This window comes from Chiroxiphia lanceolata, chromosome 2, assembly GCF_009829145.1.
Source record: "Chiroxiphia lanceolata isolate bChiLan1 chromosome 2, bChiLan1.pri, whole genome shotgun sequence".
Lineage (NCBI taxonomy): Eukaryota > Metazoa > Chordata > Aves > Passeriformes > Pipridae > Chiroxiphia > Chiroxiphia lanceolata.
The window spans coordinates 83,655,011-83,799,189 of record NC_045638.1 but is presented as its reverse complement, the minus strand read 5'-3'; the positions used below and the strand labels follow the sequence as shown (position 1 = coordinate 83,799,189).

Here is a 144,179-nt window from a genome sequence, read left to right as displayed (position 1 = left end):
TCAAAGTCAGTCCTTTTTGCAACTCAGAACAGCATGGATTTTGACAGGTCCACAACAGAAAGCTTGATCTGTGAGGTTTTCATAAACTCTGCTTGACACGACCTACTGAAACAATCCTTTTCAACTGCGGTACCACTAGTCAAGTGTGCAAATAAAAGGATAGTTGTAGATACCGTTCCAGTTTAAATAAGATGGAACCAAATCAAATATCTGAGCTCTAAAATCAAATAGGAGCTAAGTAGTACAACTTAATTCATGGAAGCATTTAGCCTGCAAAGATCCATGATCTCCCTCAAATCCTGAGAGAATTCTGATTTCACCTCTTGAGCATACTGCAGATGAGTCCTTCTGGGGCCAGAATCACCAAACACAGACATTATTTCTAGCAGAAACTTGGAAACACTGGTTCCTTAGTTCTGTGTAATTATTTAATGTTTTTGCATAAGATGTTTTTGGTTCAGTCTCTGAGATGTCAGTGCATATCATGGTAGTCATGCATTCAGTGTAATGGAAAATTAAGTTAGGGCCAAATAGAATACCTCTGTAGTACCTGTTTGATTAATTCAGAGAGGACAAGTGAAAAAAGCGCCCGAGTGTTAAGCAGCTAACTGCCCAAAACATGTCAACTTATCCATTTTTGTTTTGAGGGTGATTTATGGCTGTGATTCTTGCATAGCGAGTAAGAGCAATACTGCCCTAGGCACTATGTTATGAGATATAAAGAAAACAAGCCTATCCAATAGTTGTATTCCACTATGTTGCACCACAGATGTGAATTCTATAGCAAGATAAAATACATATTAAGACATACAGACTTAGCTACCTCATCTCCTCTCCTCCTTTCAGCCTACTACCCTTGTTTCTACTCTAACACTGTTTTTTCTACATTAAAATATGGAAAATGCTCAGCATCCAGAATAGACAAGGATCAAACCCAGCATAAGTGGTGTCTCTTTCATCCTTGATGCCTTTTCCCTGAAAAACAATTCCTTGAGCAATTGCAATTGAGAAACTATCTAGCCATATCATGATGATGCCCAGCTTGCATCAAACACAGGAAGTGAGTCCCTCAGTCTAGAAGGTCCTGGAGGGGACTTGAGAATTTAAGTGGGTTGTGGAGGTGTTAAGAGCCCTCAAACAGATCAGGCTTCCCATTGTGGTAGGTGCCATTTGCATGGCAAGCATCTATCTCCGCTGGAAAGAATCTACAGTATTAAAGCAATATGTGGCAGACATATTGTTCACATTTGCTTTCCCTCCTCTGTAACCCCAAGAGGGTAGAGTGGGGAAAAAGCAGGAATTTTCAAGGCAACCATAAGCATTTCGGACAGCAGCTGTAAATCTTTATTTTTTATGTGCTTGAAATGGATGGAGTTTAAGTTGACTACTGTGTGGGATGTGCAGAGTGAATCCCTCTTCACAGAGTACAAATGCAGATTCCAAACAAACATACTTAAAATTATGCATTTTAAAACTCAGTAGGGGTGTGTTTGACTGACCTCATACAGCCCTCTTCCTAATGTGGGACATGGAGCCTTAGCTCAGCAATTACAGTGTGGAGGCGTAAGTGATATGGGAAATATTTATAAGGTTTATGAAATGACATTCACTTCTGTTGCATCTCTGCTGTGGTTGAGATTGTGGTTAACTTATTTGGTTTTCTTTGTTAGTTAAGCTGCCAAGAAAAAACAGTAACATCACAGTCCTTCAGCACCTTGTTTAAAGATGACTTAATGACTGAGGAAAGATACCAAACTGTTCAGCAGATTAATGGCAACAGAGGGTATGTTCCTATTTAAATGGATTTCTATTGCACTATCTAAGTTTTCTGCTCTTCCTATATACAAATACATTTATACAGACAGATAATTTCTACAATATTTGTCCATACACAGCCAGGTTAGAAATCACTAGAATTACTGGGAGACTTGCTTTCTTGCTCTATGCATATGGTACAAAAACTATAATCAACATCAGATGTGTCAGGCATCTTCAAAGGGCTCCATAAACTCTCTTCATAAAATCATTAACATTCTGTCTAAAATGATAAAATTAAGAAAACTGTCACTGCCTGCTATGGATCAAGAAGTCACCTGATCACACGAGACATGGTACCTGAAAAGATACCATCAGTGTGTAATACTTGTACTGAATGTGCAAAAAATCTATCTATATATATTTATCTATAAATATGATGACATATCAATTTCACTTCCTTACAACATTCTCTAGTTGTGATATATAATAATAATGACTGGAATATTATATGCTTCCCTGGCCTTCATAGAAGGATCACTGGGTTACACCGCTATAAATCAAGGGCACAGCTGAAGTGGTAAGTGGGAGGAAAACACAGGAGGTGCAGAAGACAGCAGAGCAAGAGGTCTGGGACTAAAGAAAGCTGTCCTTGTCCAGAGAAAGGAAGCAATTATTTTCAGCACTCTGCAGACAGACAAAGCACTGTTACAGTGTTGGTAAGGCTCGTTTCCAGTTCCCTAGAGATAAAGATTCATCACTCAGTAGAGACAAGGCTATTGAAACTGGTTTATTTGTAAAAGTAACACTTTTAAACTGGAAACAGTAGAAAAGCTAGGTAGCTAAAATACACTCAACATAATAGAAAACAGATGTTTTCTATTACAAGACCCAGCTGTGAGATCAGGGGACATCACCTACAGTCAGCACTGCCAAGTTCATGTAGTTTCATGTATTATCTTTAAATTGAATAGTCAACCAGCTGTCTCTATTGTGCTTAGATTTCTAAAAATTATAATTTGGTAGATAATATTAATTATTCAAATAATAATTCAAGTTGGAACTACTTGTGTGTCCATAACATGGAGCTGAAATAACAACAATAAAGGCAAATGCTTGCTCCTCACTGCAAGGGAGATTCAGTGAATGTCTTCCAGGTGTCCAGTCTCCACAGTCTCGGCTACTTTCAGTACACAGTTATTAGTTGGTTCTTCCTCGAGTCTGTTACCATAAAACATGATTCTGTATGCACTATAAAGAGAAGTTATCCCCCTTTTTTTTTAGCTAAATGGTGTGCAAAGGCTTCATTATTTCTCTCATCTGAGAAACAGATTTCCAAACGTATCAGTATGAACCATGACTCAGAGATTTACTTTCATTTAATTGTTCTAAAGAAATAAAAATAATGTAGGAAGCTTGCTTATGTTCTTCTAAAATACTTATAGAAATTGTTTAATGTATACAATAGCCAAATTTTGAGACAGCAGCTGACCACTATTTCATAGAGCCCTAAGCTATCTTGTTCTGATACACAATGTTGATTTTGCAGCAGATGCACAGATCATCTTTGCACTTCATGGGTTTCAGAAAGCTAGTAATGATCTCAGCTCTGTGAATCCATGAACACAGGTTTATATTAGTTCAAGCAGTAGCTTTCTTCTCTCAAACTGACGGGAGTAACCCATCAGTTACAAGATACATCAGTTATATCAAAATAAGTTCTGTCATCAAAGGAAAAGACTTTCAGCTTTGGAAAGTGAGAACAACACACAGCTGGAGACAAACCCAGATTCCCTTAGCAGAAATTTAAAAAATAATTTCCCAGGCAGCCTTTTTCCCGTAACCAAGTATGACTTGGAAAGTGGGCAGTTCTTCTGGTAAAGAGCCTCTTCATCTCATCATCTCATCTCATCATCTCATCTCACTATTTTGAACCATCACCTCCCTCACTGTTCTGGGGTTGGGAGGTATCCTTTGGAGTGATATACCATGCACAGCCAAGGGTATTTTTTTTGTATCAAGCACATGAGCCAGGTGGTGAATTGCATTTAACAGATTCCAGCCCTTTGCCATTTCATTTGAAGACACATGAGAGTTAAGAATGCAAGTCCAGATTTTTCTGAATTGCTTTGGACTACAGCAACACTAGGGAGCTGCAACTTGGAATCATATTCTGTTCATGTACTTGTACAAAAGTATCATTGCTCACATTCAAGTATTTTATGAGGTGTGTAATCCATAGGTGTCTTCACAAACCAGAAAGCTTGAGGAAAACTATAGGCTCCATTTCTTTTAATTAGCATTCATTGCAAACTAGTAATCCTTCAGAGACTCCAGTCCAGCTGTCTTAGAGCGAAAAGAAAGTTCACCGTTCCCTTTAGTTCCCCTTCTCACTAACTGCTTTCACTTAAGTTCTGTCCTAAGCACAGTCACCCCTGGGATCTGCTACTCCTCTGGAGAAAGGTGACAGCTCTGAAGGTGATGAGGTACTTCATAAAAAACCTCAACATCAGAAGAACATCTAGCACCTGGAAGTGTGGCTGCTAGAGGAGGAATCTGGGAACTCTGCCATGTCTTGTCTATTTTCACATTCATGTAGTTTCACAAAACCCCAGAATACTTTGAGTTGAAATGGACCCGCAGGGATCATTGAGTCCAACCCTTAACTCTGCACAGGATCATTCCCAAGAGTCACATCATGTGCCTGAGAGGCTTAATGTTGTGACCACTTCCCTGGGGAGCCTGTTCCAGTGCCCAGCCACCCTCTGGAGGAAGAACCTTTTTCTAAAACTCCCCTGGCACAGCTTCAGTCCATTCCCTTGGGTCCTGTCACTGGTGACCAGAGAGAAGAGATCAGTGCCTGCCCCTCCCTTTCCCCTGCATAATTTCTCCAAGACTATCACCCAGTCAAAGAGGAGTTTATATATCCTAAATACTAAAATAAACCCCCACAAGAGGAACTCTGACCTTCTGGAAGATATGTTATAACCTGAACTTCAGAGCTAAAACTAGCATCCAGAAATTCAGTAGTTGTTCAGTTTTTCTTGTTAAGCTAAACATATTAATAAGTAAATATTTAAATCAAAAAACCATCCTCGGAACATGTTTCAGACCAGGGAACTGCTGAGATAAATGAAGTAAAGAAAACTAATTCTCAGTCTTTTACCACATCTTGAAATAGTCTAGGTTTGCACCAGAGACTAATTCCACAGTAGTTAACTTACGACCATGTCAAAAAGCAGTTTCAAACTCTGCCAAGAAATTTCAGAAATTACTGACATCCAACTCTTTCTATCCTATTTAGCAAGAAACCAGTTTTAACCTTGTTTTGTTGTATAAAATGTTAGTTTCCTAGTTTAAGGGTTATAATAATATTTTTATTTTACTTTTGGACGACAATTCAGCTAGTAGGCGATTGCCAAACTCAAGCATTAAAATACCTCTATAAGTCAGCTCCAAAGAATGTAATGGGAGAAAAAAGTAATTAAAAAAGCAATATTTTTATATTGAAACATCTAAGCTATTTTGAACACACTTTTGAGGTTTAATCTAGATACATGGGGTACAGACACTTTTTTTCTTTTTAAGGGAAAGCTACATTAGAATTGGGAATTTTACACTGAGCAAAATTATATTTGTTTAATCAAATTCAACAGCTGACAAATGATTAGTATCAAATTCCATGTAGACTTTCCATGGCCAACCATCACAGGTCATTTAAGTCTTAATATATTTATCCCCTCAGTTATCCCTTTGAGGCAGGGCAGCGATTACATCTGAGTTTCCCAATGTCTCACAACAAGTCTAAGAACAGAAATCTGGCACTGTTTGCTCTGTCATAGTAATTTCTTTGTGAGAACAGTTTTTCACATTATACAGTTATTTTGTTTTCAGCCCCAAAGCACTGATAGAGTCAGACCTTGTTTACAGTTTATTCATCAGAACTGTTGAAATCAAGACACAGGAATAACCATTCAGACAAAACAGTCAGAACTAGATCCCAAGTACCTTGCCTTCCATACGTGCATTTTATCTTCAAATCTAGCATCCTTCTTGCCATAAGAGGTAATAGAAATCTCCCAAAGTAAGATATGCCTTTAAAATACCTGTTTGTAAATAATATCACTAAATAAATGAGATGATTTCCAGCTGAAGAGCCTGTTGATATTACTGTGTATAGAAATAACTGAGAAAATGGAAGGTGTTTAGGGATATGAGCAGGTATCTAAGAGACGTTGGCTATAGTCCTATGTCCTGTACTAGTGTAGCAAAGCATGCTGACTTCTTGGTGTTTCAATTGTCTCTCCCAAAACAACAGGAATTGCGAAAGTTGTCTGGCATTATGAAGTTCTTTGGAAGCTGAAATTAAAAAGTGTCGTACAAAGAAGACCAGTGTTTTCAATTAGGAAGCACTTCCAAGAAAGAAATGTACTGAATTTGGAGATGGGACATACATATTTTAAATCAGTCAGTGCACTTGTATTGCCCTGAATTTCTCCACATCTCAGGCAACTTGTCTAATCTCCAGATGAGCAACTTTATCCACAGCATTATTATTTAAATTGAATTCTGGAAATGAGAAAAGACACTTTTATTGAAGCTAGTATTTCAGAAAAGTACTGGTTTCAGACAATAAATATTTCTGGCTCCTTCTCTTTTTACTCTTTTATTACCTTTACTGTCAAAAAGAGCAAAGAGATCCCAACAAACCTTACCCCATTGTATAGCAACAGCAAGTGACTAATTTCTAATGATGACAAGGGGAAATACCTCTTCTCAGAAGGCCACTCAGAAAGACACCAAAGTTTAAGTTAGTAATACTAATGATAACACTAACTTCACTCTCGGACACCTGGAAGGCTTTGATTCCATCCTCATGCAGTTTCTTAACAACTAGTTTTCTGACAATGTTTGAGGATGAAACTTTAGAGCTGTACTTCAAAAGCAAAAGTCAAAAAAAAAAAAAGTTTCACTGTAAGCAGCTGCTTTCAAGAGCAAGGTATCAAATTTATCAGTAAGAGAACTTCCAAATCACACCTACACACCTTGAAAGTCTTTCACTTCTACTTCAGTAACTCAAACACACACAGGAACCAAAGCACAGATAGCCCCAAACTGCTGCCTGAATTTCAAAGTGTACAAGTGTCCAGAACAGACGTGCAGGGAATGTGTCCTCAGCTTCTGATGAACAAGAGTATTCCATGATTGTCTGTGTGCTTTCCCCTCGGAAACATCTACACAATGCAGAAAGTTAAGGAACTATTGATTCACATCAGCCCCTGCTGTTACACAATCTAGTTCATGTCTGCACTATTAACATATATTTGCTTCAGCTCAGGGAGACCGTAGCATCTCAAATCAGCTCTTAGCATTGCTCCCTGAAGAAGAGAGTTAAGGCAGAAGAAACAACGTGCTAAAAACAGCATTAAGATTTTTAGGTTTGTGCACTGATTTTTTTTCAAACTTGAGTATCCATTCTCTTACTCTAAATCACCAAGCACATCACCAAATCAAGAAGAAAAGCAAAGTAAAAATGAACTAATGACTGCAGCAATATTTTATGCACAAGAAATCCAAATTTCAGCAGAACATCAGAGAATTATAAAGTATTGTTTTCTGTTCTGCAACTTTCCTTGCCACTGAAATAACAAACCTACATAGGAAAAATATTTTAGGACAATACAGGAGATTTGGTTGTCCTGAAGAAATAGAAAGAAATTACGAATAATTAGTTAGGAACAAGGATTAATTAGAATAAATCCCTTGCTTTATAAAACAGATAGGCCAATAATGAGGAAATGTATCTAGACTATTCTTCACTGTGGAGGCAATAAAGAAATTAAAGAAGAACACAGCAGCTGAGTTTTTAAAGAGAAAGAAATACAGCACCTGGTCAGAAGAGCCAGTGAAAAAGCATGAGTTCTTAGAATCATTAAAATCTCTGGAAAACAAAGAAGAAAAATCAATAATAGTAATCTAATCCAATAAAGCATAAAGTCTAATATTAGAAAAAAGTAGGGCAATGTTATAAGAAAATTGAAAAAAAATCAGGAAAATTATATCTAAAAGAAATCTAGTTACAGTCGCTAGCAGCTTCTTGGGGATAAATACTGTCTTGTTGGAATACAAAAAAATTAGAAGGAATACTATCATGTGAATGACAGATGAGTGGCCTATCCTTATCAAAGAACATGATAATATCAAAAGAAAAGACAGAAATCAAGCACAAATTGAACAAACACACTCTTGGTAATGAACTAAGAACATAAAAGTGAACCTAGAGGAAAGGGATCAAAACTGTCTCACGATGGATGCCTTTACATATGCACATCCATTTCTCTCAATAAAATTCACAGGACAACTCTCCTCCTAATATTCCGTTGTGACCAGATAAACACAAGTATTCCAACTCAGTAGAGCAACTTTCTTCAAGGCAATTGAAGTACACAGGAACCAGTGCTAAAAACAGCTTCAAAACAAAGGAATGTTTATCCACAGCTGATCTCACTCAAGACAGAAAAAGCGCTACCTACAGCATTGCAATTCACCTGTTCCAAAGATCAGTAGTGCTCATATTCATATTCCCACATATAAGCTGCACAGCCCTTCTCTGCTACAAAGTGAAGTGCATAGGGTAGAATGCAGAGAAAAAGGAAACACTGTCAAATTTCTCCCAAGGTCCATCTCTATGTGAGGATTTAACAGTGCTCAACACTAACACATCTTTATGCTTCCTGTGAAGCCGCTTTCTGGGGAGAACAGGATATAACAGAGATTTTCTACATAACATCTAGCTTAAGAACTTGGCAGCTTATCTGGAATAAATGTCATCTCTGGTCCTGTCTGAGGGACAGTCTGATCGACAGACTACTTTATCACAGAATGTAAAACTCAGCCCGGAAACAGAGTACAGGACTCAGTCACACTGCCACTAACAGAGAACATCCCATCTGTGACCCTAACCACATCAAGACAACTCGAGATGTTAGAAAAAAGTACCTAAGTGAGGACACATATTTTATTCATTGGAGAGCATTGCTGCAGAGTAGGTCTCAACTTAAACCAAGTTCTTTGTCTAAAAACTACCAAGCAACAGCTCAGAAATTTTTCTATCACATTGTTTCAGTGTGCCATTTGTCTATTTTTTTTAAGAATTAAAGCCTGCTCTTTTGTTCGGGTCAATGCTGGTAAATAAGATATGTGTCTAGATACCTCACCTCTTTCTAACACTATTAACAACAGGCATTCAACACTGTAGACATCCAGATTCCTCTCTCTCTCATCCTGTGAAAAGAGCTTGTGATCTAATTGATACCAATTCTAGGAAGCAGAGAAGAAAAGCATATGTTTTCATTATGTTGTTTGTGAATTCATTTGCAGTAAGTGCATCAAGTTACTGTGAAGATGTCTGTAAGAGCTTTGACAGTAAAAACACCTGCAATATTGCCCTGAGAGTACCTTAAATGAGGCAAAACTGACACATCTCATATAAGGTTCTGTATATGAACCATCAATGTCAAGTACTGCTCTACAGTCAATATTCACCGCAGAGTTGAAAGGTTTAATTACATAGAAGTCTATTGTATTTTGTGTTTGAACTGAAGAACAATCATCAATCAGAGTTGTTTTAACCACATCATTACAGACTGGGCTAATAGAAGGACAGTATCAACACAAAGTTCTTAAACAGATGCACAATGAGGAACAGGAATGGGCTGAGGATGTCTTTTGCTGTTAACCCAGATGACCAACAAGGAGAAGTTTGTGTCAACAGTGACCAGCTTGCTGGCCAAGTGAAGCTTATATTTACGTCAGATTTTTGCCAACAAAAGAGGATAATATGGCTCATATTGCCAAGCAATAGTCACAGCCCCCAAGTTGGAACTGGTTCAGATCCACTCTCATGGTTCCAACTTTCACTGCACTTAATGGAAACTTTATCTCTGTAATTGTACCAATGTAACCAGTTACAGAATTTGACTTCCAGCCCACGGTTTCAGTGGATTATTTTGGCTGTGCTTAGTTGACAGACTATGGTACCCTTAGTAGTTCTGTGTATTTGAACAGACTTATAAAAAGAAATAAAAGAAATAAAGTGATACTAGACTACTAAAATGCTATTTCAGTAGCAAGAAGCAGCATGTCCCTTCATACAAGTACTTTGTGTTATATTAATCTAGAATATTAGTGGGTAAATCAAATTAAACCAGAGTCAGTCCTCAGATGAACAAGTAAGAATTGAATTTCATTTTGTTCCCATCAAATCTCTGGATCTGTATCCCTGAATCTCCGGATAAACCCTTTACATCATGGTAAACAAAAGAGAAGGCATGAAAGAGAAAAATTGGCTCGGATGAGCCACATATATTTAATTAAAAAAATCAATCTGGCCTCTTGTATGTAGAAGTAGAATTAATTTTAGATTTTTTTTCAGATGTCATCAAAGAAAGGACAATGTAGGGTCATATGGGTTTGGTTTTTTTTTTTTTTTAGATTGCCTGCAATAGGGATGTTTTAGTTGTTGTCATTCTCAGCAGAAATAGATTATTGCTGAGGCCATAATGTCTTATATGAGACCTCACAGCAGCTTTTTTTCTCACACCTGTAGGAATGCACATTCCATTAGGACCCAGACAGCTCCACAGTAACAATTCTACAGCCCTGAAGCTCCCTCTGCTCTCCCCACTGATGTGCAGACCAAGAAGACATTGCACCGCCTGGATCTGATGTACCAGCCACACCAGTGACAGCAAGATAGCTCCCTTCTTTAATGATACAATGGCACATCAGCTGTGGGATCTAGGGAGCTACAAAGAAATCAACTGATTAACAAAGTTCATATTTGAGTAAACACCATGCTGAGGACTGATCTGGGGATCTTCATCCTCCATTCTGCATCATTGTTTGGAATTCTGAGGTGTCTCAGATTGCCAGCAATGAAAATCACCTGTGCATATCCCAGTAAAGCATGGATTTAACAGCAATGCTGTTTTGCCTTTCATAATATTGTGTAGGACAAGCCAGTATCATATCACTCTATCAAAATACTGCACTGCAGATAAATTTTGTCCTAGCTTGTCGTTCGGCTATCTGATCTTCCAAAAACACAACTTTCTCAATTCCTGCACTATGAAATTTCACAATCAAGAGATTAACAACTTTTGTTTGTTTGTTTGTTTGTTTGGGATTTTTGTTTGTTTGTGAGGAATGGAGTTTGGGGATTTTTTTGTTTGTTTGGGTTGGGGTTTTTTGTTTTTTTTATAACAATTGCACAGGGGAAATACTGTGGTTAGACAGAAAACAGCCATTGAAATTTCTAGATTATCTGAAAGTTGGGAATCTAAAAAGCAGCAAAACAACTCATTTATTTCTAGTCATTTTCTTTCAACAGCTAGTAGTAGGCTGATTTACTGACAAAAGCAGCTATTTTTCCCAACAGCCTGATACAAAATAAATAAAGCCCCTTTACAATACAATGCATAGAATTGAATGTAATGCTACTAAGACAGAGGGCACCTACAAATGCACCAGATGTTGTTAGATCACGAAGATGACTGAGCAATATACATTAGCACAGTTCTCATTTAACTGTTAGCAGTCGGACAGAACATCTGGTGCTGGGAATTCATCAGCTATTCTTCATCGATACACTTTCTAACAGACTGGTTTAGGGGTGACTGTGAATGCTGATCGGTTTTCCCTGGATTCCAGGGATATCACAAGATGTAAGCAGAATATAAAGAAGGAGGAGAAATAAGGCAGGGACGTGAGCAACATAAAAAGAACATAAACAAACAGGTGAACAGAAAAAAAGTTGTTGGAGGCAGGGAAGAGGCAGGTAAAAACATAAATAAATGTATTTTAAGGTTAGAAACCCTAAACTGTTACGAAAAAATGCAAAATCATTATATGAACTTCCTTTGGCAAATAAAGTTCCACAAACAGTGGTAAAGAAGCAACGACATTATAGCAGACTTGAGATATGCATGTATTTTCATGTGTGCAAAACTTTTATTACTGCAGTCTATTCTGGAAGCCTTGAAATCAGTGTCTTAGCAAAAAGTCCAGCACTGCCTCCACCTCGACAAAGTATGGATAAAAAACAAGAGACAAATCTCATACTGAGTATGCTCATGTGCTTGAGCAATGAATTCCTTTCTTTTCTACTTAAGCTTTAAAGAAGGCATGAGAATTACCACATTTGTGCCTACACTTGCTTTTCACTGTAAGAGGAGCATTATAGTTTCTTTATTTGGCAAATCACCCTGCAAAATTCTAAGGCTTTGCTACAGGACCTCACTCACAAGGCTATTCCCACACAATTGGTGACTGAAGAGTTTATTTCTAATTGTTAGTCCTCTCTAGGAGTCCATCAGTCTGGTTCAATTATCCCTGTCACAGGAATTTAGACTTTCAATGTTGGAAATAGTTTGTTTAATAATTTATATTCCTGCATGAAGACTTACCCCCCAGGTTAACAGCACTTGTACCACCTAACATGAAAATGTTTTAAAACACAGACAGACCAGAATAAAAACAGTGGGCACAGCTCCCAAATCTGAAAATGCTATATAGCATCATGTCCACTGCTACAGTGATTTGCCTAGTCCATGCACCAGTGTAGGTATAACAACAAAACTACCAGAAAGAAAAAAAACCTGAAAATGTCTAAACTTCCTTTTGATAAGAGAACTGTGAAATTCTGATACTGTAAGCTTATGGAAAGCTGTGCATCATGCAGCCTTAAATCTCTTTGTTAGCAGAAGTATTTTCCTTCTTCCTCCTGACTCACAGGAGAGATACTTCAGTCCCTTCATCATTTTCATAGCCTTTTACTGGACTTTATCCAGTCTGTCTGTGTCTCTCTTGTACTGAGGAGTCCAGTACTGAACATAGTACTCCAGGTGCAGCCTCACCAGCCCTGTGAATAAAGGGGAAGAATCACCTACCCCAGACTGCTGGCAGTACTTTGTCTAATACCATTAGTGTTCTTTGCCACAAGGGCACATCCACATCGCTGGCTCACATTCTTGGCGTTCTTTAGATTTCAAGTCCACCTGAACATCCATAAATTCTTTCATTGTCAGTTTAGCTTTACAGCCCTTGGTATACTTGTGGCACAGATCTCAACAGGTCCTCCATCAGCTCAGAGACAACTGATTCTTTCCTCAACATTTATGTTTTGGCACGTTTTAGTTAGTTGACTTTCTACTGCACGCCTGGGACCTGCATCATTTCTAGACCATTTCTAGATCAATCTGAGAGTAATTTCTTCAACTTTATTATGCTCAGGTGACTTAGTTTGTCCATTTAGATATGCCTTCAGACCTTGTCATTTATTTGTGCTACAATGCTGACCTAAAAAAATAATCTGCCTTTAGGCATTTTTATGTAAACTGGGACATTCTGACCTCTGGCCAAATGACCATCTCTGTAAGCTTTCTTACCATTACAGAAAAGAATATTGAAACAATGCATTTCAACCTACCCAGCCATTTTGCATTTATTGCTCTAAAGAAAAGTATTCAACTATATGCCTCTTCTGCCTCTTCTTTATGATAATAAAAATACAAGGATATTTGGATTGTATTTGTTCCCCATTATTATAGGTGGGTACTAGATCACAGTATATCTTCTTGGTTCTTCAGGTTACTATCCTGACCAGAAAAAAAAAAGCTAAATTGGCTTTTTCAAAATCAGGTAGAATCAGAAATTTTGAAAAAGCTAGATGACAGCATATGTCTTGATGCTGCTGATGGTTTATAAGCATCCAAACCCTCTTGAACACAAGAGATAAAGACAAAAGAATAGTTTCCTGACCTACAGTAAGCATCTTCCCAGCAGCCTTCTAACTCATTCTCCATATTTCTACATTTAGACTGATTCAGTCTTCTAACCTCAGTTCCAACCTTTCCTTTTTTCACCTTGATGTGCAACATGCTCACCAAATATCCTTCACAGAGGTTATGCTAACTACTGAATGCCATTACATCATCTTGTCTTTAGGACAAAATACGTGTTGAACTGTCTTCCATAGCAATTTTACATGGGAAGAAATTATTTAGTAATGTGTGTCTTTAATCTGTGTTTATGCAGCAAAATACTCTAATGAAGAAAACTTAATAGACACAGTTCCAATTCCTATGAATTTTCATTTAAGCTTTGTTTATTGATTGAATGATATTTCTGAAGCACAACACCATAGTAGTGAGAAATCTTTTTGCCCTGTAAAATTACAAGCAAATGCCAGGTCTTTCTAGGAAGCACCAGACAAAGCTTTCACTTTTCAACAGTTCAACACTATGCTGTTGAACTCAAAATGGGTGCTGTATTTCATGCAAAATATCGAATGTGAGGAAAGCAATGAATGTAAGGGACCTAAAGATAAAATTGGCATATCACCAATCATTCCACCTGGGATATCTGTCTGCTAGAATGGCTACCAAAGTGCAATAATTCAGGTAATTGATGCTAACAGCCTGCTCAAAAGAAATGACAGCTACTTCATGCCTTCTAAAGCACAGAAGACACAGCTTCACAAGGGTGAGGTGCAGCAGAACCTGACTCTGAATATATTGAATTCATAATGCAATTGATACATCATCTGGGAATGCCTGTCAGCCTTATCTGGAGCATCACTTTTTGATGAAGTTCAGTGACAGTTGGTTTGACTGAGTAAGCACAGCTTCACCTATGCCTGCATTTCAGTTTTTCTTATACATGAATCCGGGAACATTCCATTCTTGAAGCAAAGACTATCACCTATCACCTGTATCTCTTACAGGACACTTCTTTACACGTCTGGTATGCAAAGTCACTGCATTTTCCACATGGCAATCTAGAAAGGATGTGGATAGCTGGAAAAGGTTCAGAGAAAAGGGGTAGTAAAAGACAACTAACATTTACTAGAAGAAAAAAAAAATAGATTTTTTTTTTTTAAGAGAAGGAGGACTATTGAGACGTATTATCTTTTCAAATATTTAAGAGGTAGACACAGAATGATAAAGGGATAAACACCTCTCTGTGCCTACCATAAGACCAATACTAGTGTTTATAGAAGTAGAGCTATTGTTAGCTCTACTAACAGCATTGACCAGCATTGGAAAATAAAAGCTTTATCATAATAGGGACCACAAAGAACAGGAATAAGTTGTCAATCAAAGTTGGTGGAACCTCCACCGTATAAGATTTTAGGAATTTATTGGATAGGTACCTTTCAGAAATAAAATCGATTTCATGTACACCTACTTTATTATTTCATGTACACCTGATTCATGTATACTGTCCTTTATCTGTGCTTCTTTGCACCCTTTTTTCTATGATCAAGTCCTCCCTTTAAGTCAGGTTCAGAGAGCTTTTTCTGGCAGCGCAATCCACTTCAGAAGGCACTTAGATATCTCTCTATGACTTTTGATGTACTTCCAACTTTAAAATTTTCAGATAACACAAAGAAGCATTTCAGTTGAAGATTCATTGTTTGATGTTTAAGTCATGTATTTTTCTATGGCTCTGAAATGCAATTGCAGCCTCTTCAATATATGTCATTTATTCTTTCCAGACATTTCCATCGACTGGATAGAAGAAGATAGCTATAGAGTTGCAGCTAATGACTCTATTCGGCTACACAGATAAAAAATCTAGGAGAGGTTATGTGATAACTGGATTTTAGCACTCTGTTAGTGCCAGGTCACAGAATTTTGATTATGCCTGTTTTATTTCTTATCTTGCTTGCCAGATTTTTTGCTGCACGAGATTCAAATATATCTCTACTGAAAGTCTTATGAGAGAGAATACTGATAGAAAACTAAATAACTGTGTATGGACTATTCTGACATGGAAATCTCAAGCTGCCAAGATTCATCAGAATCAGTTCTGGGAAAAGAGCAAGGCTGCAATAATATTATATTTTTCTAGTTCACTTGGTGATTTATTTCATTAACATGACAATTTGCTCTAGACCCTTGAATGATGGCTGTAAAGTACAATCAGCCACTGTTGTGGTTAAACCCCAACCAGAAACTCAGCCCCACACAGCTGCTCACTCACTTGCCTCCGGTGACATGGAGGAGAAAATAGGAAGAGTCAAAGTGAGAAAACTCGTGGGTTAAGATAAAGACAGCTGTCATGTGAAAAGGGGGAGATTTCCTAGACCCTCAGTGATTTATTTGTCTGTCAGTGCCCCGGGAAAGCTGAAACCCTTGTGTCTGACCAGTCTATCAGCATCCCGTTATGGGGACCCTTCACCAAACAGTCCCACTGGATCAGGGTGTGATTTGACTGCTCTTTTGGGGGGAGGGCAAAGCCAACAGCATAAGGGAGACCCATCAGCAGGTCTTCTCACTTTATTTGAATGTGCTATCCTCTGCCAGCAGCTGCTAGTATCTGTAAAGGACTCACTCTAACAGTTTATGGAATAACACTCTTTATTAATCCAAATTGTGACAGGTTAATGAGGTTCAAGGGTTGCTGGTGATTATATCTGACTGCAAAACCTTATTTAAAGCAACCTACTATCCTATAAAGCAAGCTCTAATCCTAATAGCAAAATTTAGTGTATGTAGAGTATGGTTCTTACTCAATAGGTGTCCCTATAGGGTTCAGCCCATTTGACTGATCCCAGTAGTTTTGATGGAGACTTCCCAGATTTTCCTCCCATTCTCAACTTACTTTTATACTGTTTCTTGATGTTTAGGTGGAGTTTGAATGATCTTAGTCATAAACACCTTTGTTTCTGATTGGTGTGGAATTCTCTTCCTTCCATTTTAAAGAGACAGTCAAAAGAATATAGAGTGCATGCCCAGTGGAGGGTTGGTCGTGTCTTGGAGGTGGGTAACTTTGGGATGGAGGTGTGTGTTAATATCATTATTAGGCTTTAATGAACCAAGTTCATCTGAGGAGAGAGATTTCACCACAGTTTGCTCAGCAGCAAGACATCTTCTTCTATCTCCCTTGGTTGACAGGTGCTATGCAGTCTTATGAACTCCAAAGTACCACTGTGTTCCCCTCCCTGCAGGGATTTCTACGGAAGGAGGCCTCAGTGTCTCCACTCTGCTCCACCCTCTGTTCCATCCCCCATAGCAGGTGCATATTGTTGTATGGGGAGTCATTGTGGAGCATGTCGACTGTGTCCCACCCAGGGAGTAGCAGCTGCATTTTACCTTGTATTTCTTAGTCTCCCCTAATTTTTACCCACAACCATCTTCCCACAACAGTTCAATAGGTGAAGCAAAAGCTGTAGACACAAGCAAAACAAGAATTCATTCCCCAGTTCTGATGGGCAGGTAGGTGTTCATCCACCCCCAGGAAAGCAGGGCTTGATCACGTGTAAGGATGACTTGGGAGGACAAACGCCATCATTCCAAATATCCCTCCAGGTTATCCGCTGAGCATGAGTCCATATGATATGGAATATCTCCTGGTTCAGTTGTGAGCAGCTGTCCAACGTGTGTCCCCTCCTGACTCCTTGTGCACCCCCAGCTTCCTCGCTGGTGGGGTGAGATGAGGAGCAGTAAAGACTCTGTAAGCACTGCTCAGCAGTAACTAAAACATCCCTGTGTTTCCATGACAAATTCAAAACACAGCCTCATATTAGCTACTATGAAGAAAATTAACTCTATGATTATTTTAACAAAGAAACTCTTGCAAAAATTATAAGTGTTCTTTTTCTAATCTTTTCAAAGAAAATAATTTTATTATTTTATTTATATTTTCTTCTTCCTGTCTAGCTTTCTTTCATATATTGCTTTCTGATTAAAACAATATGCAAAAAAAAAAACCAACATTGTTTGCCATACATAAGATGACACAGATGGAAGCATTACACACCAATATAATAAGTGTTAGAGGTAAGAAAAAACATGTTACATTTATTAAAATTATTGCTCACATACTTTTAAAAGAATCATTATTTAATTAACATTGACCTAACATCCTCATTTTGCAGATGCATCTCATCATACTTGCAATTTTCTTTATTTTGATTTACCTGATTAATCCCTGCCTCTTGTAAAAATTGCTACTTTTGATGGCTATATTCTGTAGAGGACAAGAAACTAGTAATATGTCAAATAGATTAGATGATGCAGCAGTCTAATACTTTCTCTAACTTCAATACAAAGATTTTGGAGCATCTCTGCAGTATACTCTGAAAGTATTAAAATGATATCACAGAGTTTTATTTGTTAGCTAGTGGATAGACAGTTGAAGCAACTAAGGAGATAACATGGAATAGTGTCTACTTAGTGCAACTGACCTGTTGTTAATTTATTTGATGTATTTCCTTGATGTAAAAAATTTTAGATGCATTGGAGATGATACAGATATTCATTCATTTTCAGATGCAGGTTTATGAATTCTGAAGACCTTTGAGTAGAGACGTAGTTCAGAGAGGCAACTGCATAAATTACCAGTTCACTCAGATTGTCAAAAGACAAATTAAAAAAAACCCCTCAGGTTTCCCACTTTGTAAAAGACCAAATTTTGGAATACTCTGGTCTGAGAACTGGTAGCCAAGCTAAGTTATGAGGTGGTTCCAGCAGTTATTTTAATCTTCTTTGGATACTTTCTATTTCTTCTTCTCCTACCATGCCCCTCCCCCCCCCCGCTCCGGGGTGGCTTCAGTTAAAAAACTGGGATTTTAGTCTATGAGGAAAAAAAAAGATAAAAATGGAAATAATAAGGAAATTCTAATTTTTGTTGCTGAAGAAAATACAAATATTTGAAGATAAAAAATACTGGAAGGTAACTTAAATCCTTAAGACCCATTCATTTAAATGCAGATGTGTTGCACTAAACAGCAACTTCGGAAGTTTCTTTTAATTGCTGTTTCATTAATTAAAAAAACACAAAGAAATTGGTTATCTTTTCACATTAGGTACACAAGAATTATTTCTAAAAAATAAACTGAAATTGAGAAAAGGCCTTTGATTTACGCTGGAATCTGTACCAAATTAAAAACCTGACTGAAAGTCTTCAATGAAATCAGTGTTGTTCAAGGGTAAGGATGTGAATACCGTGTTTAACTAGAGCTATAGTGGAAAGTTTTACAATAGAAACATTCCTGGCTTTCCAGTCCTGGAGTACCTTTAACTTTAAGGTGGAATATCCAGGGGAAAAAAATCATATTTTTAAGGTTCCAGAGAGGAAACAAGTTGCATGTCTTTGCAAAGCTTCATCTGTTTTGATTAGAGTAAGGTTTCCTTCTCAGCAAACTATTAACTACAGAATTTTAAAAATGCTATTTTAATATACAGAAGTAAAGCAGTTGCACCTCAGTGAGCTTTGGCACATGATTTCTGTCTGCTTTCAAGGGGTGCAAAGGGATTAACTGCCTTTCTGCAAAAATGCAGAAGGATATGCTGACAGAGCCAAGTGTTATTTTGAAGACCAGATAAGGAAATACACATGCACACTCACAGTTTGTGGGAGCACTGTCAGCTGAACCAATAAGCATTTAAGTTGCACGTTCACAAGGTGTCTAAAATCCTGTAAAAACACCATACAAACCTTACAGGAGGAAAAGACAACCTGATGACAGTGGCTTGCTCATTTTATGGGTACACTGCAGGGAAAACTGGGATCTCATCCCCCTCCAAAGAAAGTTTGGAAGAGTTTTGAAAGGTTTCGTCTGGTCAACTCCAAAAGAAGTGTAAAGAGATGAACAGCTACTTCATGTATTTTTACAGATTTGCCATTTTGCAGCAGATACCTGGGATGAGCCTTCTGAGCTCCAGTGACCAATGGAGCTTTTTCAGTCAGCCTGGATGCTTTCGATTATAAGAGTTAGGAAGTTTGTCAGTGCTGTTTTCAATTGCAGATTGTGTCAGTCTTAGACCCATCATATGAAAGGGATCCAGTGCAAAATAGCCCTAAGAGCAGCTATGAAAGATCTTCTAAGGGGACAGTGAATGTGCAGCAAGTCTGGTGACTTTTTGTGGATGCAAGATTTCTGCATCAGGCTCCTAAAGCCCCATAATCCTCTCTGACAGTGTTGGCCCCACCACCAGTTTGACATTGCAGCAACAGATTCACCTGGATATATACGCATTAAGTATATGATACCTGCTGCTTTTGCCATGTTGAGAGGAAGGAAAGGGCTGTGTCAATGATGGATTATCTTTCTCACAAGCAGACAGACCGAGATAGCATCCTTGGCATTCTGGAAACAGAAAGAGCACACAGCGCATCACACGCTGACGCTCAAGTCCAATAAGCGTCTCTGTCTTGGGTTTATTGAAGTTCATCACTGCTCTCTGCACTTCTATAAGCTTATTGCTTCATACTGACACTGTTTTTGTATCCACTCTGTCTGATGCCATCCATCAAACGTGCAACAGAGACTCTTCTTATTTTGAAGTCTTTCCCTTACACTCATTTTAAGCTCAGGAAGAGATGGCCAGACCTCAGGATTCCTGCTTCAAATTATGAAGTTTACTTCAAATAAGCTGGCAGTAAAGTTCTGGACATGCCCTTCAGCGACAGACATTGCTGCAGAAAGGACTGCACCCATTTCAAACTGTGAGTGAAAACAGATTTCAGATGCTTGGTCTCTCATGAACAAAATCATCATCATTTATTGTCTCTTGGCACTGTTGAGTCAATGTGCATAGCTGAACCCTTGAGATGCATGAGGACAGATGATGGCAGTTGATTAAGGTCACAGAAATGTAACCCAACCATCTGATACCAAGACAGGCTTTAAAAAGTTGCAAACAAAAAATAATTAGACCACTCAAAGTGAAAACCTGCCAAATGAAGATGTTGGTTGAAACAGCCTAAGATTCAAGCACTGAGTCAACCCTTCATTTCTATTTAATTTTTACGGAAATTGGGCTGAATAGTGAAGAGAAATTACTTCGAGAGAGGCATAAAAAGGCAGTTGCTTAGTGTGATATCCAAGACAAAAGAAAAAAGGAAAATAACAGAAGAAAGCAGAAATATAAACAACAGGTAAATCCAGAGGCCAGCCCTCTTAGAGAAACTCATGGGTATTTTTCACCCCTCTTTTGGCAAGAAAAAGGGTTTTTCATTATGCAGGGCAACATTGGCACTTTACTGTCCCTAATTTCTTACCAATCAGTGTGCCCGACTGCCCAGAGAAGAAAAAATGTTAATTAAAAAACTGACTCAGTCCAATAATAATTTCTTTTCACTTCTGCTACCCTCTCTAAAGAGAGGGATATAGACGACATCTTTTCAAAGTTCACAAGGGACTGATATCGCTACTGCTATTCATTTCAGACAGCTACTTTAATGACAAGTATAAATGTCCTGAGAGTAAAGGCTGTTGGCAGCATGAAATATTATATTTGAAAATCTTTTTCAGACTGACCTGTCTTTCAGTTAGTGGCAGTTTTAATAATAATGGAGGCTTTGTGACAGGGTCTTCAAATTTAAACTACTCATGAGGCACACACATTAATCCTGGAGAATAAAGGCCATTAGTCCTGTTTTTCAAAAAGGTTTTCAAATCTGACCAAACTTTTATTTAACTTGAAAAAAAAAATCCTAGTGAACCCTAATAATGGGAAGGATAACCCAGACCATGATTTACAGGAAAACATGAATTTCCTAATATAGAACTCTAATCCCACAAAAAAAAATCCAGTTTCTCTGTTGAGAGCAGTGATTTCACTCCTATTATGCATTTCTACATTTGAAGCAGTACTGCTGTTACAAATGAATTGCTCATTTGTTCCTTAGTAGTTTCACTTTTTGGCTCTCATCCTAACACAGAACTGCAATTTGCAGGGTACAAGAACTGTTCAGGAAGTTGCATTCTAAATGAAACAAACAGTTTCACCATTATTATTTAAAAATCATCCAAGAAAACATATGCATGTGATGTATATTACCAAATTGAAAACCTGAATTAATACTGTGACATGAAACCACACCATCTTAAGATTTCTTCATATTTTCTGAGGGGTTTTGCAGCTACCTTAAAATAAGTGCTAAACAAAGAGGTGTAGCTTTATTTTCAATACAGTTTGAGATTTGTCACTGACTTTAATAAAAGCAGGACTCAAGTCTGTTAACATTATTTAAACAAAATGAAAGAAGAAAGACATCTAACCATGCAACTGACTCATCTCAAATAAGTGGTATATGATTTTGAAACTAATCATCATCCATCTTCACACCATTACTTAAAAATAATTCGAAAGGGTTTTGTCCAAATATCACTACTCTGGAAATAATCACAAAAGGTCTTCCGAAAGCATGACATCAGAATACATGTCCAAAGATCAGCAGAAATTTTCTATGGAAGATATACTGAGCAGCAGTTTTGAGGAGAGGCTTATCATTTAATAGTTTTCTATTAAACATAAAGGACCAGATACAGATTGGAATGCAAGCAAAAAAAAAAAAAAAAGTTTTAATGAAACAATGCTACATTACTGCTAGACATTGTGTGAAGAAAGATTACATTCAGGAGCAGTATTGCTGCCCTAATGGTCCAGTGGATAGGATACAGAATTGAAAATTCCTCTAAGGAGAAAAAGCAAAGAGTCTCGTGGCTTTAGTCTTATTTTTAACTAAAAGGAGTTCCCACTATGAGGACAAGGAAAGCACATGAATACATAGAGAATTAAAAGTCAAATATTGCTGGTTTTTTCCCTGAATAATTTGAAAAATTAGTAAGACTATTCAAAGCTTATAAATACTATGGCACAAATTTTTGGCTAGGAAGGGATTGATTTCTCATCCTCCTGATATAAAGTTTTATGATAGTGACGTTTACAGGATCACAGAGCAATGGAAAGCAATTGCAACAATCTAAGTAGATTTGCTGACCTAAAAGAGAATGGGACCTCATTTATAAAATAAAGTGATGTTTGAGTAGCTGTCAACAACCTGCAGAGACAACTAAGCCATATTGATGTATATTGCTGAATGATGGGTAGAAAGTGAGTAAATATGATACAACTAGGGGAAGCTTTTTTGTCTGAGTGAGGCAGTGATGGAAATGGGATAGAGTGGCCTTGGTAGTAGAAGGAAAAGATGAAACATCACAGCATAGTGGGTGATATTCTTGTTTGAGACTCCTTCGCCTTCTGTTTATTGTCTTTTATTTCATACACAGAGGAGTCTACGGGTCACAGTACCCTGCAGTATGTTAGAAAGCAAGCACATGCATTAGCTAGAAAACTGATACTCACAACAGCCCAGCGTTCCTTGATTCAATGTCATGATAGTTCTGATCTCTTAACTTCATAGCACCATTCACATCCTCCAGACCTTTGGTCTGTTTAGGGTTTCGGAGCATCATAAGTATTTAGATCCATGTCAGGTACTCAACAGGGACATACAGAATAGGGCACAGACTATTGGTCACAAACATTTCAATGCTTTCTTTGAGATATTACATGAAGAAAACGCTACAGTCCTTTAACAAAACTACCCTTCAAATTGCTTTGGGGTGAAATTTAAGACAGTGAATCTGATTAACCAATCTCTTGTTGATCTAGTCTGTTCAACAGCTTTCAACCCTTTCAGCTATGTCCACTTCATTTTCTGCCTCCTCCCTTTATTCCAAGTAGTCTTTCTTTTCTAACTTGATCACTTTTTCTCTTTAGTGTCTTCTACATGGTAGTAAGAGTACAAATGAGGAAAAAAACAAGACCTGTCTCATTATAATATTTTTTATTTGAGGACTGGTTTATATGTTTATGTGAATGAAAATGAAATGTGAATAAAAATGAAACGTGAATAAAAATGAGTGTGTTTTATTTTAAAGAAGAATGAATCCTGAAAATAAGAGTCCTGAAAATAACAATTTTTCAGTTGACATAACAAGTTGGAACCACAGACCTCAGGTTTTCAGATGCAAACCTTCACACACCTCAGAGAGAATGATTTTCCAAAAGCAGATTCAAATGCCTGTCTGCAAAATCAAAGGAACAACAGCAAGATAAGGTCTTTTGCTTTCCCTCAAATTGAAATACTGAAGTAACTGGATTTTTTTCAAACTCTTAACACTGGTTTCTATTGCAGTTGTTAGATAACACTCTCCTCCAACATGCATTCCAGTGTGGCATATGAGAAGCAGGCAAAGACATAACATCTATATTTTAACAGATACAGTTGACGGGGCTGTAAAGGCAGAGGTATTTTCATGTGATCTCAGGAGCAGTACCAGCATTGCTCACTGGAATATAAGCAGATAACTTCTGTAATAATAACAAAAGTTCAAGATGTTTCTATTCTAAAAAAACCCAAATATGCAAGATGGAATTTCCTCATGTATGACATCTGGTAAAAATAACAACCAAGCTCTTTTGTTGCCATGCAGCATGAACATGTCAAAAAGGTCCAAGAGTAGAGTCTCTTGCACAATCAGTTCCTGAAACCGTAGGATCAAGACAAGAACTAATAGTCACATTGAGCTTCAAAAACATTTTTCCTGTTTAAAGTGACTGACTGGTGAAGCACCATAACATCATCCTTACTAATGACTCAATTCAAAAAATGATGAAGTATACCAACAGCCCAGTACAATACCAGATAAAGAAGTTTGCAAGGGCACTTTATCTAACAGAAAAAACATATCTCCCCCCCCAGCCAAAGCATTCGGAAATTTCAAGGATCTTTCATAATGTAAATATTCCATAGACAGCACAATTTCAAATACATTTTTAAAAAATAATACAACTCTGAATTTTTAGCAAAGAGGACTCTGGCAAGTAATTTACAGTTCCTGCACCCCTGTAGTCTGTGCTGTTCTTAAGTAATAGCAATATAATATGTTTGGTTTTTCCTGTGTATCTGCATACTGAAAGTGAAGAAGTCTATAATATAGAAGCTATTAGAGATCTGTATATTATACAAGTTATATTCTAGAAGGGTAGATTTTGTCACTATTGTAGTGCAATACTAAGTTGAATAAAACCAATTTTTTTATTATGAATCATGATATTGTTTCACAGCAGCAAGGGTCAGTTTTATACTTTCAGCTGTGTGAAATTGCCTTTTTGTTTGTTGGTTTGTTGGGGTTTTTTGGTTGGTTGGTTGATTAAGACATTGGAAAGTCTCCAGATCTCTAACAGAAACGAACAGTAGTTTACCTATTCAAGACACATCACCTGATCTTCGAGACTGAAAACAGAAAAGCACAAACAGTTTGGGGTATCCATGTTAGACTCAAAACATTCTGAAGATATAAGGTTGCAGTATTTTTCGTTTTAGTGAACGACTGGCAGTTAATAATCAAAACAAAAGTTCTAACAGACATGTTCTTTCAGATTACCTAAACTGAAGACAAATGATGACATTGACTTAGGACATGAGTAACATTCTTTTTTCCTAAGATGAAAATAAAAATAGTATTGCCAGCTTTACTTTTCAGAAGAGAATGAACAGTAACTGCTGAAATCCTTCCCAGTCTACACATGTGAAAGTAGGTCAGGAAGCAGTCAATGGTAAAACCTTTCAGAAAAGGTACCAGCACATGATATGTGTGGGAAGTAAAGAAGTGGGCCTGTGATTTCTCATCTGTTCAGCCTTCCAAATGTGTAGGATACTGTTTAAGGTAGAACTGAGACAAACAGCTACTTGGAAATCAACTTCATAGCCATCTTTCTTTTGAAGACCAGTCCTGAGATCAAAACCAAGGATAAGAAAACTGGAATAGCTGCTCACAGAAGCAAGAGTGTAGCCTGCTTCAGCCTCTTGCCTCCTTCAGTCAGTGTGAAAGAGAGAGGGCATAAGCACAAGGGACCCACACAAGCGGCTCTCACTTTGTGCTCCTTCCTAGGTACATCGAAGTGCATCAATTTAGATCATCATAGCTTCCTTCCTGTCAACTGATTTAATATGTTGGCTGACTTGAATTGCATCCCACCACCATGCTGCAACTTTCTTTCAGTTCAACAGAGCAAGAAAAAAGCGTGTAGCACTGCAGTTCAGCTACAGATTTACAATCCAACAGGATCCCGTTAAAACAGCACACTCTCCTGCTATGAAACATTTTGATCTCAGTACTCTAATAAAATTTTCCATTTGAGCTTGTACATGCCTTGATTTCCATCAGCCTGGAGTAACCTCAGAGTTGCACTAGAGCCTGCTGAGCCAGGAGCTTGCTGGTGACCAGGATGTCATGCTGGAGAGTGATTAGATTTATCTATAGAAAAATAGTTCTGCAGCGGGGAGGAAACCCTCCCTTTGTTCGTTCACATCACATGGTGACTGAAGAAAGGAAAATTATGTTACTTGGCTTCTTAGTTTCTCAGCCTATACAAGTGCAAGATTCCCCAGTCATTATCACATCCCAACCATGCAAAGAGTTTCATTTTTTGTTTTCTATAGATGAAAAACACACACCTCCTACCCTGCACCATTCTAGACTAAAAAGCAATTTGGGGAAAGTTCTAGCGTAATTTCTTGTCATACACTCAGCCGTGCAATATTTTCTTTTGGATTTAAATATCATTTGAGGCCTGGTCTCTTCTTTTTTTTTTTTTTTTAAGGAAAAAAGGTGTTCAAAAAACCAAATAAAAATCCCAGAATCTTTTTAGATCAATATTGTTAAGATTGGTCAAAGTCTAATCAGGTAGAAAGAGCCATTTACTGCCCTTCCTTGCATCCAGGAAATCCAGAGAAACTACACTAATATAACGAGATTTTCTCTGAAAATAAGCAAATGTCATTTAGTTACCAGGCCTCATTTTGTTTAGTGCTCATCTCTGTTACACATGGTCCCTCCTAGGCTGCCCAGTCAAGTTATCAGCAAGAGTAGTAAAATGCTTGAATTTTCTATGTTCCCCAAGCCTTGCCAGTTCAGAAAAACTCTCACCACATAGGCAAATAAAAGCCAAATACAAAGAACACATCTGTCAGCTCACAGGAAAAATCAGCATCCTCTGCTGCTATTCTTTTGTCCTCTTTGGGTGGTAATTTCTCAATTAAGTAACCACTATACTAAAACTGAAAGCAGTTCTAAGAGATAAGGAAAAAAATAGGCTTAAGTGATATTACTTGTTCAGTGAATGCTATAGTGCTAGTAACCCAGAATACCTAGGATCTCTCTTGCATCTGTCTTCATAAACTCTGTGATCTTGGACATTTCCCTACACATTGTGGTGATAACTCTCCCACACTATTTAGACTGTAAAACTTTTAACAAGGTCCCATCTCATGACAGATTTGCACATGGTCCAGTCTAGCAGAACTCCATCTCTGCAACATGCTGACAATCACCTCTGACTGAAAAATTTAAACATCTGTTTTCAAAGTACCTAAGTCAGACTTCAACTTCCATGTTACTGGTGATGTCAGAGTGGAAGAACTAAGATATTTCTTCGCATTGGTATACAGGAGTGTAAGACTGTGCTGAAAGAAGGAAACGGCATCCTAGCAGGTTCCTCACAGGAGGAATACTCCAACTAAGCTACAGTACTTCCATATCTCCAACACAGTAGGCATGACAGGGCATGAAAGAAGGCATAAGAAGGAAGGAAAGAATGAATGGGGGTGAAAAAAGTTGAACAGTCTCTCACTGAATGTATGAGATTTATCAAGTGTCAGTACAGTCAGTAAGCTGCATGACACCAGATGCTGTCAAACCAGGGCTATTGTTTTCACCAGCTTAGCCCAGTATAACTTGATTGAATGTGTATCATTGTCCCTTTCCACAAGTTGAGGACTTACCTTACCTAATCAGACCAGAAAAAGATCTGTGAGGATAATGTAACCCTCAAAGAATGAAATTATTATGAGAATTTAAATGCATTACATAGGCACATCTTTGCACACATATGAATTCAGTAGACCAGATTCCTCGCTTTCCCAAATTGTAAATGCTGTGGCTGCACTTATACAAATCAAGTATAAGTGGAAATCAGAAGAACCAACCCTGCGATGTTCAATTTACAGTTACATTTCTTTTTGCTGATTTCCTTGAAAGCAAAGCAGCTCTGTCAGACTATGGTCTCGGGTCATAGAAGTTATATAAATAGGAGGCGAGCATGCTCCAATCAGTGGGCAGTCTAGGGTTGCCATCTGGCGGGTAAATGTAAAAAGTACAGGAAATTGAAGGAATATTTCCATCTCTCAATCCTGCTTTTTTAACAGCATTTTAAAAGAATGTGCATGTATTATCACAGTTCCTTTTATTTCAGAGTTGATAACACGTAGAAGATATTACAGGATTCATTACTTATATGTGTAAGTTCTCAGAAATTTGATTCCTCTCTTTTACCTTTTGCTTCCAGAAATCATCAATTATTGTGTTCTCCCTCACTCTCCCTCAACTCATGCTCTCCAGACTTGCTCTAAAAAACTCTGAAAAGCAGTTTCATGTAGAAGAGCAAGAGATTCTCATGTGGTCCTTATAATTTGTATAGCAGAACACCAACCCTGCAGGTATTGTTGCCCCCCCCACCCCTCTACCAGCATATCACCAGATCCTATGGAATCTAGACAATATTGTCAGCAAATAACAGATGGTGTTGATTGCTTGTGATGTCCAGGAGCCTGATACTGAGAAGGTCAAGAGCACCAGAAGAGGGACTGATGGTATGCACACTGTGAGGAAGGCTAATGGCTAAGGTTTGATGCTAGTCGGGATGCAATTCTACAAAGTTTATGTAGGATAGATTGTTCACTTTTATTTTCCCATCAAAACCCTTGCAATTTAAGGCTGTTCCTTTTACTTTTTCAAAATACCATTTATTCTCTCCAGCTTCCCTATTTCCATACTGTCTTTTCAAATTACTTTGGCTTGTTCCAAAAGGAGAACAAGTTGCTATTGGCAATATTTCATTTTTGACCCCTCCTTCTATAAGACTGTCTAAACAATTCACCCTGGTGTTCAGAATGCAGAACACAATTTCTCCAAGGACTCAATGAAATACTATATTAAGTCAGATTGCCTTTATTTAAACTCTTCAGGTGAGGGAGAAATGATTACACATTTTGGTAAAATACTCATGTAAAACCTTCAGTCATGGTTGAAGTGCCGTATTTCACAGGCATCCCTACATATGTGTAGCAACAGTCCCATCTGAGTCTGTAGGTACCCCTCTAACACAAATTAATAATATAGCATATGAAATCTCACATATGTTCTACAGAAAACTAATGTAATTTTATTCAGACGATCACATTTATAGATTTGGATGCTCAATGCATCCAACCTTAGCAGTGTCTTCAGAGCATCCAAGAAAGATCTAGTAAGTTCTTATCAACTTGTGTGTTTTAGTAGTCTTTTAGCAAAAAAACCCTGAAGTCTGCATCAAGTTCACTGACCATCAGCAGCTGCTGAAGGGTAAGAAGGTATGTGTTTAATTCTGTAAGACTAAAAGCTTTGACAGTTATCCTATGTCACCAGTATGCTTCAGACAGGACATACTGAACTGATCCCCCCACATACCTACTGCCATGTATCTTTTCACTTCAGTCTTCCACTATGAAGTTGCAGGGAATGTGCTTGGTTTGTACTTTTCACATGCGTGAAGAGGTCTTTCTTCATGATAATGATATTCAGCAATGAAAATGGACCAAGACATGAATGGGAGCTGCCCTCTTGAGTCTGTCATTCACACACAAAGAAAAAAAAAGGTAGACACAGTAGGTCTCCTCAGAGTCACTATTTTCAATTACCTCATACTTGAAGGTTGAGAGGTAGATGTAGTTTTAGCTGAACCACCAAAACATTGGAATTATTAAGTTATCTCCTAACAAGAGAAGAAGAAAAGGCATTTATAGCTGAAGTAAGTAATCTTGTAGTAACCGAGGGAAGTATACCTCACAGAACCAATTTCCTTCATCCTGCAAGCTGCCAGACTCTCGTTTCAGTCAATTTCATTTAGTGTTTGTTTCAAGCTCCACTAGAATGATGTATTTGCAACATAAAAAGTCTCAGTGGAAGAAGGGTTTCCTTACATTGCTGTATAGGACAGCCAACGTGATTGAATTCTTGAAGGGAATTTCTTTCTTCAAACAATATCAAATTCACTGACTGAACATGGAAAAACAGATGTTAGCACTTCCTTTTCACACAGAATTTCAGAGAACTGATGATTTCTCTTCAGAGGTCAGGGCAACAGAAAGCATTTTCCCCCTTACACTGCAGGACTTTCACAAGAGTTATTTTAAAGAGTTATTTCTTGCCTCGCCTTTCTTCAGCTTCTGTCTTTAATCTGAACTCTGTCCTTTGCTCACAATTTTTTACTACAGTTGTATATCCTTTTATTGCTCTTCCAATTGCTTTTTTTATCAGGAGGTTCAGTGCACTTCAATTTGTCCTCTGCATGGTGATCACACAAAGTTCAGGAGTCTGATTTATTGGTGTATCATTCCAATTTCACGCCAGTGCAGTCTCTTTTTAAAGAGACTAGAGAATAAGACTGTTGTGCTTCAGGCCACCACTAATGATTTGCATGCAGTACTGAAAATCAGCTAAGTATTTAGGTGTCTGTTTGGGGGACAGTTCCCAGGCCACTGGGATATTCTTCAAGGAAAGAAAATGCTTTCCACTGACAGTGGAAATTACGGTACAGTAAGTGGAACTTTCCCTGGCAGTCTTTAATTTTTCTACATGCACACAGTGCATAAGTATCTTTGTCAAAACAACTTGCCTTTGCAGTAGCAGCAGTTGTAAATACTAAGAACTAGTTAACTCATCATATGAAACATGAGTGTAGACTTAAGGAATACTACAGGTTGCCTTTGGAATACTGTTGTCCTGTGGCCAGGACACAGGGCTGAGAAGTCCTGTCCACTACAATGACCTCAGATAAGTCAGAAGGACTCTGCACTTCAGACTCTTTGAGGATTAAAAGAAGTACCATGCATAAAGTGTTTCAAACTATCCAGGAGAAATGCAGCTGTCCAAGGCCAAATATTCCAAATTTTCTGTGTAGTAAAAGAAATAAAAAGAAATAAAAGAACATGAAATCTTCAACCACAGAATTATCCTGAATAGGAGAAAAATTGAAATAGACATTGTAAATTTCTTGAGCAAATACTTATGTCTTACATCTGACCACAAAAATCCTACTGGGAATTATTAGCCTCTCATTTCTGAGAAAATGAAATTCACAACAGGAAACTATTAAAAAAATAAGCTTCATATTTTACATTACCACGCAATCACACAACAAACACAAATGTCCATTACAGTGGTGCCTATTTTTAACTTGTTTGTACAAGTTAAATCCACTATGTTCACCAACAGAATTGAAATGGTTCCCAGCTTTTGACTACACATACTAAATCTCTTCCAGCTGCAATAGAAGGTCTTAAAGAATAAGCAGCTAGGAGCAGACAAATTGCCAAAACTCATACAACAGTGATAATTACAGCAACACCACTATTCTGTAAAATTCCAAGAATATATATTGGCTAACTGTGATTCACTGTAAATAAAGAGGGGTATTTAACAGGCAATACAATTTAAGTCTGTGCAAGTAAGCCCAAAAAAACCCCTCTTATCCTTTGCTTCTGTAACACGCAAAAGCTAAAATGTTAGTAGCCTTCAGAGCACTCCGATGCAGGTTTTAGGAAAGCAAAAATGGTCAGGATGTTCATCTTAAGGCAGCTGCAACATGACTAAACTGCAGTTTATTGCTTACTCAGGGAGGCACATATTTTGATATCAATTATGCTCTAACATTTGAGGGAATTTCCATATGTACTTCAGTACTTAAAGGAGGCTTATAGGAAAGATAAGGACAGACTTTTTAGTAGGGTCTGTTCTGATAGGACAAGAGGTAAGGATTTGAAACTAGAGTAGATTCAGACTAGACATCAGGAAGAATTTTTTTTACAATGAGGGTAGTAAATACAGGAACAGGTTACCCAGAGATGTGGTGGATGCCCCATCCCTGGAAACATTCAAAGCCAAGTTGGATGGGGCTCTGAGCAACCTGATCTAGTTGAAGATGTCCCTGCCCATGGCAGGGGGATAGGACTAGCTGGCCTTTAAAGATGCCTTCCCACCCAAAATATTCTATAAGATGAAGGCAAATAAAAACAGTTTTTTCGAATATATTAATGGTAATAGACAGTATAGAAATGTCATCGGATGATGGTGGTCACCTCACAAACAGGGACAGAGACAAGGCAGAGGTGTTTAACGCTGTCTTTACCTCTATCTTCAACACAGATGACGGGAGGACAATAACTGCAAGAATTATCAACTCCCAGTTAACCCTGAAATTGTGCAGGATCTGCTGCTCCAGCTGGATCCCTGCAGGTCTGTGGGGCCTGATGGGATTCATCGCAGAATCCTCAAGGAGCTGGCTGATGTCATCGCACAATCTTCTTCAATGATTTTTGAGCAGTCTTGGGAATCCGGAGAGGCCCCAGCTGATTGGAGTTGGTGAACGTTGTCCCAGTTTTCAGGAAGAGCAAGAAGGAGAACCCCAGAAACTAGAGACCTGTCAGTCTCACTTCAGTGCCTGGTAAAATTATGGAGATTCTTCTGGAAAGTATTGAAAAACACCTGAAAGACAATGCAGTCATCGGTCACAGCCAGCACGGCTTCATGAGAGGAAAATCTTGCTTATCAAACCTGGTTTCCTTTTATGACAGGGTAACCTAACTAGTTAAGCAAGGGAAGCCAGTTGATGTAATATTTTTGGATTTCAGTAACACTTTCAATACTGTCTCTCATAGGATCCTCCTGGACAAAATGTCCAGCACACAGCTGGATAAACACATTGCGTGAGGGGTGAGCAGTTGGCTTACGGGTTGAGCACAGAGAGTGATAGTGAATGGTGTGACATCAGACTGGCTACCTGTCACTAATGGGGTTCCACAGGGCTCCATCTTAGGCCCTGTGCTCTTCAACAACTTCATAAATGACCTGGATACAAGATGGGAAGGGTTACTGAGCAAGTTTGCAGACAACACAAAACCGGACCTGTTGACTCCTTCAAAGGCAGGGAGGCCCTGCAGAGAGACTTTGACAAATTAGAGGACTGGGAAATCACCAACCATATAAAATTCAACAAGGCAAAGTGCAGGATTCTGCACCTGGGATGAGACAACCCTGGATGTACATACAAACTGGGGAATGAGGTGCTGGAAAGCAGTGCCACAGAAAGGGACTTGGGGGTCCTGCTCGACGGCAAGTTGAACATGAGTCAGCAGTGCCCTGGCAGCCAGGAGGGTCAACCATGTCCTGAGGGGCATCAGGCACAGCATTGCCAGCTGGTTAAGGGAAGTAATTGTCCCACTCTGCTCTGCACTGGTGCAGCATCATCTTGAATATTGGGTGCAGTTTTGGCACACAAACATATGCAATACCATAGTGTAAGAAAGATACCAAGCTATTGAAGAGTGTCCAAAGAAGGGCAACGAAGATGGTGAAGGGCCTTGAGGGGAAACCGTATAAGGAGTGACTGAGGTCACTTCGTCTGTTCATCCTGGAGAAGAGGAGACTGAAGGGAGACCTCATTGCAGTCTACAACTTCTTTGTGAGGGGAAGAGCCACTCATCTCTTCTCTGTGGTGAACAGTGACAGAATCTGAAGAAACAGGCTGAAGTTGTGTTAGGGGAGGTTTAGGTTGGATATCAGAAAGAGGTTTCTCATCCAGAGAGTGGTTGGGCACTGGAACAGGCTTCCCAGGGAAGTGGTCACAGCACCAAGCCTGCCAGAGTTCAAGAGGCATTTGGATGATACTCTCAGGCATATGGTGGGACTCTTGGGGATGGTCCTGTGCAGTGCCAGGAACTGGACTCAATGATTCTTCTGCACCCCTTTCAACTCAGAATATTCTGTGATTCTATGATCCCATGATTCTATTGTTGGTTAGTGCTTCAAGTAGGCACAGAGTCAGCATTCTGACTTCTTCATACAGACATTTATAGTGAGAAAAATATTAAGAAAACTCACGTTTTGTTTCTGGTACATAGCCCTATGTGGCACCTTGCAGAATGGGATGTTTCAGAAGCACTGTAGTGACTTGTGGAAATCAAAAGCATCATGGTTTCTAGGCACTGTAAAAGTTTTATCTATTTAATTTTTAATGCAAATACAATGTAAAGGGGAGAGGAAGACATGAGTTATAAACCTAGTTATTATTTGCATGCCTTATATGAATAAAAAGTGTGAAGCTGGTATTTTGACTTGCTTGAAAATATGAAGCTAGAGTAAAGTGTATGAAAAGTTTTCTAGGTGAAAAGTCTACTAGGTTTCATTTCATGCTCTTCTATTGACATTTTTCAACAATACACCTATTTTAATTTGTTCATGAAGTATATAAAAATAACTTCTATCCAAAACACCTAGAAATTCATTAGAGAGCATTTCTATAGCATAATAGGGACTTGGAACTCATTAATTTCTTTACTTTTTTTTTTTAATAAATGATTTAATCCTACAGAAGAACACTTGGGAGCTAGGCAAGTCTTTTTATTTTACTACCTGTATCTCAAATTTTTAACAGAGAACCACAGACTTTAACATTTACAAAGCAGAGTACATACTAATCCACAAGTAGCTCTCTATTAAAACCACAAAATCATAGGAAAACATTAGAATGGACCCTAGGAGGTCAATTCAGACCAAATCCTGCTCCCAACAAAGCTAACACCCAAGTTAGATCAGATTGCAGAGGGCTTCGTTCGGGTGTTTGGAGAATTTTTATGCCACATCTTTCGGCAGCCTGTTCTAGCACTCCCATGCTGAAGGACCTGTAATTATGAAACTTCTTCTAGTTGTTCAAAGAAGGCTTGATCCATTTTCTTATCTTGATGAAGCAGTCAGTAGCAAATGACCCCCATGCTGTCCCCTTGCCTACCTCCCCTCTAACACTGACACATAATTCTACAGCAGAATTCCACACATTTATGCATCTCCCTTTCATCCACTCTCTCACAGTTAGAACTGTAACAAAGACTGGCAGCTGTATGAAAACACACCTTTATTTTACAGATGATAAAATCTATCCTCAGACACTACAGTAGAGTTATCTCCATGCTAAATTGGCTGTTCCTCCAGTAGGTTTTAAACTGCATGACCAGTTCCACCTTCTTCACTTTATGCCCTAAACAAAAGAATTTGGGAGCTTCTATCCCAATCATCTGTCAAACTAGCTTTGTGACTCAGGGGAATGAAAGGCTACTGCAAAAACCATCACTGAGACAATTTTGCCTCACCTTTTTCCAAGTCCCAAACCTAAGTAAACTCACAGCATGCATTTAGTAGTTAAAACAAGAAGCCTCCCCACAAATATTTTCAAGTCTTATTTGCAGTAAATTAATGTGACAATATTTTGACACGCTGAAGGGTTAGCAAAGGCTAAAACAGTTATCCTGCAGGTATATAGAAAGAAAGTAGCAGAAAAGTTGAAATTATTGCATCCGTGTTTGAACAGCACCTTAATATACAAATAGGTTCCTCAACACTTTGTAAACACAGATCCTACCACTGATTGCAGTTGGACCAAAGGAAAACAGTGTAATGATAAATGATATATACACGTGACAATCTTAACCAAAATATTTCCTAGAATTTGCATCACAAAACCCAGCAAGTTTGTTTCTTCAGGCGAATTAATTGAATTCTTTATCATACATTTCTCGCATCTCAGAGATAAGAAAAAATAATTTTTAGTACTTTGATTAGTAGAAGATTTTTTACTGAGACACAGAAACAAGAGAAGCATTAATTTTTTCTACTTTTGGTTTAGTGAAACAGCTTTGCTTGCAAAGTGATTTACATGATTCTGCACAGGAACAAGCATAATATTTTATGCATTTATCATAACTGCAATTTGTTCTTGAATAAAGCTTTTCTATGCCCTTTGGTTGGTGCTACTGTATACTTAAGGTTCATAATGTGCTGCTCAAGCTGCAGGAACATTGGAAGATGTAAAAGCAGTAACTCAGAGCTTTTAAGTGGTGTGGGCAGGTCAATTAGTTTTAAAGTACTGAACAGCACCAAACTTTTGACAATATTCCCACCTCAATTTACTCACTGTTCCCTTCTTCTTCTACTTGAGTAAGTGTGGTTATAAACCACTGGGATCAATTAAATCCCTCTGGAATATTATTTGAGGGATATGTTTTTGCTCAGTACCTAGTCCCATGGTGCTTCATTAACCTAATTTCCAAGTGCGCCAAACAGAAAATAACTATTCCACAAGCTCTTCCAAGTTCATGCCCAAAGGTACCCTGGCCATAGTAATCTTTTTAAGAATACCAGAAGACATGTCCATTCTTCATCCTACTTAACACTATCTTGTTTTCAGCATCCATCAGTGAGTAGTGGAGGAGAAGCAAACACAGGCACATTATGCACCTTTAGGTATAGGATAGGAAAGGAAAGCAGGCGGTGGGGTAAGGATCATTATAAGTAGGGCTGTTGCACAATAGGGCCAGACTGTGTAGAACAGTATAAAGTAGGAGACAGGACTAATAGCACAAACACAGGCTTTTTTTCTTTACTTTCTCTTTGGTCATTCTTTTTCTCATAAATTTTCAAAGTACACTACTGCTGTGTCATTAGTGTATTGCTCTTTGAAACCAACATTTCTGCTATCCACAGGGTCTATCTAGTGTTCTTGTACCAAGATTTCCTAGTGCAAATGAGGCCAGATAAAGTTCAAGGTCTGTAATCCATCCTAGATTCAGGTTTTGTCTGCGTCAGCACATAGTGTGGCTCAATAGGAGCAGTCCTATAGAGTGCACAGTCCCTGCATCAGCTGTTGAGAACAGGTTGCCTGTACTATATGTGGACATGAGCACAATATAACTATAGCTGGCACCTGAGCAAAGGTTCTGAGGATGAAAATTCATGCAGAGTCTGTGAGGTCACCTCTGCCAGCAAAATTCCTCTCTGTTCATGGCCCTAAAGGTACAGTCTTTTCCCAAATGTGATAACTGAATTGAATGGGGAGTTTTTCCAAAATCATACAGAAGAGATTTTAAGAGGTGGAAAAACAGTCAAGTGTGTACAAAGTTTCAGGCTTGTCCTCAAACTGGCAACTGAGTGCACACACTCTCCTTGGAGCTGTGTTTCCATAAAATGGAAGGAAACACAGAGTATGAAGATGCACGATAATCAACCTATCTCCACAGAGGCACACATCTCTCTGAAGAGTCTTTACAGCCTGAAAGTGTGTTGGGTACTGGAGTACAATATTTCTTAAAATATATCTATTAAAATAATGGCTTTTACTTTTTTTGCCCTCAAGTTTGCCCTGCTGGTGTTGCCTGGTGTGTTGTCCAGTGTGTGGCCTGTGGAGGATGGCATGGCACAGCACAGTGAGAAATCCATGGCAAACCAGGTGTGGAAGTCATTGCTCTATGTCCTTGCTGCACTTTGTAGCAAGTCAAAAGAACTGTGTGCCCAGGTGGCCAAGAAGGCCAGTGGCATCTTGGCCTGTGTCAGAAACAGGGCAGCCAGCAGGACTAGGGAAATGATTCTCCCCTTGTACTCGGCACTGGTGAGGCCATACCTCAAGACCTGTGTCCAGTTCTGGGCCCCTCAATTCAGGAAGGACATTGAGGTGCTGGAGTGGGTCCAGAGAAGGACAACAAAACTGGTGAAGGGTCTGGAATGCAAGTACCATTAAAATCAGCTGAAGGAGTTAGGGGTGTTTTACCTGGAGAAGAGAAGGCTCATGAGTGACTTTATCACTCTACAACTACCTGAAGGGAGGTTGTACCCAGGTGAGGGGTGGTCTCTTCTCCCAGGGAACCAGCGACAGGACAAGAGGACAGAGTCTCAAACTGTGCCAGGAGAGATTCAGTTGGACATTAAGAAAAATGTCTTTCACGAAAATGGTGACTAGATATTGGAATGGGCTGCCCAGGAAGGAGGAGAAGTCACCATCCATGAAAGTGTTTAAGGAAAGACTGGACTGGACGTGGCGCTTAGTGCCATGGTCTAGTTGACAAGGTGGTGTTCGGTCATAGGTTGGACTCGATGATCTCAGAGGTCTTTTCCAACCTAATGGATTCTGTGAAATACGAGGTGGCAGGATATGTGAGGAGACTGACAGAGGGGAGATGGGCACGCCTGGACCGGCCGGCAGACCTCAGCAAGCGCGCAGCCCAGCGCACGATCAGCAGCTCCAGCCGCCGGAGCCCGGGCAGGATGGCGGGAGGACCTTGTCCCCGGGCGGGGCGGGGAGAGTGGAACCCTCTGGGGGTGTGTGCGGGGGCCGGGCGGAGGCGGGAGCTGCGGAGGGCACTGCGGAAGGCGGGGGAGGCGCTGCCGGAGCGGCGTGGACGAGCCGGGACGGCAGCGATGGGGACATCGCTCGGCGCCGTCTCGGAGCCGGCCGGCCCCAGGGCAGCCAGCGGCCGCTTCTGGGCTGCCGTCCTGGGAGCAGCAGCGGGGCTCTTCCTCCTCGGGTTCCTCATCGGTACAGTGCAGACTAACCCTCCCTAGCGTTGAGGGCTCTTCCGGCCGCCCCCGGCCAGTCCAGCCGGGGGAGGTGACTCGGAGACGGGCCAAGGAAGGGCCGGGGTGGGGGCAGGAGCGGGCGGGTTGCCAGCGCCCGGGAATTTGTTCCAAGGGTGCCTTAGGTGAGTCCGTGCTCAGCCGGCCGACACCATCCGCCCTCTCTGCCTACCTCCCTGCCTCTCTCCGATCCTCTCTTCAGACCGGCCAGGTGCAGTCACCGAACCCCTCTGGGATTTCCAGCTCTGCCCCAGGAGGGTCTTTGTCTCTTTCACGTTGGTTTTCTGTTTACTTTTTATTAAAGTAGTCATGCTGTGGCAAGAGAGGAGGCGCTGGGTTTGTGAGGAGGGCACAAAAGACAGACCTCTCGACCCCGCTGCCTTGAAACCGCAGCAGCCCCAACTAGAACGGCAGGAGGATAAACACGGGGCTGGAGGGGCGCTGACAGGAGGGGAGAAAGAGTCTTTAATTTGATGTCCCACCTCCTCGTCCCAAACAGGCATGCCTGTGGGTTGCTGCCGCAAGAGATTTCCCCTCTCTACCTTCCTTTTAGTTTCACAGATGAATCAGGGTCAGCTTGAGGGAGGAAGGAAAACAAAAGAGCCACTTCTATTTTGCGCTGCCATTTCGTATGTACTTGGGGTTGGTGCCATTGGGAAGCCTGAATTGACTGAATTGCTCTTTCACGTAGAAAGAGCCTTTCACTGTGCCAGTGACCAGTGCCTCACTGGTACCAGCTTGTTACCCGCTTGAACACATCAGCTCTCTCATTCACACTACCCATGTAGCTGCTGCTGCATTTACACTGAACATGTCCAGTCTGACTTAAAAACAGATGTCAGAAACACTTATCTTCCTAGCCAGGTGTTCTTCTCATCACTTACTCTGCTAATGCCTGCACAGTAAGGGAAAGATTCCAAAATAAGAGGCAGACAGACCAGAGAGTGAGAAAGGAGTTATGAGACATCTGTTCCTTACAAAGAGTGCCTGTGTTTCTATGCATTTTTGTAAAGCTGCTGCCTTAGTACTGAGGTAACTGGTATGACTGACAGCATGATGTTCTGGTACTCAAGGAAGATAGGTAAGTGTCCTTAGCACCTACAGGAAAATAGCTGTGATAAGTAAATATAGTATAGTATTTTATATCCCTCAATATCTACCCATGGAAATAAATTGTCTTACCATTTGTGGGACTGACACTGCCATCACTGTGCAGCCTACATTAGGTTGTGGCTGCTTGTATGTGCTGAAGTAAAAACAGTTGGAAAATGCACAGTGAAAAGCTTATGGGGAGACCAAAGAGAAATGGTGTGTGTCATGGGAATATTGCTCTCATGTTTTTACTCTTGTATTTTTCTGTGTTGTACAGGCTGGTTTGCAAAACCTATAGAAAAGAAGACATCTCTGAGTACTCATGAGGACATGAAGACAGCATTTATGGCTGAAATGAAAGCTGAAAACATCAAGCAATTTCTTCAGTAAGCAGTTTTAGACTAGTCAGTTCAGACAAGGAAAAAAATTCAAGCTGGAAATAGCCCAAGGGTCATAGAATCACAGATTGGGTTGTGGTGGAAGGGACCTTAAAGACCTTCTAGTTCCAACCCCCCTGCCATAGGTAGGGACACCTTCCACTAGAGCAGATTGCTCAAAGCCCCGTCCAACCTGACCTTGAACACTTCCAAGGATTGGGAGTCCACAATTTCTCTGGACGACCTCTGCCAGTGCCTCACCCCCTTCACAGTAGTGAATTTCTTCCTAACATCTAATCTAAATCTCCTCTCTTTCAGTCTAAAGCCATTCTCCCTTGTCTTATCACTGCGTGCTCTTTTAAAATATCCCTCTTCAGCCTTCCTGTAAGCCCCCCTTAGGTACTGGAAGTTGCTTTAAGGTCTTCCCAGAACCTCCTCTTATCCAGGCTGAACAACCCCGAGTCTTTAAGCCCGTCTCCTTAGGAGAGGTGCTACACCCCTCTGATCGTCTTTGTGGCCTCCTCTGGACTTGCTCCAACAGATCCATGTCCTTATGTTGGGACCTCAGAGCTGAGCACAACACTTCAGGTAGGGGGTCTTGTGAGAGCGGAATAGAGGGACAGAATCTCCTCTCTCGACCTGCTGGTCATGCTTCAAACAATTCAAAACAATGGAACATGACCATATAGATACTTTAAAATCTATTAAAATTTAGTTACTGTAATTAATTTCTCAATTTCAATGACTTGGAAGCTTTAACTGCAAGTAAGGTGATGTACTTTTAGGAATCTTGTAAATGGGTTATTTTTCTCTTAGGAGAGTGTAGTATTTGTTAAAAACTTGTATTTATTCCAGTCAGTAATAGACCAGAAGTCATAGTTTCTTGATAGAAATTTACTTTCTATGTAAAGAAAGAACATCAATTATTGTATGAGTAATCAATACATTTGGATTTGCCTCAAATTCCCATCCTGATTACATAGCATAAAATTGTACAAAACTAAATTACTAAAACCCCATTTTTGGTTGGTACGATTGTGGCAATCCCACTGATTTAATTTGAAGTGCATTTGTCACGAACTATTGCAAATAAATTAACTGGAAAGTATGTTCTCTTTACTACATAACAGTCATGCCATGACTATAACATAAACATTTAAAATTGAAGACTTAGGAGTTTTAAGAGTCTTAATCTGTGTTTTGGCTCCTGCAAAGTTGGTGTTGTTAAACAGCTCTGTGAAAGGACCTCTTTCTCCCCTCTAAACTCCCTGCCTCTATGCAAACAGAAAACATTGTGCCTCATTTACTGTCATGTGGCCAGTTCTGCAGTAATATATGACAGATGTTTAGTCACTGCTCAGAACTACCAGTACAGGCATTTAACAGCTTAGAAGAAGAAATGAAGAAAAACACAATATTCAGTTAAATGGGAGTGTAATACAGGAGGATATTTTCAAATTTTCATGAAAATGTGAGACTTAAGCATTTGTAACTCTTACAGAAAACCACCATTGGCACTAAAAATAACACTCAACCATGCTCTTGGTTCAGTATGTCATCCAGAAAATGGTGCTGTCACTCTAACAGTAACTTTTAGGACAGTGTTAGTACTAGATGTTGACATTATCAGATGAACATGGTTTTATCTAGCAGCATTTGGCTGCTGAGGACTTTGGGTTTGTCTAGTTTGGGGAAAAGCAGGTTGAGTGGCAACCTCATTGCTCCTTACAGCTTCCTGAGGAGGGGAAGGGGAGAGAGAGGTGCTGGTCTCTTTTCCCTGGTGTCCAGTGATAAGACATAAAGGAATCATTCAAAGCTGCACGAGAGGAGGTTGAGACTTGACATGAGGAAGATTTCTTTACTGAGAGGGTGGTCAAACCTTGAAAGAAGCTTCCTAGAGATGCCCCAAGCCTGTTGGACCTTAACACATGCATTAACTTGATCAGCTCTGAACTGATCAGGCAATTGGACTTAAATAATTGTTGTAGATTCCTTACAACCTATTCTATTCTATTCTATTCTATTCTATTCTATTCTATTCTATTCTATTCTATTCTATGCTATGCTATGCTATGCTATGCTATGCTATGCTATCTTATGCTATTCTATTGCTCTGTGTATTGTTCTTTCAAAGTGCTTTCTTTGATGGCTTTGTTCTCAGTGGAACTCAAGAATTTAAGGTTTTCCTAATCTCATACCCCAGCACCAACTGGTGCCACACAAGCATCTATGGCGTGTTAATGGCATGATCATATGACAGAAGGAGGAAATAATGATGTCAGCCTCATTCAGCTGATGGTTTTTTCAGCTCACTTCACCACTGGGCCTTCTCAATGCTCTGGACATTTTTTTTTTTCAGACAATGGGCTGTTCACTATTTATGTCTCTTTCACTGTTTGTTATTCATGCTGCCTGACTTTTAAGTCACAAACTGTTGAGTTTTTCTGTTCCTTGTTTATAGTTGTTTACAGCAATCAGAAGTCAGTCTCTCTCGCCAACATGGCAAACTCAGAGTGAACTTTCAGACAAATCAGTATTTGTGCCAAAATTAATTAAAATAGTGGTATCCAAGGAGAATATCCAGTTAATTGCAGGTGAGGATCAGAGTAATTATGTACATTTCTAGGTTGAATACGCAAAGATGATTATACTTATTTCTTTTCTCACTTCACAATGAAAGTCTCATTGTGTATAGGAGTGCGCAGGCCTAATGTTACTCAGAAGACAAGGAGTAAAGAAAGGACAATGGTACCATCACACCATTCTTGCTATACCATGCTGCAAGGAAGATGCAAATACCTGTGCTTGCTTTGGACAGCCTGAAACCCTTTACCTCAATTTATGTATTATAAAGGCAAAAGTGTAGATACAGAGAAGCCTTGGTCCTTATTTAGCCTGGGTATATCTGATCATCTCTAGAGGATTTATTTCCAACTAGGCTAAGAGGAGTTCTGATTATGAGCTGCAATGCCTGACCTGATCGTTTCTTTCTTTTTCTCTAGCAATTTTACACAGCTTCCTCACCTAGCAGGAACAAAGGAGAATATGCATCTGGCACAGCAAGTCCAAGCTGAGTGGAAGACGTTTGGTTTGGATTCTGTTCAGTTAGTTCATTATGATGTCTTACTCTCTTACCCTGATGACACTAAGCCCAACTACATCTCAATAATTGATGAGCATGGAAACGAGGTACAGAAAACACCAGTTTTTCCAACCAGGGAACAAAATCACCATCATACACCTGGGAAGACCATGAGGGAAAGCTGTCCTCTGTTCAGTTAATATTGGGCCTGATACAAAGCACATGGAAACTGGGGGCTCCAGTTTGCTTTTATAGTTAGCATCTTTGTTTCATAATGTATGTGCTAGGAATACTAATATTTACTCTGATTCATATAGCATACTGACATATATTGATTAACGTGAATTATGTAAGAGAATTACTTCATGTAAGTCAACAGTTTTAAAATTTCTCTGTTATTTACGAAAGAGGAGAGAAACCATGGTCAACACCGTTCTTTGCATTGATTCATTATACAGTATTGATGATTTTCCTAAAATCAGTTTCTGGAAGATTAGCGTTTAGGCCCCAAAATGTACTACCACAAGAAACATGAGTTCATTACAGAATAGCTCTAGTGCATGTAGAAGCTCCAGGGATGAGGAGAATGCAAACATTTTTACCACTATGATCTAACTTGTTTTTATCTGCTGTACTGAAACCGCTTTGAGGGACCCTGTGTTCATTTATGCAGGACTCTGTGTGAAGAATGCAGATGGGATTTGTAAGATCACACATTGAACTTGCCTACTGAAAAGGCTACCCAGTGCTTGCCAAAGTTTTGGCCACTCCTCATGTAGAGCTCTAAAATCAGAGTCCTTTAAACTGCGAGTACTCATGAAATGTGTCTGAATTTTTCTTTTTTTCCATATCACCTGGTTTATGTTATTCCTTTTCTTCTTTCCCATTAGATTTTCAACACATCATTATCTGAGCCTCCTCCTCCAGGATATGAAGCTGTTAGAGATGTGGTGCCACCCTACAGTGCGTTTTCAGCCCAAGGAATACCTGAGGTAACAGTAGAAGAGTGAAAGAAACAAAAGTAGAAGCAGAAAGAGAAGTAGAAGTATGAAGAAAAGTAGAAAAAGAATCAGAGACAGAATTAGAAATAATAGAAATAGAAAAGAGTAGCATAGCACAGAATAGCAGAGAGCAACACAGAATAGTGTGAAATTCCTTAGGCTTTAGTTCAAAATGTGACGTATCACCAGTAGGAAATATGACCTAGCTCTGATGTTTTTGGGATTATTGCAATGGAGCAATGTTCAAATTAGGCGGTCATACATATGTTTAATTTTTTTCTCTAGTTTGTATCAGAACTGGATTTTATTTTTCCTTTTCCATAAAAATATGATAATAAATATTTAATATCAGCTGCTATAAGCTTCCCCATGCATATCTGTAACTGTGCATTATTTTCCATCTCGGTAAACAAATAGACTGTTATATTTACACAGGCAATGAGCCAAACCTCACTTTCAAAATGGTGCTTGCCCAAGACTTACACTGACAGGTAGCTGCACAGTTTTGAGAATGCTTGAGAAAGGCTTTTGCTAGCTTTTCTGGCTATAAAAGTGTTGCTGTGATCTGAATTTAGTGCTAATCCTATCTTCTTGTACCGGTGGTACCAGGTGATGGACTTTCTTTCATGAAGCTGGCCTGTGTAATAGGAATTTTCTGGCCTATGATCATTAGGGGATTTCAATTAATATTTTGTAAGATTAGAATTTTTTGTTGTTGTTCTTAACATTTTTCCTGTCTGAACGTAGAATAATTTAGGTTGGCAGAGCTCTCTGAGGTCATCTGCTCCAGTTTCTGCTTTTAAGTTCGATCTGACTTGGAAACCTGCTAATGCTTCTACTCACACAACCCAGTATATATCAGTCATGTACTTTCTGAATTTTGTTAATAAGCTGTCCAAGTTCAGAAAACAAAAGGTATCCTGTATTCATTTGCCTCAGATACTCAAAGGATGCTGGAGAACCGGGCAGATAATCTGTACCCTAGGATATAGGAGCAATGAGTGTTTCAAGAATTGCAATGGGAATTTCGGAACATAATGTAAGATAAAATTCGTAGGTTTTGACCTTTTATCATAAGATATCCCTGAAGAAAGATAGAATAACCTCACTGCTTTATTTAGTTTGTGGAGAGGTACAGTAAGTGATTAGATATGGGAAATGATTAAAAAAAAATTTAGAAAGCTTCAGCTTCCTTCTTTAGAAAATGATTTTATTTGAATTAAATATATGAACTTTGTTTCTGATGAAAACAATACCTAAAGGCAGATTGTCTTTTCAAAATATGGTGCTTATGTTCACTTTATTACATAATAGTTTGACAAATAGCTAGCACTGTTAGGAATAGCATTCTCCAGTGAGCTGTTGTCTGCATCTGTACTACGAACAGCACAGGAAGGAGCATGTGTATAGCTCAGCAGTAGGAACACTTCGCGGATCCATGACTCTTCTGAGTTTTTCCAGGCCAGTTTCTCTATTTTATGTTAAAAAACATTCTACTGAAAGCTAAAACTAATCTGTGGACTCTATTGCATAAAATAATATTGATCTTTACTGTGGTGTCTGTGTCCAAAATACCTCCAGCTATCCAAGACTGACACCAGTTTTAAACAGACTGTGAAGAGAAGTAAATGCCTCACTTTGAGTATTTGAGCAGAAGTCATATGTGAACATTCTCAGTTGTGCACAAAGTCTGGCAGCTTTGGATGGTAGGAGTCTATTAAAAGTCACTTGCCTACCTAGATGCCTCACGATCAAAGAATTCATGCTACAACCAGTCCTGGAGATCATTGTTCCAAATTTATAATCTTACAAGATCACATCCTCCTTTTGACATGCTCTTTGACAGTATTATTTCAAATTCTGCCTTTTTCTTTCAGGGTGAATTAGTGTACGTGAATTATGGCCGCACCGAGGACTTCTTTGAGTTAGAACGTGTAATGGGAATTAACTGTACAGGAAAGATTGTTATTGCCAGATATGGGAAGATCTTCAGAGGAAATAAGGTATTTCCTGTATATAAAAGTGTTACTTGTGCTGCCCTTCGCTTGTTTTCAAGAGACTGAAACACTTACCTAAAGAGTTCTGTAGATTTTAGTGTAACTGAGTTTTCATAGAGCTGTGTTCAAAGATGATGTTTTAGTAAAAGATAGCAAATATATATTTCATATGTGTGTAATACATTTCTAGGATAAAAGTAAATAAGTTGGAAAGTGTTTCATATTTTTATATGGCTTTACATTCTATAAATTGTTCCAAAATATCACTAACATTGTTGTACATTTTATACATTGTAATACACTTGAATTCTGAACCAGGCTGTTCTTCCCTATTGGTTCAACTGTCCTCTAAAATGTCTATATTGTATTTCTTTATAATGGTTTCTGTACACCGGGCAGAGACTATAACTATATGGAGGCTATTTTAAATTGTGTATTTGATTATTCAGTATCCCTGTCATAGATAGTAAAGGACATAATCCTTTGCATACTTCAGGCATACACTCAAGTTTTTCCCTCAACAGAGATGTAAGAAGACAGTCTTTTTTATGTATATTTGTTTCTTGTACAACAATTAGTTTGACCCTAATTTGAACAGGACTATAGTTTGTATTTTTCAGTTACCTAAGGATATCAAACACTGAATCTCCTCACTGGAATGCCACTTCTCGTTATATGCTGTTGACTAATCTTGTTGAAGCTTCTAAGTAGATAACTCACTGGTTTACATACATACCATTTTCACCAGTGAAAAGTGACATATAACTCATATTCTGGGCCAGATAATATTTTCACTAAATTGTTTACCATACCTAAAAGTAATATCTGAATGAAAAACACCTAAAAATTGAAGATATTACTATCTATGAATCTTTTCTTAAAATGAAACACAAATACCTCAGAGTTACTAATATCTAGAGGGGAAGTTTTCCTGTGGTTTGGAAATTGTATGCCCTCGTTGACACAAACAGATATGTTCATTCTTACAGTAGTATTTCTTATGACTGTTTATATACTGGAGAATTTGATAGCCTGTATAAAATCTGGAGAACTATACTGTCATTTTTCAATTTCCTAATGGTATGCAAGAATAAGATAGATGATGAAGGCAAGTACTGTATTTCCTTAAAATAAAAAAAGGGAAAAAAAGAAAGCTGTGGTGTTTCTGAATTAAATACCCAAATTTAAAACTGTTGAAGATTAGTTGTCACTCAGTCACTATCCATCACTGTCATATCTAGTAGCAAACCAGATTGGGATGTCAGAATGACATATATTATACAATAATAAAGTCACACAAGAACTCGTTTAAAACAGCATGCAGGTCAGTCCTTTTTCCATAATAAACTATGCACTCTGGAGTTAGTCTTGTTCACAGCCAAAGACAGTTTTAAGCTCTCCAATAATAATCTTCCTCTATAGTCTGAAGCCTGAGATACATTCAGGAGATCATTTAGGTAAATAAGATAAATAGAAGCCTAACTGAAAGATATGGTTGTATAGATGTGATACAGTTTTTCCCATCCATGATGTGTACATTTCAATAGTCAGTTGATTGTATTGACCTGGATGACAGAATGCAAACTCAGGTTATGTAGCAATACTGTAAAGGATGTTTTCCATGTCACTGATGTTATCTCCTAACTAAAAGTCAAAGCAACAGCAAACCTCTTACTTTCATATGGAACCTGATATCTGCATATATATTTTTCAGGAAATTTTATGGCATGAGACTTTACTTAAGCCAAGTACTGTAAAAGACCCTGAGGAAAAATCACTGTAATTTATAATACTTTCTTTTACCCCTTGAACTCTGTGGTCAAGCTATAAAGGACTGGATAGGGACCAGAGATGTGCTTTGCAGGTGAAGAATGCTGAATTGGCAGGTGCCGTGGGAATTATTCTGTACTCTGACCCGGCTGACTACTGTGCCCCAGGAGTAGACCCCTATCCAAATGGCTGGAATCTTCCAGGTGGAGGAGCCCAGCGTGGCAATGTATTAAACCTGAATGGGGCAGGGGATCCTCTGACACCAGGTTATCCTGCAAAAGGTGAGTGACTCTAGAGAAGGCATACTCTGAGGGTCTGATATCAGGAAAGGGCGGGGGGGGGGGTGTTCTTTCCCTTGTAACAAAACACTCTTTTTCTTAGTCTTTTTTGCTTTGTTTGGGTTACATGTGAGTAGGCCTTCTCTGTAAGTGGTGCATGAGAGGAAGTGAGGGTATGTTAGGCGAAACCACAGAGTGCTCACCTATATTCATTACCTTCATCTTATGCCTCCTTAGCTGCTTGAGCTATGCCTAAGTTTTTTCATTTGTCACCTAAACTAGACCATTTTGACTGAAATTCATTAAGAGCCATTCATGCCAGCACTTGAGACAGCATACCTAAGAGAGGCTGTCACCTCACGAAAAGTAGTCCTTAAATGATGGGCAATGTTGCCTCCAGCCAGCAGAACTCTAGCTGGAAGGGGATACATGTTCACAAGAGCAGCACAGCAGAGCAGATCATGGGGAAGATTCCTCGTTCCTCATGCTAGAATCAATGATCTCATAGATGAATCCCTGTTTTCTTCCCTCAAAAAGGGTCCCTGTGAATGTTGTATTAAAGAGGAAACTATTCTTTTCTGTATACGCTTTTGTCCACGTTGTAAAAATTTTCTCATTTTGTAAAATACCATGATTTCTATTTGAGCTTTGTCAGAATAAAACCTAGATTTCATTTTGTTCACAAAAACAGCAAACCAGAATATTCAGTAGTCCAGTGTATATGATTTTATCTGCATCTTGTTATCAACTGGCAAATTTGTTTTAGTTTCCAGCAGAATGTTCCAAGCATCAGACTAAGGACTCCCTCTTTGCTCTTTATCTTTATCTTAGTCTGAACTTCTTTCCCACAAAGAGAAACATTTCTGTGCAAAAGGATTTCAACACAAAAAATTAACACTATGGGAAAACCTTCATTAGTATCTCTCTGAAAACATGCAATTAATGGCAGTCCTATATCCAGGAAAGTGAAAAGATTATCCCTGACTCCGACTCCAGTGTTAGGATGGTGCTATGAACTGTACAGATTCCTTCTGAGAGTTGTAAATATGAAAATATTTGTCTTTTGCTTTCAGAATACACCTACCGATTAGACAAAATCAGTGGTGTAGGTCTCCCAAAAATTCCGGTTCATCCTATTGGCTATCACGATGCAGAGTCATTACTGCGGTAAGTGTGTGGGCAACATGAACAATTTTGAAAAGACTGTGTTTTGGAAGTTATGGGAGTATTTGAAAAGAGAGGAAAGACTTTTGTACTGTGCTCCTCCTGTAGCTGTTGAAATATGTTTTGTTTCTTATTAAGTTCTCTGTAGGAGGTAAATGTGTTATTTATTGCTACATATCAGATATACACAGAGTGATCTGGAAAGGACCATTTGTAATATATCATGGTCAGTCAAGTATACTGGAGTTGTAAAGTGCCTCTCAGTTTGAATAAAGGCAAAAATTTTCAAGACTGACCTGTCATGTGAAAAAGATCAGAAATTAAGTAATTCATTTGTCCAGGGAAGTACTTACCATGAATGTTTGATGGGACAGTATTTGTACTGTCCTCTATTAAATGAAAGCATATGCTTTCTCTCATCAGATGTGTTATGTTGTTTAAATATGATGGTGGTGAGCTAATACAAGCACACTGAGGAAACTCAGGAGTTTCATAGGGGATTTAATAGACATCTGCATGTAAGTTTACTTAATAAGTGGGCATGTGGCATGGAGACAGGCTACCAGCTTGCTGGTGGACAGCATTAAAATCCATAAGTATTTCAACAAACCAAGTAAGTTCAGTAAAAAACCCTGAAGATGTGATTGAGTTGGAAAGTGTATCATACCCCTAGAAAATGTAGCAGTAATCGTCTGTGTCAACTGTAGAGTTGCAAAGCAGGAAATGCCAGGGTTGGCAACAGTATGATGGATAAGTGTTTAGGGCAATAAGTGTATAATCTTGGGTATGTGTTTGTATAGGAGTTTTACATCACATGAACAGTCATTCTGCTCAGTTTGATGCCTCTGTTTGAGTACTGAGTCAGAAAAAAAATATCTGTCTTGGTTCTCTATGCAGATTTCTCCTGAAGTATTGAAGCTATTTATTTTTATAGGAGCAGAATTTTACTGTCTTTGGTGGTTTTGTATACCTGATGTTCATTAACACTGTCCTAATGTTTTTCCTATTTCCTCCCAAATTTCTATGGACTAATATATCTCCAAATGCTCTTTTCTTTAAAACATTCCTGTTATCACTGTTATTAAGATAACTGCTCATAATGAGAAAGGCATAGGTTAAAAAACCTCTTTTATCCACTGCCAACTAGTAGTGCTAGAGCAGATTAATATGTATAAATATGATGTAGCTAGATATTTCTCTTCAATAAGTTGTAAATAATTCTGGAACTTGTTTTTAATAATTATGAATGAAATCTAAATCTTTTTAAAATACTTTTTTTCACATTTGTCTTGAGGCATCATAACTTCTTGTTATTTCTGCTATCATATTTTTATATAAAAAATTTACTGAGGACTTGAAGACATGCTGTAGTGTTCTATGGAATAAAGCTTGACTGAAGCATGCATTTACAGTAAAAGACATGCTTTCATTTACAATCAATATATTTTGCTTTCTAAGAACAGAACATCCATCATACTTTTTAATATTTTCTTTGTTTCTCACAAGTTCATGTCAAAAATTTAAGTCCTTTAGGTGAATAAGTCTGGGTGATTGCGATCCACTGAATTACTGCATTTCCAGTTGTGTTAACAGGGAAAACATTGCCTTTGACAATGGAACAAGATCACATTTCTTCGATGTTAACCATCTTTGACACACATCAACTCTGTCTATGCTACTGGACTAAGCAGCGTCCAGGGGTAGGAACTGGAAGACAACTGTCTGTGCCGTTAAATTGTTAGAATGGCCCAAGTTGCTCTCTGCTAATTCAAATGCAAATGCAGTTCAAGATACTAGAATGTTCCAGGGACCAAAGACGCAGTTTGTATGCACTGTGGTTTTTGTGTGAATGGGACCCAACAAAGTGTGATTTCTGTTTCTTCATTTGTGTTTGGTGCTGTTGTAAGATTTCTGTAACTAATAATGATTATTTTTTTTTCATAATAGTAATATGGGAGGACATGCACCACCTGATAGTAGCTGGAAAGGAAATTTGAATGTGTCTTACAATGTTGGTCCTGGTTTCACAACAAGTTATTCTACAAGGTCAGTTTTGTTTCCTATGCTTGAGATCAGAGAAAAGACAGGTAGAGCAATAGAATTTGACCAAAGATGGAGTATTGGGTTTATTTGCATCATTCCCTTGATTTTGATCATTTCTTTGGTTGAAATACTGTCAGTGCAAAGCTTCAGTACATTTACATCTTGGTTGGATGGATATGACCTACTTGCTTTGGTTTCCAACTAGTCTTGAACCAGTTTCCTTTGAAAAGCATCTAGCCTTTGACAAACTATTTGTTAAGACTGATTTTTTTTTTGAGAACTTTTGTTGTCTTTTTTAAATTCACATGAGTCTCGCTTCTGCTCTTACCTATTGATTTATATAAAACAGTATTAACCTACAAATTAGGTTTTCCAGAAGAAGAGCTTAAATTGCAACGTCGTTTCTATTGCTTCAGATTGTTTTTAAACTGAATTAGTAATTGCAGTTTAGGACTAAAGTCAGTGTGTTTCCATATTGTCTGAGTACAATGTACTGACTTATTATAAAGTGTTTGACTCCATATGAACTTCATATGACTATTGTTCATACTGAAATTCATATGAACTCTTTAGGCTGAGTTGTTACACCTCCAGTTGTGTTACAGGTAAACAGCTCTTGATGTTGTAGATTAAGTCTCTTGATGTAACTCTGGTTGTCTGATTTTCGGCTGTCTGAGGTGCCACAGTAGTATTGACTGTGCTGAAGTGTGGTGGTTTTGGCTGGGGTAGAGTTAATTTTCTTCACAGTGGTTGGTATGAGGCTGTGTTTTGGATTTGTTATGAACACAAGGTTGATAATAGAGATGTTTTTGTCATTGCTGAGTAGTGCTTGCACAGAACCAAGACCTCTTCTGCTTTCTGTACTGCCACACCGTTGAGGAGATTGGGGGTGCAGGGGAAACTGAGAGGAGACACAACCGGGACAGGTGACCCCAACTGACCAAAGGGATATTCCACACCGTATGACATCATGCTCAGTATATAAAGTGGGGGGAAGAAGGAGGAAGGGGGAGGGACATTTGGAGTGATGGTATTTGTCTTCCCAAGCAACTACTACACACGATGGGACCCTGCTGTCCTGGAGATGGCTGAACACCTGCCTGCCTATGGGAAGCAGTGAATTGATTTCTTGTTTTGCTTTGCTTGTGTGCATGGCTTTTGTTTTCCCTATTAAACTGTCTTTATCTCAACCCCCAAGTTTTCTGGCTTTTACCAGAAATTCTCTCCCTGATCCTGCTGGTGGCAACAAGCAGCTATGTGGGGTTTGGTTGCTGGCTGGGGTTAAACCATGACATGGAGTCAGTCAGTTCTGATTTACACCAACCTCTGGAATACTAGAACTATTTACCTTTTCAACATTAGATGGTTTTCATTTTTCTTTCACTCTTCTAAATTTAAAAATTAACTACTAGTAAAAAAAATCTTTGAATTTGGGGTTCTGATCCTGTTTGTCTGTATAAATCTTATTGACATCAGAAATATTACATAGCTATCAAGAGCTGAATGCTCTTCTCATTTGCACAGGTATAAATCCAGAAAAAAAACTCCACTGAAATATTTTCAGACCTACCTTAGTTTAATAGAGGTTAAAGTTGGTCAAAATGCTTTCCTTATCATTCATATTTATACTTCTGAAAGGTGTCAAGATGTTTTATTGTCTAATCTGGTGGATTTTTCTCTTTGTATTTTCTTTCCAATACACTAGAAAGGTGAAAATGCACATTCATAACAACAACGAAATAAGAAGGATTTACAATGTGATTGGTACTATCAGAGGCACAGTGGAACCAGGTAAAATCATTTGTCTTCAGCGTAATGTGAGTGAGAAGTGACCTCTACATACACTTCACAGTTACAAGGGGGACGTGAAGAATATAGTTTTCTCTGAAATATTGCACTACATGGTCATTGATGTTGAAATGTTTATTGCACCAGGTTTCATATGGTTCAGGGTATGTCAGCACTTTCACTGTGAATGCTGATTTTCAAGGGAGAGTCCAATATGGAAAATATTTGTCTTCAGGCAAATAACTTTGCAATTGGAAGAATATTCTTAAGTGGATATTCTTCCCTGCTAAACACAGGAACGGATTTTGCATTCCATCTGAAGATACTATATCCACCACTATTGACTTTTTGTCTGTCCTATAGTCTCTTGTGACCAGTGTGATTTTATACTCAAAAAAACCCCCAGATAGATAGATATCCCTAGGATGATGATAACAGCATTTATCTTGTAGCTGCAGCACTCACCTTGTGCCTGAAACACAACTGTTAACCATATTATAGTAGCACAGAAATCTATTCTGACTTTGATCTTAATAATCACATCTCTGTCATGATTTGAACAACACTTTTTATGGTTGATTATATAAATTCAGAGAAATACTGCATTCAGCATGCCCTAATGTTGTGAATTTGTGTGCTGTACAGATATAATTAGTGGATCAGCTTCACCATGAAACATGCTACTGTAAAATGCGGAGAGATGCTTCTATCTTTAGAGAAAAGCTGCAGTATTTCTAATAATAGAAGTAATGCTATGGAATTTAAGAGGTTTTAGTCTTGTGGGATTCAGTTATTCTGCTTGACAAATTCTCTAGCATTGACTGAAAAATACAGAAAAATGTCTTTGGAGATTTAAAATGTGTTTTGCCTTTCTGTCATGTATATTACAAAATCTCTGTTGCCTGATACATATATGGAAAGGAATTACTTCAAATTAACAGCTCTATGACAAGAAAAAAGTTTTCTTAAGTAAACCTCCAAAATAATTTCTCCAGACAGATATGTCATCCTGGGAGGCCACCGCGACTCATGGGTATTCGGTGGCATTGATCCTCAGAGTGGGGCAGCTGTGGTTCATGAGATTGTGAGGAGCTTTGGAAAACTGAAAAAGGAAGGTAATAAAGCTCATCAAAGTAACTGCTTTCAGCAGTGCCTATTGATTTCACGGAGATTTAAACATATGCTTAAAATTAAACACGTCTATCTCACTGATGTCTAGAATAAACCATGCTGCTCTGTAGATGTTATCTAATTACAGTTACAACTTTGAGAGGTACTTCTACTCAAGAGAAAGTACACCCAGAGGGAAACAAAACACAAAATGGGGAATGCTGAAATAAACATGATGTTCAGGTACAATTGATTACTGTGTGTTTGGGGATGGTCAGACTGGATGTTTCAATGGTCTTATAAAACTGATACAGTCATGGACTGATAAAGGCTTCATGAAGGCAACACTGAGAACTTTCTCAGCACTTAACTGTGGCTTGCAGACAGACTCAAGAATAAATAAAGGATGTCTGTCTAATACAGAGAATGAGCTGTGCAAACGTAGTAGGAGGTAATGGTTAAAAATACCTCATGCTCAGTTGCATTAGAATAGGAACAAATGTCAACTGCACCAAGCTTCTGCTCCTGTCAGAGCAAATGCTGTCTCCTTATCTGACATTCCATGGAAAGAAGCTCTGACAATGCAAATACCGTGCTAGAGAAGCGTTCATTGCCTACACATTACACTTAAAGCTTATTGACATTTAGTTTTCGTTCCATTTCTCCTGGTTATTGGATATCAGGGGAAGCTGTCTTTGGAATTCAAACTGGAAAAAAAATTAAAAATTAAAAAAGAAAGGAAATAAAAGATGAAAAGTTTCCAGTAGCTTCAAAGAAAACTTAGGGCTGAGATACAGAGGCGGGGCAATAGAGCCTGTTCTGTTTGTCCTGAGTTTAAATCAGATGCAGAACTTCAAGTGAAAGATCTTTCTTTTGAAGGTGATCTTTCAAAGTTACAGGGAATTCCTTAGGTTTTAAAATCTGGCATTTGGAAGACAAGTCAAAGAAATTCAGTAATAGATATGAAAACATGCCACTTTTCTGTCAAGGTAGACTCTGGTATACAATGTATACTAAACTGAACGGAGTAAAAAGGGTAAAAAATCTTTCTTTCAAGAATTTTTGCACAGCACATTATTTTTCCTTGGTCAGAGTTTTAAATTTTAGAAAATTTTCTTGAAATTAAACTGAGAGACAAGAAAGAATACATTATTTGGCACAATATTGAAGTAGAGGTGAGATTGCTACAATAATGAATCATTATTATGTTAGGTTACTGAACTTGGTGTTAAAATTCCTTAAACATGTCTCTTTCCCCACAGATCATGATACAAGATGAGATCTCCCAAACTGGCATTTGTTTTCACATTAGTTATCATGCAAAAAACCAGCCTATGTTTTGGTAATATAGTTTTCATGGTCTTTCATTGTGCAGGATGGAGACCAAGGAGAACAGTGATATTTGCAAGCTGGGATGCAGAGGAATTTGGCTTGTTAGGATCAACAGAGTGGGCTGAGGTAAACCAGTAGTGTTCTAAAAGAAATGTGCATGATGTCTGCTCTTTGAAAAATCTGTACTAGAAAGTAGCACTTCTTTCCTCCTTCCCCCTCTTTTCCTTGCGCACACATTCTCTCTTTCTTTCTTTAGTTTCCTTTTGAATGTATATGTACTTCTCCATGCAGTATATGATGTCTTTCTATGAAACAACTGTTTGTTTTGTGAGTCGGAAAAGAGTTCTGGGGGAAAAAAGTTTGTTAGCTTTTTCTTCCTTTTTTCTTTCTCATAGGAAAATGCCAAAGTATTGCAAGCACGAGGAGTGGCTTATATCAATGCAGATTCTTCAGTTGAAGGTACATGGTTTAGACTTGTGTTTTACAGAAATAGTGATGGTATAACCGGGAGGGATTTTGCCTGGAGATTCATTAGACCTTCAATGTGATCATTTTGTTGCATTAATTCAGAAGTGGATATGGGGACAAACTGTCACCTGGGATCATAAAGTATCCTTCAAATATTCCTGTTTTTTCCCTTACAGTAGCTACACTATTTGGGAAGTCATAGGGAGAGACAAAAAGTGTTGTGGCCCTGAGTTCTATGGCAACTCTTCAGAGTCAGCTTCTCTTCTTACAACATGCATAATAATCACAGGGACATAAGAAAAGCTCTGAAGAATTTCTTCAAAAGCTGGGCTGAAATTCATCATAACCAATACAAATGCACTGACAAGATCACAGGCAGACTCTTCTCCCAGGCAACCAGCAGTAGGACAAGAGGGCATGGTCTTAAGCTGGGACACGGGAGGTTTTGATTGAATATTAGGAAAAAATTTTTTACAGAGAGAGTAATCAGACATTGGAATGGGCTGCTCAGGGAAGTGGTGGATTCACCAGCCCTGGTGGTTTTTAAGATGCGACTGAATGTGGCACTTAGTGCCATGGTCTAGTAACCACGGTGGTGGTGGATCAAGGGTTGGTCTTGATGATCTTGGAGGTCTTTTCCAACCTAGTTGATTCTATGATTCTATGATTCTCAGCTTGCTCCTCATTAATAGTGTAGCTTTCCAGTCCCTTACTTATTAACAAATAATGGCATGAGGTTTCAGCTGAGTGGAAGTTCCTTCTTCAAATAAATAGTTTTTCCTGTTTTTCAGGAAACTACACACTGCGAGTGGATTGCACACCACTGATGTACAGTCTGGTGTACAGTCTGACTAAAGAGGTAATATCACTTGAAATTTTTAGCCAGTATGTTCAGTGCTCACTCAGCTGATGGAGCTCTGTCTATAAAATGTGGTGTCAGATATATCTTTTCTGGCTGCAGTATCCCTTTTAGGTCAATAGGTAAGTAATTAGAGCTTTTTCCCAGAAGGGCCAAGGGGATTTCAAGCTCATATCTTTAAATTATTAGCTATTCGGGATTAAGGGATTTTGCCACTTCTCCTGTGAAAGCATTCCTTCTATGAACAAAAGAATGAAAGAATGCTGTGAACCAGAGGACAGAAATAAGCACAAACCTGGCTGCCCAGATCAACTACTAGAGTGCTCATGGTAATGGGAGACTGACTCCCTTTAGGCAGGGGAAGAAATTAGTCCTACTACTGTATTGTTTTTGGTATGACATGCCAGGTTTGGTCAGTGTGCTCAGCTTCAGTGTACCCTGTTAGTTATTCATTGGCACTGACCATGATGCTCTCACACATATTTGTGTGGCATATAAAATTAAGAGGTAGGGACCTTTCTCTTAATAGGTAGGGACCTTTCTCTCTAGGAAATAGGCTCACCATCTTACATGTAAGATGTTCCTTGCTTTGGGAGTGGGTCTTAGAGGCTGTCATTTTGTTTCTGGGGTATTTTTCCTGTTCAACTATATTAAACAATGAACATTTAATTGGTCTTTTTGTGTGTTTAAATGCATATATAATATACATTCGTCTACTATATATATTCTATAAATCTACTTTATCTGTTTTCGTCTGCTGTATATATTTAGTCATCTGGCTTTTCTAGCGCTGATAATTTATTGTCTCTTGAAACTGGCATTAGACTGGTACAAAAGTAAAGAAAAGGTAGTAAATCATTATAATAATTTTCTGGCAATTAAAGTACAACAACTAAAATGTAACTGTAAAAATCAAGTGCCCAGATAAAGGTATTTCTGTCATAAACTGCAGAAGAGCTGATCACCTGCAGTTCCCATGGTAACCTGTGCTAAATGCAAGTCTTCAGAACTGTCAGAAAATCAGGTCAGTAGGGTCTCAGTTTGGACAGCAAGAGCCATCATTAGAATGTTGACCTAAATACCAGTGAAAATGGTTGCATTGCATAACCCTTCCTCAAGCTGGGAAGCAACAACAGAGGCTGATGAATGCATATAACCACAGCTTGTTGGTAGCTGATGTCTGAAGAGAATGCTGATCAGGAAGCATGTCCCATGTGATCCCATCCAAAGTTAATCTGGTAAAAAGTCTTATAACTGTAATACCAACAATTAGCTTAATGGACACAACTCCAAATATATTAGTTTTAATTTGGTTCCTATTCTTAGGTAGTTATATATATATTAATAGTAGAAGACATATTAATAATCTTTAATAGATTCAAGATAATAAAACCTCAGCATTCCACTGATATAAAGGAAAGATGATGCTCAGTTACCTTCAAAGTAGTCAGAGTGATAGGAATGAGCTTTAGGATAATTGTGATTTATATACCTCTCTAGCAGTTATGATGACATAAACACCAGGTACTGTGCACTTTGCCCTTCTAAGGTTGCTTCTGCATTCATAAACATAATTTTTGTGAACTAAAATGAGGTAGAAACAGTTTTGAATTAAAGTAAGACAAAATTGAAATTTCTTTCCCAAGTAAAGCCAGAAATTTTGTTCTGTGAGGGATTGTTTTGTTGAATATTTAAATTAAATAGCTGAAAATCTCATAAAGAAACATCAGAATGTAAATATTGACCTGAAATGTTTTCCTTTCCTTGTGTTTTCTTTCGTCTAAAATTACTTATGTTTTAGAAAATAAATTATTCCTCTGGAAAATGCTATGCATCTGAAGTGTTAAAATGGAAATGAAGAAGGGTTGAGGGACTTAAGACTGTGACTTAGTCATTGCCCAAAGTCTTTTGTGTGAGGACAGGTTGTTGATTTGTTGCTTGGTAACATTTAAAATTGTACCCTTTGTCTTCTTCTAGATACCAAGTCCTGATGAGGGTTTTGAAGGAAAATCTCTTTATGAGAGCTGGTATAAAAAAAATCCATCAAGAGAATATAAAGAGGTCCCTAGGTCAGTGAAAAAAGAACATAAATTATATACCAAATGTTATTTTAACTTGTATAATGTGGGTTTTAAAGAAATACCCATTTGAAAAGCTGAGTGCTTAAAAGAAATGGTGTGTTTCTGATCTGGTATAAATTTCAGTTTTATTGATTGCAGCTGGTATGCTATTGTACAATAGTGTTGTGAACCTGCCTTTGTGGATGAACAGAAGGCTTTATATATGAAAAGTGTTCTTGTAGTTTATAGAGATTTAGACAAATAAGAGCAGTGTGCACAAGCCAGTGGCAGGCACACAAGATGCTAACTCAGCAGCTTTCCCTTGCATTTGCTTCCAGTCTCCTGGAAGGCCTCTGAATTTGGGCGGCTGCGGGGCACGTCAGGCAGGATTTTACAACACTGTCCTTCAAATTTACCAGGGGTGTCTATAGAATCTCAATGACTGATTTTATTCTATGAAGCCATGCTGATACTTCAGTTGAGAGCTTGGGATAGTGGAAGTTCAGCAGGAGGAAGATCATTGATTCTTGTCAGTGATAAAAGACAGTGAGTGAAATTCTCCTCCTGAGAGCTGGATATTTCTGACCCTGAGAATGATTACGTTGCTATTCCAAGAATGCAACTGATGTGATGCATGTAATGTGGGTGTCAGAGGCAATTCATGTGTAGTGACAAAAGGATCATACTAGGAAAAGACTGTGTAGTGTATAGTGACCAACTGCTGAATAAATAATTGACACGGTACTTGGAAGCAAACGAAAATTATACTTTAAGTATTGTCACTCAAGATATTTTCCTCTTTCTTGTTAAAAGAATAAATAAACTGGGTTCTGGCAATGACTTTGAAGTCTTTTTTCAACGTCTTGGCATTGCTTCAGGCAGAGCACGTTACAGTAAAAATTGGGTAAGTCTGTATCTTTATAATTTGTAATTTAGTCTCCCCTGTAACTGCCTCAATAACATCACCTGTAGTGGAACCATTTAAACTGCCAGCTTTTTGGGATAGTTCAGTTTAGCGTGTCAGAATGGTATCTAATTACTAGAACTCTATGTGCTACCTCAATACAAATATGTAATAAATAAGAATGTTCAACTTGGTATCAGTCAGACAAACTTGACTTTAAGAACTTAACTTTACTGTGCCTTGAATCCCACAGCAAATGTTTACAAGCCACACTGAAGTATCCATAGCTGAATAATAGTTTTGTTTTGTAAGCCACACTGAAGTATCCATAGCTGAATAATAGTTTTGTTTTGTTTTGGTATTTTTGTTTCAGAACATAGAAAAATACAGCAGCTATCCAGTTTACCACAGTGTCTATGAAACCTATGAAATTGTGGAGCAGTTCTATGATCCCACTTTCAAAAATCATCTGACAGTAGCTCAGGTACGGGGAGGGCTGGTGTTTGAATTGGCCAACTCTGTTGTGCTTCCTTTTGACTGCAGAGATTATGCGTCAGCTGTGAGCAACTATGCTCACATCATCTATAATTTGTCAAGGAATCATGAAGATGAACTGGCAACATACAACGTATCCTTTGGTATGTACAGTCTTTCATCACACTCCTCCTCCATTAATGCTAGCAGTGCCTTATAGTAATGTATGTCTTGGTCATGGCCTGGTATTTACTTTGTGCTGTATGAACAGTGAATAAAACAAGAGCCACACCCTCCAAGAATTTGAAATGTGAATATTTTGTCACTAGTGTGCCTATGTAGAGAATATGCCACTGCCCAATAGAGCTAACACTTACAGTTGCATGTGCTTTGACCTGTGTATCCACCAATGTTGACAAAAATGTATCGTTGTCTTGGTTCCTTAAAAATAATCATACTGCCTTGCAGCTTATAGTGCTGGATAATTCTCTGCCTCAGAAGCCTCTGTTTTATTGACAACATTATATTGTATTCAGTTTAGGATTTAGCTGCTAATGACCAATATCAGCTACATGCATGCACATGCACACACACTCACACATATACTCTGTCTGTGCGGAGGGACATAACAATAAAACACAGGTTGCTGGGGCTTATAAAATCTCAAGACTTATGAACAGTCTGGTTCTGGCAGTCCACAATCCAGTCGTTGATATTTCTTTATATTCTTCAAGTAGCAAATAATAAACAATAGTCACAAAAGTGCTAATTTCTACTGTCTCTAAGGCAGGTTTTGACACAGAATTATATATTTTTTAATGTAGGAATATGGAGTCATCTGATTTTCCTTCACCGACACTTAATAGATCATGATTACAGTGAAAGATAAAGCTTTAATTTGTAGAATGTTATTTGTTAAATTATGTCTTCAGAATATGAAGGTAATTGCTTCCTTCCTGCTCCTCCAGATGCTCTCTTTTCAGCTGTGAAGAATTTTACAGAAGCTGCTGCTAGCTTTCATGAGAGACTGCAACAAATAGATATCAATAAGTAAGTTTAACTCCTTTTTTTTCCAGTCAAATGCTACATGTAGTCCTCTGAGCTCAGAGGACGCAGTCACTTGGTACCACTTAATGGAAAAAAGATAAAAAAGAAGCTGTATTTGGGGCAAGCTTTTCGATGAGCTTTCAAGAAGTTTTATATACCCCCTATGCCAAAAGGCTTAATTTGCATTTGACTTAATTTGTAATTTATTCCTTGTAGGCCATGCCCAGAATGACAAACCAAGCTTCGTTTTGTATATACATATGTGTATGTTACAATTCTTGGGAAGAATCTAATCTAGCCATATGCTTACCCTTATGGAACACTGACTGAGAATAAAAGCCATCTTTTTAATGGCAGCACCTTTCAAGATAAATGAGTTAACAATAATTTCTTATGTAAAAGATGACATTTATGACATGTGACATGTATGTGACATTTTCAAAATGGTTTTATTGGTGGATGGCCTAAATCTAAGTTTTAATTCAACTAACCAGTTTCAATTTCTGTTTGCACCACTGTAAACTTGAAAAAATTTTATTGATGGTAGTAGAGTTACTCCAGGCTTACGGTGGTATAAATTTTACCATTTTTTATTGATGAATGCTTTCAAAGCTCTACAGTAAGTTTGATGTAAACTACCAAGCCCACATATTTTCACTATAATCTTCTTCATTTGTTTGTTCACTATAATCTTCTTCATTTTATTTGTTAAGCATCAGTAGTATGCTCAGAGCTATTCAAAGTACACACACACAGATGGTCTCTGCTCTAGGGAATTTAAAATCTACCATCAAAAAAACACAATTCTTGGATGACTCAAGAGTTGGTTCTAACATCACAAGGTTACTTTTTTTCAGATGTGATTTTACAACAAATGCAATTTTATTGAAGTAATTTGTGGCTGGTTGGCTTTGAGGGAAATAGAGTCTTTAGAAAACTTTTGTACAAAAGAAGAGAACGGTCTGCTTAAGTATCCTCATGGAAAGGAGATAAAGGAGTAAGATGCAACATGAGAGAAAATACCTGAAATTGTCTTCTTTGACATTATTACTTGGCCTTAAAAACAACTTTAAGAGACTTTCAGGTTGTGAACCAAACTGTCTCACAATAGATCAGCATAATTCTTCTTTGCAGGTTAGCTGACATGGGCTTTTTTGGGCTACTCTTTAAGTTCAACATCGTGGATCTGTTGCCTAAAATCGAAGACATAATTCTTTGGACAGTGTTAGTGTAGAAACACTGTTAGTATAGAACACTGCCCTTCATAAATCCAGAGACGTGAATACTGGGGCACAGGATTAAGAGCAAGTCAAGCAGTCTGTAGCTAACATATTCCTTTTTTCTTTTTAGCCTACTTGCTGTCAGATCACTAAATGATCAGCTCATGTTTCTGGAAAGGGCTTTTATCGATCCTCTTGGATTACCTGGAAGGCCGTTTTATAGGTGAGAAATGGTTACTTTTCACTTTCCTCCTGGAATACCCTATAAGAATTCTGTTAAGATTCACAGGTGTCTAAATAGAGTTATAATGATTTTATTCAACACAGTAAAAGTAGATTAAACAGAACAAATAAGGTTAAAAAGGGAAAACGATACTGGGGAAAACTTCAGTGAGATACATTATACAGAATGAGTAAGAGTCTTGTTGGAAACCTATTCAGATCATTTCTGTTGATTTCACTGGCTTCTAAACAGATCTAAAGTTAAGCCCTGGTCTCATTTCAAGTAATTTTAGTGGTAAAGAGTCTCTAGGAAGTTGTTATTATTTGAAAGTGAAATACTGTATAATTCAAGTACTACAGTTTGATCAATTATAAGAGAACAGTCATGCTAGCAAATGCAGTGTGGAGGGCAACACTACAACAGCAGTGAAGGGAATTCAGTGGTCCTCTCATCCAGTTCAAGAGGTAAATCTTATCTGAGAGGCAGTCAAATCAAGTCTAGGTTTTTGATCCTTTTACCAGCCCGCATAATTCAGAACAGTAATCTTTCCACTAAAAAATTCCACTAAAAACTAATTGCAGAAGGAGAAATTAAGATCTACAATCCTTGTACCTCTCATAGCTTATGATGAAAAATATGTTGAGAACAGTCTTTTGTTAAAGCATTGGCTTTCCTATCTCAAAGCATACCTGTATCTGTTGGAGACTGTGTATATCTTTGAGAAAATAAGCTGGCTTTTTTTTAATCTTTTAATTTCATCTAAAATGAGGGAAAGGAAAATACTTGACTCAATTTTATCTCAAGTAGCTAGAAAGTTCTGGAATTCACATGGCATAATGTAGCTTATGTTACTTTCTTGCTTCATAGACTATAGCTACTATTGCTGCAATAATCTTATTTATTTACATCCTAAGTGTCAAGAGTTTAACAGATGGTATAGAAACAGACTAGTTTTATCCAGAAAATTGTATGTTTTATTTTTCTAATGCAGAATATTGCTATTTTTCCCCTTCGTCTTCCCTGCAGACATGTTATCTTTGCTCCAAGCAGCCATAACAAGTATGCAGGAGAATCTTTCCCAGGAATCTATGATGCCATGTTTGATATCGAAAACAAAGCTGATCAGCATGAAGCCTGGGAAGAAGTGAAGAGGCAAATTTCCATTGCAGCCTTCACTGTACAGGCAGCAGCAGAAACACTGAAAGAAGTAGCTTAAATATCAACAACATAATCATCAGTGAAGACAAAATACAGAATTTTGCAAGAAGTTTTAAAAATGGATCATTGAAAAACACTAGGAGGATTATTACAAAGAATACAAAATAAAAAAAAAATCTTGTTCTTTGCAAATAATATACCCAAGTGGAATGCATTTAGCAGTGTTAACAAGGTAACGTACTCCATTCCGAGAGCTCAGGATTTAGATATCTTCTGAAGTGAGGGTGAAAAAGTTTCAGGTTTTCTCTGAGCTTTGTATTTTAAGAATTGCTAATCACTGGATTTATTTTCAGAGCTTTGAATTTTGCTAGCTCGATTATTATAGCAGTCTTCATAGTGCCTCAGGAAAACAGAATTAATTTCATGTTTCTATCAGTTGATAATTTTGTTGTTGACTTTTTATTATTTACCTTGGGATTGTATCATTCTACTCCAAGACAGACATTTCAGCCCTCCTTTTACACAAAGACTCATGTATGAAAATGGGAAAACTGTGACATACCATTTGCGGGATGTATAATGATCATAACAAGTTTTGGGCAGCCAGCCCAGAATACTCATCCATGACATTCTTCTTCTCACATGCTGAACCTTGAAGCTGTTTGCAAATAAATTTAAGCAAGAAGCTTTCTAGTCACTGGAGTAAAAACAAGGCAGACATATAGTCATCTTACAAAATGTCTTTTGAGAAGATGACCTTCTTTTATCCAAAATCTACCCTTGATATGCCTTGTCCATATAAAGTTGTTTTTAATATGAAGACAATTAGAAGCAAAAAAAAAATTCATCATGTCCTTAGTTTGAAAGGATACAAAATTATTGCCATTTTGTAAAGTCTCTATTTCTGATTTTGGTGTGCTGCTTACTCTTATGATGGACTGCTTGAAAGATCACAATGAGGCAACTGAGATCAGACAGAGAAGACTCAGAAAATCAGATCCCTTCATCCAACATTCTGCCCTGGAGGATTATTAACCTCTTACACAGCTAATATTTTGTGTGATAAAAACATTCTACTCCCTAAATAATTTCTTGCTGTCAGTCTTCTATGGAGTCTAGATTTAGCCACTGGAGTTCTATTCGTCAGAGGCTATTCAAGGCAAAAATGGCTGGTGTCATAACTGGACAGCAAATGCCAAAGCCTATGTAGCTAATTACTGAAGCTACCTGATTTTTAGTCAGCTATGCAAACCATATGTCAAAATATATGCATGGATGCATATGCAGCTGTCCTTTTCCTATATATGTCACTAGGATTATGACTTCTAAGCAGAAAGCATAAAATGAAAGAGTAGTTGCATATGCACTGAGAAATGTAATTTCACATAACTCAGTTACTAGGATAATACAAAGAAGTAAGGGTCATATTTCGCATTTATGAACAAAATCAGACCAACTGACATTTGTCGACAAATAGAGACATCTAGTTCCTGCCAGACAAGTGGAGAACAATGGTTAAATAAATAATATGCATTCAAAGCAGACAAGTGGAGAATAATGGTTAAATAATAAGTAATATGCGTTAAAAGCAGTGTCAATAAATTCTTGCAAACATTTTAGCTGCACTGAGAAATATGTACAGTCCATTGATTCTTAGAGTTCAAAAAAAAAGTCTGAACTAGCCATATGAGCATGGAAGTATATGCTTTGAAGGAGTCTAGTAAGGACAGGCCAGATACAGGAATAGCTCCTTTTTAAGCCAATGTATTTTTTGTTAGATCTGCCAAGATATCTCGGGAGCATAGCTGTTACCTAACTCGAGCCCTGAATGTGAGATCAATTAAATTAAAGAATCTGGAAGAAGTGAAGTGAAGTGAAGTGAAGTGAAGTGAAGTGAAGTGAAGTGAAGTGAAGTGAAGTGAAGTGAAGTGAAGTGAAGTGAAGTGAAGTGAAGTGAAAAAAGAACAGTGTTTTTCTTTAAGAAAATATTGCTATCATATGATCACAAATTGGATACTGTTCAGGTTTTCCAAATAACTCCATACAATGATCATCCTGTGCACTAAGTATGTAAATCAAATGAAATTAAAACATACTCATGTGTGGAAAAGGGAGAAATTATACCTGTATTAAAATGAATCCTTGCTTTCATGAAACCAGCAATGTCAATGTTACTTTGGCTGGAAAGTCTGTTGACCTCACTGAAGGATTTCTGAATTCCTCTTGTAGAAGAAAGAGTCAAAGTTTGCAATCTGGACTTGTCAGCTGCCAGCAATGTAAATTTTATTTTAGCTGGAATCTGATAATGGACTCATGAAGTTCAAGATAACAAAGACTCTGACTCAAAGCATCAACATCTACTACCATTTTAAACTGATAGGAAGACTGCAGAGGCCGTGAGAGAGTTCAGGGTCTGTGCAACTGGCAGAGTCAGAAGGAAACTACTGATTTGAAACAGCAGTTGAGCATTCCCCTGTTGCCATTTTTTCTGCCAGGGCTGCCTTTCCCACAAACCAGGGCCCTTTGAATTCTCAATCCACAAGTTCAACCTTTAGTCAAACAATAGGTCAGGCAACGCAATCAAGTAGCACGTCTTTCTTGCTGCAAATGTTAAGCTTTAGGGTGCAGTTGCTGAGCAGCTACAACCTACAATTTACAAGCCCTGGCATTTTTCCTGTGTGTTATGTGTTTTTATGCACTATTACTGGTTTTACTAATTAGCTGCACAGCATAATTATGTATTCAACACACACATGCATGGTAGTTTTGCGTCTGGCATGTGTATCTTTGCCATTCTTTGAGCTTTTCTATTTTACTAGGGATTTATATATTTTGACTAAGTAGAACACGTGTAGCTACCTGCAAGTTCTGATAGCTTCAGCTGAGCATCAGGCTGGTTTTCACTCTCAGTGTGAGCAATTCTCACTGCTCCTGAACTCAATATGAGGAATATGCAGTAACTCGTAGCTCTCATGTTAATTTTAAAAGTTATATCAATGTAAGGAAGTACTGTGCATTCAGGAGTTTGTGTTTTGGACTGGGTTTTTCACCTACTCTAAGAAAATAAGTCCTTTTTCTCAGTAATCTTTTGACAGTTTGTTTTGCATGATTTCTGTGACTACTTAGGATTGGTTTTATCTCCTATCAGCTTCAAATCTTTGATTAAGCTTAGACTGAAGTGAGTGTTTTGATAATTGAATAAAATACCCAGCTATTATCAGAGACACGCTCTTAGCAGTATCTCGGGCTGGTTTTATCTTAGTTCTAGCGGGAAAAGGCCCATGTAAAAGAACAGGATGGCCAATGGATGTGGTTTTGATTTGTCCAGGAAATCACTCAAAGGAGGATGAGCATTTTGGGCTACTGATTATCTAACATCTCTGAGGTCTCTCCTTGGCTACTAAATGAGATGATCAGTAGCAGCTAAGAGTGAGATGAGGTTTGGTTTGGAGCAGCTTCTTACACCTTCTCATGTATGTGACTTTGCATTCTAGGCATGCTTTTCTTCAGATTGCGACATGTCAGGCTCATTTTTCTCTAACTCCAGTTACTCTGAGGAGCATTTGTAAGACATGATACTAAAACTTTGGCTTTGTGATTTAGTAATGTGTGTGTATGTGTGTGTGTATGTATGTAAGCAAATCTTGTCTCACTTCTGTTTCACCTGGGAGAATGGTAATTACTTAGCTTTTATATGCTGTTTTTCTCCTCTTTCCAGGAAATACGTAGATGAGATAACTCAGGAATACTTTTGCAATGTATCAGCAAGTAATTTCAGGTTTTTATATATAAAATAGATATAATCCAAGGGAGATGACAAAAATTCTTTTGTTGTAATGTTACTGGCCTTCACAACACACCAAGCTGATTTATGGAATAGAATAGAATAGTTTGGGTTGGAAAGGTCCTCCAGATATCATCTAGTCTATCTCTCCCCCTACAGTAAGCAGGTACATCTTCAACTGGATCAGGTTGCTCAGAGCCCCGTCCAACATGATCATGAATATTTCTGGGGTGGGGCATCCACCACCTCTGGGGCAACCTGTGCCAGTGCCTCACCACCATCATTATAAAAAATTTCTTCATTATATCTAGTCTGAATTTACCCTTTTTTAGTTTAAAACCATCACTTCTTGTCCTATTGCAACAGGCCCTACTAAGAGTCTGTCCCCATCTGTATTGAGTTTGCATAGCAAGGTTTTGGTAGCAGGGATGGCTTCTGTGAGGAGCTGCTGGAAGCTTTCCTCAGGTCTGACAGAGACAATGCCAGCCAAGGCTGAGCCCATCAGCAGTGGTGGTGCTGCCTCTGGGATAAGAGATTTAAGAAGGGGAAGTAAGTTACTACGCAGAAGCAATTAGAGCCAGACTAGAGAGGAGTGAGAATGTGTGAAAGGCATAGCCCTGCAGACTTCAAGGTCAGTGAAGGAAGAGGGTTAGGAGGTAATCCACATGCCAGAGCAGAGATTTTCCTGCAGCACATGGTGAAGACCATGATAAGCACCCTGGCTGCACAGAGCAGGACTGAGTTTTCTGAAAACCAGCTCTGCAGTTTCACTTTGGGTGTTGTGAGAAGTCTCACCTGGCCTGTAGCTGCTACCCCAGAGCAGGACAGGACTACATAAATGCTGCCCTGTAATGGTTTGTTCTGTGTAGAGGTCTTGGACATTTCACGAGCTCCCAAATGGCACTAGCTGTTTTTCTGTCAGGAACTGAACATTTCGGTACAGAATAATTCAAGTGCCTCAAGTTAGGTGCTTATCACACTTTAGATACTGTAGGATGTGTAGCCTGACCCCAGGATGGCTCCTGTGTTGCTGTGAAAAGATGGCTGGAGGTAAAATTAGAGGAAATTGGGAAGTTATATTCACATCCTAACAGAACTTGTAATGGTATGGAAATTATAGGGTAAAATGCAGCTGCTATTCTCTGGATGGAACATGGTCAGTATGCTGCAGGATGACTCCCCATTACAACAGTAGGCATCTGCTAAAGGGGATGGAATGGAGAGTGGAGTGGAGACACTGTGGCCAGGCTGTGTTGAAATCCTTGCAGGAAGGGGAACTAGGTGGTGCTTTGCCACTGATAAACCACATAGCATATGTCAACAAGGAAGATGGGAGATGTTCTGCTGCTGAGCCAACAACTGTGGCAAAATCTCTCTCCCTGGATGAACTTGGTTCATTAAGGCCTAATAGTGATGTTAACCCACATCTCCATCCCAAATGTACCCACCCGCAACATGCGACCACTGGGCATGCACCCTATATTCTTTTAACTGTATCTTTAGAAGCAATGCAAGAGAATTTTACATAAATCAATAACAAAAGTATTTATGACTATAGTCACTCAAGTTACACCTAAACATCATGAAATAGTATAAAAGTAAGTCAAGAATGGGCAAAAAGTTAGGGAAGACTCCATTGTAACTGCTGGGATCAGTTGATGGGCGAACCTATTTTCTCTGCCATAGGGACACCTATTGGGTAAGAACCACACTCTATGTGCACTGAATACTTTTATTTGGGATTAAGCCTTGTCTGTGTATTGCTTTGAATACATTCTTGCACTCAGGTAATATCACCGGCAGTCTTCAAACCATAACGTGTCACAATTTTGTATTAATAAAGAGTGTAATTCTGTAACCTGTCAGCGTGAGTCCTTCACAGGTGCTGGCAGCTGCCAGCAGTGGGTAACGCACTTGAATAAGGTGGGAAGACCTGCTAAGGGGTCTCCCTTATGCTGTTGGTGTATTTCCCTGAATAAGTCGGTCAAACTGCCCTCCAGTCCAGCAGGACTGTTCAGTGAAGCGTCCCCCCATGATGGGGCGCTGACAGAATAGTTGAGCACAAGGGTCTCAGCTTTCCTGGGGCACTGACAGATGAATAAAACACTGAGAGGCAAGGAAAACTCCCCATAGTAAGGGTCAAGGAAATCTCCCCTTTTCACGTGACAGTCATATATGGCAGCTCTATGGCATAGAGGAGTTGGGAGTGAAGGTTAAGCTAAAAAAATGGATGCAGTGGGGGAGAAGATGTTGTTTTAATTTTTGTCTTTGTTTCTCACTATCCAAGTCTATTTTAATTTGTAGTAAATTAAATTATTTATCCCTAAATGGAATCTGGTTTGCTTATAATGGTAATTGACAAGCAATGTCCTTGTCTTTATTTCAACCCATGACCTTTGTCATCTTATTTCCTGTCCCTGTCCTTTGTGGAGGGTATGTGGTTGAAGACAGATTTACACTGTATGTTATATTGCATTTAATTGTGACATAATATACTCCACCTGTGGCCAACCCATGGCATGTAAGAACATATCACAACTAATAACTAATATTAGGACTGTATTTTAAGTGGTAGAAGCCACCTTGTTGCTGCTGTTATTCAACCTCAGCATTGCTAATGTCCTTGTCACGTTAAAAAGATGTAGGCATAGAAATAAATACATTTCAAACATTCTCACTGTTGCTATTCTTACCTTCTTCCTCTACTGATGTTATCATGTGAGGTCTAATTTTTTTATCAATTTCCAAAAGCCCTTGTCATTTTACTGTCTATTATGTGCCAGTCCTACACCTGCGGTGCTATATAAATGCTAATAATACATCAATATGCTCATTCTTTATGAGTTCTGTAGGTGGAATTCCATCTGGTTTGTATATGCCAACTGAGATGCTGGTGTGAAATGTCATTGTTGTTCAGAATTTGTGATGGCTTATGAGCAGTTGGGAAATGACAGGGAAAAAAATCACAAAACTGGATGTGCCTATAATTTGAACAAAGACATCCAGCCTGTGCTTGAGATGGTGGCTATCACTGGTGCAGAATACCCAAGTCCTTATTCTCTGGAAAGCTATAGTGAAGCAATTTCGATATTAACTAGCCTTTTCAGCTTTTCCTGAATATTTTCAGCTCAACCTTATGTGTTTAAGAGAGTTTTGATACTCAGAGTACTGATATTTCTTTCACAAAATGTACCTACTTTGGACTTTGAGAGTGAATAGTGGGAACTTGAAGCATCCCAGGCTCCCAGAAAAGCTTTCCTACCTTCAGCAATCTAACTGGTCTCAAATGGGCAGGTCCGCAGTTCCAGAAAGATCAGTTGTGGCTTCCATATAGCCATGCAGGAACTCACCAGCAGGTAGTGATGTGCAGGGTCAGAGTAAGTTTGTGCAAAAATATGATGAGTCTATGAACATATTTTTTTAACTATTCTCTAGGCTGAAATTGTAACCTTTCCCATGAGATACTGATGGATTTGACTGAATTCGACTAAGAAAACTTGATCTTAAGAACCCTGAAGTCTTAAGCTAGAGAATATAGAGAATAATTTTGCAAATTTTCCCAGTTCCAAATTTGATGATACCTGGAAGTGTCCTCACTGGCTAATCTAAATTGTATTCTTAGCTGCTCCAAGTATTCATCACTTGCCAAGGATTAATGTTACTATGGATTACAAAAGGAAGCAATTCAGTGCTTCATTGGTAAAGAGGAAACAAGTTTTCCCTTATTTTCATCTCTTGACCACTTCCACTGGAACAGATTGTGATCAAGCCTAAACCAAGAACTTTCAAAACCAGGAACTCCTGATAATTAATAGAAATTAGCCTTTTAAATAGTACTTGTAAACTGCTTGGTGCACAGCCTAGATACATATCTGTCACAGAAATAGACTGGAGCTGTTTTGTGGAGTGAGACTCAGAAATGGAAGTGTTTTATTGCTCTCAGAAAATCATATCATCATCCTGGGTTAAGGCTGATTAGGCAGCATGAGAGCTGAGAAACACAGAAGCCAGGGACAGCCCCGGGGCTGGAGAGGAGGAGGGGACAGAGGAGGAGGAAGGCAGCTGCTTGCCTGCCCTCCTCACAGCCTGCCAAGCTGCCAGCCAGTGATGCCCCTATGGCCAGGAGCAGGAGCAAGACCACCCTCTGCACATGGCTCCTCTGCCCTGCGCTACTTGGCTGTTTCTTGCTGGGCTTTCTTACAGGTGAGTACGGAGAACCAGGGGCTTTTGCCCCAGCTTTTGAACCAGCTTTTGCCCCCTGCACATACTTAAGTGCAACCCCTGTTGTGATTAACTTATCATCAGGGAGATTATACTGCTTTTTAGGTACATTGTAAACTACCCATCCCACTGCTTTTCTAAGAAGTTGCTCGCTCTAGCAGTTTTGGTCTTTAGGGAGTGAGGAATAGAATGGCTGCATGCTTCAGCTTACAGCAAGCCCTGGTGAGCTGACAGCTTACGAAATGGGCAGCCAGGCGTTGAAAGAAGAAAGATTAATAGAAGAGTTCGAGACTTTGATGATTGTCAGATCTCCGGTTTTTTTTAATTGTATTTCCTGATTTTTTACTGAAGATCTATTTAAATGCTCTGATTCAGTTGCTATTTTAGAAACTAAGGGGAGAATGTAGAGGAGGAGGAGTTTAACTGACAGCCAAGAGTGGAGTTACTGAAGTTTTTCATCGTACGCAATGAGCTTTACTAGAACATGAGATTTTTTTCTGAAGTCACTTTCAGCATTTGATTTTAAATCTAAAATTGCATATCCTTTTTAAACTTGTATTGTAGCACACACTTAAGGCTGAAGCATGAAAGAAAAATCCATGAGGGCTATTAAATATACAAAACATCAGTTTGATTTAGGAGATCCCTGAGCTTCAAATTTCGGGTGCTTGTGCTATTCTTCTACATTTCCCTGAACATGATATTTTGACCATGCTCCAAAACAGGATACTGGGCGAGATGGACCTTTGGTCTAATCCAGTATCACTGTTATGTTCAGAGTGTTACTACAACTGCATTTAAGTCTAAGGGGTCACATATATTGTGCATGTGACATCACATGTATTTGTCTTTCTCATGAAAATTTTCCCATTTTTGGATTGTCTACCTATAATAATAAAAGGATTTTGTTTTGTTTTGTTGTTTGTTTTGTTGTTTTCTTCTTAAGACAAATTAATACAGTTTATATACCTTCTCCTACAACCATTTATGACTACTGAATAAATATTTAACATTCTTAAACTGACTGGATCACAGTTAACTTTATTCCTTTAATTAATAAATAGTCTAATCCCAAGTCTGTAACTATTATAATGCTAGCAGGGTGTCTGTTGAGTCCTAGACCTTCACTTTAAATATACCTATATATGTATTTTAAGATATGTGAATAAATTAAATAAGAGAATTTCATCACGAGTATCAGGAGTTCAAACCTCACACTGTAAAGAGTTTACTTTTCTGCTTTACTTTTCTGAGCTGGCAGACACTGACAGAGGGTACTCTAACCCCTGTTCATCCATGTGGTTTTAACAGTTCATACATGTGAGGACTGGCGTTCTTGCTAAGCAGGAAGCTTTTCAAATGTGTTTCAGGATGGTTGACAAAACTGTGTGAAAAAACCCTCAACTCTTCGGTTGTCTACCAAAATGTGAGACAGAAACTTGCGGCTGAAATGAAAGCAGAGAATATCAAGCACTTCCTTCGGTAAGCTGTGTGTATCTTGTTTTTTGAACAACTATATCAGTCACAAAAAAGTGACAACATAAGCTCCAAGGAAGGGCCAATGAAAGCAGAGCTGTTAAAATGCTTTGGAAATATTTAGTTTATACAGAATGTCTGAGGGAAGGAGAAAGGAGAGACTCACAACTCTGCTGTTCCTCTTCTCCCCATTTTTGAAGTTAAGTTTTTGGTGTGCTTGTACTGTCAAGTCTACTTCACCCAAGCTGTGTTACTGCCAGTGCTTACCAGTCTTTTTTATTATGATTTTTCATCTTCTTGATTTAATGGAGTGTGTCTGTTTTTTCCTTGCAAGTGACTGAAGCTTTTACATCAGATAACTTTGCTTTCTCTCAGAGCGAGACAATTTTACTCTATTTGGGATATGCTGATTACTATGAATTACATTTGATTGATCATCTGTTCAGTGTCTCCTTAAACTTTCACTTTGAGCAGCTAGTCTAAGTAGAAAATTTATATATTAAAAGTTAATGGTACGAATTTGCATGGTACTGAGTTGCATGTATACTTACAACTGATAATTCCTTTAGTGTGGCCATATTAGATAATATGCTGTTAGTTGGGTGCTTGGACACCCCTTTATCCCCTATCTTCTATCCATGGTCAGTGTGTGTGTGTATGATTGGTTAAGTCTTGTATGATGTAATTGTTAGTAAATATACTTTTTTGCATCCTAGTGCATCCATGCAGTTCTTTCAAAGCATCTAAAATGCTAAGGATATAAAACTATCCCTTTGTTTTGCTGTGCATTCCATTGAAAATTTTAAAAAAATCATTATTGTGTATATTTATATCTTCTACAGAAGAACAAATATATTCACATGAAAAGTGAATAACTCTGGTTAGTAAAATGTTGGTATTTAGCATGTAGGGCAGCAGCTGTATCATGAACATGAAAAGATTACTGACAAGTTTGATCCTAACATTAGCTTTTTAAGTCTATAGGCCTTATCTTATTTTGTATCCATTGCTTTCAGTAGACTGGAGAGTTCCTGAAAATTATGTTTGAGTGAGAGTCTAGGCAACATAGAGATTGATGACAGCATGAAATAGCTCTGCAATTGCTGGTCTCTTGGCCACAGGATATTAATGGTATCTCATGTGTCTACTTGCTTTGATGATGGGCCAAGTGCTTCGTACTGGTTGGATTGGGGTTTTTTCCTAAATTCAAATAAAAATAAGGAACTGCAGAAAAATTGTATTAATGCACTATCCAAAATTTTTGCCAAAAAGTATTAAAAAAAGTGAACTTGGGAATTTTGATCCATATTCTTAGTTTTTCAGACTACTAAATCTACTTTTATAAAGTGGGCAAAATAAACTATGAGTCTCATAAAACGTACACTTTAGTCTTAGCATTGTATCATAGCTCTGAAAAGGATTATACTGTTTAGAAAAATTAAAACAAAAGCATCATGTGTTGTTCAGTATATTTTCCGTGACACCATATACAGTATTCAGACTACTTATGGAATTAAATGGTGCTTAAAATACTTGAGAGAATTAAAGTGCAAGAAGAAAAAAGGCAACAAGTTTTATCAAAGGTTACTTCCAAACCTTGGTGCATACAGATCCAGTTTAAAGAGAGGGAAAGACAACAGCAGAGAGCTGTGGTCTACTTAGAGAATCTAGATGTTTTCAAATCTGGGGGCCAGGTGGGATTCATGTGAAAGACCTTGATGTTATATTGCTGTAGGTGAGAAGTTCTGATGATTTAAAGAGGTCCCAGGTGGCTGAAAATGGCTGATGTTGTGCCCATCTTTAAGTGAGGACAACCTGGAGAGACTGTGGGCTGGTTAGCTTGAAGCCCTGGAAGTGTGACTGAACATCCTTCTGGAATTTCCAAACACATGGGGGACAGAAATATAATTAGGAACAGTCATTATTTATTTACTTTTTGTGTGTATCATCAGCGTGATTGCCTTCTGTAAGGAAGGTTTTGAACATCATCTCCCACAACATTCTCCTTTGGAAGCTGAGGAAGTATACGCCGAAGAACACGCTGCTACATGAATTGAAAACAGTCTGAAATGACAAGTTGAAGTGATACTAATCACGGTATTTGCTACCAAGAGTTAATGGTAATTGATGGTATCTGACATCTGTGGGGCAGCCATTGACAAGTAGTGTGTTGGGAATTGGAAGCTCATGCTGAGTACCTGGCTGACTGATGAGCTTTCATCACAGCTTACTTGTACAGTGGACCAAACAAATTGCAGACAGATTTCTGTAGGGTAGCCCAGAGGGGCTGGATACTATTTCTGACTATTTATCACTGTTATGAATTATATCTGATATGAAAGTAAGTGTTATTAAGAAGGATTTTATTATTCAGGCTTTTGATTAAAAAAAAAAGCAAATCTGTGCAGATAATTTGATATAATGATTTTCAAGTTAAACTTATTAGGACATCAGGACACATTATGCCAGTAGTGTACAAATAGGTCATCAGATACCAAAATTATTTGGAAGGCTCCTTTCTGAATGTATAGTTTTGCTATATTTATTTCTGCTCCTTGTATACTGCTCATATTCTTTTGCTGAATGTCTTTGATACTGATTTTCATTGCTTGTGTGTACATGTGGCTAATTCTGTTATGCAAAGAGAAGTTCAACTGACTTAACTTAAGGCTTCAGGAGAGATCCTCTGCTCTGACTACATTTTGTACTTGTCCTGATGCAAACTCTGAAAAACAATCATGTTATATAGCTCTAACCTTAAGACCTTACAGTCCAATGTGGCTTGAGGATTAGCTTTATATGCACTGATCCTAGTTCACTATTGTGTCTCTCTGAATGTCCTGCTTACTAGCAGTTTTCTGTTTTGTTCTAGCTCATTTACTAGGTTGCCTCATCTCGCAGGAACCGAACAGAATCTTATTCTTGCCAAACAAATTCAAGGCCAGTGGAAGGAATTTGGATTGGATTCAGCTGAACTTGTTCACTATGATGTGCTTCTTTCATACCCAAATGAAAAGCAGCCAAACTACATCTCAGTAATTGATGATCAAGGGAATGAGGTGATCTTTTTAATGACAAAACTGTATTTATGTAAGACTCCTTTAAAAAACAGTTCTTTCTCTCTTTGCCCACCCATTCAGCTCAGCTTGTGCTTTATACTACAATAAAAAGTCCAGTGCAAAGGCTACTCATATTTAGAAATGGTTTTCCGGGCTGTGCAGTAACACAGCAGAGTGGCTGTAATCTCAGTGCCTCATACAGAGGAGAGAGGACGTGTGGAGAGGCTGCAATTAACACCAGTAGACCATAAGGTATTAGAAGGGTTCAGCTTGAGGATACATCTAGGCCAATATCCTGTTTCCATAAACAGGCTTAAGTGGATGCACAAAGCTGCTTAAAACAAAGAAATGTATTTCAGGCATGCAATTCTTCCAGTGTCTAGATGTTTTCAGCTCAGGCGTTCTCTGAATGTGCTGTAATTAGTCTCCTAAAGAATCTTCATTAGACCTCTTTTCCAAGTATTTATCCAGTCAGTGACCCTTGTTAGATCTCTCTTCCAAGTACCTATCCAAACCCTGCACAGTTTTTGCTTCCACAACATGCTGTTTTAAGGAATTAGAGATACTACTGATTGTATGAAGTGCTACCTAGTTTTCCTTGCTCTGAACCTGATCCCACTGGTGTCTTCTAAGTTAGTGTTAGAAGTACTAATGAACTAGTCAGTCTGTAGACATCTCCCTTTTGAACACCCAGAGAAATAAAGAAGCAGATGTAAAATCTGACAAGGAACCTGAGTAAGGAGAGGAGATGGGACTGCTAGAGAAGCATCATAGCACAAAGATGGGGATGAAGAGACATGGTGGTAACTAAGGAATACTTGCTCAGGATGACATGAGCTTAGAGGTGAAAGAATGAAGAAATTTTTCAAGAAACTCTGTAACAGTATCTCATTCATAATCTCATAAGGTGACAAAAAGTGGACGTGAACCTTAACACGAGATAATGTTACAATAGACAGTGATAAAAAGCAGCACATTTAACTGGAGCATAACTAGCAAAGAGCTGAAGAAAATAATAATAATAAAGGTGAGAGTAATCACAAAAAATACCTGGGATGGCATGGATGAACTGGGTGCCTTTTTATTGTCACAACCTCTTGGCAGTTTCCAGCTACTTCTTTGCTTAGGTTCAGACAGTGACTGATGGACATCTTCTGACAAGTTATCTGTCTCTTTGCTATTCATATCTGCATTCTGTTATAAAAGTTCAGCTCTGGATCCCTAGCTGTGTTTTTGTTTGAACATATGTGTGCTAGTTAGAATTGTACTTTTTGCTAGCGATTTATGGAAACCAGCGTATAGTTTGCACACTTAGCATTTGCTTAGTGGGAAAATTTGTGCCTGGAGTGTTTGACCTAAGACTTCTGTTATTTATTGGTAGGTTTTCAATACGTCATTGTTTGAACCACCTGCACAGGGCTATGAAAATATTACTGATATACTACCACCATATAATGCTTTTTCAGCACAAGGAGTGCCAGAGGTAAGAAAAAAAATTATGTAAGAGTGCTATTAGCTGAAGTCATATTTTGTGAATGTCCTTATCCCTGGCTTACTGGGACAGATTGCTCCAACTTCTCAAAATATTTGTTGTAGTAGTTTTAATTAATCATTTGTGTTAATTAGGGAGCACTTAAGCACGGCTAGGCCACATATTGTGCAAAGGTTAGAAGTCTTTTATAACCAAAAAAACAAAGCTTTCTCAAATTGCTAGAACTTTGAATCACATGATAAAAGTTTTTATCTTGATGAAAAATTTTGGATATATCTCAGATTGCTCCATATTATTCAATCATATGGAGAGAACCTACTTAAGGCACAAGTAGAATTAGCAATATATAAATCAAGTTGGAAGACACTTTGGATTAAACGAATTCCTTCAAAGGCCTCAAAAACCCCTCACTTAATCTGCTAATCCATTATGGAACAGTCAGGGACAACATTGCATTGCATAAATGAATGAAATTATGTAATCGAAAGTGTTTATTTGTGCAAGGTATACCAGTATTTGTCATGGCCAGAGAAGTTTGTCAATTTAGCAAAGTATGTTGGTTTATTTTCTAGCCTCAGATTTTAAGACTGTTGTTAAGGGCAGGATAATATACAAAAGTCAGCCATTTAAGCCAAAGTTTCCTATAGAATATTATAGATATCTTTTGCTATTATTTTTATGGGCACTGGATCTAATTTTCAGAAATGTAAAAAAAACCCCAACACTATATCATACATAGTGAATGAAACAGTGTATTTCTGGTAGTGGGTATTTTGTCTGTTGATTGACCAGTTGCCATGACACTGCTTTTCTTTTCTGTGCAGGCAGATCTGGTCTATGTGAATTATGGCCGTACGGAAGATTTTTTTATGCTGGAGCGTGAAATGGGAATTAACTGTACAGGAAAGATTGTCATTGCCAGATACGGGAAGATCTTCAGAGGAAACAAAGTAAGTGTTGTGTTTTAATTTTTCCTCTGAACAGACACTGTTCATGGCAGAGCTGGAGGGAGTTAGTGAGGGCTCTTAGTTGGAATATATGAGCAGAAGGAAGCCTGCAATGCACCCATTGTGACTGCAGTCTAAGAAAAACTTCCAAAACAATAAAGCCATGTGAATGTATTAAACTCCTGAGACTGAGATGACTGCAAACTGCCTAGACAGTTCTTGCAAAAGATTAGTTTAAGGAAGTGAGTAGTTTGTAGAGCCAAGACTTTTGATACTTTTCATCCGTAGAATTGTAGTATTTTGAAATAGCAATTATTTGACAAGGAGTCTGATGCACAGAGACTGAATAATTATATCTTCTGACTTTAGACAAAAACTCTGACAAAACGGGTGACAGTGGGGCAGTAAGGACAGTGGTCAGTTTTTGTGCCTCAGTTTTACATCCTGTACTTTATTTCATAGCCTTGAGCTATGACTAAATGTATGACACAAATAATGAACAGTGTGTTTCACTGTGGTTTGTCATTCTGCTGAATCTAGGGTCATTTTCACTCTACTACACACACAACTTCTAAAACTATGTCTGCATGGAAGCAAATGGCAACATTCAGATTTATCACTTCATTGACGAAAAAGAAAAAAAATAAAAGAGACATTTCTTAAAAGTAAATAATTTCACAGGTTAAAAATGCCATATTAGCAGGAGCCCAAGGGATCATACTTTATTCAGACCCTGCTGACTACTGTGCCCCAGGAATAGATGCTTATCCAGGTGGCTGGAACCTTCCAGGTGGAGGAGTCCAGCGTGGGAATGTATTAAACCTGAATGGAGCTGGGGACCCTCTAACACCAGGTTATCCTGCCAAAGGTGAGTGAAACTTCTGTAACCTGGGCCATCAAGTACTTTATAAACTGGTGTCGAAAGTATGGCACTAGAAATTCATTTATTTTTAGTAGAGATGAAGAGAAAAAAGCTGCTAGAAATTATTTTTAGCAGTAGTTAATTTTCCTGTTGCAGACTAAATTCTGCCTGTGTGCCATTCTAATTGGTTGCTTTTGACCTAGGTGGGGAAGGAAAGCTTTTAGGAAAAGAACTTCAGGAAAATCTCTTTGTTTATCCCAGGCCTATAATTATCTTAGAAAGGTAGGATGTGCAGTTTAAACTAGATTATACTCTACCATCAAAGAGGAAAAATAGCTTTACTTGGAGGTATGTTTTCTTGCCGATCATAAATTCCAAGCAGAAAAGCAGTTTAAAATCCTCCTTACAGGGAGTAAAATTCTAATAGTAAAAGTAACAGTTGCCTGGAGTCTTTCAAATATTGGCACCATATGCTTGTCCTTGTTGGCATCCCAAAACTTCTTCTGAACTGAGATGCCTACCAGTGCTGTCTGCTGATGGGATGGGTATACAGGGGTGCTTCTGGAAAGTTTGTGTGAATGCTGTTGGGTGCATAAGACAACCTGCTGAAAAAACAGGATAGATTGTGTGCCTCTCCCACCAGACTCAGAGAGACATTGCTTGTCTTCACCATAGGCAAGTGTATCTGGGGATGTCTTCTGCAACTTGCCAAACAGCTGCACAAGTGCCATCTTCACCTCACACACCAGATTGGTTTTCCCTTAGCCAGCTTTGAGGAGATGTAATAATATGGATGGAAAACTAATCTAAATGTGGAAATTATTTTTGCACAATTGTACAGATGCATCACTGGGTTTGTGGCTCTGTCATTGCAGTTTGGTTTCCTAGAAGTAATGCCTGAGAAATTATGTAAGAATTGAAAAGAATGATGAATGCTCGTGGCTGCTGTGTGGCTGCACTGTTCAAAAGTGTTTACAGTTTGGTAAAAGTGGCTAAAAACACTATAAACTTGACATTTTGTTCTGGTTTCTCAGAGTACACTTTCAGGTATAAAGTTAATGAAGGCGTAGGGATTCCCAGAATCCCAGTTCACCCCATTGGATATCATGATGCAGAACTATTACTGAGGTGAGTGTACATCAGTCCTCCTCACTCATAAGTCAGTATTGACAAAAGCACAGACAAATTTTTTATATTAAGATAGTAAAATCTCTGCTGTTATTTGCATTCATACTACTTTTTTTAGTAAACGTGTTTTTCAGAAAATGTGGAAAATTCAAAGCAACCTGTCTCTGCAATAATGCTTTTCAGAATTTTTTAAACCCACCTTGGGTTTACTGCAATAATTATTAAGGGAATTTAAGATTTTACCCTACTGTTTATCTGCATTTGTCTTGGTTTTCACTTTGCAGTGCAATGGGAGGACCTGCAGCTCCAGACAGCAGCTGGAAGGGAAGTCTCAATGTGTCTTATAACATAGGGCCAGGATTCACAGGCAACTCTTCTACAAGGTCTATTTGAATGCTTACCTGTTTATACAATATTGAAAAAAAAATCCCCACAAGAGAAAAACTGTGAAACAATACATCTAGAGATATTCTGGAGAAATTTACTTCCTTCAGAGTGGGCTGCACTGGACGATAATTTTTAGAATTTGAAAAAAATTAGATAATAAATGATGATAAGTTAGCAGACCAAGACACATGACAATGGCATTTGGCAATAATTTGTAATAAAGCAAAAGATCACTTTTCTATACTTTTCCACACGAAAAATAATTTCAGTTTACATGAGATATCATTCTATTAGGACTGGTAGTGGATCACACTTAACAGTCATTATCACTACCAAATCTCCTGACAAACAAGAGTGTGTCTGAATATATAATTTTGTAGACTCAATTTACCATTATTCTTTCCTGCTCTGCTTTAATACTAGTTGAAAATGAATAAAATAAGAATAAATAAATAAGAAAGCATATTTGACATAATTATGTGCTGTTTGGAATATCTTGAAGAGCAACAACGAGAAAACGATGTGATTCACCCACAAAACTCATACACACGAAATATTTTTGAATGTACTTCTTGACATTGTCCTACTCGTGAGGGTCACATTTTTAGTAAATATGGTCTAATCCTACATAGTCCTTTCTCAGAGTAGCTCTGTATCAAAATGAACCTTTTGAGTCTAGGAAAAGTCACTTGCACATGGAAAGTGTGCAAGTATATGCATGTTCAAAGCACTAGTGTCAGTTATTTCCTGGGCAAAAATCCAGTGGCTGTCCTGAAGTAGGTTTTGATTTTGACAGCTATGCAGATTTGCTGCTGAAAAGATAACTTCAGATGTGAAACTCTGGAGGTTTTGCCAGACCCAAAAAAAGCATTGTTTGGTGCTTTGTTTCTTCTATGGATTAAGAGGGCTGAATACTACATTATTTTTATCTCTTCTAAAACATAGGTTTCCTTTGCTTTTATAAAATTTCACAAGTGGAATTTACTGGGGAGGAGGGGGCAGGAATGAAGAGTTTTTACTGGGGGGGCAGGGAAAAAGTAAACTGTACTTCTAATAGAAGGTTCCCTGTCTCTAGTGGAAGGTTCTCTGTCCACAGCTAGGAGGTTGGAACTAGATGATCTTTAAGGTCCCTGCAAACCCAAACGATTCTACAATTCTACAACTGACAAATCTTGATCACTTAGATCTGCTGTCCTAAACAGAGAATTCAATTTATTCCTGGATGAATATTCCTAATGACCTTTTCCCCACATTCTATCTTATTAATGGAATTGTGCTAGAAAACCAAAGTGTATTCTTTATAAAAATATGTATATCCACAACTATAATTTTGATCAAAATATAAAATAAATGTATTTTTAATTACTGTGCATGCTTTTCAGTTTACTCCTCTTGTACCCAATTGTCTAATTGATTCCCATAAATATAAATTTAATAAATTCTGTAAATATTTTCAAATTTATAATTGGCCCACTTCATAGGGTTGTTTCTGCTGGCAGCAGGTTAAACAGAATAAAAAATGGGACGCTGAGACAAATGAACACACATCAGATTAGTGCTGAATACACAAAGCAGAACAGAAGCACAAACTCTTTGGCTTATATGTTATTAGCATTGAATTTTTATTGGCTTCTCAGTCAGAAATGGTTACTCCATACTGCCTTTCATTTCAGAAAAGTCAGAATGCATGTTCATACAAGTAATAAAATAACACGAATTTACAACATCATTGGCATCCTCAGAGGAGCCGTGGAACCAGGTGAGCATTGGGTGCTTCATGATTTTAATTCTTTCTTTATTTTGTGATTGATGAAATTGTTCTCATGTTGTAAGAAACTTTTTGTTGTAAGAAAGATTTTTAGATAGCTAGATAATATGGAATCTAAGTAATCCTTCATAGTGGCTCTCTCCCTCCCATTACACTGTTTATCATTGGCACTTCCAAGAATATATTTGAATGGGAGTACCAGAAAGATAGATGTCAGAGAATTTTTTTATAATGCCTGTCATTTTACAGTAGGCTTCTCCGTACATCATTCATACATTTTGCCTTTGCAAAAATAAACACAATGCAAAGTACAGAAAACTAGTGACGATTTGGGACCTTAAGATTCTACTATTGATATTTACTAGCAGGTCATATACATGAAAGACCTTTAGGTGGAAAAATATCAATTAAATATTTCTTGTCTTCAGATGTATATTTCAGTAGAGTAAGTGACTGCAGATTACCTAAAAAATAAAATTGTAACACTGGTATTGAACTTCATATTTTGTTTGATACAAGTAGGGATGCAATCAAAGGAAACACCAAAGATAACCCAAGTGCATTTTTAATTATGAATTGATATTGTATGCTTGTTTCCAGACAGATATATCATTTTAGGTGGTCACAGAGACTCTTGGGTATTTGGTGGTATTGATCCAACTACGGGTGCAGCTGTTCTGCAAGAAATTGTACGGAGTTTTGGTAAAATGAAGATGGAAGGTAACAATTATTACAGACATAAAATGATGGATATAGAGAACAGAAGCTCTGAGGAACACTGTTCCTGTTAACTGTTGTAGTTATTTAACTTTTCACTTCCACAGAAAGTTTTATTTCTAATTATGAAAGATGGAAATTTGTTGAAGAGGTGCATATGTAGCATTGCATATTGGCTGAATTTATTTCCTTATCAATGTAATAGTCCCCTCTTAGTTGTGTAGAGTAAAAATATTGCATTAAGAAGAAATGCCTCTGCAATAATATGTTCCTCTAAGGAACTCAGAATTTTTTTTACTGTTATATCAGTTAAGTGATATTTCTAAAAGGAATTTCAATTAACCGTGGTGATCTTTTACTAGACTTTCAAATTTTAACTTGAATTTTCAAGTTTAACTATGTGATTGCAGGTTGGAGACCTAAGCGAACTATTATTTTTGCAAGCTGGGATGCAGAAGAATTTGGATTATTGGGTTCCACAGAGTGGGCTGAGGTAAATAAAAAATGATGTAAAGTAAAGTAAAACTTGAAAGGGTATTGCAGGCAGCTGCAGTACCCAGCATCTATTCTTAGACTGCAGTCAAGTGCTTCATGGTAAAATTGGAGCACAGCAGGCTCCTTTGGGTGCTGTAAGGCACTCATGTACTTATGTCAATTACTTACTTATCTTCTTACAATGTATGTATACTAACTCTTCTAAGACTTAAAAATCTACTTTGATTCAAAGTTAATGTCCCTCAGTGGTCTCTATGTGGAAACCTATCCCTTCATTTAACAGAATTACAGCATTTTATATAACCCAAATTGGTCTGTTCTCTAACTCTCTATTTGAGAAATTCCTTAGTTTCTATAAAATTAAGTCCAGATCATGGACTTGTGATCCATAAGCGCTCTAAGCCCTTTGTATGGAAATCAATCCTCCTGGGCAAATGAAAGGATAGGTAATCTATGAGTGAATATTTCAAAATTCCCATTAATTCCAGCATTGTAGATTCTCAGGGGAAGAACAGTTTGTTAATTCTGTAGGTGGATCCCTGGCTATATTCCTGCCTCATAGAAGGATGTTGGGAAATTCAGAAGTGAGGTTCTGACTATTTTTCTCTTCTTTTTCCTGTTGGGCATGTTAAATTCTTAACCTTGTAAGTGGATTTGTTAAACCTCAATAAGAAATACAGGTCTTATAAGAGTTATCATTGCTTTGTCTGTAAAATCTAAGTTGGAAATAGAGCAGGCAGAAAATTGCCTAATAAAACATATTTCTGCTGAACTATTTCCATTTATTAGTACTGAACAGTTTAACAGAAATGTGTTTTTTTCTTCTATTAGAAATTTATTTACAAGGTAATATTTGTATATGTGGATAGAGCTTTCAAAATCTATAAATAAAACATTTTAATCTTTTTAGTTTAGTTTATTGTCATGTATTTCAGTAAACCACAAAATTATGCAGCAAAATGGCATGCATCAGAGGAGGGAACAAACCCAGAAATATGCAAAGGGATTCCATCATTCTATGAGCAACGCCGTTTTCTATTCCTATGAATTTGCACTAATTCTTTCTTCCATAAACTGTTTGATTTCCACCTGTAACAGTCTCTGCATCTTACTGTTGGTTTATGGGACATTAGATGAAGAAAAAAAAAAATTTATTTTAAATCATTTACTGAGAGATTTTAAAGAGTATTATCCCACCTGCATATGAAACTTTATTTATTATTTCTTTGTCTACATATCTATGTGCATATTTAGATGTTGTCAAGAAAAAAACCCACACAATTGTTTTAACTATGAGGAATATGAAAAAATGGTACTTAAAAAAATCAATTCCTCTTGAGTAAGTAATGAATAAATTAGGAGTTATGTTCAATTTGTTAAATATTGCTACTACTGTTCTGTAATTTTTTTGCTTAATAATTTGGTGTCTAGTAATGTATCATTCATTATTTCATGAAACAACAGCTGTACAAGGTTAGAAAACCATAAGCACAGTTCGTATTTGAACCTCAGTGTTTTGATATTATTGTTTCCTTGGTTTATCTTGGCGGTGTGCATTACTAGTTTTTTACAACTAAATTAGATTCAGTTTCTCTAGAGACATTCCTCACAGCTTACATTCTAATTTTCTGCACCTGCCAGATCTGTCATGTATTAAATCTTGAGGAAAATTAACCCATGGTATTCACTGCCTTCTGTGTAAGAGAAAAATTGCAACTGTGGCAACATCCTTTTGTTATACAGACAATCTCCACTGCTCATAAATGAAGGAATTTCTTTATGCTGCTAATATGACTTTGCAAGACCTCATGTATGCATGTGCAGGCTCACTCCCTCCCTTCGTATTCTTTTGTGGGATCTCCTCTACTGTTTTTTTAAAGATATTAATGTCTTTATGTATTTATCAGTTACCAATTCAATTTTTAGTTCACGTGACTTACAAATGATTATTTGGGTTACAAATTGAACTAACCTAATTAAAATATCTGTCACAAAGCCAAGACTTAATAAAATACCGCTTACTGATTAGAATATCAATTCAAACATAATTACCAGTTTGCAAAAAATAAAACAAGATGTGTGTATATATTTAGCATGAAAGCAATTCTTCGTGGACTCAAAATAGTCAGCTTCATTTTCATAGGGTATTTTACTGCTTTGACTCATCCCTTTTTGAAACAGAATAGTGTAGAAATGACAGCAGTGCTCAGTTCATCCGTGGTAAAATTGCATTTAATGCTGGGAGCACACATGAATAACTAGGAACTAAAAGCATGGAAGAATTCTGGCTGATCTCGCAGTGACATGTTGCATGTTCAGAAAGTCCCGAAGTGCAGAGTTAAAAAGCATGTACAGCCTTATTTTATCATGTTACAATTCTGTTCAATAATTTTCTTGTTCCATCTTGCTCCTGTGTGATGCAGCAGGCAGAACCTTCATTTTCTGGATATTTTCCACAACAAATTAAGTCACAGAAAGCACGAGTGAATTTCATATACCAAGATCATTTACCCATCTTCAAACAATATAATTAGTAAGGTACATAGTAGTATTTATCCTGACTGAGTTCTTAAAGGTAATGCTTTAAGAAATAGTGCACTTAATATGCTTTTCACTAAATGTCACTAATCGAAAGTAATGATTACACATTTACAACCCCAGGAAAATGCTAAAGTCCTTCAGGAACGGGCAGTTGCTTACATCAACACAGATTCTTCTATAGAAGGTGGGTCTTTTATTTTTAAATTTACCTTACTTCCCAGGCATAATTTTTATTTGTTTTTTCTGTATTATTTATTGCATTCAGAGCTGGAAAACATAAGATAGGTATAGCGATGTTCAGAATAGGTGTAGTAAATATAGAATTTAGTGGAGAGAAGAGAGAACAATTTAAATTCTCGTGTTGCTTTCTTTTGCAAATAGTGCCATCCTTGAGCTGCAGCCCATGTGTCTGGAGTCCAGAATGTCTCCTCTGGCAGAATGTTGTGTTCTGTGTTAACTGAGTGTTCTGTATATTAAACTCTCTCTTAACTGCGTTAGCTTTAATTTACAATCATGGTTTTGATATATGACAGTCTGCTCCTTGTTCTGGTCACAGTTCCAACTCCTTTCCCTATGGAATCATAATATTTTCAGGCACTAATTTATTATGTTTATAAGACAATTTGTGTCAAGACCTTAGGTTTACACTTGACGGAGGTGGGAGATGATTTAGTGCTTCGGGCCAGTGTGGTTATCTTTGTTCATTGCTGTGATCAGGGAGTTATATATATATTACAGCAGAGCTCTTCAAAAATAGGCACTGAAGAGTGTTTCACAAAAAACCTTATCCACCATTAGACCATTTACTGTGATCTTCAGACTGCAAGAATCTGTCATTCAGGAATGCTACTTACAAACTGGCCTTTTTGGGGAGCTCTACACTACAACCTAAATGACAAAATCCTTCTTAAAATATACTGGACTTTATTACTGAAGGGCCTCTTTCAGCACTATTGTCTGTGCTGAAAGAATAGTTAGAAGAGTCCTGTGAAGCTGCTCTGCATCATAACATCAAGTTATTCAAGTCATTAATGTTCCCATGTCAAACCCAACTTATTTGGGCTTCCTGTGTGTGAATAAAATGGTTATCGACAGGCATATTTAAGAACTCTTTTTGTTCCTGTCAGCTGAAAATGTTGTCCATCACAAAAGGATTGGAAAGAAAAAAAAGGCAAACTCAGTTCCTAAAGGCTCAGTTAGAGCTGAGGAATAAGGAGGGTTAGAGCCGTTCCTTCATTTATGCAGCCTACAAGCTGTGTAAAAAGTAGAGCAGAATTTCACGCCTAGAAGATCTCACAAATGAAATAATAGCTTTACAACTGCTTCAGATTCTCAGCATGGATTATAACACATATTTTTTTAGTTGGTTTGCAGCCAACATACTGCTGCCTTAACAATTTTCTTCTAAATCTTGGTTATTCAAACATGTCTCTTGCTTTATGCATTAAAAATAATATGAAAGTAAAACAACTGGAAAAGAAATATGTAATAAGGAAAAGGACACCATGTTAAGTACACCGGTTTAAGTATCTTGGATATCTTTCACCTGACTGAGCAGTAAAATCTACTGTAAAGTCATAGCATTCATGTACTCTGATGATTATTTTGTTTATCATCAAATGTTTTCCACAGCACTTATATCACATTTTGGAGAGCAAATTATTTCTCTTTATTGTCTTATAGCAATGAAAAGAAGGAGAGGGGTTCATCATTTTGAACAGTTTCATGACTTGAATTTACAGCTCTCAAATACAGACTCCTTTTAGAAACATCATTAACATTATCTTGTATTTTTTCTATCATCATGGACTTTTTCGTAATTGTAAGTCTGGCCCTAGAATATGATATGTAAGTACACACTGTGCAAAGTGTGACCCAAGGTCTAAAGCCATATCAAAACCTAATAACTGACAACTAATTACTAACAATAACAATAATTTAATAACTGTTATCTGAGAGCTTGTGGTTTTTTTAATGTTGTAGCCTTTTCATCCCTGTTCCCTTCTTTGTTGTTGTCTGTATTTGAGGGTAGAGGTGTTTGCTCACTGTTCTTGGGTGGCTGCAGTCTATAGAGAAGACTGTTTTAGACTTCTGGCTATCCCAAAAATGACCATAGTTCCTTTTGATGGCACTGTTGCTGCTGTAGCTGAGAACTTTGCTATGCAATACTTACCAAGCTCAATACAACCTGCCAGCAGCATGGAAACCTGATGGGGGTAAAGGGTAGATGCCACCACGTGATGGTAAAAGGGGAGGTTTAGGAGACAGAAGAAAACATTGCTCTGCATCTTTTTTGCCTACTATTTGGGCTAGACTTAGTTCTGAAATATAAAATGACAGATATCTTGCAACTCTCTTACTCAGAAGATGACCTGTCTTGTAGATAGAGTCTGTAAAAACATTGAAAAAGTACTGTCTATGGTAAAAAAAGTAGCTGAATTGAAAGATTTCTTAAAGCATCTTGTAGCAAATGTCTTTCCTCTTGCACACTTCCTGAAAGCACTAGCTTTATTTCTAACATCTTATTTTTTGCCTTCTGTTTAACACAAGCTTCAGAAAGCATATGAGTGACAAGGGCTTGTAGCTAATGAGGGAGAGTTAGGCGTATTTTAGAACTGTGGGAAGGCTTAATTATGTTCCTGTGCATGTACTATAACCAATCCATCACTGTCGCGCAGTGGCAAGAGCTCATACAGTGTGACCAAGTAATCTGTTTCTGTATATACTCTGAGGCAAGATCTAAATTCTTACCTTGAAATCCAGAAGTTTATCTAAGAAAGGACTGCAGGGTTTAATCAATTAAGAAGATAATGCCACTGGTACATGAAGGGAAAACTTCCACGTCTTTGTTTTTTTTTTTCAGGGAACTACACATTAAGAGTTGACTGCACCCCTCTTCTCTACAAACTGGTGTATAATCTGACAAAAGAGGTACAGAATCAGTGTCTACTATTTCTGACTTTCTAAGAATGTAAAACTGTAAGTTTATTGGATAAAATAGGATTATTGAATACTATTGGATTTATTTTATTACTGAGCTGGAAGAATCTTGATCCCACCAAAATCAATAGCAAAACATCCCATCAGCAGTACACAGTCCATGCTCACGCTTCCTCAGTATTCTTAAAGGTTGAAATGTGTCACTGACATAAGTGGAATCTTATTTTCAATATATAGTAAAACCAATCATAATAAAAACAAGATGATAAAACATTGGGCAAGATCAGTTTCTCTAAAGCATTGAAGGAAATAATTTTCATATTGGTTAGCTACCATTGCCTCTCTGTGTCTATTCCCCCAAATCTCCTTCATATCTCACTGAGCCTTTGAAGTACATAATAAAAATTGAAGGATTGAGCAGGTTTTGTAACAGGCCAGATGTTTATATTTGCATGATTACAAGTGGTCTAACCATGTCTTCTTTACTTTCAGCTCTCAGAATAAATTCTCATCAGGCTGAAAGGTTGTGATCCATTAAAGTATGGAACTTCCTTGTCCATATGAGGAGTTAACCAGATTAGGCACCTAGCATGAGTCATTGCCTCTATCCTCAGATCTACATTCATCTCAGTTAACAGAACACATCTCTGACTGACTTAAGCAATGTAGGCTCCCTTTAAAGGCATGGTGTAGAAATAAGTGCCTTTAGGATGAGATTCATTTGACCAAATGTGGTTTTCCACCTTTGGATGTACAGAACTCAAACTAATTTTTCCCCTGATATGAAGGGAACTCAGGTGGCTTGGTCCAGTATAAAAATCTGTGATTGCACTTGGTAGGATGACTCCAGCTACCAGTCTCCCATCCCACTAGATGCATTCATCCTGAGTTATTTTCAAAAGCGTTACTCTTTTAAAACCTGAAATGGCATGGTTTGGATCAGGGGAGGTTTATCTATGCCATTCTATGATTTTCTTTTCTACACTTTATTTCCTTATAAATTCTTTCTATCTTAACCTTTTCTTTCACCCTTGCAGGGGAAGAAGCTATGTTTATTCAAATGTTAGCTCTGACACTTTGCACACTGAAGGGCATTCTCTTTTGTATATAAAAATTTTCATGTCCTTAGTGCTGCAGGCCCTGGATAAAATAATTTACTTTCTGTCTGCAGCAAGCCACTTACCCAGGAAGACATTTTCCTGCAAAAGATAAACAAAATTAAAAAAGGTGCTCTGGACTAAAAATAGTACCTCCTTCTTGATCTTAAGTCAGCTATTGCTGGTTTGAGTAGAAAATTTCCATTAAAGTACCATGCAAAGTACTTAAGACTGACTTAAAAAAAAAATTCTTATTCTGTATTATGTTAACTTTTAACTGTAGAAGTATGATGTAAACAATACAACACCTGACAACCTGACATCTGATTATGCATGTCCAAAGGAAGGTTATTTCTGTTCATATTAAACAGTCCAAAATCAAAAGATATCTTTGATCTTGTTATTTTTTAGTGAGCCAATTCTCACCAAAAAGAAAAGTAGTGTACTCGTGAAGTGTTCTCTTTCAAGGAGTTCTGCATTTAACTGTGGTCCTCTGCGTACAGACGGTACATTTAGCTGTTGACTGTCTTTTTTGGCCTTGCTCCACTGCTAGGGTTTAGACATTTGGTCATCACCAGACAGTGTCTGCAATAGCTCAATTCCAATTCCCCTGTTCTGATCATCACTGCTTCAGTTATACTTAAAGAACTCTGCATGTTCCTTGAGGTAGCAGGAAGCTTATGCTGATTCTAGATTTGGATCTAAGTCAGAGCAAATAGTATGTTTTACTATGCTCTCAGTGTTGTACAAAGAAGCTGGGCAAAGGTTTTTACATGACCAGATGTGTCAGAATAATATTTCTGCCAGAGCATGGAGTGCTTTTGTTCCCATATGTCAGAGTTCAGCTTGCACTTATTAATGTGCTGTTTTCATTTTAGCCCTAGGACTTAACCAAAGTGCCCTGAAAATGATGGCAGCCAAGTAGTTATTTCACAAAGTTGTTATTTTTCTGCTAGCTGCTGACAACATCTCAGAGGTCAGAACTGTTTGGATTTTCAAGTTGGAGTCTGTATGTTTTTCAATGCAGAATTTAAGTCTCAGTAATATGGTGGGGCCATGTATCTAGCCATGAACATTTATGCTTTGTATTTTGGAAAAAAAATCCCAATCCTCTACATATCATAAGCAACCTTATATTTAAAGGACCATGTCTATTAAAGGTTGTTTAAGTGTAGATGGAGACCAAGGCTGGAGTCTTGATTTATTTTTACCTCTGCCACAGATTTTCTAAGAGCTTTGGTCAACTAATTTTACACACTTTCATAGTTTTTCTGGCAGCATGATGACTGCACTAATATTTACCTTTTCCATCCTGGTTACAGAGCTTTTTGGTTTTTTGAAGGTAAGGGTGAGACCTGCATTTGTACATACAATGTTTTACACAATGATTCACCAGTCTTGGTTGAGTTCCCTTGGCACTGCTGTAATATGACTGGTTTGGACCCTTCCTTCTAGCACAGTTCTTTTGTAACTTTCCTATAGAAAAAGCAATCAAATTTTAGGTTTAGCCTTGTTGAGAGAATATTGCTGCTGTGCAGGGCAAAGCTCCACGGGGTTATGGCTATCATCTCCCCTTGCCTGCAGAAAGCAGAGCAGCTGGGGCATCCTGGCTGCTGGAAGAGTCTCATAGTATTATATATGCTGTTGTGTGTGTACATACACAGTGCTATAAGGTGGTAAGAAGTCCTAGAATCCACTTCTTCCAGTAGCAGATGAGCTCTAGCTAGTATCCTTTAACCTGCTTTTCCCTACTGTCTGTGGTTGGTTCCAAGTGCCTGTAAGATGCTTTTTGTGGTTGGGATCCATAAATATGTGTCACAAATGTAAACAGTGCACGTGTACTTCCCTGCATGCAGTAATACTGTTGGTAAAGAATGATGCAGCTGTAAAGGGCTCCTTTGAATTGAGTTAGAGGTACTTTCAATGAGACTACAATATTTTCCTCTCCAGATTTTAAGTCCTGATGAGGGTTATGGAAATAAGTCTCTTTATGAGAGCTGGCTTGAGAAAGACCCTGGAACTGAAAATAATAGCTATCCAAGGTAAGATTTTAATTTGTTGGGGTTTTTTTCTCCCAATATTTTATCATATCATAGCATGTCTACTCTTCAGAATTTTTTGAGATGTGCTATTTATGACAGCAGTACAAAACCTTTTAGTGTAAGGTGACTTTTTAGCAACATCTTTTATAGTAAAATAAATTTTTTAAAAAAATTATGATAACATTATGAAATCTCATACTTTTAATTAGTAGAAAAGCAATTTGGAAAGCAATCAAAAAAACCAGGGTGGGGAAAGAGTTCAAAAATAGTTTAGTCACCAACTAGATGAGATAAAATTATTAGGATAAGCAAATGCTCAGTTGAAAGAAGCTACCTAGAGCAGTCATTAAAAAGCGGCCATTAAAAAACTTGTGATAATTATTCTTTGTTTACACAAGAGATATAAATGTATTAAATTACAAATCTATATATGAGGGTATTAAAACTTCATATTTGAAGGTACTAAAAGTCCTCATCAGTCTTTCAGCCTGTGACTCAGAGGGTTAAATCTTTTCCACAGTGCGGCATTACTCACATAAGGTAAACAGAATTGCCCCTCTGTGTGATTTGACCAAAATGTTCTGCATGTTTCTGGTCCTGCTAAGATGAGTTTCTGGATTCATGAGACTCATTGAGATTTCTTCCTTTTGAAAAAGCTACCAGATCTGATCTTTCTCAGTTGATACAGTTAGTTCCTTGCAGAAATTTATACTAACAGAAGAACTCCATCTGGAGCAGAAGAAACTTCCTTTTTTAGCTGAGAAACACAAATTATTCACCAGGCTAGACATATAAACCTAAAACTTAATATCAAACGTAAATATGTGAAGATACTTGGAATATTAGGCGTCTTTACTGCCATTTTCTGTCCCTGTCATGCCACATCTCCCCACCAGATGGCAGTAGTGACCCGTAGGTACCAATGTCGATCACTGCAGTGGAAATTATTTATCAGTCTTGGATTCTGCTGCCGAATGTGCCAAGTACATAAATACATCTGTCTTTACATATATTTCTGCCCAATTTATATTAATTTGGAAATAGTTGATTGATGTTTTAAGATGGCAGAGACACGTCTGATACAATTTTATGTCTCCTGTGCATAATGTGTGGTTTGTTGTTTTTTGGTTTTTTTGTTGTTTTTTTTTTGTTTGTTTGTTTTTTTTGAAATGTGATCAGTGTCATAATCAGGATTGCTACCTTCAAAAGATCTTACTAGCAGTATTGAATACTGAATCAGCATGTTGGAATAAAATCAGTTAAGTAATTAAGCTTGCCACTCATCTAGCCTCTGATCTTACCAGTGTCCCTGATGTGCCCTCCAGAAGAACAGACCTCAATTTCTCTGAAAAATCTGCATTTTGCATAAATTACTACTGCTGTTCAGTAAATGCTTTCACTAAGATGTTGTCTTTTCTACATGTAGAATAAATAAACTGGGGTCAGGCAGCGATTTTGAAGCTTACTTTCAGCGACTTGGAATTGCATCAGGCAGAGCTCGTTACACCAAGAATAGGGTAAGTCTGCCAGATTGCTTGAAGAATTTTGATAGTGCTGAGCAGTCATCCTGTAACAAGCATTTATTCAGAATTAATAAACAAGCTTCAAAGAATCTTTGACTGGATTGTATATCAGTGCCATTTCTTAATTTAGCAAGAAACCTAAATGTCTGTAGAAGAAAACATGTTACAGTGATGTTGTATATTCTATAGGATGTCAAGTTCACAGAAAGGTATTTATAGAATTAGATTGAAGGTATACAGTTCATTTCATCATGCTATTAGTAAGCTTTTTAATATACAAGTCTTCCATGATTGTGTTCAGAAATAGCTATGCAAGATAAAAAGAGGCTATGATTGAGGACTTTTGCTATCCAAAACCCAAAACTGTTTTCACTCTTGGTGAAGGCAACCTCTGTGCAATGGAGCTGAAGACAGATCTGTGTAGGTAGAGAGAAGGAAGCCATTTCACTTAATCCTGTGCAACAGTCCATGGATTCAGACTGGTTTAGTTTCTTAAGATGACCAAATAAAAATGAAGAATAGAAAATTGTGTTGTGTAGGAAATAGGTTTTTTGTTTTGGAAACTGTATGAAACATCATAGTCATTAAGTGATCAATACATCTCTTAACTGCAGTCAGAATACAGAGCACTGACAAATTTCCTTGATCTTTTCCAGAAAGCAGACAAATTCAGCAATTATCCTGTTTATCACACTGGGTATGAGACATTTGAACTAGTGGAAAAATTTTACGACCCCACTTTCAAGAAACAGCTAACAATTGCCCAGTTACGAGGAAAACTGGTTTATGAACTGGCAGATTCCCAGGTCATTCCATTCGACTGTCGAGATTATGGAGAAGCCTTAAAAGGATATAGCAATAGAATTTATAAATTGGCCAAGAAGCATGAAGAAAAGTTGAAACTTTACAAAGTGTCATTTGGTGAGTAATAGCCACAAGACTGTCTCTTACGTATGTTAATTAGAATCATGCAGGGGCATGTCATATCTGTTACAGCTCTGCAACTGAATTCCTTATTTTCCTGTTTGAATTTTGCCATCATAAGAAAGAGCCTCTAATTTAATGCATATTATTAAATATAGGTATTATTAAGGTGCTCATGGGCAGTCAGCGACCTCAGATGCAGAATAGAGAGATATCTCAGCCTGCTTTTCACTTTCTTGCTTAAAAAGGAAGACAAATTAAATGCTTATGGTGATTTCTTGGAAGTTGAGAGACACAGGCGCCTGCTCCTCCTGCGTCAAAGACTTCATCTGACCTCCAGGGAACTTGTTTACCGTCTGCCTCAGTGCATGGCTACCAGTTTTAGGCCACAGAAGCATTTCACTAGTTCTCCTGCATTAATACATCCATTTGCTAAGCACTTGAACACATTTCTCTGTAGCATATAAAACAGGTCTGAAGCAGCAGAGTGCTCTGGGTCCCAGGGCATGATGGCTTCCACAGTAATTTTCTCTCTCTCTCTCTCTCTCTCTCTCTCTCTCTCTCTCTCTCTCTCTCTTTCTTCTTTTCTCCTTCTTGCCTTGTTAACTTCTTGTGTTTCTGTACTAAGGAGATTTTTCAGTCAGTCCTAATTCGCTTGCCATCTGATGGACCAATAATTTAGAGACATAAATTAGCTTTTGGGAGATGCAGTCCTCTCTTGGACTATGCATTAGAAGTAACTCAGATTGAATCCACCTTTGGGGATAATTAAAAATGACATTTAAAACTTGATGTAATGGTTTAGGTGAAAAATTCTTGACTGTTTTTAAAAGACACCCCTTTTTGTAAAAAGGTCTCTGGATAGAGAGAAAGCCTTGTGTGATGGATCATCTAGTCTGAGATTCTGCATGACACAGGGATTTATTTCAATATTGTCTAGTGTTCACTGCAGCATATTTCAGCATATCTGAAAATTTTTTTTATAGTAATAGAACATCTACCAAAATTTATGTGAAATAATTTATTTTCATTATTTTTTTTCTCTATTTCATATTAGAAGTTGACCAAACTACCTTCTAACCAATGCATCTATTCTTGTTCCTAGAATGTAGAGGCAATATTTTTTTAGCTTTTTTTTTTTTTTTTTACACAAATACCACTAAACATCTCCTTAACAGCTTTATCAATGTGTAATTTTGACCATTTCTTTGCAAGGCATGTTTTTCAGTCTTTTCATGTCTCTTCTCTCATGCTTGTTGAGTTTTATTTCCTGAATGAAACTATAATTTCTAATTTTTTGTTTGTTCTATTGCATCAGACAACACTGAATGTCAGAAAATTGTTAATTAAACCAGAATAAATCACATAATTGTCCTTTAAAATAATAGATTAAGGGCTTTATTTGCTTTGGATTCATATTTCAGCTGTTCCTGTGCAACAATGAAGGCTAGAAACTTTTCTCATAAAATATGTGCTTGTAGTAATATGCTATCAGGAAATAAAGTTTGGGGAAAAAAGAAATGTGATATTTTCTAAAATAACCAATACTGACAATACTGAATAGCTATAGCGAACATGAACACAAAGTTTCTTACATATATTCAGATGACCTTTCTTTTTTTTTTTCCCCTCTTAAATCCCCTCCTACTGCTTCTGAAATATAATCTGTTGCTGCGATATAACCATGATGTCAGCAGGGCAGAACTCTGTCCTCTGGCAAACTTACAGCTATTGCCACAGTTGTGGACAAGTGTGAATTCTCACCCTCTCAAAGTGACATGGGGCTCTCCATGCTGCAGACCACAAACAAATTGCATACATAAAATCTGTGTCTCTAATTGCATAAACTAAACAACAATATTAATGCAAGAAGAAGAAAGTGTAGGCTCATGATGAGTAAATAAGTTTGCTAGAAACAGAAGAGCAAATGAGACTGAAGAAAAGCTTTCAATAGGAGTCCTGGGAACAGAAAGCATGTCACATGAAATTGGGTGATGAATTTATAAATGGTGAAGGGATAATAGTTGCCAACAGAGGACTGGATTTAGGAAATGATCTAATCTTATGTTCTATTTTCCTGTACAATCAAAGAGAGGATGCTCTGGTTTATCTAGTTTTCTAAAACTTGTGGGCAAAATGTACAAGGTGTAAAATTTCCTTCTTTGTAATTGAGTTGAGTTTTGGTGGGGCCAGAAGTTCTCCTCATAACATCCACCTGTTACTTATTCTGCAAAAATTACTTGTATAAATTGATAATTTTCACAGGTCTGTATTAAACAGAGCCTACCACAAGAAAATCATCAGAGCTGCTACTGCCATTAACAGGAAGACCTCTGCTTCTTTGGCTAAGTTACTCCATATGGCTTGGACATACTGCCAGGGGCAGGGCAGGAAAAAACAACTGCCATAGCTGCAGCTATGACTGCACATAATCAGGCACAGCAAGTAAAATCCCGCGGCAGCACTGCAGGACAGCACGTGGGGTTGTGGCAGAGACACCTCCTATGCTGTAATTCCAGCATGGAGCAACCACAGGACTCGACTACTTTAATCTACTGTGTGTATCACTGTGTTCCAAGACAGCTGTGTCTTTTGTACCTCACCTAATGCTGTTCAATACACATACCACACTCTTCTGTTATGCTTTGAATAGGACATCATGCTCCTAGAGCAAAATCCTGCTGTTCTTCACAGCCTTCTGGAACAGCTGATATTTTTCATGAAAGTCAGGCTTTTTATACCTAAACACTACAGTGCATCCTTTTGTTAAAAAGGAGACTGCAGATCTCCCAGTTTGCAATGCCAGCCAGTTTTTCCTTACCAGGCAGAGGGAAGATGTGAAAACTTGTGAAAACTTTATCATGCATTCTGCTTTACTGTTGGTCTCATTGCACAAGTCTATTACTGCTAGTAGTGCAGCTCTTTAAAGTCTGCACTGGGGAAACTAATCATTTATGGAAAGACAAAAAAATTAATGCTATTATATCAGCAAGACAAATTGCCCAGTTTCTCCCACTGGGCAACTCAAAGGTATATTGGGCTCAGTAAATATTCTAAAGTTGTTCACGAAGTCCTTCCTTTTCTAGATCCTCTTTTTTCTTCTGTGGTGAACTTCTCAAAGGCTGCTGATGAATTTCACAGGAGACTTGAACAAGTGGACAAGAAAGAGTAAGTATGAAAAAAAGTTTTATATATATATGCATGTGTGTTTGTGTGTGTATGCATATATGTACATCTGTCTTAGGTACCAAGGGTGGTTGTTCTTTCCTTCAAGTGACAACACAAGGAGTCTCTCTACAGAGCCCTTGAACTCTGAGACAGGCTAAGATAAATTAGCAGTGATGAATAGTATCAGCTTTAGAGCTTATTACAGGTGTCTGACATCAAAATTGTTGTAATACATGGAAAGGCAGATAGTCCAACTTTATCTTTCACTGCTGAGCTCTGTATTTAGACACCTACACTTGAGTGTTGTAGGTGATGCCAGAATTTGTACATTCAGCACACTTCAAGGAGAGAGGATGATGCTTCAGAGATATCTGTAGGATGCTTGCAAACCTAAGGGCCCTACGGGACTCCTGTGCTTTCTGAGAGCAGTGAGTGGAGGCCAGGTGCTCCTAGGCACCTAGTTAGTTGTGTTTAGGCAACTGAATCCCATCCTTACTATGTTACTGTACAGATTAGAACAGGAGTATGGACACTTGACTTATGGGTGGGCATCAAAATCTAGCTATCTTCACCTTGACCTAAATCTCAGTCTTCCTCTGCTCTCTGTTAAGTGAGATCTTTCTCATGCCATTTAACACTAAGCAAGTATCTGACACCCAAAACTTTCCCATTTTATTTTGCATAGTGTGAAATCTTGTTGTTTTCTAACACAGAAATTTCAATGCATTAATAAAACATGTATTGAATATCTCCATTTGCAAAACCTCATCTTTTTTTGAAAACTGTAGACCATATTTATCTTTTTTATTTCCGTCCAAAAAAGAGGAAAAGTGTTTAAACAAAACTGGGAAGTCACGTTTCCCCACTGTGTGAAATGTCTCTGTCTCCATCTTCCACAGTCCAGTCGCAGTGAGAATCATGAATGATCAGTTGATGTTGATAGAAAGAGCTTTCATCGATCCTCTGGACTTGCCAGGAAGGAGGTTTTACAGGTGAGGCAAGTAATTTCTCAACACATTGCTTTAGGTACGATCCAGTGAGCAGTAGATTTTGCTTATAATCCCCAAGGAGAATTCCTTGGCTACACCGGTCTTGTGGTGCCAAATTCCTCTCCTTGGGTCTGGCTCTCTGCTTTTATTAGCTTTGGTGAAACCACACCACCATCATACTCTGTGACTTCTACTAGCAGGTGTGAAGTACTACTGCTGGTACCGCTTGCTCTTTTGAACCTGCACAAAATGAGGATTGAGTGGAGAATCAAAAAAAAGGAGAAATGAGGGTAGAGTAAAAGGGAGATAAGGGTGAGAACAGATGAGTAGTGAGGGTCAGTTGAAGAGAGAAGCAGAGAAGAGAGAGCTTGAAGAGGGAGGGACCTTTCAGCACAGGACGGAATAAGGCCCATGAGCTGTGCTGCAGAGTCCCTTCTGTCCCAGGTTTAGCTGCTTCTACAGGTGGAATAGCTTAAATCATTAACTACTATATTCTTTCTAGAAACTCAGTGCTTTTATTAGTAATACCTGACAAGAAGCCAGCTTCTAGTGTCAGGTGTGTGACTACCTCACTTTGCTCTCAGTATCCCCCTTCTCCTAATGACAGGATATATCTGACTCACTGATTGATGGCTTTCATGTCAAGCCAGAAGTCCCTCAGGCAGGTAGAATTGAGAATCACACTTCCATCCTCCTAGGATAAACTGTCATTCACACTTTGGGAAGAATCAAATTGCTGCTTTCTACAGTTCTTCTTGTTGGGTGGTAGGTATCATTTAGAGCTGTCTGGATATTTTTTTTTTTTACTTTTTTAATTTCTTGCCTTTATTAAAGTAGTTTTAATGTTTATTTTGATTTGGGAGGACTCCTTCACATGCTGCAAATGTGCTTTGATATTTCATATTTAAAATCAAACCAATCTAAGAGAAGATACGCAGCTATCCATTATTTAGGAAAAAAAATCCTGCACAAACAAATAAAATTAATACGTTTTGTGCAGTTCTGATCCAATATGGTCACTTCTGATCTCTGAAGATTCCTAATTCACCCATAGATTTTTTTACCCTCTTTTTACATTCCTTTCCCAGATCTGCTGACCATCATGCAGCTACTTAGTTATTTTTGAGGTTTCTGTTCCATTTCTTATGATATGCCTATAACTAGTTTTATTCCCTTTTTCAGACTGCCAAATTAGTTCAACAGGTTTGTTGAGCTCCCATTTTCAAAAAGTGTAACATGGTTTTGTTTCTAATTAGACAAATGCATCATTTTTTCCCAAGAAGGCTACCTGACCTAAATCTGTGCCCTTTCACATAGATGTTGCCCTTGGGGCTGGTTCCTGTCCTTTTAAAGATATGTCCAGCTAGCTTTCCTGTGTATTTAGTAAGCTCGGATCTTCCTGGGATTCACAGATGTTCCCTACAATGAACACCTCCCCCATTAATAGTCTTATTAAGTATACTTATATTTTTCTTCTTTCCCCACAGACATGTCATTTTTGCTCCAAGCAGTCACAACAAGTATGCTGGAGAGTCCTTCCCAGGGATCTATGATGCCATGTTTGATATTCAAAGCAAAGCTGATCAACATGAAGCCTGGGAAGAAGTGAAGAGGCAAATTTCCATTGCAGCCTTCACTGTACAGGCAGCAGCAGAAACACTGAAGGAAGTAGCATAGGATGATGGCTTTGAAAACTCCCACATCAAAGTCTGACATGCAGAGTGGTCAGGCTACCGCAGTGACCCAGTCTCCTCTGAATGCCTGCCGTATCTCAGTTTCCAACCTTCCAAATGCATGCAAATGTGCTGGCAGGGTAAGCAGGAGCTTTGTGTGTCAAAAAACTCCTGAGCTAGAAATTACTACATCTCTGACACTGACAGAACTGCAACTTTATGAACAGCCCCAGATGGAAGCAAATTTGGATGTGGGGAGAGTGGGGAGGGTGGTGAGCAGGAACAATCAGTTCCCAATTAGAGTTTTCTGAAAGATCTGCCAATTTTGAGAACCTGTTGTTTTGGGTGGACCATTACAGAAACTGTTATTTGCCAAGCTACCTGTAACTTTTGTCCATAGCAGTGATCAACATCACACATTTTAAGAGAAAAAATATAACACTTTTCAGCCTGTGCCATCTTTCTTGTTCTGATAATTACTTTTATAATATAAGACATCAAAGGCACTCCTGTGTTTTAGAATATATAGAGCAGGACTGGTGAATGTTCCTTGCTCTGTTTTGCTCTCTCTTTTCCTGAAAAAAATAAAATAGTGGCCTTCCCACTGATGAAATCCGAAGCATGTTCTCAGGGGCGTAAATGCCCATCCCTCTGAAAGCCACTATGTATCTTCCTCCTTTATTTGCACTCTGGGAAATAAAGATTTTGAGGGATAACCAAAAGCTGTCATCCCTGCTCTTTTGGGCACTTTCACTAGTCCCAAACCCATGGCAGCTTTTGTTCCTATTTTTTCCCAGGAGATCTTTTTCATGCAGATACCTTTGTCCAGCTGAAAGAGCTGGAAGAAATTGTCACTATTGGCACGGGGTTTGAGATTATTCTGTGTTCAAATAAGACTTGAAGAAAGATTTTACATTCAAAGATAAACTGAAATGCATGAGGACGGTAATTGTGCAAAACTGTTAAATTTGTAAAAAAGAAAAAGGTTCTTGCTTCATTTGCCCTTTAGATGTAATTCTCATCCACATGCTTTACAACTAATAAAAATGCTACAATTTTATTCGATCACATTCCAGTTTGTGGGAGCTGACACTAACCAATTTCTTCTTTAATGTAAAATATACTACAGTTTTTCTCACGACCATAAATTGCACCGGGTTGTGGGAATAAAATCCTTTTTGTTTCATGGAGAATAGAACAGATGTGGTACTAAAAGGGACAGAATTAGAGAAACAGGACAGAGGAGTTGTTCTCATCTCAGATGCCTTGAATTCAAACAAGGGAACCAGAAATTACTATACTTCAGTCCTTTGGGAAGTTATTTTGCGGGATATATGCCATCAAGAAGAGAGGCTTTCATTGGCATCACTTCCAGTAAGCCTCTCTAAAAGACAAGGGATTGTGTACTTTGGATGTTGTTCTCATAATGTACTGTTCAGATGCTTTTCACAAATCAAGCCTCAGGCACATGAGGAGGAAATTACACTTCCACAGTCCATGCTTTACCTCTTCTGTTCAAAAACAGAGTGCTTAACTGACCTTGTCAGTACACACCTAAGAGAATGAGTAGTCAAAGCTGGGGACACCAGAAAAAGGAGACGATTCTCCCCCTCTTCTGGTGAGGCCCCATCTGGAGAACTGCATTCAGCTCTGGGGTCTCCAACATAATAGGGATGTCGGCTTGTTGGAGCAAGTCCAGGGGAGGCCACAAAGATGATCAGAGGGCTGGAGCACCTCTCCTATGAGGAAAGGCTGAGAGAGCTGAGGTTGCTCAGCTTGGGGAAGGAAAGGGTCTCGGAGACTTTATTACGGCCTTACGGTATATACAGTATATATATACAGTATATAAAGGGTCTACAAGAAAGCTGGAGAGGGACTGTTTACAGGGGCGTGTAGTGATAGGACAGTGATTTGTTCCTTCAAACTGGAACAGGGTAGGTTTAGAGTAGAAGAAATTCTTTATTGTGAGTGTAGTGAGTCATTGGAACAGGTTACCCAGAGAAGTTGTGGATGCCCCATCCTTGGAGATGTTCAAGGCCAGGTTGGATGGGGCTTTCAGCAACCTGGTCTACGTGTCCTTGCCTATGGCAGTGGGGTTGGAACTAGATGATATTTAAAGTCCCTTTCAACCCAAACTATTCTATGATTCTATGAACAGTGACTACATTTTTGTTGTTCTCTTTATTTCTACCTAACTGGGGATACTCACAGTTACTAAGTTCATCTCCACATCTGTAGCTGAAGTTATTGCTTAAGGATGTGATATCTTGCAAATGGTGACTGGTAATAATTGCACTGGGTTTTTTTCCCCTTTTTTCAAATCGTGCACTCTTCCTGCTCCATCATAACTTTACCTTAACTGCAATGGGCAGTAATAGAATGTGCTCCCAAGAGAGGGTTAGAATACCTAGATAATGGAAAAAAGCCTTTAGTGCCCCTTCCTTGTGAGCAGCAGGCAACTTTGGAACTGTCAGTGCTTGTTGCTTTAGGATCATCAGACAATAAGGCAAACAAGGAATTTCCACACAAAAAGGAAATATCTGACAAAGTGTGCCTCCTCCTTCATTTACGGAAATACCTTTAACAGTATAAACTAGTGAACAAATGTTTCACCAGTAAACATACTCTTTCAGCGGCAGCTAGCCTTCAAAGTTCTGCACCATTACCTTGCTGCTGCAAAAGAATATATAATCTCCTCTTGTTTCCCTGTGCAGTTGGAAGCTGTAAGAATAAATTACAGCTCACAACAGGCTGAATGCACAGCTGGCATCGATCGCTTTGTTCCTCTTGTCAACTTAACTGATAACTCTGTATGAACGTACAATTCATCCCAACCTGCTACATTCTAAGTATACAAATCAGCTTAAATCTATTTCCATTAGTGTCTATAAAGTTCTACTGAAGGAGAGTGACATCCAAACCCTCATAAATAAGGAAACCAAAGCACTTATAAATGGCTTATACTAATTGATTTCCACAAAATCCCATATTCTCAGTATCAAAAGGATCAGTTTCTCAGAACTGCGACTGCCTTTCCTTCCTCAGTGAGTAGAATCTTCTGTTCTACAGATGAGCAAAAAAGCAACCACTGATGTTCCTCAGCCCAAAGGCTGCTGTATTCATGTAACTTTGCCTGCCCATAATTTCAGAGTGTGGGAAGGGGATTTTTTAGATTCTCCTTAAAAATGGATAACACTGGATCACCTGCTCTGTCCTTTCCTAATTCCATTTATACAGTTCCTTCACTCAGCCTTGCTGAGTGAAGCAATCAGTCGATCCTACAGTTGGGAGAAACAGATCCTTCAGCCTGCAAAGTGACTGAGGCTGTAAAACAATTTGGCAAAATTAAACTTGGATGAATCAAATATCACTTGGGTATTTGGGTTGTCAGTTGTCTCTTTAGAAAATCAGTTTCAAAAGGACAGTGCCAGGAAGCTTATTTCATCTTGGAGACAAACTTTTTAGCAGGACATGTTGTGACAGTAAAGGAGGTAATGGTTTTAAACTGGAGGAGGGTCAATTTAGATTAGATGCTTATAAGAATATTTTTACGATGCACGTGGAGAAACACTGGAACAAGTTGCCCAGACTGATGGTAGATTCCTCATCTCTAGAAAGATTCAGGGTGAGGTTGGACAGGGATCTGAGGAATCTGATCTAGCTGAAGATGTCCCTACTCATGGCAGTGGGGTTGGACTACATGGCCTTTAAAGGTCCCTTCTAACCCAAACCTTTCTTTGATCCAATGATTCAGATTCTCTTATGGTTGAAGTGCCTTTGGTTTACCTTTGGAAAGAAATCCATAACACTTGGTGCTGGAATCTCCAGGTGACGCTGTGTCAAACGGAGCTGGAGATCTCTCTGCAGTTGGTAGGAATGGGATATACTCAGCATGACCTGTTTTTTTTTCTTCTAAATTCCTCTATTTTCATTCATGAGATTTTAGTGTACAGTTAAGAGTGCTATTAAAAAAGCTGAATGATGGTGAATGTCATGGACTTCCCTACAGCAGAGCAGAGAAGACAACACTAATTAAATGAAATACATAATTCTTGTTTCTGGTACACTATTCTGAGCCAAAGTGCTGTATTCCTCACTGAGCAACACCTGCTACACAGAAAGTGCCTCTAGAGAAATCAGTAGGAGCTGAATTCAGGAAGCAGTCTTTTTTAAGGTAAAAGATTGTTCCCATTACACCACTGAGACTAAAAGTAGCTTGTGCCAGTTAGAATCTGTGAAGTCAAGGAAGCTCCTGTCATTGTCAACACAGTGCTTCTCCGAATGGATCCTACACCTTTAAACATCTTCTTCAGCTTGGGAAGCTCAAAGAATCAAGGAGGAAGAGGAGGAGGAGGAAGAGTGTTTTGTTAGGCACCTCATGGAGGAGGGGCTGAACCTGGTTCAAATAAACTGCAAACACATTACAACCTGCTATTAAGGGAGAGAACAGGAGAGGCAATAATAGAAAAACATTTCACAGGAGAGTATTGGATAAGAACAGACTTGCTATGTTTACATGGCACCTTCCCCAGATGTGCTTTGCTAGCTTGCTGAGAGTGCAGCTGACGTATTCCTGATGCTGCCATCCACATTACTTCCAAACTTGGCAGTATTTTTAGAAGGATACCCAAGTCACAGCTGCTGGACACAGTGACTGTTGTGACACCACACTCATGTAACACATAAGAAGCGGGACTTCAGGCTGAGGAAACGTTGCCAGCTGCGAACACTGGGCACTGGAGGATTTAGCTCTCTCTGAGATCACTCATCCCTTCAGATATTCCTGGAACCAACACCCTCCCCCCTCACCTACTAAAGCACTGCTTTTGTTTCCTCAGCTGTCTCCAAAGCCATGTTTCCATACTCTTTCCACCTGAGCCTGCATGCCCAGACACCCGCACTAAAGCTACTGTCAGCCTGCAACACATACCAAATTATCCTGGCACCTCCAGTTGCAGGAGTGTAAGCACTGACAGTAGTGATAGCATCACCCACTGCCACGGCAGAGGAATCAAACACAAGCATCCTGCAGGTCATCTTATGGGCAGGACGAAACACACTTCATAAGTAAAGCCAGGTTCACTGTTAGTATGCTTGAAATCTTAACTGTGATCAAAGAATGATTAGTCTCTATTATTAATGAAAGAACAAAGTAACAAAGTAGTTCAGGAACAAAGCAGTTAGAATATTTATGGGCTGTTTTTCTTCTCAGGATCTCCGGTATCATGTGCCCCTTCTCTAACGATCTCATGTCTCTGGTCCTCTACACTACATCCCATGCCTGTTTTCAAGGCCCTGCTTGTATCAGACTGGTATTCATCTGCTATGTGGTGCTGAAATCATAAATATGTTGCTCTACACAGAAAACCTGCTTGTTATAGGATCTATAGTATCTATGTACACCATGCAGCTATAGATTGAGAAACAAAGTAAAACAAGTCAGGCAGTAGCCACCTGGCCATGAGAAAACTTTTAACAGCCAAACAAGCCACAGTAAAGCTCTGGGCAGGTGAAGAGAAGTTCAGACAGAGCAAGCCTGGCATTCCTGAGACAGACCCTGCAGAGCTGGAACAAAACTCATGCTCTGACACCAGCCATGGGAATCCTGTATTCACTGAGCTGTCAGCAGAGATCAGTATTCTGGGACTACTTAGAGGAGAATCCCAAGTTTTTGAGAGAACAATCATTAAGGAAAGCTACTTATCCATAGTCATATTTACACTTGGTGTCTAGTCCTGGCAAATCTGAGAAACGGATGAAATGGATCCAGCTCTTCTTTCTACATTTTCAAACCACCCCTGCTCACCTAATTCAGCCTATCTGGACTTTGGTTTTTCAAATATTCTTGTCATCTGCAGTCTGATAAAAAGTAACTTGCCCAAGGACTAGGTATTCATATGGCATTCAAAGACTTGGCACCTGCCTTTCAGGCAGCATGATACTCAGTTTTGTACTAAAACACAATTACTAGAATATGGAGAAGCACTGGCAAAATCTATCAGTTTTCTCATGGCTACTGCTCATTTTGCAGACAACTATACTTAAAATTTCAGTGAAGAACACCTGCAATATATTAAAGGAAAAGGAGGATGTACCACACTGCAGGTTGCAATATACCCCTGGAGTTATGCTGACTTAAGTACCCCAGGGGCCATTTAAAGTAAAACATATATGCATTATATAATAAAACTCTGAAATGCAAAAACTCATTAAAATTACACATGCTTTAGCTTAAGAATTATGCACTCAGCATTTTGGTACTGCCACTCAACCATGTTGAAGTTTTTGGTCACTTTGCATTGCACAAGTCCCAACCACACCACAGTCTCCAAGCAACATGCATCTATACACCATTTCAATATTAAATGCAACAACTTTAATTGGTTGTGTTGTAAAGTGAAACACTGAGGAGAAATAACAGCAAAAGAAAAAATGCTGAGCACTGCCACGCTGCTCACACAGTAAGGAGGTGAACCCATACAAATAGATGTGAAAAAACTGTGAAACAGTGGAGTTCTGCAATTGGAGTTATTGCTTTGTATTAATCTTGACATATTTTCTATTAATTATTTAATTTTTCTATGAACATGTGAAAGCACTTCTCTTAAAAGCTTATTTTCAACAACATTTCAATAACTGTCAGTTTACCAGATTTCTTTTCTTCACAGTTGTTACCTGCTCTTGGAAAGCACAAGCATCCCATTTAATTTATAAAATCCATTGAAGTAAAACTTGTAACAGAAGTGCTGACTACTCTTAAAGAATGATTCTTTGTTGTAGGTTTTGTTCATGAGTAGACACTCCAAATGTTAACTGCTTTCACTATGGGCAGAACATTTAAAATTTGGTTTAATGTTTATGTATACAATGATATAACTTGGTTACAAGGCATGTCCTTGAAAAAAATGAAATAAGTCCCTTGGGTAAGCACACAGTATCAACTCTGCTCCTTAAACACAAGCCTTATTTCCAGTTAAGTAAGAACAAATTAGGTTAAGCACATTAGGCCAGAAGCACATTAGGTTAGTTTTCTCCCAAGCATGGCATTCAGCTGTAATATTGTAGTATCAATATTTATCATAAGCTTAAAACATATTTCAGAGAACAAAGTTTCTGTACTAAAAAAATTTCATAGATGGTTGTAACAGCTCTGACTCCAGAGAGCTTTGAATGGTTTTTGTTGCAATGCAGCTTCCATGAAAATTTAAGAAGGAACTAATTTATGAAATACTTGTTTCCAGTAGGTAACCAAAATATCTTAATCAAGATGATGCTTCCTTCTAATGCACAAGCGCACTGTCTGCAGAAACACCTGATCCCTTTCTGGATAGCCAGAATCAGTCACCATACAGGTAGATCAGTGAAGCTGAACAGACTGATCCATTTCACAAACAGGATTACCTGTTCCTACAGCCCCACTGTTCTTGGGCTCACAGGACTAACTACAAACACACAGTGGGCCTGTACAGTAATTCTGTCAGGAAAACAAAATGTTGAGAAGTTAACAGAAACATGGTAACTTTAGGAACATGATTTGCAATCTGTGCTGTCAACAGAGAAGGACCGCAGAAGGACCACACACTGCCCACCTCTCCTCCTTACTGCTACCTCCCCAACACCTACCCTTCGTTTTGCACACAATCTCAAAGAAACTGAATTTGCTTGATGAACACTCATTTGTCACCATAACCATGGATTAGCTTACAATGTCTGTGACAGTACCTTAGTTAACTCTTTTTAAAATACCTACCCAAACTTTGAGAAAACTTGAGTATTTATTATCACAGAAAATTTCAGGCCTCAAGAAGTCAACACTTCTCTACACAGTGGGAGTGCTAGATGTTTTGACATATATCTTCTTTCTTTTTCCAACAAACCGGGAAAAAAAAAAAAAGAGCAAAGAGAGAATATCTTCAGCAAAGTTAGAAACAGCCCAAACATTGTATTTGGAATTATTCCACTTCCACTAAGCTTGTGACAGTTCAAAATTCTCGGACTGAACTATTACCGTGAACGAGACAGGCCCCTACCCGAGTAGCCAGACTTACTCAAATTTCTGCAAAACTCACGTTTCCTGACTGGGCTGTTGCATTAGAAAGCAACAGGCAAAGAAAGAAACTACAGGGTGGGGAAAAACCTTTGGACATGCAGTTTCCCTCCTATATAGACTCACACGTGGAAAATGCCCACTTGCATTTAATTTCAACAATCACATTGCAAATTCAAAGAGAAGTTCTCTCCCATAATAAAAGAAGTCAGAAAAACACCCCAAATGCAACAGCATGTAATAAGAATTTTATTGAATACATTTAGAAAAAAAATAGAGCATGAAGACATGAGATTAATTTCTGCAATATAATTTCTATTAATGTGCAGAATCAGCCATGCAAAAAGCCATCTCCATCCCTTCAACCGTAATTCAAGATTCTTATAATGGTAAAATTATTACCACATTAAAAGAGTGTTCCAGACACATAACTCATTACTTTAAAAAGGATCTCCTTCCTGAACAGAGATAAAAAAATTTAGTAGCAAATTGGGAAAGACCAATCATTAAGAGGTACAGTATTTAATCAGTACTCATGCCATGTTTAAAGAATGCAAGCCAAAACCGCATCATTATGTAGAATACATAGATTTTTTTTTTTTCCAAGGCAAAATTCCTAGTAAAACTAATTTCTAAACTATTGAAATGGTGACTTGATAACGTACATGATCCAGAATACCATCCAATCGAAGATTTTTTGGTCAAGTTATATCAGTGGCACGTATGACCTAAGAGTCAGAGTAGCTGAACAGCCCAGTGCTTAACAGTATATTAACATTAAACATAAATTCCAGTTCCCGCAAGAAATATTGTTACAGATACAAGATCACAGAATCATGGAATTGTTAAGGTTGGAAAAACCTCTAAGATCACCAACTGTCAAGGTAGCACCACCACCATGTTCACCACTAAAATCATGTCCTTAAATGCCATATCCACATGTTTTTTGAACAGCTGTACGGATGGTGACTACATTGGTTCCCTGGGCAGCCTGTTCCAATGCTTGACAACCCCTTCCATGAACTGTTTTTCCTAATATCTAATCTAAACCTCCCTTGATGCAACTTGAGGCTGTTTCCTCTCATCCCATCAGTTGTTACCTGGGATGTAATGTTAGGTAGGAAAATGGGCTTATACATGAGGGGTACAATTAAGATTCCTGTCACAAACTTGTACATCTATGCAATTTTTCATATTAAAAAGGGATTGTGAAGGTAAAGTTTTATTTGCACCTGGGCAGTCAGTTCTGACACATTTAACATGCTGTGTAAATGTGTAACATGTAAACCCATACTGAAACACAGCTTTTAAAGACTTGTTAATTATAAAAATACAGTTAGACCGTATCAGTTAATCAACTTAATATAGCACAACCGAAAATGTAAAAAAAGGATAAATTTAACATCAAGTATTCCTGTTCATACTTGTTTGCCATTTAGTTTCATTATTATTGTTATTAATCAAAAATCACTTTGCTTACTTTGCAAATCTTGGTTTTGAGAAAGTATCATGACTGGTTTAGTACACCACATTTGGCCTCACCTTCTTTCCACATTTTTTAATAAAATTTACAGGCAAGACAATATTCCATCTAAGTGTCAGCTACCACTATTCATGTCAAGATGTCATTGCACGAAATACCAAGATCAGCCACTGGTGTGTTCAAACCTATTGTGAACAACTGTTCAAAACATCCAAATTCAGTGAAAACAGCTCTTGCAGCTTGATGATGGATGCAGACATATGGTTCTAAAAACCTGCTAAGAACTACTGCAGTTAAACAGACTTATGGCAGTCTAGACCATCTCAAAGTTTATCTTCTTATTCTGAAAAGCATCACAGGCTGCAGAAAGCTAAGTAATTATTGTAAAACCTATATCTTCTTGCCTGATCAAAGCTGTTGCGGTTTTTATGGGTTGTTTGTTTTCTTACTTTTTTAAACAGGTGAATTTTAAAAGTGGTTTTACTGCCACTGATGGGAAAAGTCATTATAAAACTTTTGAAGTATGTTGAGTTTTGCGCTGAACGTATGAACAACAGGAGAAGAGTAGAAGAAATGAATAAAAAGCAAAAGCAAAATTGAGGAACCATGTTTACCAGAGCTTTCTCCTACTTATGGCCAAGATGACTCATCTATCAGTAGAATGTAATTTGAAAGGGTGTAGCAGTTACTGGGTCCCAAAGCCTGCAGTATTAACAGCTGATAGTCCATTCATCCACATTTCTCTCCGTTTAGGGTTTAGTATACTAGGGCAGAATATGACTTATTTAAAAACAGGAATTCTATTTTCCCAAGGAATTCCATTTCCTTTGTAGTTTTTTAAAAACTACATGTAAACCTACTGCATGTAAGGATGAAAATAAAGTGGAAATATGTCTTCCACATTTTTTCAACATATTTAGGGTATTTATATACCCATATGGATAGACACGTTTGAACTTGCTTCTTAAATAAGAACTTTATCCTGGCATTTAAACACTACTTATTTTGTTTTCCAAATTCAGAGTTCTGCACATACAAACACATATGGCATGCTAGTAGCTGCAGCTAACTAGAATTTTTCATCCGCTCAAGTGATTATTCTCAGTATTGTACTAATAAGTGCTCCAATTGTTGGTTCAGAACACCTCAGGAAATATTTGTTTAATCTTCAGAGGATCGCTTGGCAGGCACACATTTTTGTAAGCTTGTACCCTATCACTTCATGGTACCTGACATTTTAAAATTTATTAAAAGAAAACAAAAAAAGAGGGGGGGGGAAAAACTATTATCAGAGGTTAACAGAATCTATTCAGCAGAACTTAGAGCTGGAATTTTTAATAGGGGCCCAAGAGAGTATGTAACCACACTCTCTTCAAGCAAATGAGGAAAAAGTATCTTGAAATGAAGGTAAAGAAGCACCAAAACAAATTTCATATATACATCACTGGTGTTACTTTCTTGGTGTTTGGGGATGGTTTCTTTGGTAATGTATTTCCTACTACTTTAATCATGAAGTAGGACTTCAAGTACTGTTAGAGACAGAACTCTTGAGCTCAAGTCAAATTGTACCCGTTGCAAAACAACAAGATTCTTAGAAATCCGTATTTCCCTTCAGAATGCCTTTACTATGTCCTGTGTTTCTCTTGGCATTATGCCAAGTCCGCCAAGGCTGGTAGATGAGCATCCATGCATTTTAACAGTCCACAGGACTGCTTGTTTATATATATGTAAGATTTGGCACAGTTAATAATGATCTGTATTTGGTATGACTTACATAGGAAAATGTTATTTTCATTTCAGCTGCAAGCTGAAATTAAGAAAACATTCCAAGCAGAAAGAGAAAGCAATATTACTGTGTGCGTTGCTGTATGGATAAAAATCTCATCTTTACAACTATCCTGTTTTCAGCCACATATCTTTATTGATGAAGAACTGAAAACAAAAATAAGGTCTTGATTTGTAATTACAGTCTGTTCAAGGAAATAATATTTTTTAAAAATATTTTAATTCAAAGGTACAATTAAAATTTGAGACAGACATTTTAAAGCTTGTTGTTTCTCCTAAGATATATCCTGCAGATAAATGAAATTCTTAGATTACCATACTCAAAGTTAAAATCTATCTATATGGAAATAATTTTCTCAAGAAACCTACAGTGTGTCCTGGCTTTTCATACTACACATACCTACCTACTCTGAAAAAAGTCTTGAGATTTTGAAAATTGTAGAATTGGACAGAATACACATTCTGAAGATCGTCAAACATATACAGCACTTTGGTAATTTTATAATAGTCTGCTGTTTGTGTACTCTTCACAGCTGAAATGCTAATTTATCCAGCCATTTCACTATCCATTCGCTTTTATATTTAACCCTTCAAATAATAAAGGAGTAAAAAACAAAATCCCTTCTCACCAACTTTTTTTTTCATTTTAACCTGATCTCCTGCTTTTATACATGAAAGACAGCAAGAGTCAGCAAGTACTGAAATCCTTAGCAAAAATAATTTATTCCATCCCTCCATAACCAACAGGCATTGAAACAAATGTTCATTTCAGAAGACAAAAGCCTAAGTCTATAAGTATTATTTCATATTATGTTTATGTAACCTTTTATTCCAGATGTAGAACTGCATGCTAACCAAACTCAGATTTTTGTATCTGCGTTACTGTATGCTTCAGAATGAACAGTGTTGAATTTAACATGGGCTACTGAGTACATCAAGTCTAAACCGATCAGCTGAAAAACTAACACACACACTGTGAACTGAGAACTGGGATAGTCAGGGGGATATCTACTGGGATAGTCAGTGCATGGTAGGTAAGGTTGCAAGCAAAGGGCAATAGCTCTTTTACTCTAAATTCCCATGGAGACACTTCATCTAGCACAAATATACTCACGGGAGCAAGAGGAGAAATAGCTATTACGCTTCAAGTTTACACCCCCATTTACTGTGCGTCAAAGTTCTTTGTAGAAGGGAACATATGATCAAGCATTTAAAAAAAAATCTATATAAAAGTTAAATATTTGATTACAGTAGCAAGTCACCACTTCATAATGGGAAATAACTTGTCTCTTGGAATCGTTATTGATCCGAACTCTCTTGTTTTGGTTGTGTGTCAGATACTGGTAATTCAAGACTTGCCCATAACAGGGGCTCTGCTTTTCTCATAGTGAGCTCAATCTTTGTAGCTGTCATGTTCACGTAACTCCTCTTTACATCAATTACCTAGAACAGAAAATATATTTCACTCTTCAGTTTAAGAAACAGACTGCTAGATATCTGGGAATTAAGTTAGGGAGTACCTCATCACTAAATTTCAGTAGCACTTAGGTAGATGGAGATCCCTCTGGTATCTTGAAAAGTCAGGTCTTCCCCAGTCCCAAGCTATGGAATGTTAATGGCACAATCACTTGCCCCTGCACATCTAACACTGGCTAACATATATGTAAGCACACAACTATACAGCGTCAAGGGTTTTCTGCAATGGTGTTGTAATCAGAAAGGACCTCGGAAGGTCACCTTCTGTGCCAGCATCAATTACGATGCCACACCTGGGGCATTACGTTCAGATTTAAATGTAATTACTGAATGACATGCAACTGAATTTCTTTCAATAAACAGAGTAATAAGGAAAGCCAAATCATTTTGATAGAGAAGAAGTTAAAGGCTTGTCTTTCGTTTTTTTCTGTTTTGGTTTTTTGTGTGTGTGTGCTTTATTGTTTGTTTTTTTTAATAGATAAATTATTCCTATACTTACTCCCCATAACTTCACACTGCGATGAAATTCCTTTTCTCCTTCAAATACAATATGCATATTTACCTTAACAGGAAAAACAACAGAAAATTAGAAAATTTTATCAGGTTAATAAAACATTTGACATCTCAAGCATGTTGAATCAAAATATACCATGTTAAGACCTGGATCCCACAATGATCAAAGTGATCAAACTGTCCCTCAGAAACTGAAGTAAGTATTTATTTTAACAGATTCTGATACATTAACATAGTCAATAGTGGCCACTGGTAGCTGTATAATTTTCTCCCAGTGCATGATTTACAAATCAGAGAAGCATTTTAACACTTGTTTAGTATGACTAGCTGTGAAACAGGATACAACGAAGAATGATATTAAATTACGTTAAGTCAAATACAATTAAACTACTAATCCATAATTATTTACACTTACAGTGATACAAATCCATCACGCTTGGGTTTTAACTGCAGAAGTAAAATTAAAGGGTTTTTTCATTTTTGGCGTACTGCATTGCAGCTTTTAAAAAGCCACACATTAAAATGCAAATGTCCAAACAGAAGGGGAAAAAAAAAAAGCAAGCTATACATACTTGAACAAACAAAAATGCCAAGAAAAAGTCGTTACTCAAAAAAGACTCTTGTGCTACCTCTGACTTGAAAATAAAGTCTGAGCAGATTTTCCTATCCTAAAGTTGCTGATCTTAAGGTAGATCCTCACCATTGTGCTATTTGCTTCCACATAGCTCAGATCAGGAACAGAGTTTTTAGCATACACAGAAATAGTCACTTCTCCTCCAGTCTGGTGCCAATCATGCCTGCATGGAACTACTTTCTTACCCTACATAAGGAAAAAGGCACAGAAAAAAAACACTTACCATTATATTCAGGAATATTTTTTAAAATATTAATCAGGAAAAAAGCCCAGTACTTTTTTAGTAGCCAAAAAATATATCTTTTTAACCCTTGAATGGAAATATTTTTCATCTTGTAATTCTTCAGTTTGTTCCCAACATTGCAATGAAATACCTACAAACTAAATAGATGCTCTCTCTGTATTTGTTATATTAGTGGCCAAATCAAGACACTTAATTAGATAAAGACCAGAAAAATCTTCAGATGTGTAAACAGAATCCAAATTAGATGGAAAGAGATGCTTCCATGCATGCCCCTTACCCATGGAACCTCACTGACCTTATCTGCCCTGCCATCCCTACCTAAACAACAACTCGACCCTTGAATGGAACTGGAAATACAGTTATTTTACTCACAACATGTACGGCTGCTCTCTTCATGCTCTCTGGGAGAGGAAAGACATCTTAATCTTAAAAATAATACATACGGAATGTATTCTGTATCGAATACTACAGACTTAACTAACAGAATGGAAAAGACTGCTCTTTTTTTCTGAGGTTGCCAAAATCTTTTACCATGAAATAGTAATACTACACATCAATAAAAAGAAAGGTTGTAGCTATTACAAGTATACCTGTCCCACAGATTACTTTCTACTCCATTTCTCAGTTATCCTGCTGTCCACAACATTTCAGAGGCAGTAATTTGTAATAGCTCAACTACAGTAATAACTCAAGCAAGCTATACACTACGTTTCAGTATTCAAAATTCAGAACAGTCAGCTACAGAGAGAAATCTCAGTGCTTCTTACCGCATCCTTTTTAGTCCATACGTGTGCTCCTCTTGCACAGCCTTCTTGAGCTAAAAATGTATTGAAGTCAGAAGTTTTTCTTTTACAACAGCTCCAATACTTCATCCTTGAGAGTTTGCAAAGTAATTAATAAACAATATTTAGGACGTTATTTACCATGAATACTTAAGACCTTTCCTTTGCACGATATTACTGTTAATTTAGTATAGTCTCTTCAGGCACGGCCATTTTTGACTGAACAGGCAATACAAAATAAATCAAGGCAACATCTACAAAGAAAGCATGACGACATAACGCACTAGTTAAAAAAATTGAAGTTAACTGAATACTAACCCTTCATGGAATATAGGTACACCAGAATGGTATATACATACTTCTTCTGTGCTGTGTGGTCCTTCGTATGTCTAATAAAACAAGTAAGTTAAAGTGTGTTACTGTTACAGGATTTGGACCAAAGGAAAAAAACCAAACCAACATACCACAGAAACACTGAACAAAGCACTACAAAGTTTTTCGGTAAATAATCTAAATCTAATTGCCTGTCCTAGGTTTTCAAAGTAGCCATTTAACTTTCATTCACAGAAGGTTCCCTGGCACTACTAGGAAGTTGTACTTTGTATTAGTGCAATAGCATTGACATCAATGGTGACACCATCTATGCTCATAAAGGTCACTTTAGATCTTCGGAGATACCTTAAGATATTAAGGTATCTTAAAAGTACTCTGAGTATTCAAAGCAAACAAGAACTTAACTGGTAAATAAATTAAATTTATCATTCATAAAACACACGGATTCTCAAAATGAAGTAAACAACATACACTTAGCCACTGAGTATCAGATTAGTTCTTCCTAACCCAAAGACTGCTGTAAGTTCTCCTCCCACCAGATCTTCAGTAGATAATCCAAAATCTGTCAGGTAATCAATGAAATACCTATTTAAACCCTACTGTCCCGTTCTGTACAACACAAGGGTGTCAAGTGTAAAAAACTTTCACTTCAAATGACTATGGAATATAACAACTAATATTGGCGCTAAAGCATTAAAACACTGACTTTTTGAGTCTTCTGGCAGGAAGCATTAACTGATAAGATCTGTAGATGTTTCTACAGATCCTCAAAGACCCTCAAGCGTTATCAGTACACTACCTCTCACTAACATCATATTTAACATTTTAAGTTGAAACACATTACTACCACGGATTTGGCATGTTTACTAATTAAAAGTTTGGGACAGGTTTAAAAAATGCTGTCTTTGACTTACTGCAAACAACACACATTTGTCCATACTGAAGCGTGTTATTAATGTTCACTTTTTAAACCCAATTGACCTTGTGCCTTTTCCAAATCAACTTGTAGAACACAAAAAAAATAAAACTGGTCATTTAATAGTTTAGCAGCTTGGTTTAGGAGTAGAATTGAACCACTTACTTTTGAACAGCCTGCATTTTTACATGCCGTCCCAATCTTGACTTCATCACTATCTTCCTCTGTAAACAGAATAATACAGAAAATAGCAACTGAATTGTATAATCTACTAAACACTTTGCTTTTATTAAGAACTAAAATGAACCAAGGAGCATATTAGAAAAAAACTCCCTCTCAAGCTATTTTCTGCCTGGCCCTGAAATCTGCCAGAGAGGTACAAAGAAACAGAAGTTATGCAAACATTCCAAAAGCACTATTACCTATGCATATAATTCCAGGTTCTATACCTTTACACATTTTAAGTGGGGCAAAAAAAAAATGATGAAGAGGATTATTACAATCATAAGGGAAGAAAACAATCATTCATCTTGTTCGGTTTTGTAAAAATGAAGAACCTAAAAGTCTTCAACTACTGTCTATAAATACACAAAAGGAAATAACTGGGATACCATGGAGAAAAAAGAGCTATATTAGCTTGGCACAAGAACAAAAGAGTATAAAATAACCATTAACGTAGGTTGAAATTAGAAAGTTTTTCTTAAGCAGCAGTGTAGTTCTGGAACCAAATTCCAAACAAACTGTGAGCAGAAAAAGGAGGAAAAAGAGACAAAGGAGAACCAACTAGTCTTCAGATGAATTTCACCAGTTTATGAAAGGCTTTATATGACACTGTGTTTGCAATAGTAGGAGTAAAGTTCACTTTTTGGAAACTCTGGCAGTCATCTATTCAGAAATGGGTGTTCCCAGTATGCCTATTTTAACCAGGAAATTTCAGAAAACACACAGTTCAAATAACATTAAGGACAACATACCGCTCCTGACATCTAACTCTCACATCATTCATATAATTTTGATCATCATTTCCTGGACTGGAAGCTATTTCTCACATTATTAAGAACTAGAACATAATTACATGAAACTACCACTTTAGAAACAACATAAAACAGCATTTCCTTTATTTGTGTGACAATTAGCATCATATACCTCCTTAACCTCCCTCTATCCTTACCTTTTTTCCCTTCATTTTCTGATGACAGTTTCAGTTTATCAAGAGCTTGCTTCAAGGAAGCTGACACTTTCAGCTGCAAATTTGTCATTGGTTCATCTGGGCTAAAAAAAAAAGGTCATGTATTTATGTCAGCTTCATGAAAAAAGAATTTACAAAAGACAAAGTAGTAACTTTTAATCTCGCTACAAGGCTCTTCCTGTCATATCTCCCTTACAACAAACAAACATAATTTGTAAATAACAATCCTTACTGGTTATGGAATAACAGAGTAGAAATTTAGAAGGCAGTCTTGGCTTTTATCAGGAAATCCTAAATACTCTACATTAATAGAAATAAATCAGAGATACTAAGGAATCTAAATACAAGCACCCTAAAATTATTTTTATGACTGTTTAAAACACTAAACACATCTACCAGTGACATTCTAAGCTATGAGGCTATAGACTTCAATTTTTGATTCCTGTGGAGATAAGCACTGAGAGATCCAGGACTTCCTTGTCATAACCAGAATTCTTTTATCTCATTTTGAAGTCTGAGATAACATCATCACTGCTACCACACAAGCTCTTTTAAGGTTAATTTGGGGATTTTTACACTATACGAAACGTGCAACACTCTATAACCAAGCGAGTTTTAACTTGCCCAACTAACCACAAATTTGGAAAACTTAGTTTCATACACTGTACCTCGGCCTTTTAATTGTTTCCAATGGTTTTGGTGCCTGAATTATGTGTTCTTGAAATCTGGGTTTCAGTTCAGATAGCTCCTTCCGTTCAGAGGTAGTTTTGACTTCTGGTTTAACAGGTTCAGGAGGTTTCTCACTGTTATGGAGACCCTTTGTACAGCCCTATTGTGGAAAGTATATGATTATATAGATGCAGTGTAGTTTGTGTGCACAATTAAAAATTAATGAAAACTGCAACAAGTTTTCTTGACTTATTTCTTCAGCTCCATCTTCTCCTCTAGCCCACTCTAAACATTAGCTGTGGGATTTCCCTTGGAGCCAAAGTGGAAACTATCCTCATCTGGACATAAGTTAAAAGAAAAATGCATACTTTCTGTAATCAAGCAAAGCAGCAAACAATACTGACCCTCCTTCATTATTGGCAAGTAGTTCTATTAAAACCTATTTAGATAATTATAACCACTAAAGCTTGAAAATGAGACAGCTTCAGCATTACATGAAAAAAAAAATGGTGCATGTAAGAGCTAAGACAGTTTTAACAAAAGTAGGGAAATTGAAAACATGTAAGCACAGGTACCATTTAATATTAATCACTGTCATTTGACATATACAAATTGTAAATAATCATGACTACATACCACAATGCTTAAGAAGTCAGAAAAGTCTGTTGTTCTTCTCTTACAACATGACCAACCCTATAAACATTTCGGAATAAAAACAAAACAAGCATGACTACCATACAATATTAATTATATTACTTTACAAGATATGGCACATCACGACTAGAGATTATTTTTTTCCCTTCAATGGACAATATTATCTGCATTTTTAAAAGCCAGAAAAGTCCGTGACAGCTGGAACTTCTAGTTCACTTGTGTTGCCTTAATCAAGTTCAGTAAACATGAGGTAACACTTCCATGACAAGTTAGGTGTCAACTCTGTACAACACAAAACAGAAACGTTATTTATCTCATAAAGTAACATGTAAGCAAACAAATACTATACCTGAGATTAGGCTCACCTGTGGCACAAGTAAAGGCCCTCTTCCTAAAAGGACAGGCATTTTTTTCTTTCCTTGAGCCCTAGTCAAATCTTTCAATTGCTTATTTTCCAACAAAGCTGGATATGTGCATTGCACTGTCATCTAACTACATCAATCAAGAGCACTTTTTATTACGTAAAGCAGAAATCCAATTTTAGAGAAAATTGTCTTGCCACTGTGAATAATGTATCTTAGAACTCAAAGAACCTTATTAAAGGCAGCAGTTTGACTAATGCACCACCACTGTGAAAGCTTAAGCGGTATGGTACGATGGGTTTCAGGTAGATGGTTCTAAAATATCCTCAAAATATTAACCATTTCCACAGTCGAGGAGACAAAAGGTTCATCTTGCCCTCTTAGATTATCTAGAATTCATAGCAGGAAGAAAAATGCTCACGTGAAATTATGATAAATTTTTAATTAGGACAAGAAATAGGATAAGGAGAAGGGGGAAAGTGTTTTATAAACAGTGCATCTGCAAGAAAAAGAGGGACTAAACATAAGCTTTTGAGGCAACTGTATAATTTCTGTCTTTATAATTATGTAGAACATTTATGTACTGTGCTATGAGCACAGCTATAATTTTATAAAAAGAAATTGCCATAGTAAGTAATTGGATCATATTTAATCTCAAAGCATTTGTCCCAATTTGCCAGTGACACACAATGGCCAATTCCGCAGTCGTGTACTGCAATATAAGCAATAGCTTGCAGAAAACACGCTGCCCAGCATATATGCAGAAGCTTTCACGAGGCCAAAAGACATCACACTGTGGACTGAGATGCACTGTCAGTAGAAGCAGTTCCTAAATACCAAGAAAAGAAATCTTGCTCCAAAGCTCAGTTAAACAGCAGTTCAGTGTTCTAAGGTCACTTAGGCTACCTCTGTATTAATACAGTAAAAAGTGCCAGGCTCCATTTCTGGACACCAGATTTCTGACTATACACAATTAAATTCTTAGAATGATTTCCAGTACTGTTTTGGAAGTTGTGTCTCACTTTGGATGCAATCAGTAGATCCTGAAGTAGGAAAACAGTTTAGCACAAAACCAAATATGGGCTGTCCAGCTGGCCTAAGTGCTGGAGACCAGTCACAGGTACATTCACCATTGAAGAGGTAGCCCAAGAATCCTAGACAGCTGCATCAGAGGCATGGGTAACCAGTCCCAACCAACATTCTCATCTGGCTGATTAAATGAACACGACATTTTTTTAAGGTAGACAAATGTCATACACACATTAGAGCTTTAGCCACATTAGACCACAAGCAGCTGGTCTGAATTCCAAGTAGGTTAATTAACTGAGAGTATGATACCTCTCAATGGCTCCACAGACCTATTCAGAGGACCTAATTAAACTGTTGAGAGACCTAAACTTAATCAACAGGAAACATGTCATACAGACTTGCATGACATTTAGACCACGTGAGTAGAGTTTTTAATTTCTTCTTCAGGTTTAAGTGTGCTTTCCCAATTTCATGGGGTTGCTCAAACATGATAGGCTGAACATCGGTTTCTCAACACAGAAAGATCTGGAGTTAAAAAGGAAAAGCAGCACACTGTTTTACACATACAGAAATAAATGTAACACTTAAAAGGACAGTTACACACTTACTTTGAGAGCATCATGAAAGACTGGCACACCTGGATGGTAGGTGCATGAATCTAGAAGAAAAAGACTATTATTAAGATTCAGGTATACTAAGAATCTCTATTCATCTGATCACAAACCCAGCAAAAATTTCACACTTGTAATTCGTGTATGCTATCAGCTGCCCAGCTTCCCCAAGCGCACATAATTACTAAGAAAAATGCAGACTCCAGAGAACAAGTTTTCTGAGTGCCTGAAGCAAACCTAAATAATCAGGACTTTGTTTCTTCTGTATTATACATCACCAACTAGAAAGTAGGCATCTATGACAAACTTTTACTTCCCTATGGAACAAGAAAACTTTCTATGGACCACCCCTGGCCTTCACCAATAATCAGTCTTTACGGGTAATTCAGCAGAAGTAAAAAGGTGACCTTATGGCCACCCAACAGACAGAAGGTACTGGTTTACAGCATCAAATACATCTACTTGCACCCGATCAGAGCTTTCTATGTAGAAGCACTCCGTCAAAAATTCTCTTTTAACACAAATCTTAAGTTCATGATCTTATCCATGATGATTAGCTTGTTCTTTTTTCAATGTTTGTAGTATCCCAGGTCACCTAAGGACTTAAACCCAAAGACTAGCCTTCCATGTACACAGTTTTGACACATCAATACTATTAATTATTAATGGATTCTGTACAAACACTACACTGAAACACAACCTTCATTAATGAAAGTGTTGATCTTCATAGATGTTTATCAACATTACACAGCTGTTCCTTTTTACTTATGTATTCCTTTTAGGTGTAATATAATTGCTCTGATTATATAACTTCTCTTTGACATTTATTGCATGCATAGTATTTTATTGACCTGACTCTAAAAGCAATGGGAAACACTAGCCATTTTCTAGCCCTTAAACCAAAATTTTTTGTATTTGTTGGAAACAGCTAAAATTAAAAGTGAAACAAACAATTTTATGATAAGCCTCCATAAAGTACCAGAGTGAAAAATATCGCAATTGCACAAAGTAGGAAGCAAAAGAGAAAAGTGATAAATAACTTTATTAATTATCAGCCTGCAGATATTAAAAAGGAAAAAAAAAAAAACAAACAACCCCCAAACTTTATTGTTTTCATCTTTTTTATAAATATGTAGATTTTAAAGAAATCTTGTTCAGCATAATTTTCTTTGATTTTATATTCAGTGCCTAAGTCTAAGGCAGTAATACTTTCTGACAGATAGCAGTTCCCACCCTAATTCAAAAGGCACTTACTTTGGACATTGGTCCTTCAGTCAGATTTACAAATACATCCATGAACTTTTATCAATTCCTTCAGCTTCAGGGTGAAAAGCTAATGCTGGTAAACCTCACATGAAAATTTAAAAAAATGTGGTTATTTTGTATAAAGAGTGCTATTCTTTTCCAAAAGTATGACAGTATGTCATCAGAAACATCATGAGAGTAAAAATGAGCTCTGTTTGTAGCAAAGATTATTTCTGATTTAGAAGACTTAAATGACTATTTCCAATTCCTCACAAGCATGTGGGTTTCAATGACAGAGCTGCTGTTAATCACTTGCAACCATTTTAGAGACTAAAACCATTTTATGGTTGATTAACTCAGAGACGGCTCTTCTCCAGCTCACAAGTCAGATCCAGAGAAGTGTCTGTTTGTCCATACGACCAATGCCAATCCTTGTTCCTTGCTCCCTGAAGCCTGCTCTGCAGGAGGTACATCATGGAGTAAATGAAAAGCCCCCTTGGCTGCTATTTCATGAGGGCCTGGAATGCTCCACAACAGAAGATGCCGAGATGAGGAGCTCTGCAATGCCTCACACAAAGGCACTGGGATTTTTCCACTAAGCATTCTGACCATTCTCCGTCCTAGAGGGAGCAATACAGTAATTGAATAACACTAAAACATCAACTCATTTTCACTCACAGTGAGTCCAACAACTCTTATCTGAGAGAAGTTTACATTCATAGAAGGATCCCATCTCAGACTGTGGGGAAAACTGGAAAATTAGGATATACATTGATGGTCACCCGCACAGTTAAAAGTATGTTCTATTTTACATTTTTCACTGAAAAAAAAAGTAAAAAATAAATCAAGTTGCCTCTCCACTGTTATTAATAACTTTCCTTAACTAGAAAAAACAAAACTATTTCAAAGCAAGCCATTTTCTCTCACCTTCAGATAATTTTTGGACACCCAAGTACCACAGTTTTTCACGTTTTTGTTGTTGCCTGTTTGGGGCTTTTTTAATGCTGATTTCATACCCAAACCGATCCCACTGTACAAGCACTGCAATCATCTTACCACTACATCCTTGCTTATTTCTTTAAGCACTTTATTAGTTGTTTTATTAAATGTCAAAGTAGAAATTTGTATGGGTCATCCAAACTTAAGAAGTATTTACAATAAAAGCCTGTTGAATTCTTGAGGATGAAATGATGTATCTGTCTACACACAGCTTGCAAAGAGCATGTGCTTCTTGTCTGGCAATAGACCAAATTAAACTGCATTAAGAAAAATCAAAATTACAGCCTATACCAAAAAAAGTTACACTGCAGTGAAGAAATGAAGTCAAGCGCATGTGACATATACAATTTCAGTCTGGTTTTGCATACCATCTTCAACTGTCATAAAGCAGCATTGCCTTCAAACCAATGCTAAAGTGTGCATGTATTACCTCATACCACTGTTTTAATGACAAAATATGATCTGCCCATGAAACAGATTAAAAATGTTCACATGGTCATTCATAGGTTAAAAAAAAATAAATTAAAAACCTACTATCTCTTTTGAAGTTAGAACATAACTTCTATGTCAGATACTGTGCAAGTCTTTTACTACTAGTTAATCCATACTGTTAATGTATCTAAAACACATGAAATTTGTACCTTACTAGGCACACCACAGACAAACTCTAATTGTGTGCTCAGTCACAACTGCACAGACATACCTTCAATCCTTTCCCTCAGGCTGTTTTCTCTGCCTCTCTTTAAGAGGCCCATTGCCACTTGCTCACTTTTTGGTAACAATGAGAGTTTCTACAGAGAATACATCAATGTATTATTTCGGCCATCGGATTCTGAAGAGAAGATTAATGGCCTCTTATATCAATCATCACTAAGGGAATGTCTGTAATACAGGCTCAATACTGACATAACCCCCTGAAAGATCCAAAACACCTTTGGGGCCTTTTGGACCCACAGTTTCTACCTATTCACTTAAGAAAACTTCCTAATAATATATTTTTTTTTCCTAAACATGTCAATGCAAAACTCATTAAAGGGATTTGTATTTTGGTTTAACACATGTAAGCTTTGAACACCACAAAACTTTAAAGGTAAAGCCAAATACAGTTCTGAAATAAAACCAAACATTTGAACTTGACTGCATTACACAGTTAAATGTGGATTTAGATGTCTAAGTAGCTATCATCCCATTGACTTTGGTGTAGTTTAGGGATTACAGAAATTATAATCACTCTACTGCTACAGAAAACATAAAACTTGGTTTTCTGAAGTGATCTGTGAATAACTATGTTATGTTTATTAACTTTATAATTGCTTAGGCTAGGACACAGTAACTGTTCTAGTCACTTATCAAAACAAACTTCATCTCAAGAAATTGTTTTCCCCATTCCAACACCACAGTTAGCACTTGATCACAAACACAAGAATATGTCATAAAAAACCGTTATTTTTACAATGAGTATGTGTGATGAAGCCCCAAGAAGATTTTTTATTATAAATACTCCTATCTGCTTTGTCTTTTAGGGCAAAGGGTGTAGAGATGGTGGTGGAAGAGATCACTAAATGGAGGCATTCCATAAATGTGCCTGCTTTTGTTGTTACTAACATTAGCAAGTCCTGCTCAGTATGCTGCCCTATTCTTTGGAAACACTTAGCTCAGAAAAATAAACACACTTTATTGAGGGTTCTTAATCATGGAAAATGCACAGTCTAGAACACTTCTAGCCTACTTCTAATCCTGTTGATCACTAAAAATTAAACTAACGCAAAGAGGGCATTCTAGAAATTCAGCCAACAGAGTTACTCTAAGAATCAGGTTAGGGCAAGCCTACTGAAAACTCAGATCACCCTTCTGCAGCCTCTGCGGAATTATGAAACGTCAAATGACTGAGCTTTAAAGATGTTTCACCAGGTACTGCATTCCCAGTACACACAAAGGGAAGCACCTCAGGCGCTCAAGGCACTTGGCAAAGCAGACACATGTGTCATTAAGATACATATTAAGATACATTTAATTACCTGCTGCAAGTCCGCACATTAGAACTAAAATAATAATAATAAAAAAAAAATAATAAAAAAGCCGCTGGTAGCTGCTATGCATACAACACCCACAGAGGTCCTCAGCAGAAAAGCCTCTGTTGCTCAGGGCCTGCAGCTTTTCCCTTTAGACCATATGACAGCGATGTACAGAGCCGGGACAGCCCCGACCCCCGAAGCGGCAGCAAGCCCCATATGACAACACGAGCGTGCCCAGGCGAGCGGGGTGGAGGGACGCGCACCCCGCCGGCCGCGGCTCTCCCTGCCCTGCCCTGCCCCGCGGGCGCGGTGACAGCCCCGCACCGCCACGGCGCTCCCGCCGCCGGCCAGGACCCCGAGCGCGGCGGGCACCGCTCGGACCCGCCCGCAGACCCCTCCGAGAGGCCGCCCCTCGCACCCCCGCGCTGAGCGAGTGTCAGCGAGGGAGGCGCCCCGCGCCCCCCGCTCTCACCCTCCGTGTTGTTCTCGGGGTCGAAGCGCTGCCCGCAGCCCCGGTTGTAGCAGAGCAGCGACATGGCGGCAGCGCTGTCCCGCAGCTCGGGAGCGCGGAGCCCGGTGGGGCGCCGGACGGAAGGAAGGAAGGAGCAGCGCCGGGGGCGGGGCGGCTCCCTCGGAGGAAAGAGCCGGCCGGAGCCTTCCGGAATCTTCACGAAGCTTCGGGGGAAGCAGGGGGCGGGCGGGCACGGCTGCGCAGGCGCTGCTGCCGGAACCTCGGGGCCCGCCGGCCGAGTACCTGAGCCTGGAACCGGGCTGGTGCGGGGGTGCTTGGCCTCGGGGTTTTTCTTTTTCTTTAGGAAATGACGAATGCTTACTTCTTAAATGTCTACGATGCGTGGCAGATTGACTTAAAATACATACTTGTGTGTGTGTGTATTGAATGATTGCCTCATTTGCACAGAAGCACAGAATAGTCAGAAACTATGAAAAATACTATTTTATGTTCTCTTAGTTCCCTGAAAGTTAGCCTAGGTCTCCCTGGGTGCTGCTGACCAATTTATGTATTCTCTATAGTGTGCCAGCTTACCTGGAGTATTAAAATAGGTTGTTTATAAAAACAGTGAATACTTTGGGCTGGAAGGGAGCTTAAAGATCATCCAGTTCCAATGCCCTGCTATGGGGAGGGACACCTACCACTCAACCAGGTTGCTCAGAGCACCATCCAGCCTGACCTTAAACACTTCCAGGGATGGAACATCCACAGCTCTGGACAACCTGTTCCATTGCCTCACCACCCTTTCAGTAATTTTTTTTTTCCCTAATATGGAATCTAAACCTTTCAGTTTGAAGCCCTTCTCCTTGTCCTGTCACTACATGCTCTTGTGCATAGAATAATTGTAGGTAGCTACATCTCTACATGCGAATACAAATTGATTTCACCTAATTAGATGTCAACTGCACAGCTTTTAAAATAGAATTGTGTAGCTGTTCGTACAACATACAACAAATCCTGAAGCACATGCTCAAAGAATGAGCGAATTGATTCCAAGAAAGTGCTTTTTTATTCGGTGTTTAAGGATGCAAAAAGGGTAATCAGGAGACTGCTTCCAATGTAGCCATGGACTTCTGGATCTTGTAAGTTTTTGTGTGATACCTTCCATGTGCTTCTTTATCTATGTCTCACAGAAAGATATACATTCATTTGAGCCATCCAATACCAAGTGTTCACTTCTGATCTGAATCTCCCACTGAGGCCTGTTGTAAGACTGGGAGGATAAACTGCTTAGTTTCAAGCAGAACCCCCCCCACACACACACCTCTCTTACTAGTTAGCAGAAGCATTTTAGTGTATAAATACAAGTGGTGATATGAATTTGGAAAGAACGAGGAGACGTAAGAATGCTTCCCTTTCTATGTAAAAAGCATTTAAGTTATTTCTGTTTGTTAGATACCTTACATTGTAAGTAGAAGATTGATGAAATGTTCATCAATCATCAATAGAAGTAGGTGTGTGTGCATCATTACCGTAAGGTCAGGAATTGTTCTTAAAACATGAAATTTCTTTGGTTCCCCAAAAGTGAAAGTACCACATGAGAATAACAGTGTGATCTATATCCATAAAATAAGTTTTGTGCTGTTTCTCTGACTGTGGTTGCATTTCATCCCTACTGAGCAAGTCTACTTCCGTTTCAGAAGGAGCCAACATTTTTTGTCTTTGTGCAATGCAAAAAGGTTACGCTTCTGCAGAGGCAGCATTAATTTCTGTTCTGAGAGTATTTGTGAAAAATTCAGAAAGTGTTATTTTAGCAGCATGGTATTTACTGGATTAAACAGTAGCATTCCTATGACCTTAATAATGGAGTTTGATTCAAACACTCAGAGAAGACTTGTGGGAAGAAAAATAAAATCCGGATAGTTTCCAAAAGTATGATGTGGTGCTATTCCACGCCTAATTACTATCTCACTGATATGGAGACATGCTTTTAGATCATTAAGACTCAAATCCATCAAGAATGTATTTGCTTCATAGTTCAAAATGCTACAGCATATTGGATTAAAGAAAATTTAAAACTAATCTGACAACTCAGTTTGTTATTGATCTAAGACACACATAATCAGATCTCTGAAAGCTACTATCTGTTGTCTGTGTAATGTTAAATAAAATCAGTTTTTTGTTTCTCAGAACAGTATACAATGAGATAGTAGTTTGTAATCAACTCTTTTGAGTTGAAAACCCTTTTGAAATCCCATAGAGGCACAAAGCACTACAAATTGACAGTACATAATAGACACCTTGCAGAGGTCTGCATAGCTTCAAAACGGCAGTTTCTGTGCTTGATAGGAAGGCATAAGAGATTTTCAACCCAGTCTCGGAAATGTGGAAAGTAACTAGTTAAAATAAGATTTAGATAATCGTTTTGTGGGCATAATAGACTTAAGTCTCATTTATTCCTGTATATTCTGTTGCAGAAACCTCTCATTTGAGATTCAGAGTGATAAGGAATAACTGTCTAATAGTTGATCACTGAATTTTGGTTCCCTAGAACTTAAAACATCAAAACTACTTAGATAATTTTTCATTTGTTTTGTCCTTTATTTTCAGTTGTGAAGTCTTCCGGAGTGTTAGAGAAGCTCTTATGGTGTCTTTAGCAACTGGATCTTCTATTAGGTGTTCTAAGACATCTTATCTGAGAAATAGTGAATGATTTGTGAGCATATACCTTTTATTTTGTTTACATATGCTCTATTTTTCTCACATCAGAGATTCTACACCTAAACAATTTTGGAAGTAGTGTTCTACAGTGAACGGACATAACACAGGAGAGTGTACTGCTGCTCTGGACTTTATATGTGCATGTGTTCTGACATGATGAATGTATTTTCTGGTTGATAGCAGAGGGATTTATATCCTCTTTTTCTTTTCTTGTTTTTTTTTCTTTTTTTTTTGCATGGAGCTAGATTCTGTGCAAAGATTTCCTCTGCCAAAAGCCACCCTGAATTTCAGCCAGGGTTAACTGGACTTATGCATATCTCCAAGCGTTTGAAATTGAAGAGTTTCCCTCTAAAACTGGAAACTGCGAAAAAACAGCATGTTTCAATTCACTTCTCAAAATGCAGAATCTGCTGATTTGTTTGCCGATTTGTTTGCTGAGGAACCTTTCATTCGTCTGTCTGCAAATCAGGAGACTGTTCATGCAGAATTGCTAAACGCAGGGTTGCAAAAAAGCCCAAACTAAACCAGTTCTTAATAAATCTGATGGAGACTGGGGAGAAGATTTTCAAGACTCAAGCTCCAGGCTAGGGCTGTTGTGTGGGTGGCACCTGTTGCACCAGAATGTTTTGGCTTCTTGTCAGAGGCAAAGGGTATTTTGGGCTCACTCAACTTCGTTGGAACAGACGGGGAATCCTTGAAATTAAAATGAATTCTGAGGACTCGTTGAGAGTTAAGGCAGGTCGCTCTGTTTCAGATCTGGAAATATCAAAATGTGAAATAATTAAGCAAATCCTTTCTTTAGGAGGCTTAGGGGAAGTTTAAAATACAAATGTAAATCCCTGTAAAGCTAAGAGTTGAAAGCCTGCAGAGTTTGCGAGAAACTGTCCTGTTCAACTGAATATGCTCAGATTTGATGGGCAGAACGTCTTAAAATGTCCCATCTCAGGGAGCAGCAGAACAACTGGCTTTTTGGGAGAACACTTCTCCCCATCTGTGACTGCTGTTGCTAACATTTTTTAAATGCTGGGTTTTCCCAGGAGGTAAGAGAGATTAAACAGCACCCGCTTCTAATAATCCTCCTGAGTGCTTGCTGCTAAAGCGCAGCCTGAATTTGAGTAGATGCTTCATTAAAGCTCACCACCTCCTTTGATATCAGGCTTTAGCATAGGCTTACTGTATGATTGTTGGAATTCATTTAAGGCAGAATTTTGAAATGTAGTTTTATAAGTAACCTAGGTGCCTGCAATATCTAGAAAATGTTACGATTTTTTTAAGCAGTTGTCAAAAGTCTGCTTTCAGATCCTGCTAAGGAAACTGGAAATTTTGTTACTGAGCTCAATAAGATACAGGTTAAATCCAAATAATACACTGATGCTTCCCCATTTAAATTCTTCTATGCCTTTGACCTAGCTGCAGAGTGTAAAACCTCTGATGCAATCTGTAAGCCGTTCTGTAGAGTGCTGCTTTGTCATAACTTGCAGTGATGCGTGTATTATTATGACCTTTTTCATCCTTCCTGCAGCTGAGACAGGATTGAAATACAACACAAACTGTGAATAATTAAACATAAATGCTATGATGAAATCTAAGACATTTCAAAAAAATTAAACAGCTCCTTAGATGACAAAAACCACTCAGATACTTCATGTGGCTACATATAGTACAGTAATGCTGTGACCTAGAGCAATTTACAAACAAAGTCAAGGGATTACAGGAATAATAGTTGGAGAAGAACAAAAACTAAATATACCACCCAGAGGGACCTTGACAGCCTTGAGAGGTGGACCTGTGTGGACCTCATGAAATTCAGCAAGGCCAAGTGCACATGGATCAGGGCAATCCCGAGCATAAGTACAGGCTGGATGAAGAATTGATTGAGAGCAGTCCTGAGGAGAAGAACTCGGGGGTGTTGATGGATGAGAAGCTCAACATGACCTGTCAATGTGCACTTGCAGCCCAGAAAGCCAACCATGTTCTGGACTGCATCCAAAGCAGTATGGCCAGCAGGTCAAGGGAGGTGATTCTGCCCCTCTGCTCTCATGAGACCCCACCTGGAGCACTGTGTCCAGTGTCCCCCTGGTCTGGGGCCCCCAACACAGAAAAGACGTGGACCTGTTAGAGCAAGTCCAGAGGAGGCCATGGAAACAATCGGAGGGCTGGAACACCTCTCCTATGAAGGCAGGCTGAGGGAGCTGGGGTTGTTCAGCCAGGAGAAGAGAAGGTTCCAGGGAGACCTTAGAGCAGCCTTCCAGTATGTAAAGGGTACAAGAGAGATGGAAAAGTACTTTTCTCAAGGGCATGTAGCGATAGGATAAGAAATAATGGCTTTAAACTGAAAGAGGGCAGGTTGAGATTAGAAATTAGGAAGAAATTCTTTACTATGAGGGTGCTGAGGCATTGTAACAGATTGCTCAGAGAGGGGGTGGATGCCACATTCCTGAAAGTGTTCAAGTCCAGGTTGGATGGGGGTTTGAGCAACCTCTAGTGGATGGCATCCTTGCCTGTGGCAGGGGAGTTGGAATGAGGTGATCTTTAAGGTCCCTTCCAACCTAAATGGTTCTATGAGTCTGTAAATATAGATCAGATCCCTAAAAGTTACAGTATAGTAGCATGTTCACTTTAACTTAGTGGATGTTTTCATGGAGTGTTTGAGCTTCTATCTCCAGCTTTTTGTCCTTTTTCCTTCTTATCTCTTGGAGGTGACTAAAGCAACTAAATCTGGTTTTGTGCATGGTGAGGGGAAGTTCTGAGCACCTGTTTCAGCAACAGAAAGGGCTTACATTAGAAGTGGCCTAGTTATTATTTCTGGGAAATAATGATGACCTTTACTTTCCTCCTCTATCCTTTGTTCATGTGATTACTCTCACTTGGTCAGTATTACCAAATTCATTCAAGGTGCTTTTGTATATCTCAGATGTTTTTAAAATAAGGGCATTTGAAACATGCAAATATGCATTTGTTTTCATAATGGTTCTGAAACTTGAATCTAACAGCTTCGGGCTTTTCTGGAGCTGTCGTCTGGCTACTTACTTAAGAGCAAAAAAAGAAAGTGCTGATTTTGTTAGGTAACTATGGAAGTTTTAAGAATAAATTGTGGCAACGGTAGAAAAGGTCATAACACGGCTAACAAGAGTATGATCTGGTTATGCCCTTTTCTTCATTCAATTTTCTGCAAGCAGCTGTTTTCAAGTAAAAGCAGCCATCCAGCATACTGTCATATTTGTTTGTGATGCTGTGAAGTTACTGGGACTAAATTACATGTGCAACGGGAGATGTGTGCAAAAGGATATACAAGTCCACACCTTTTGTGAAGTATTGTTATAGTGATGTAAACAATGGATTTCTCTGTTCATCGATAATGAAATAAATTGGATTGAATCACAACACTTTTTTTGGGAGCAATAAGAAGTGGAAAAAGCCCACTTAGTTTTACGTCAAAAAGTTTAGTTTTGATTATGATAAATTTAAATCTTCTTAATTGCAAAACAATGAATTTCAAATCCTTAAAAAAATAAAATTAAAGATTTAGCCTTTGCAATTTTTTTTCTTTTTATCAGAAAGGTTTACAAAATGAAGGTGTAACTTCTTACATGTAATTCAGAAGAATTACAGAATCCAAAGAAAATGGAGCAGTAACATGTGAAGAGTGCAGACTGAAAAACAGCAAACACATTATGAACTCTGTGTGTGCTGGTTGAATAAGTGCTAAGAATTTCTGTCAGCCAGAAGGTGGTAGCAGAATTCTCCTGTAACAGCTCTGAATTACGTTCCAGAAGGCATTCTCAATACAAAGTGATTTGGAAATGCAGTTCAGAAAACATATTTTTTTTAGTAGCAGGAACAAATAGCATTGACATTTTTTCATTTGGCAGCATCTTTGAGTAGAAAAGTGTCTGCACTTATGCCTGAGATGTCATGCATTGGGAATGCATGTGGGATCTGTTACTTGCGTTTTGTCTCTGTTTTTTTTTGCAATTGTAATTATGTTTTTTACAGACTTTTTAATGCCAAAGGAAGTCATTTGTGGGCTGAAATGACAAGAGATTTATTTTTCTCATAGTATCGCAAGACTAGAAGATGTCAGTACCACGAGAAGCCCAGATAACACATTATTTCCATCCAGAGGAACTCTGTCATTCTTTCACGGATATGAACACAAATGCATATAGTGATATCCATCAGGGATGGGACTGATGCAGCACCCCAGTCATACTTTTTACAAGTGTAACAACTTGAAGATGAAAAGGGATAAGTTTTATTACTCTGTTTTATTATTTTGTGATGGAATTGTGATACTTGTGTGACCCTCTGTACACGTAGCCATTCATATTTCAGCAGAGACACTCTTCATCACTGCGAGAAACTTGTGAGAAATTCAGTTTCCGGAGCACAGTCTGTCCCTCATTTTTTCTTAACCATTATGTCACAGCTCTCATGATATTCTGTACTTCTCTGCAGACTTCTTTAAGAAATTGTTCTGTATCTTAGAGATAGTTTCTATGGTAACTATGATTGTGATTTTTGTTTTGAGGTTTTTGTTGTTTTTTTTTTTAACTTAGCAGATAGTTTGGAAACAGAGAGAGCAGGGTTTTAGAATGATATTAGGAAGAGTCACTGCAATAAAATAAGCTTGAAAAATAAAGCATTCTGTGCTTGATCTATTTACCAGTAAACTGAAACAGCAGTTCAAGAGAGCATCAGTCTTGCCTGACTTAGAAGCAAGCAGACTGGAGCTGCTGGAGCTCCGTAGGAAAGCAAAAAAAAAAAGAGAAAAGGCACAGAGCAAGCTCTGCCACTCTTACAATTTTGCACCTGACGGTCTTTTTTAAATTACCTTTTTACAGTGACTGCAGTTTTCAGTCTGCTCTTGTTGAAGTTCTGACAGAGAAAAGCATTTACCCAGGATTACAGCTACATACTATTATTTCATATGTGATCCTCTCACCATTTTTGTTCTTTACAGTATAAATATAAAATTGTTTGGGTGTTTAGGGCAGTATGTATGGAATTTCTAGTGGAGCCACAAGAATCGCAGTGATGAAGATACGGAATAAGCTCATTTAGAACACACCAAAAGATGGCAGGAAATATAAATTAGGAGTAGATATAAATATCAATATTGATACATATATATTATATAGATGTAAAAATAGAGATATGCAAAATATGGTAAAGATCCAATGTATATGTACTGTTGTGAAAAACATGCCAAAATATTGAGATAATCACAAAGTTCAGACATCCATTTTGCACGTACACAGGGAAAGCATATTCACAGGAAAGGTTTCTTTTATGTAGGTGTTGCAAAGATGCCAGAGGTAACATTGTAAATTATATTACAACACCTGGGCATTTGAAAAGCCCCGTAATAGTTTTGCCAACAGCCCTGTTTTCTGTTGAGACAGAAGCTAGGAAAGGGCTAACCCAAAGTGGGCTTATTCAGTGAAAATACAAATATTTATGTAATAAATAATAAATGTTCTGAGATTGTATTTAGAGATCATTGCCATAATGCTTATCAGTTCTCTGTCTGTATTTAACTGTTGTTTCTAAAAAGAAGGAGACAAATGTTTATCTTGGAGAATCAAAACAATTATATGAAATCAGAGACCTCATGAAGGAAAAGGTGCTCTCAGTGGAGTGCTCTGATATTTTTTTCAGTACTGTTAAAGAAATATGTTATCCTTCTATTTTGTTGCAAAATGGGGGGGAAAGGACCACATTATTAAAAAATGCTTTTCAGATATAGAGTTCAGTTCAGCACAGTTCTGACATGAACAGTGATTGCAATTTCAAATGTGCAGGGTACAAAAGTGTAATTCTAGATAAGCATAAGCAAATCTTTTAGAAATAATATATGATTTCTTTATCTCCAAACCTGTGAGAAGTCCTAATGAAACCCAAAGATCTTCCAATTTACTTTAAATTGGTACTTGACAACTCCTTTGAGATTATTGAATGTTATTTTATCTTCATGTAATGTTGAATGACTATTTGCTGAAAAATTTAGGTTCTTTTAAGGTGCCTTATGTTGGACACCAAATTAATTGGGTTATCTGAACTCTATTAGTCATCTGAAACAGCTTAGTCTCTATTTCCTGCTCTTACTGACTTATTAATATGGTTGTGACAGGAGAGGAAGAGGGCAAAGAAGAAAATGTCAGTGCAGTTATTTGCAGGTAATGCTTCCATCGGGAGAGCAATGACCACTGCAATATTTGCAAAGATTGCACAAACTTTCTGGAGAGTCACTCCCCCAGAACTGAAGTGAAAACCCTATTGTAGTAAAAAGCAGAAAAGATCACATTCTGTAAAGTGCCATGTGTTGACCTCTTTGAAATTTTCCATAACTGGCAATGAGAGACCAAGTAAAGAATGAGGAGATCCAACTGGCACTTGTCCTCCACGCTACTTGTATTTCCCTTTATCCTGTCACACTGATGGAAGTGAAATCCACAGCCTGTGTCTATTAAACTGTGAATAAATGCATGTGTCAGACAGTGAGAAATTTTAAAAAGCAGGAAAACTCTGCAATTGATCATATGTAACCAGTATGAGAAACTTAAGCACTGAAACTGCTGACACTGATCTTGTTGTCAGGTATGAGTAATTAGAAGTAGGACCAGCAAAACCAGGGTACTTGTAATTTCAGCTACCAGGCTGGTCTCAGAATTCTCCAAAGCAGGATACAAATATTCTTGTGACCATCTGTTTAAGCCTAAATCCATAATAAAAATAATGAGTTATTTCACAAAGTATGCGAGGAGGCAATTAGTTATTAGAGGCCTAAAAAAAAAAATCAATTATTTTTGTGCAAGTGAAGCTGGAAATCCTTGTCTTTAGACTTTTGTGATTGCAGAACAGATCCTGGTGGGTGCAAGTGCATTGCATACTGGACTTATACTGTCAGTAACAGACCACAGAAGCTTTGGAACAGATCTTATGACTGGATGCTCAGCTGGACAACAAGTGATATGGTCACCAGGTCTGCCTTAAATTGTCTCAGCACCATCGAGCAAGCCCTCAATAGGAACGGTGTCCTCTGGTAATAGGTAGTGGCAGAAATGCATCTGAGCAATGGGTGCATGTTAACTACATGGCATAGTTGGAGCACAACAGCACCTGCCAGAGGATAGGTTGTTGGTCTAGAAAGGCTGACACACGTAATGTAAAAAGCGTGACATTACATGATACTAGACTGACAAAAGATTTTCTTAATTTTATTTGTTGAAATTGTCTGTTTTGGTTTTCTTTTCCCCCAGACTGTTGCTCAGATATCTACAGTTGATGGCAGTTTCCTTTTCATGTCATTTTCCTTTATTACAGTGTGCCATAATCCCTGCTTAACATACCCATAGAAAACTATAGCAGCACACAAAATATTTATCTGCATGCTACAGCCTGTTTCTGAGCCTAAGGTGATGAGATGTGTATTTTCCTTACAATCTTCTAGTAATTTGTGTTACTATTTCACCTTGGAAAAAACAATCTCATCAGTAAGAACTGTGAGATTTCCCTGTTTTCACAGTTATGTGAATGCCATCCTTCCTGAAGTAATAATCACTTGTTAACCTTACATTTGCTGCTCTTTCAGATTTCACAGCCAGAACTGACATTGCTGACAGCTTGATAAACTGTTTGCCACTAACGATGGCTTTGCCTCTTCCAGGAACATTCTTTCCTGGGTAAACTCATTTTGAAGAACCACCCTGATTTTAATCTGAGTCTTCTGCACAAATTAGGAAGCCTTTGCTGCTGCAAAATTACCAAGGGTAAAAAATGTGAAATCTTGCTTCAAGAAAACATTGTCTATAGTAAAAGAACAGTTTGTGTGGAATAGTTCTGTGGCGCTAATAATATGGATGCCCTAGTTTCACTTGGGTCTTGGCAGTAGGCTGATACAGTGGAGGATATAGTTTGCAGGTTATGTCTTGCATTTCATTTCATGGTCTGCTTTGATAATTTCCTGTTTGCTTTTTAGGTAGTCTGTTGACGAATTCACCGACAGGTGGTGCTGCCGCTCTAAATCCTCTGTTCAATCTTGATCGAGAACGGAGTGCTGGCACTTGTATTTCAAAATTCCAGTGATTTCTCGGGCTCTAGAGAAAAATACTATGAAATTTTACTGGGATATATTCCCATGTATTCCTGGGAAGATAGTTGCAATAATGAATCAGGATCTTTTATTATAACAATATCATTGTGCTTGTATATAACATCTCTCAAAACTGATCCCACATGAGAAAGATCATGGACTATCTGACTCTTCTTGACATAGTCTCTAGTAGTATGCAATGAACGTGCTTTTAATACACGCTGAAGTAACTAATTATTTTCATACATAATGCTAGGGAACAGAGAGACATTAAGAATGACTTGTCTGAGTCATGTGGGAAGTCTTTATCAAGGCAAGGAATTAAATCCAGGTAACCTGTCATACCTAATTTACTTGCTCTTGGTCAGGTGCTCCTTCCTTAAGAAATAATTTGGGAAAGGATGTCTGTCCTGTCTGGCAGTGATGGAAACATCACTTGTAACATGAGAACGACCAGGAATGCGGTTATACTGCCTCTGTCCTCTTTTCCAGAAGCAATGAGGCATAGCTATTTTATTATGTTTGTTGTCATTAGTCAGGGCTACTGCTTGTTTGTCTGAGACTACTAATAAACACAATGTGATTCATGCAGAACTGCTTGAGGGATGGCTTGACTCCAAAAGCACAGTTTAGCCTTTATTTGGCAGTTGTTTGCTTAATGCAGAAAAATGTGCATGAAAGCTATGAAAAATGAATCTATGCTGTAACACACAGCTTGTAAAATCCACTTGATTTATCCTGCAGAAGGTATTGCAGTATAAAAGAATAATAAAGACAATGCTGCCTTCATTTTCTTTTATTTTTTGGTTATGCTGTCATCTTCCATATTATTGCAACAGATTCTGGCCTACATGGAGTCATCATGACTAATAAAATGTCTTTAAAATCAAAGATGATCTGTGATGCAGAGTTCTGAAAAGGGCATTTTTTTCATCTAGTTGTAACATATGTGGAATTTTCTTTTCCTTGTATGGTTACTCTGATTTAATCATCAACCATAAGGGAGAGATGCAGTGGAATGGAACAGTAGAGCTTTTGAAGAGTCATTGTTGGCTCTCCAGAAGTAGGGCATGCACCATAAGTACTGTGTTACTGTTGTAGGCTGGTCCTTTGTTCTATGTGTAAGCTAAAGCAATGGTTGCCTTCCTGGGGTCTCTGAATCTCTGGAGATCTTTGGGCCACTTCCTTTGGGTCCTTGATCTTGGAGAAGGTATCAGAAAAAGGCAACATATTATTTAAATGTGATATAGAGGGACTACCATTTCCAATGAAAAAATAAATATATCAGGGTTCTATCAAGTAAGAAACTTTGAAATCATTGATTTAAATGATGTTCCCTGGAGAAACTGGAAGTGTGAGGGTGAGGAATGCAAAAGTTAAAATGCAGAAACAGAAGAGTTTCATGCTGGGAACAAAGCCCAGATTTTTCTGACCCAACTGAAGAGGGCTAAGAAGACAATTGTCTGGAAACTCTGAGCAATTGGATTAATCTCCATTAGCATTTTAATTTGGATCAAGAATGCACTTTTGAAGTGAACTCCCACCATCCACATTTTCTCTGCTATAGTTCAAAGTGGTCTGAGAGTACCTAAAATAGAAATATTTCAAATGAAAGCAGAATGGAAGAGGTACTCCAGGAGCACAACTGGTCCATTTTACTTCATAGCGTGCAGGAGACAGGACTGGACTAGATGTAACCTGAAAGAGCTCTCTTGAAATTGTGTGGGGCAGGCATAGAGCTCTCTTGAAATTGTGTGGGGCAGGCATCCTATGATGATGATCATATGAAAGCCTTTGATGACAGGGCTTTCGGTCTGCTGATCCACTCCTGGTGATCACTGCTACCTGCTAAGGCCAGTGTAGCATAGCAGGTAGTGTGCAATGGGGTTCCATCACGGTGAGACTCTGGGCCAGTCTTTATGTGGAGATGCTTTACAGTCTTCATGCTTTCAAAGCAGGTTCTCACGAGTGTTTCTGTTACAGGTGAGACCTGGGTGGGCACTAACTGACTCTGTCATTGCCAGGGAAAGAAGAGCACTGTGCTGACCTGAGCTCCAGCCAACCAAGGTGATCAGCGTGGGTGGCAGGGGACTGTAGTGGGTGGGCACCGCATTGAGAGAGGGGACAGCTGCAGGGCCAGGGCCCAACTGGCTGACCAGCAAGGGAGCAAAGGTCTTAAGAAACTTGAAGAATGTGGCAGTCTCCCTGATGGAGTCCCAGTTATACATAAGTGTTTTCCTAAAAGTTTCATATGGTCTTGCTGAAATAGGTTTGTGGTTTTGTTGGTTTTTTTTTAATTACAGGTCCTGTTAAACACAAGTTGGTTTAGCTCTCCTGCATATTGCGAATAATTCTCTTCATTTCTTGATATTGCTTCCTTCAGGGTATTTGAACTGTAATATCATCTCCCTTCAGGGTCCTTTTATCTGACAGTATATTAGAGTCCTGTTTTCTCTATTTTTCGTGTCACAGTCTCCAATCTTACCTTCATTTATTTGCCTATTTCTACCTTTAAATATGTGGGAAAAGTTGACGTACTGAGTAGAAAATTTATTATAGTTCTGGGTAGATCATTACTGCATCATATAAAACTCCTCAGGATTTGACTTGAACTGTTTTAAATATATCTACTGTTCCAGTTTCTTTTACATACCCAGCTTTGTTAAATTATATATATATAAGGAAGGGGGGTTTAATGGTTTGTAGGTTGGGTTTTGTTTGATTGGTTGGTTTGGTTTTGCTCAGCAAGTGAGATCTACAGAAAATGTGTTTATTTAAATGACAAGTTGAAATTCTCTGAAATATTTTTTTTTTAACTTGATACTTTTTCTCCTTTGCTTACAAAGTCTGCAGAGTCTGCAGTCCTGCCCCAGGTATGGATGTCTTTGCATTTGGGCATAATCTCATTAGTATCACCAGGACTTTCTACAAGGTGCACAAATATAAATCCAGTTTAGGGATTAAGACGTGTATGACAACACACAAACCAAAAGAAAAGCCTTAGCTAAGGAAATGATGCATGGTTGGAGGATGAAGGACAGTGGGAATATGTGGAAGCAAGAGATTCACAGGCTGCACAGAGAGGTTGAGCAGCCTCTGTGTCTGGACGTTTCCAGGATCGGACTGGGTAAAGCCGCACACAACCTAGTGTGACCTCTGACCTGGCCCTGCTTTTGGCAGAAGGTTGAACTAAAGACCTCCTGAGGTTCCTTCCAACCTGAATTTCCCAATGATCCTATGAAAAAGAATGGCTATCGACGTGGTGATGTGTGGGAAAATATTAATAACCCACAGGAGTAAATCTGTTTACTGATCTTTCTTCCGTAGTTGCTAGGTTTGAACAACCTCAAGAAAGAACAAATTTTCATTTCTTTAACAGTTGGGATCAACCAATTGCTCCCATAGTACACACTATGGACTATTTTGCTGGTCATATTTTCAGGGTGGCAGAACCAAATTTACAAACATCTATAGATGTTTGTGGTTGACAACAGAGTCTGATTTTGGAGCCACAGCACATTTTATAAGTAGCTTGCTGAAGCAAATCATGATTTATCACTGTAAAGGGGTCAGGGCCATAAAATGTAACAGGGTATAGACTCCTTAATAAAGAATCTTCCAGTTTACTTTAAAATCGTATAGCATTTTATAATCCTTTAGCAAATTCTATAGCACCTTTCAGTAAAGGTTCAGAACCTTACATTCTGAACTACCAAAACTACTGAGTTTTTTTAATATAGATATGTTTTTCAGAAGATCTAAGTCCAAGGCTGCTTGGCCTATGAATTCGGAAGAGATCTTGATGCTAGACAGCAAGAACACAGTCATATGACATAATTTTAAATGTGCTTTAAATCAAGAAAGAGGATTTCAAGTGTATTACACCATGTTTGAATTGGATTAAGGATGTTAGTGTATTCAGTATGAAGCCACCGAAAAAAACTAACTGTTAAGTATACATAAATAAGGCAGATTTATCAGAGACAAAATTTTAGATGTAAACATGCTTGTTATGCACAACTGCTTCCATAGAGGACATCTGACTGAAGAAAACACCTCTTAACTTGTGCTTTGACCTACAATTTGCTCAACAAAATTCCCCAGTACTATCAGATATTTTGATTCCTTTAGCCATAGGGTAGCTGCCCATTTTCCTTTCTTTCCTCTCTCCCTTGCCCCCTTCTCCCTCTCAATTTTCTTTTACTTCCTTCCTGCTTTTTTTACTCCCTTCCCCTTCCTTTTCCCTGTCTCACACATCTAGACTAACGGCCTACAGACATGACTTTCCCAAACATCCAGTAGGTTACTACTATATTAATACAGAAGGAAAGAGAATGAATTGTAAAATCATTGGCAGATCAAGAAAAAAACTGGTATGTATCACATGGGAACACAGTACTCAGAATAATGTGGAGGGGTTTATTTCTAAGGAAGAATGGTAATTATATGTAAATTAAAGGCAGAAGAATGGAAACCCAGACTGCTGCATGAATAATACTTCTGTACTTCTGAACAAAGAAGGTAAGGGGTTTTCATATGGCTTGTACAGCCACCTCTACACCAGTTATATGGAAAACCATGTCCAGTTTTGTCCAGACATTTAGAGTGTCCATTTGGGGTTTTCTGTTCAGGAAGCATTCCTGACAACCTAACACAGTAGTGAAAGGAACAACAGAAAATTGAATGCAGACAACATTGTTGAGTACACCTGAGTGAGTGTAGGAGATGTAGTTGCTCACTGTTCAAGATAAGTCAACTGCGAACATCAAGTCTAATGTTCTTTAAATTATGGAAAGAATTATTAACTGTCTTGTGGCTAAAGAATATTTATTGGTATATCCAGTGTCAGGTCTTTTTGTTTTCTTTCATGTATAGTGCAGAAAATAATTGGGGAATGAAAAATCCTTTTTAGGACTGCAATAACAATTAATCAAAATTGAACATGTTGTAAAATATGGCTTGGATGTTCATCTGATGCAAATAAGCTCTTGTTTGAGATCAACAGAGCTGTGGCAATTTATGCCAGCAAAGGGCTCGGCTCTTTTTTTTTTTGAATAAGTAATATACCCAAGCATTATTTTTTCTTTCTTATAGTAAGTGCCAGATTTCAGCCTGTTCATTCACAAAGCTGTGGGACATAATCAGTTGTAAACCACCCTGTCTCCCATAATTCAGTGCTTTCTAGGATAGGGCTTGTCATTGTCCATTTTTCTCTTGGGTGGCACCCAGGTGAAATAATGTTATTGTGAGTTTAGTCATACTGCTAGTCTGAAATTCAAAGTTAAACAGGACTGGAATATTTTCTTATCTATGCCTCCAAAAATCTGATGTAACACTCAAGAAGTCTTGAGTGTTACAGTACTGTCAAATAATTCCTGCCCTCATATAGTTACTGACATGAAAGAAAACAGTGGCTCTAGGCTAATAAGGAGCTGTTTTTTGACAAAGACGGAGAAGTACTATGTCAGAAACAATGCTGCAGCATTGTAGCTACAGCATAGCTCTCAGTGGTAGATCTTAGGAAAGGGAGGCTGATTATATTTTAAAACAAAGCTGATTGCATTCAGTAATCCACATATTCCCACAAGCACATACAATACCAAAATGTATATGTTCAAATAGCCTGTCTTCCCTTGTAGCACCAAGATGCTGATGTTCAGGCAGGCAGACCAAAATTCCCTGTGGTGTTATTCTCCTCTTCCAGGTAACCAGCAACAGGACAAGAGAAAATGGCCTGAATTGTGACAAGGGAGTTTTAGATTCGATATTAGGAAAAATTTCTTCACTGAAAGAGTGGTCAAGCGTTGGAACAGGCTGCCCAGGGAAGTGCTAGAGTCACCGTTTCTGGAAGTGTTCAAAAAATGCGTTGATGTGGTGATTAGAGACGTGGTTTAGTGGTGGACTTGGCAGTGCTGGATTAATGATTGGACTCAATGATCTTAGAGGTCTTTTCCAACTTTCATGATTCTATAATTCTATAGCACAGAGGACGAGAGAAACAGGCCAGTTTCTCTTCATGTCTTCTGAGTTAAGCTTAGGTTGGTGATTTTGGATATACTTTTTTTGTTCCCCATATAAACTGGGAATTAGTCTCTGCATCCTGTCTCACCTGTGAGCCCTTAGGGTTTACTCACTGTCTTTTCTTTCCCAGTCTGGGTATCCTGAGAAGAAACACAGAGATGTGCTGGAATCTTGATGAGCTCCTGATCTAAGTGACATCAACGCATCATTCTTCTTGCCTTCCTTCTGCTGCATGATTTGTTCTATTGCTTCCACACATGTATATTTTTATTTATACCAATTTAAACACCTCTACTACAATTCTCAACACAAGACAGATACTGTTCTTCTAATATTTAATGTAGACATTCATGATGAACTATGATGCTGAAAAATAGGGGCATTACAGAATTGATATCCAACTCCTGTCATAAATCATCATTTAAAGTATCAGTATTATCATCACTGGTATATTACTTCCCATTAGAAGGAATGTTGCAATAGCAGGACAATTATGGACTTGAAGACAAAGGCACATTAAGCTTAATCCAGAGCTGAGTATACCTTATAATATGGGTAATTGCTGTTAAGAAGTGTTAACATCGTCTGCATATCTTCTTATTCTTGGGACCAAATTAATCTCATCTAACTAAATATCTGCAGTGCTGACATTTATTTCTGAGCTGCCCAAAGCTCTATGTTACAGGTGAAGAGAAATGGGCACTTCTAAGGTGCAGGTTTTTTGGCCTATTTTAGATGCCTACTCTAGCATAAGAAAAACAACAATTAAAAATGTTTATTTTTCCTCTCCGATTATAAAGAAAGGCTATAGAGAGTAGTTCAAATATATAGATCTACATTTAGTTAGTAAATATCACCCCAAATGTCTACGTTGTGTAATAATGGTCCCACAACTATTATTGTGACCAAATGTAAACAAAATAAAATTTTCCTGCTGCCCCTAGAAGAATCACATCAGTGATGGAAACATTTCTGGAATATAAAGAATTTGAATTGAAGTGTCCTTTCCATATGTGTGGGATTGAGGGAGTGACTTCCTTTGGGATCTAAGTAAATGTATTTCCATTTAGTGAGTGGAGAAAAAATCCATTTTTATACAAGGGGAGAATTTG

General features: G+C 38.1%; 3 protein-coding genes across 4 annotated transcripts; 2 read left to right on the top strand and 1 right to left on the bottom strand.

The window, feature by feature from the left end:
* The first annotated feature begins 37,961 nt into the window (after window positions 1-37,961).
* On the top strand, window positions 37,962-65,423 carry LOC116782242 (glutamate carboxypeptidase 2-like). 2 transcript variants are annotated; one of them, XM_032678631.1, is made up of 19 exons: window positions 37,962-38,075; window positions 39,483-39,591; window positions 42,585-42,771; window positions 43,555-43,656; window positions 45,543-45,668; window positions 47,527-47,713; window positions 48,784-48,877; window positions 50,822-50,920; window positions 52,623-52,708; window positions 53,701-53,820; window positions 55,191-55,273; window positions 55,543-55,606; window positions 56,407-56,474; window positions 58,452-58,543; window positions 59,348-59,438; window positions 59,812-60,076; window positions 60,881-60,962; window positions 62,310-62,402; window positions 63,429-65,423. In XM_032678631.1, exons 2-19 carry the CDS (start codon window positions 39,536-39,538, stop codon window positions 63,616-63,618), a joined length of 2,085 nt encoding a protein of 694 aa, XP_032534522.1. In that variant the 5' UTR covers window positions 37,962-38,075; window positions 39,483-39,535; the 3' UTR covers window positions 63,619-65,423. The 2 variants fall into 2 exon arrangements, with proteins under 2 accessions (XP_032534522.1, XP_032534523.1); XM_032678632.1 differs by lacking the exon at window positions 37,962-38,075 and adding an exon at window positions 38,208-38,238.
* An 85-nt stretch (window positions 65,424-65,508) lies between these two features.
* Window positions 65,509-101,861, top strand: LOC116782243 (N-acetylated-alpha-linked acidic dipeptidase 2-like). Its single transcript, XM_032678633.1, has 20 exons — window positions 65,509-66,471; window positions 68,948-71,547; window positions 72,936-73,047; window positions 75,914-76,100; window positions 77,482-77,583; window positions 78,417-78,542; window positions 79,221-79,407; window positions 80,436-80,529; window positions 80,814-80,912; window positions 82,590-82,675; window positions 83,285-83,404; window positions 83,812-83,894; window positions 86,558-86,621; window positions 89,301-89,368; window positions 92,425-92,516; window positions 93,943-94,033; window positions 94,696-94,960; window positions 98,050-98,131; window positions 99,031-99,123; window positions 100,608-101,861. The coding sequence occupies exons 2-20, from the start codon at window positions 71,460-71,462 to the stop codon at window positions 100,795-100,797; spliced, it is 2,229 nt and encodes a 742-aa protein (XP_032534524.1). The 5' UTR covers window positions 65,509-66,471; window positions 68,948-71,459; the 3' UTR covers window positions 100,798-101,861.
* A 7,213-nt stretch (window positions 101,862-109,074) lies between these two features.
* On the bottom strand, window positions 109,075-126,458 carry CHORDC1 (cysteine and histidine rich domain containing 1). Its single transcript, XM_032679073.1, has 11 exons — window positions 126,252-126,458; window positions 121,518-121,567; window positions 119,501-119,557; window positions 118,864-119,024; window positions 118,178-118,278; window positions 117,172-117,230; window positions 116,076-116,146; window positions 115,743-115,848; window positions 114,798-114,917; window positions 114,084-114,146; window positions 109,075-113,551 (listed from the first exon to the last, which is right to left on the bottom strand). Exons 1-11 carry the CDS (start codon window positions 126,313-126,315, stop codon window positions 113,408-113,410), a joined length of 996 nt encoding a protein of 331 aa, XP_032534964.1. The 5' UTR covers window positions 126,316-126,458; the 3' UTR covers window positions 109,075-113,407.
* Between the last annotated feature and the right edge of the window lie 17,721 nt (window positions 126,459-144,179).

Excerpts from the sequence above, each read along its gene's own strand:
- LOC116782242 (XM_032678631.1), top strand. The coding sequence starts at position 39,536 with ATGAAGACAGCATTTATGGCTGAAATGAAAGCTGAAAACATCAAGCAA. Across the intron at positions 42,772-43,554 it reads TTGATGAGCATGGAAACGAG|ATTTTCAACACATCATTATC; the intron begins GTACAGAAAACA and ends CTTTCCCATTAG. Across the intron at positions 59,439-59,811 it reads CACGTTACAGTAAAAATTGG|AACATAGAAAAATACAGCAG; the intron begins GTAAGTCTGTAT and ends TTTTTGTTTCAG.
- LOC116782243 (XM_032678633.1), top strand. The coding sequence starts at position 71,460 with ATGGCCAGGAGCAGGAGCAAGACCACCCTCTGCACATGGCTCCTCTGC. Across the intron at positions 71,548-72,935 it reads CTTGCTGGGCTTTCTTACAG|GATGGTTGACAAAACTGTGT; the intron begins GTGAGTACGGAG and ends AATGTGTTTCAG. Across the intron at positions 89,369-92,424 it reads TGTATAATCTGACAAAAGAG|ATTTTAAGTCCTGATGAGGG; the intron begins GTACAGAATCAG and ends TTTCCTCTCCAG.
- CHORDC1 (XM_032679073.1), bottom strand. The coding sequence starts at position 126,315 with ATGTCGCTGCTCTGCTACAACCGGGGCTGCGGGCAGCGCTTCGACCCC. Across the intron at positions 118,279-118,863 it reads GAAACAATTAAAAGGCCGAG|CCCAGATGAACCAATGACAA; the intron begins GTACAGTGTATG and ends TTTTTTTTTTAG. Across the intron at positions 114,147-114,797 it reads TGGAAGCAAATAGCACAATG|GTAAATATGCATATTGTATT; the intron begins GTGAGGATCTAC and ends TTTCCTGTTAAG.